The sequence below is a fragment of the Magallana gigas genome, chromosome 9 (genome assembly GCF_963853765.1).
Source record: "Magallana gigas chromosome 9, xbMagGiga1.1, whole genome shotgun sequence".
Taxonomy (NCBI): Eukaryota; Metazoa; Mollusca; class Bivalvia; order Ostreida; family Ostreidae; genus Magallana; species Magallana gigas.
The window spans coordinates 25,419,455-25,530,696 of record NC_088861.1 but is presented as its reverse complement, the minus strand read 5'-3'; the positions used below and the strand labels follow the sequence as shown (position 1 = coordinate 25,530,696).

General features: G+C 33.4%; 6 protein-coding genes, 1 long non-coding RNA gene, 1 other non-coding gene and 1 pseudogene across 13 annotated transcripts; 5 read left to right on the top strand and 4 right to left on the bottom strand.

Annotated features, from left to right (window-relative positions):
- Nucleotides 1-5,409: 5,409 nt before the first annotated feature.
- LOC136271687 (uncharacterized) lies at nucleotides 5,410-10,545 on the top strand (annotated as a pseudogene).
- LOC117681406 (uncharacterized) lies at nucleotides 9,267-13,712 on the bottom strand. Its single transcript, XM_066072434.1, has 6 exons — nucleotides 13,470-13,712; nucleotides 10,575-10,893; nucleotides 10,341-10,463; nucleotides 10,056-10,251; nucleotides 9,673-9,934; nucleotides 9,267-9,562 (listed from the first exon to the last, which is right to left on the bottom strand). Exons 1-6 carry the CDS (start codon nucleotides 13,710-13,712, stop codon nucleotides 9,290-9,292), a joined length of 1,416 nt encoding a protein of 471 aa, XP_065928506.1. The 3' UTR covers nucleotides 9,267-9,289.
- Nucleotides 13,713-42,868: 29,156 nt separating this feature from the next.
- LOC105344948 (uncharacterized) lies at nucleotides 42,869-49,914 on the top strand. The gene is made up of 6 exons (XM_011452877.4): nucleotides 42,869-42,993; nucleotides 43,812-44,201; nucleotides 46,079-46,465; nucleotides 46,791-47,098; nucleotides 47,392-47,964; nucleotides 48,651-49,914. The coding sequence occupies exons 1-6, from the start codon at nucleotides 42,942-42,944 to the stop codon at nucleotides 48,801-48,803; spliced, it is 1,863 nt and encodes a 620-aa protein (XP_011451179.3). The 5' UTR covers nucleotides 42,869-42,941; the 3' UTR covers nucleotides 48,804-49,914.
- Nucleotides 49,915-51,375: 1,461 nt separating this feature from the next.
- Nucleotides 51,376-53,847, bottom strand: LOC105344956 (uncharacterized). The gene is made up of 3 exons (XR_902974.4): nucleotides 53,691-53,847; nucleotides 51,596-51,807; nucleotides 51,376-51,458 (listed from the first exon to the last, which is right to left on the bottom strand). It is a non-coding gene; the product is annotated as an uncharacterized lncRNA (long non-coding RNA).
- A 3,126-nt stretch (nucleotides 53,848-56,973) lies between these two features.
- On the bottom strand, nucleotides 56,974-78,782 carry LOC105344960 (USP6 N-terminal-like protein). 4 transcript variants are annotated; one of them, XM_011452910.4, is made up of 14 exons: nucleotides 78,647-78,782; nucleotides 76,771-76,872; nucleotides 68,883-68,962; nucleotides 66,678-66,763; nucleotides 66,135-66,177; nucleotides 65,681-65,761; nucleotides 65,015-65,122; nucleotides 64,478-64,587; nucleotides 64,128-64,242; nucleotides 63,421-63,502; nucleotides 60,794-60,888; nucleotides 59,699-59,764; nucleotides 59,075-59,174; nucleotides 56,974-58,736 (listed from the first exon to the last, which is right to left on the bottom strand). In XM_011452910.4, exons 2-14 carry the CDS (start codon nucleotides 76,781-76,783, stop codon nucleotides 57,661-57,663), a joined length of 2,055 nt encoding a protein of 684 aa, XP_011451212.3. In that variant the 5' UTR covers nucleotides 76,784-76,872; nucleotides 78,647-78,782; the 3' UTR covers nucleotides 56,974-57,660. The 4 variants fall into 4 exon arrangements, with proteins under 4 accessions (XP_011451212.3, XP_011451221.3, XP_011451199.3 ...); XM_011452919.4 differs by having other exon boundaries at nucleotides 76,780-76,872; XM_011452897.4 differs by lacking the exons at nucleotides 76,771-76,872; nucleotides 78,647-78,782 and adding an exon at nucleotides 72,190-72,492.
- An 84-nt stretch (nucleotides 78,783-78,866) lies between these two features.
- Trnad-guc (transfer RNA aspartic acid (anticodon GUC)) lies at nucleotides 78,867-78,938 on the top strand. Its single transcript has one exon. It is a non-coding gene; the product is annotated as a tRNA-Asp (tRNA).
- A 3,885-nt stretch (nucleotides 78,939-82,823) lies between these two features.
- LOC117692070 (E3 ubiquitin ligase TRIM40-like) lies at nucleotides 82,824-85,280 on the top strand. 2 transcript variants are annotated; one of them, XM_034479077.2, is made up of 2 exons: nucleotides 82,824-82,928; nucleotides 83,201-85,280. In XM_034479077.2, the coding sequence occupies exon 2, from the start codon at nucleotides 83,233-83,235 to the stop codon at nucleotides 84,277-84,279; it is 1,047 nt and encodes a 348-aa protein (XP_034334968.2). In that variant the 5' UTR covers nucleotides 82,824-82,928; nucleotides 83,201-83,232; the 3' UTR covers nucleotides 84,280-85,280. The 2 variants fall into 2 exon arrangements, with proteins under 2 accessions (XP_034334968.2, XP_065926873.1); XM_066070801.1 differs by having other exon boundaries at nucleotides 82,910-82,953.
- A 753-nt stretch (nucleotides 85,281-86,033) lies between these two features.
- LOC105332446 (uncharacterized) lies at nucleotides 86,034-92,457 on the bottom strand. The gene is made up of 5 exons (XM_066072292.1): nucleotides 91,482-92,457; nucleotides 90,825-90,899; nucleotides 90,522-90,593; nucleotides 90,219-90,273; nucleotides 86,034-88,026 (listed from the first exon to the last, which is right to left on the bottom strand). The coding sequence occupies exons 3-5, from the start codon at nucleotides 90,549-90,551 to the stop codon at nucleotides 87,497-87,499; spliced, it is 615 nt and encodes a 204-aa protein (XP_065928364.1). The 5' UTR covers nucleotides 90,552-90,593; nucleotides 90,825-90,899; nucleotides 91,482-92,457; the 3' UTR covers nucleotides 86,034-87,496.
- A 3,097-nt stretch (nucleotides 92,458-95,554) lies between these two features.
- Nucleotides 95,555-109,172, top strand: LOC109620808 (tripartite motif-containing protein 3). Of its 2 annotated transcripts, none has more exons than XM_066070796.1 (2): nucleotides 95,555-95,581; nucleotides 107,114-109,172. In XM_066070796.1, exon 2 carries the CDS (start codon nucleotides 107,146-107,148, stop codon nucleotides 108,802-108,804), a length of 1,659 nt encoding a protein of 552 aa, XP_065926868.1. In that variant the 5' UTR covers nucleotides 95,555-95,581; nucleotides 107,114-107,145; the 3' UTR covers nucleotides 108,805-109,172. The 2 variants fall into 2 exon arrangements, with proteins under 2 accessions (XP_065926868.1, XP_019929500.3); XM_020073941.3 differs by lacking the exon at nucleotides 95,555-95,581 and adding an exon at nucleotides 106,785-106,843.
- The last annotated feature ends 2,070 nt before the right edge of the window (nucleotides 109,173-111,242 follow it).

Here is a 111,242-nt window from a genome sequence, read left to right as displayed (position 1 = left end):
TTAACATAGCCTAACACAACAATCAATTATAATTTCAAATGTGATGAAGGTATACAGAATATTTTACATTAATGTGGTCTAAGCTTTGTCTGCAGCATATGTCTACGTAGAAAATGAAAAATGGATTTTAAATGTTGTTAAGCAAAATGGGTCTCTGATTGTAACGTATCTAGAAAATGATTGATTTATAATTCGTTAAACAATAATATTTTTGTACCTAGAAATTAGATAAATGGTGTTGATATGAATAACATTGCTACAGTGTACATTACTTAGATTAAGAACAAGCAATTATAAACTGCCAACTGAGACAGGCAGATGGAACTATATATATATATGACCTAGAAATCAACGATTTTGTAATTTACTGGCGATGAATATCACTTTATTAAGATATATCAAGATTTGAAAGAATAAAGAAAAGCCCATTTAATATCAGTGTATTTTAGACAACCAAATGCTTTACATTTTTTTGAATTATTTTCATGTAAAAAATTAGCTGTTATTTATAACCTATGTAAATTTATCATTATTATGAATAAGATAGTCAACTCTCCAGGTTGATGTGTATAGTGTACACTCTTGCTTTTTGCATAATATTGTATGTAATGTATATTTTCTCTATGTTGTTTTACATTATGAGAATAAATGAAATGAAATAAAATGATATCATCATTTATCACGTTTACTCATTGTTTAGATTCTTATATGTAGTCAATTGTAATTGTCAATCGGAGTTCGGAGGCCAGACACATTCGGGATTACCGGCCAATTATGTTTTAAAATTAAACATTTAGGGTTTTTTTTTTCAAGTATATATGGGAGTAGATAAAGGATTTTCTAAGATTTTCCAGGAACTTGCTAAGATTCAATACTGCCTTTATTGTTGGGATCACATCCCTTATTTCCACATTACCTGTTATGCAACGAAATCACTGATATGTTATTGATAAAATCCGAGAAATTCTGAGTGCCATTTGCGACAAACTTCAAACGTGTATTTTAACAAAATGCCTTGGTACGACTAATTAAATTGATATTTTGTTGACTAAACTACATATGCAAGTTCAAAAAGGTTTGTTATGTATATAAATGAGTGTTCCCCTGCAGATTATTTTTTTAAACTTAAAATCGACGAGAAACTGATCCGCTTTGCGGCTGTACATTGCAAGTATATGGGACGAATTTTTACTGTGACATGAGCGAAGCCTGGTCACAATAAGATTATTCTTTCTAGGGGAGGGGGTATTCACTCATTTTACCGTGTCGTTTTTGCTAAAATAGTGTCATCTTTATTACACATATTTAGCAATGTATATCGTTCTACATTTATTTAATGAATAACGGAATAATAGTGCTTCGGACATCATCTTATATAAGAATTATTTAATTCAAGACATGGAAAACGTGATTCTTATTTGTAAACAAACTATTCTTGCATCGTGTTTTCAATGCTAGGTTTTCCCGCACTCATGCGCAGTGGCGTTACAAATGGCCGATCACGTTAATATTCACCAACTGTGTAGCAAAGTTTAGAGACAAATAACTAAAGAAAGAACATGTTTTACAGGCCTAGAGTTTGTGAAACGTCTAATTAAAGGAAGTAGGATGTATATTTTTACTAAAACTAATGTCAAAAAGTTTACTCCAAATACGCCACATATACCTTTAATACAGTAGTTATTAAGTCTATTTAAAGTAAAACATTTTCAAAAACGATTTGCAAAATATATCTTACCAGATATATAATTATTAAGTTAGATTTCCTTTTCAAGATCAGTAATGATGAAGTTACGGGTGTTTGTTTTTTATTTACTATACATCTTTGTTGATTTTTTAATGTCTCCGAGGCTATTGATCATTATTGGGGTTTTTTATCACAAAAAATTTTAAAAGGCAAAAATTAGGAGGAACTACCAAAAAAAATTACCCTTCAGTAATGGAGCAGGCAGTAAAAGGTCTGGGGCTCTGTCTCTCAGAAAAGCTGCAGAAATAGTCAATGTCCACAAATCAACCTTGTATGACAGAGTGACAAAACGAGTGTCTCTCGATGCCAAGCCTGGGGGAAAGCCTGTGCTTTCAAATAAATCGAAAAGGAATTATAAAAAGATTAACTAAGTGCCGAGAAGTCCTTCGGTTTATCGAGAAAACTACTTCTTCATTCATTGAGCTAGGGTTCTCTGTAAAAGGAACAAACACCAACTGAAAACCGGTGGAAAGGTCCGAAAGCGTGAACACACTGGTGGCAAGGTCTAAAAGTTGCGCTATGAAAAAAGAACAGCTTGGCACAGTACATACATTAGAATGCTAAATTGTTGTGTAGTCGAGAAGTACTTTGAAGACCTATCTAGAATAATTGTAAATCTTGATTTCCAAGAGAAACCTGAAAAAAAATATGGAACTGCGATGAAACGGGTAAGCAGTTGTCATTGCCAGACGTAGCAGCAAGTCTGTTGTTGGCAGCACTGGCAATGACAGGTCAAATATCACAATCATGGCCTGCGTTTATACCCGTGGGGATTCCATGGCCCCTCCCCCTATGCTAATGGTGAAAGACAAGAATTAACAAGCATCCTGAGAGTATTGCATAAGCAAATGTCTACAAGTATACAAAGTTTCGGAAATACGGCATTGCTGATATTTTTTATTTTTGTTATAATAAATATTATTTGATTATTCCAACATTCTGTTGTGCTCATTTAGTATTGGCATTTTTTTTTCTCTTCATTACTGAAGTAAACGAAAATTGGAAATAAGGAACAAGGATAGTTTGATTTATGAATGCAAGTTATTTATTTTATTTACAGAAATCCAAAATGTTTTTCTTATTCCATTGTTATTAAAACTATTAAATTACAATGCAATACCATATGTATATCCTGTGCATAGCTTTTGAAAATAAGAAGCATGCTTTATATAAACTTTTTATCACAAACTATCAACTAAACGACCGATTGTCCGAATTCACCAACTTGCTGCCCGAATTAACCGACCTCTGTTATGTCTTGGTCTTTATTATTTTTGTTAGGTCACACTCAGGTGACCTATTGCTATCCGTTTTAGTCTGTCGTCGTGCGTCAACAATTTTACATTTTTAACTACTTCTTAAAAACTTCAAGACTGATTGTTACCATTTTTGGTGCGAGGCATCTATATGGTAAGAGAAATCTAGCTTGTGAATTCATGGCTCTACAACCCCCGGGGCGCCATATGTGGGGCCAAATATGCAAAAAAAACCAAGATATCTGTGAGCCAATGCTCACTAGTGATACCCCCGCTCTGATGTGAATATGCAAAATAAGCAAAGTCGACATTTAACAGAAAGCTGGCATCCGATTGGTACAGAAATATATCCCACAATATGGCATGCCTAAACAAATAGTGTGTTAAAATTTCAAGCATCTGCGATAAATAGCTGCTGAGAAATCTTTGACGAAAATTTGTTTGAAAATTTTGGCTAAAATAAGCAAAGTATTCATTTAAGAGGAAGTTGACGTCCAATTGGTACAAAAATATATCCCACGATATGGCATGCCTTAACAAACACTGTAAAAATTTCAAGCATCTGTGATAAACAGCTGCTGAGAATTCTTTGACGAAAATTTTGTTTGAAAATTTTGGCTAAAAATAAATAAAGTCATTATTTAACAGGAAGTTGACGTCCGATTGATACAAAAATTTATCCCATAATATGGCATGCCAAAACAAATAGTGTGTTAAAATTTCAAGCATCTGCGATAAATAGTTGCTGAGAAATCTGTGACGGAAATTTGTTTGAAAATTTTGGCTTAAAAAAACCAAAGTACTCATTTGACAGGAAGTTGACGTCCGATTAGTACAAAAATATATCCCACGATATGGCATGCCTAAACAAACACTGTGTAAAAATTTCAAGCATCTGCGATAAATAGTTGCTGAGAAATCTTTGACGAAAATTTGTTTGAAAATTTTGGTTAAAAAATAAGCTAAGTACTCATTTAACAGGAAGTTGACGTCCGATTGGTACAAAAATATATCCCACGATATGGCATGCCTTAACAAACACTGTGTAAAAATTTCAAGCATCTGCGATAAATAGTTGCTGAGATAAATGCGACATAAATTTCTGTTACGGACGGACAGACAGACGGACAGACAGACACACAAGTGTAAAACAGTATACCCCCTCTCCTTCGGAGCGGGGGTATAAAAAGGCAAAGGATTTTCAAAAATCTTCTCTACTCCCACACATGTGAGGAAAAAACTGGTTGCATAGTAATGATGTCCATGAAGCCCTCTACTAAAATTGTGAATTTCATGACCCCTGGGTCAGGGGTTCAGGCTCTAGGGTGGAGCCAATATGGCCATATAATAAAAATGTATTAAATCTTAGAAAATCTTCTTCTCTACTCCCATATATATTTGTTAAAAACTAAATGCCTGGTTTTAATGTCCATGAGACCCTCTACCAAAATTGTGAAATTCATGGCCCCTGGGCCAGGGGTTCAGGCTCTAGTGTAGGGCCAAAATGGCAATATAGTAAAAATGTAATAAATCTTAAAAAAATATTCTTCTCTCCTCCCATAAATATTTGTTAAAAACTAAATGCCTGGTTATAATGTCCATGAGGCCCTCTACCAAAATTGTGAAATTTATGACCCCTGGGTCTGGCGTTCAGGCGCTAGGGTGGGGCCAAAATGGCCACATAGTAAAAATGTATAAAATCTAAGAAAATCTTCTTCTCTACTCCCATATATATTTGTTTAATCTAAATGCCTGCTTATAATGTCCTTGAGGCCCTCTACCAAAATTGTGAAATTCATGACCCCTGGCTCTGGGGTTCAGGCGCTAGGCTTGGGACAAAATGGCCATATAGTAAAAATGTATTAAATCTTAGAAAATCTTCTTCTCTACTACCATATATATTTGTTTAAAACTAAATGCATGATTATGATGTCCACGAAGCCACCTAAATTGTTAAATTCATGATCCCTGGGTCAGGGGTTTAGGCTCTATGGCGGGGCCAATATGGCCACATAGTAAAAATGTATTAAATCTTAGAAAATCTTCTTCTCTACTCCCATATATATTTGTTTAAAAAAACTACATGTTTAGTTATAATGTCCATGAAGCGCTCTACCAAAATTGTTAGGAGTTCAGGCTCTAGGGTGGGCCCAATATGGCCATATAGTAAAAATGTTTTAAATCTTGAAAAAATCTTCTTCTTCTTTACTCCCACACACATGTGGGCAAAAAAACTGAATACATGGTTATGATGTCCACTAATTCCTCTACCTAAATTGTAAAATTCATGGCCCCTGGGTCAGAGGCTCAGGATATTAGAGGGGCAATATAGTGTTAATGCGTATAATGTGTATAAATTTTCTTCTTTATTCTCACGCATCTGTATAAAAATCTGACTTACAATAGAGGCCTTCACGGTTACTGCGGAGCTGTTCTCCGCGCATGCGTACAAACGCTTCCGCAGGGCAAGTTTCGTTTTAGTGAAAACGCCTCTTTCGGTTTAATCGACTGCAAATTGATTACGATGGTGCGAAGTTGTAGTGTGTACATGTGTACTAACAGGGACGATGCGAAGGGAAAAGAGAAGGGGGTTAGTTTTTTCAGGTAATTGCATAGGTTTTTATTCATTTTTGGGAGTTGATTTTAATCAACTCTCCTATGCAGTTACTCTTGCAAACCGAAAGTGAAACAGTGTTTGGACCTAAGCACAAATCAACAGCGCTGACAACATTTACTTCTAATCAATAAATTCGATGTTATGAGTTCTTAAGCATTGTTCTTCAAGGAAACTCATTTATAGATACCTTGTAAATAGGAAGATTTTAAATGGTACGAACAATTTAGATATTTTTTGAAGTCGTACATTTTATGTATTCCTACGCAAGAGTTCAACCAGACGCTCGGCTGTCGCCGTAAATCTCCGACAAGCGCATAGAGTCTCTCTTGCTTGTCGGAGATTTAGACGGATACAGCTGCGAGTATGGTTGAACGAGAGTAGAGTTCAATTTTGCTTGGATCCATACAATTTCTCATAACTATTTCGATTACTAATACGTAGTTTGATGGAATAATTCTTTGAATATTACACAATTTTACATGATTGATATTGGATTTTCACGAAATTCATGTAGGATTCATATTATAAAAATGTGCGTTATTCAAATACCTATAGGAATTTACTTGCCATGCAAAATAAATAAATAACAATTGATGAAATCAACTCCCGTCAGTACTTCAGTACTTTGATTTTATTTAAAAACATATGGGAAGCGTACCCCTTTTAAGGGGGGTTGTGGGTGTTAATGATTGAGAAAGGCAATATCACTGGGTAAACAGAAGTCGTTTGACAACAAAATGTATTTGAAATTATTTATACATTACATAAGAAGTTTTTGTTACAAATGGATTGCTGAATAAATTAAATTGTATTCTAACGTGGATACAAACAAATAACATACATAAATATTTGACATTTTTGAGGATACATGTACATATATAGTTGTTTAAACAGTCTGTATATATAGTAGAAGTTTTATTGTGCATCTTTTGATTAATTCAAGATTCCCTAAAGATGCAAAGAAACGACGACTCCGGGTGAGAGCTCTGAATAGGGAAGATTTTGTTCCCACTGACCACTCTTTTGTGTGTTTATAGCCCTTTATTTTTGGTTGGCACAGCGATGACCCAGCGGATGAGAATTATGTTCCCACCATATTCTCATACAAGGAGAAACTAGTAAATGCTGAAAGGGAGAACAGAGCAGCCAGAAGAAATATTCAAAAGGTACTTGAATTAGCTAGAATTCTACCAGTATTTAAATTAAGGTTAGGCAATAGACAAAACAAAACATTATAAAAATATAATTAAATATTATGATATCATACATAATAAAAAATTCATCGCTGTTTTAAACGAAGTTGTAACATCGTTTTTTATCAATTGTAGGACTTAAGAGAAGCAGAGTGTAAGCAGAAGGAGCAAAAGAATAGACAGTTGAGTTTTTCTACTTTTATTCACTCATCCTACACCAAGAGCAGAGACGAGGAACCCAGCAGTGATACAGAGGGATTGGTGATTGAACCAGATGATGTTGACATTGGGGTCAGACATACAAGAGATGAAGGTATTTTTAAACTATAAGATATTTAATGGATTAATATAAACCTTAAGATTTGAATTTGCACGATATGCTTGTAAACATGATGCAATGCATTGTAGGTGTACAGTGTGATCCAGACCCACTCTTACTAGAAAACCTGGCTTTGAAATCCAAAATTAGAAGGTTGCAAGGTCTACAATGGTCTGTTGACAAGATAAAGGATGATGACACAAAGACCAAATTCTATAGTGGACTGCCTAGCTTTGCAGTGTTTATGTGGTTATTCAAGTAAGTGGTATTTTAAAAAAATTAAGTTATCTTAAACTCAACAGCCTTGTTTGTGATTATTATGCCCCCCTTCGAAGAAGGGAGGGCATATTGCTTTGCTGCTGTCTGTCAGTCGGTCGGTCCACCAACAATTTCCGTTCATTTTCTTCGCAGGGGATAAACATATTGAATTGAAATTTGGTTTACAGGTTTATCATGATAATACCTAGGTCGAGTTCGATATTGGGTACGATCGAGCAATTTTCGACAGAGTTATGGCCCTTGGACGTAGAAAAATTCTAGTTTTTTGCAGTTTCCGCTCGTTTTCTTTGCAGAGGATAAACATATTGAATTGAAATTTGGTATACAGGTTTAACATGATAATATCTAGATCAAGTTCGATATTGGGTACAATCGAGCAATTTTCGACAGAGTTATGGCCCTTGGACTTAGAAAAATTCTAGTTTTTTGCAGTTTCCGCTCGTTTTCTTTGCAGAAGATAAACGTATTGAAATAAAATTTGGTATACAGGTTTATCTTGATAATATCTAGGTCAACTTTGATATTGGGTACGATCGAGCATATTTCAACAGAGGTATGGCTCTTGGACTTAGAAAAATTCTAGTTTTTTGCAGTTTCCGCTCATTTTCTTCGCAAAAGATAACCATATTGAATTGAAATTTGGTATACAGGTTTATCATGATAATATCTAGGTCAAGTTTGATATTGGGTACGATCGAGCAATTTTAGACAGAGGTATGGCCCTTGGACTTAGAAAAATTCCAGTTATTTGATGAAGTTTACGTTCATTTTCTTTGTGGATGTTTACAAGGGAGGGGAGCATAAGTGTTTCACAAACATCTTTTGTTTAACTTGCTGAGTTGCATACCTCATGTATTAATCATTACCATTAATCACAATGTTTAAATTTCTCAAACAAAATGATTATGTACAACTTATATAATTTCCAAGCAAAGAAATCAGTTGATGGAATTTGTGTCTGCAGCTATCTAGTGCCTAAGTGTGAGAAGATGGTATATTGGAAAGGTACCTCTATGACCCCTACGGAGAGGGCACGTTCAAGCCGACTGATGTCATCAACTTTTACCATTTTATCTTTGTTCCAGGAGTTTCTGTTGGAACCTACTCACAGTATTTCACAACCTGGGTCTGCTTGCTTTACCAGGAGTTGAGGCCATTGAACCCCTTTCCTTCCAGGGATATCATTCAAAGGAATATGCCTTCTTGTTTTCATTCTTTCCCTAATTTAAGAGTTATTTTAGATTGTACAGAAATATTTGTTCAGAAATCTAGCAGTCTTGTTAACCAGAATCTCTCTTTTTCACATTATAAGCATCACACAACTATTAAATTTCTTATTGGAATCACTCCATCAGGTGTCATTTCTTTAATTTCAGAAGGATTTGGAGGACGAGTCTCTGATCGACAGATGATTGAAAAATCTCTACTTCTTGACATGCTTGAGGAAGGAGATGGAGTTATGGCAGATAAGGGTTTCACTATTGCAGATATGCTTGAGAAAAAGGGCTGTTCTTTACATATTCCTCCTTTTCGTTCATCTACTTCACAGTTTTCCTCTCAGGATGTGTTAAAAACTCAAGAAATTGCTAAATTAAGGATTCACGTAGGAAGGCTATAGGGCGTGTTAAGAATTTTCACATATTTGATGGAGTACTTTCTCTTTCCTTAGTGCCACTGGTGTCTCAGATGTTTGCTGTGTGCTGCTGGCTTACAAACCTTGATGTACCATTAGTTGAAAGCTAGAACATGTACATGTAACTAATTTTGTAAATCGTAACGTACTAAATGTGTGAAAGTTTGAGTTTATCCATATGAATAAATCTGTGACATTTGTGTTCGATACTCACAAAAACAACAAAATGAAAAAATAAGGGGCAATTATGATTTAATGTATGAGGGTGAAATATTTGAAATGAACCATTCAACAAGTTTTGGCAGCATAGAAGAACAGAAATCAGGATCAAAATAAATTCGCTCCACAAAACAGTTGCTCTGCTCAGCTGCAGTCCACACTACAAAATCGCCCCATGCGCATCCCATGATGGCCATCTCCCCCTGAATCTGGGCATAGTAGCTGTGATCCCTCATAAGTCTTGGGCCATTCTCTGACTCCTCAAGACAAAAACCTTTCCTCCCTACCAACTCGTGAACCTATTGAAAAGCAAATAAATGTACTGTTCATAAATTGAGTTTATTGACTCATAAAAACAAAAAAAATAATTATAAACACATTTACATTTACTGTTATAAAAAAAGTGTACCTCTCTGTGTGTAATGACATCATTAGAGATGGAGTACGGACACTTTATCTCCAGAACTCCCTTCTGGTTTCCCTCTGGCATGGACTCATCATACACCCATCCATCACTGGTAGCTCCTAGAAATGCATGGGATGGATATATGGTTAGTCCAGACTCCTCCACTTTTAAACTGGTCACGGCGTTCTGGAGGGCCAAGTAATCCACCAGGGCATTCTGCTTATGCTTAACTCCCCACCTGACTGGCACAGGGAGTGTCGGATACCTAGAAAATTCCAATACATATGACATAAATTCTTTGAATTTACTTATTAAAAATTTAGTTAGATTCAGATGAACAATGGTATTCATCGGTATTTTTTAAGCATTCAAAGTCAATATCATACCTGTCCAAACTTGATCCATTAATGACCTGTTTGATCAAGCTGGTTGGACTGGGCCCAGAGGTGAGAACTGCACCAAAGAGAGAGCTTGTGATTCTCCCTTTGTGCAGTTCCTTCCAGATTTGGCATTTTCTCTGACCCCTAGTCCTCTGCTCAATGAACAGACTCAAGCTGTCATCAATTGAAACTGGCATGGGCACTGCATATTAAAACAGTTCTAAATAGTACATGTATAACTTCTCCACTTATTATTATCACTATAATTAAACTAATGACTTGATATCTTACAGTTCCCTGCTGACAAGATGAGACCCTTCATGGCAGTCTCCATTGGATCTTCCAGTGTCCTAACTTCCTCTTCCATTACCACATCAGGAGTGTCATCGGGGATGGTCCACAAGTGACTCATGCCTAGAATTGATTTTGTTTTTTTATTTTATAGACGTATACATGTACAATTTTGTGAAACAAATAATATAATTCATTGAAAATGGTTTGTTTTTATTTTTTTGTGTATCCTACCATTTTTTGGAAATAGGCTTTTAAGGGTTTGAAGTTGCTTGAGTGCATTCATTTGGTTGAATGCCCTCTCTTCGGGATGCCGGGGATCAAAGTTGATCTGTTTTCTCATCCGATACTGGAGTTCCCCTTCAGCTGAAATCTTTGGTCTGCCCAAGTTCCGCTCTTTTAGGGGTTTAGGGTCCATTTTCATCGGACGAGGAACATTCCACTGGCAGATCTTTGATGTTGCACTCTCCGACTTCAGGACTTCTGATCTGTTTTCTCTCCCGATACTGGAGTTCCCCTTCAGCTGAAATCTTTGGTCTGCCCAAGTTCCACTCTTTTAGGGGTTTAGGGTCCATTTTCATCGGACGAGGAACATTCCACTGGCAGATCTTTGATGTTGCACTCTCCGACTTCAGGACTTCTGTCAGATGAAGGTGATGCAGATGAAAAAGCAGCCCCCTATATGACTGCATGTCTGGGCAAGACTATAATAGATATTACAAAAAAATTTAGTACAATTTTCTCCCATTCGAAATTCAAATGTTATATTTTCTCAATATATGATGACTTTCACTTTTCCAAATAAATTTACAAGTCCATGCATAAATCAATGCTCATCATTCATAAGAGTTATAGAATATAAATTTACTTTATATAATAGTTGTACAATTGTTACAAATGTACCTCTCCAAATAATTTAAGAAGCTATTTTTTGGTTAAGTATTGTAAAATTTGAAAATTCTAAACCGGTGAAAGTATTTTAATTATAATGTACTTTTAAAAATCCACATTAATATGGACAAATGTTCCATACCACCTTAAACTGGTAATATTGTGCCTACCCAACAGGAAATTCACAATAGGCAAAATGGACCTTTGTCTTTTCCTCGATACAAAGGAAAACTTTGTATTTCATTTTTTTCATAGATGCCAAACAGATAGCTATGATATTGTCAACTGAGTCATCAATCTGCAATGTTAAAGTTTGAAATGAGTGTTTTAAAGGAATAGTTTTACAATAGTGTAGACACTGAGAAAAACTATGTTCTTGTAAATGCTTATGAGCTACATGTATATAATATTTTAAAGATGAGAGCAGGCTGGACAAGAATAGAATTCCAGGGTCCCCCGCCGGTCATGCAGTATACAAGTATCGAGTCTATCGACCAATGCTGATTTAGGAACTTGACCAAGGTATTAGTGGTATAAACATTTGGTATAAATTTAATGAAAATCCGTCAAAATTTGTAGGCATGAGCGCGCTTACAAGGTCAATTTTTGGGAAAAAAACGGAGTCATTATTGTGGTCAAAGTCCCATAACTCCAACAAAAAGTATCGACCAATGCTGATTTTCGAACTTGACCAAAGTATTAGTGGTATAAACATTTGGTATAAATTTAATGAAAATCCGTCAAAATTTGTAGGCATGAGGGCGCTTACAAGGTCAATTTTTGGATAAAACGGAGTCATTATTGTGGTCAAAGTCCCATAACGCCAACAAAAAGTATCCACTAACGCTGATTTTCGAACTTGACCAAGGTATTAGTGGTATAAACATTTGGTATAAATTTAATGAAAATCCGTCAAAATTTGTAGGCATGAGGGCGCTTACAAGGTCAATTTTTGGATAAAACGGAGTCATTATTGTGGTCAAAGTCCCATAACGCCAACAAAAAATATCCACTAACGCTGATTTTCGAACTTGACCAAGATAATAGTAGTATAAACATTTGGTATAAATTTAATGAAAATCCGTCAAAATTTGTAGGCATGAGAGCGCCTACAAGGTCAATTTTTGGATAAAACGGAGTCATGATTGTGGTCAAAGTCCCATAACGCCAACAAAAAGTATCGACTGATGCTGATTTTCGAACTTGACCAAAGTAATAGTAGTATAAACATTTGGTATAAATTTAATGAAAATCCGTCAAAATTTGTAGGCATGAGGGCGCTTACAAGGTCAATTTTTGGATAAAACGGAGTAATTATTGTGGTCAAAGTCCCATAACGCCAACAAAAAGTATCCACTAACGCTGATTTTCGAACTTGACCAAGATAATAGTGGTATAAACATTTGGTATAAATTTAATGAAAATCCGTCAAAATTTGTAGGCATGAGAGCGCCTACAAGGTCAATTTTTGGATAAAACGGAGTCATGATTGTGGTCAAAGTCCCATAACGCCAACAAAAAGTATCGACTGATGCTGATTTTCGAACTTGACCAAAGTAATAGTGGTATAAACATTTGGTATAAATTTAATGAAAATCCGTCAAAATTTGTAGGCATGAGGGCGCTTATAAGGTCAATTTTTGGATAAAACGGAGTCATTATTGTGGTCAAAGTCCCATAACGCCAACAAAAAGTATCCACTAACGCTGATTTTCGAACTTGACCAAGATAATAGTGGTATAAACATTTGGTATAAATTTAATGAAAATCCGTCAAAATTTGTAGGCATGAGAGCGCCTACAAGGTCAATTTTTTTATTAAACATGAGTCATGATTGTGGTCAAAGTCCCATAACGCCAACAAAAAGTATCGACTAATGCTGATTTTCGAACTTGTTCAAAGTAATAGTGGTATTAACATTTGGTATAAATTTAATGAAAATCCGTCAAAATTTGTAGGCATGAGAGCGCTTACAAAAAAGTGTGACGGACGGACGCCCGGCATTTCTATGTCCCCGCTCCGCGTTGCGGCGGGGGACAAAAACCATTGATTTAATACGTTTATATACGTTAAATTTCACCTGGATCTAATCAGAGGCACATTTATAAGCATTGTGATATGTCGTGGGGGGGGGTGTATTTACATTTACATGATACATACCTAAGCTGTCATAATTTGTGAAATATCTCCAGCCTCAAAATGCTTAACAGCCCTGTCCAGTCCTTTAAAGTTCTTTACCTCTTTACCTTCGTCTGTATGTCGCAATATCATCAAATGATAAATTTGCTGGAAGGAGATCTTAGGCAGGGAGGTAGGCGTGACGAGAGAATGCGCGGCTGACTGCACTGGGGGGAGGTTTTCGTGGCCAGGAACCTCTGGTATAATACCAACTGATGATGCTGCCTGGTATTTGATAGGTATTTCCGTCAATGGCCCTCTCCTTTTTCTACTATTTCCATCCTCAAGATTACGAGCAGCCATATTCGCACGTAAACAATCTCGTAACTTGCCCGTTTTGCATTTAATTCCGTTCTCATTTTTAAATAATTTGTAGCAGATACTTTAAATTTTAATGCATAATATATACAACACCTCAAAATAACATATCATAAAAAATCAAACACACTTTCATATAAGAATCGTTTATTTCCATCGAACAAAACGGCGTTTTTTCTATAGAGTACTGTGTATCCAATGTACACATTTGCATTGCGGAAGTCGTTATGCGCATGCTCCAAATTTATCGTGAAACAGTCTATTAAGTTTTATCAGGAAGTCCTCTCCTGAAATAATTTTCATGTCCCCTGGAGTATGGGTTTTGACTCTAGGGCAGGGCCAAAATGGATGAATATATGTTAATACATATTATGCTAAAAAATTATCTTCTTTACTCCCACACACCTGAAAGGAAAACTGAATTCAAGATTTTGTAGACCAGATCTTTAAGTTTTTCACCAAAGTTATAGGTTTCACAGTTCTTTTTGAATGATTTCAGGCAGGAAGGTGGTCGTCATTACAAATTTTCTACTGCAGAATGAAACCTAATTAAATGCATATATATGAGACCCATCGACAAGTTTGTGTATTGGTACCATGCTACTCAGTTGACCGTTAAGACCAATTGGCCTCTTGTTTACTGATAACATCATTCGAAACTGGAATTTTCGTAAGTATTGTTGTTTTCACAGTCGACACACATTCACTCACACAATTGTGTCGAGGTGCTAAAACTCCCAACCAATCAATTTTCCGAAGAGCAATAGTCTGTCCGAAGATACCGGCCTTTAAACGGTAGAGAAAATGCATTGAAACTTAAAAAATCTAATTTTTGGTTATGATGTCCACAAAACCTCTGGGTTGAGACTCTTAGGCGGGGGTTTCATATGGTAAAATTTTTAGTTTTAGTCTTTAGTCTTAGGAAAATTTAAAGTGGAAAAAACTTAATGCATGGTCATGATAGCCATGAGGCCCTCGTCTTAAATTGTGAAATCCATGGTACCTAGGGTAGAGCTTACACTGTATATGGCTATACTTTGGGAATGCATTAAATCTTTGTAAATCTTCTTCTCTGCTCCCTTATACATTTGCAAATAAATGCATTGTTATGATGATGTCCATGCAGTTCTCCTCCAAGAGAGTGTTTGGTCCTCGAGTATTTATTTTTAAAAAATCATTTCTTTTATATTTGAAGACATCTTAATGCATGGTTATAATGTCCACAAAGCCCTCTTCCTAAAATCTAAAATTTATGGTACCCGAGTCAGGTGTTCAAACACTATGGTAGGGCTAATATGGCCATTTCAATAGAATAGATCAACAGCAACGTAATGTCAGTCTCTGTCATGGCTTTATTTTAATCTATCAGTACATTCATAAACTATTCGATAGTGTACAAATATAGCAATAGCGTTAGTTAACTGATCAACATCGACTTTTGGGTAGTCATGATGTTAGATCTTAAATGAACCAAAGAATCAATAAATAATTTAAACAGTTTTTCAATCAATTTGCAACAGGGTTGGCCGGGAAATACCAGTGCTGGGAATTACCGGTGGTAAATACCGGTATTTCCCGTCCCGGTTAATACTACTGATTTTCACTACCTGGGAAATACACAATTTTTTAATCTTAATTTCTTTAATTTGTTCAATGTAAAATGTATGTTTAGGATATAAGATATTAACAATAAGCATCAAAACACAATTTAGCATACTTTGCCATTTCACTGTCAGTTTATGAATCTTAAATTCTCTATAGCTGCTATAGTACAAATTTTAGTCCAGCTTTTTGAACCCCAAGTTTTGTGTTTACAGATTTATAATTCAAAGCACAAAAAAAACTGTTATAATTACTGTAGGTGTTACAAGTAAGAATTAAATAATCACACGTTGTTTTAATGAATAATTGACTCTTAACAGTTTTGTGCTCCTGTTTTGGGGATATATATACTATGAGTGGGGCTAATTAGCGTCTTCTTGGGTGTGTTGCATACTGGGGTAGTGACACAGTCACACTTTAATTTTCATTATTTTCTTGGCCCATTTTCACATACATCAAAGAAATAGAAAACAGAACTTTTGATATCATGTTTATGATAACTGTATAGATGCACCTATCAAGTACTTGACTTAAGTCTTAAAAATAAATAACAATGGTGTATGAATGAACCATGTTTAGAGTATTCATAGGAAGATAACCAATGCATTACTGGTCAGTCAAAACTTGATAAAATCAAAGACAATTATAAATGTCATTGCTGACAATGTGTACTATTGTCTACATCCCTACAGATTTGATTTAGACTGAGTATGAAGTACTTTTAATATATAGTTGTACTTAATTTCCAAGTATTTCCCGGGAATTACCAGTTTTTCCCACCGTCCTGAGAAATATGAGTATTTCCCGCCTTTTTGCCAACCCTGATTTGCAAATCAATGATTTGCTTTAGTGAATTTCTCAATATGACAATCAATGTAATTGATTACTCAATGTATTCAATTATGCGATCAACCAATTGCAATGAATCAATAGAATTCTTCAATTACTCAGTGTATTCAATGGCTCACTGTAAATCAATGTCTGAATCAAACAAAGTGTCAATTAAAATAAGCCCGATTATTGGCCACGGACCTGGAAGTAAACAGAATCCGGGGCAGGCCATACGTCTTCAATCGATGATATAATACAACGTCATGAAGACATCCGCCACAAGCGGTCAAAAATTTACACAATTGGCATGACAAAAAGTCTGTGGAATTACTTGGCGTGGGATTTAGCATTAACTTAGATATTATTATGTAAGATGTCCAGGAGGCCAGCCAGTATAGTTTTCGAAAATGTAATCTAAGCAATATATCCGACAAATTTACACCATCAAGGTAAAATATGGGAGAACATTGTTGTAGATCAGGGGTACTTTAGCATTACGCTCAACTATTAATAGGGCTAATGATTTGTTAATTCTTTTTCGAGCGGTCTCGCCGGTGTAATGCCATTGAAGAATAATGACCCTCTTAAAATAATGACCGGGGGTAATTTTTTACGTAGAATGACCTTCCCCCAGGTCATTTTTCTTCGTCGAATAATGACCCGCGGTCATTATTTTACGTAGAAAGATTACCCTTTTGCCTGAAGAATAAGTGTCATTTTCATAAAAATAAGCACATTCTACCTGAAGTTAAGTGACCCCTGAAGAAAAATGACCCCTTTATAAATTTAAGTTTTTCTGTATCATTGTTTCTTGTTATATGTGAAATAGTCTCATCAATATTGTAATTTGTTTTGCTGTAACAGAAAGTGACCGGAGATTCAATTTATTTAAGTGTATAATGGAGTACATTTTAGAAAATAAAAAATTCTTTCGTTATACCAAGATACTGACATACTGTACCGTAGTATAGTTCTCATCAAAACGGGTTACATGTATCTCATTATTACGAGTAAAAACACATTAAAATCACTTCGAGATACAAGTCATTATACTAGTATAACAAACTTCTGTTTATTGGCGATGAAAGAGTAGACTCTATAAAATTCTGTTTATTGGCAATAAAGAGTAGACTATAAAATTATGTTTATTGGCGACGAAAGAGTAGACTCTATATATGTCATATATTATACTTTATAAATTTCTCTTACTACTTTACTGCTGTTTGGGATTATCACTCGAATGATCTATCCGTCTATAAATCTATCTATATCTGTACATTTTCACATATTTATTTACACAATAAAACGCTGTCTTTTGTGATTCATGCGGAATATAGAGGTAGCGATAATGCAAAAAAAAAGTACATTTCATTTTACCCGTTTACGCGGGTTATATAATAAAATTTCTTTAATTATGATTGCTGCTTTTATAACGAGCATATCATCAAAGAAGGCATTGTATTGTTTATATTTATATTTTCAAAATTTAATAACTTATAGACATCATCATGATTATTCCGTGCAGTTTGTTTTTTTCTTCTTAGGTTGTTAAACGTTTCAACCGCTTAAAAAAAACAGGTTAGAAGTAAATCGTGTAGATTTTTATCTTGCCAATATGTGCGAAAGTTGTAAATTACGATCAATTTCCACAATAATGGAGGGAATCACACTGATTGAATGTGAATATTAAACAATACCCACGATCTAAATTAAGGACCAAACCATCTTTCCATATGATATACTACATCTACAAAGTAATTCTTCCTCTATATATTTTCGAAAACCGAGTTTGATTCATAGCTTTGTAGAAACTGACCACAGGTGCTTGAGGACAGGATCGACCCCTCCCCCAATATCTAGCCCCCGGGACTTTATTTTTCTACATTTTATTATACCATATATCTATACTTTATTTTCTAACAATGGCATGGTCCCAAGACTATTTCCCCGCAATGTAATATTACCCAATCTGGGTGGACTCTATATTCAGTGATACTTGTAATTGTGGGCTCTACATCCCCCCCCCCCCCCCCCCCGACCACACCACTCTTTCCCTGCCAAAATACTTTGATATGTTTCTGAAGGTCTAGGTGTGGGTTGTCAAATTTCTGGACACCGTGTAGGGTAGCGTATTTGATTATTGACAAACCAATTATCCAGATCGTGGTGTTGGGATCTGAAAACAAATGTGAACAAAACGCGTTATCTTTTCATCTGCCTTTTAACGTAGTGTCCTCCTTTAATTGCCCTTGTAAGTACAAATATTTAGCTCCGCCAATTCTGAATAGATGGGATTTAAAAGCTCCGCTCCGTTCCGCCTTTTAGCGACACCAATGTTTCCTAATACCAATCGTTGTGTTGTAAAACCTGTGGTTAAAAGCCCTACTGCCTTGGTTGGCTTTGGCAAAAAAGTTAAGAGAGCCAAAACGTGATTCCATTTCTTTCAGGATGAAGACGAAGTAACTGCTGAAAGCTTGGACTGAAGCTCAGCAACCTTATCTATACTAGCGAAAAAAAGAACGCAGGACAGTTAAGGCAACATCTACTAAAAAAATATTAAGAAACCAATAACTGATTTGATTGATTGATATTATATAATGCTGGTGCAGTCAGTGTGAATTAAAACATACCATGTATTGTTGATTTGTTGATGAGCAATATTCAAAATTGTAGATTTATAAATAAAATAGGTTTATATCAATCATTTTAAAACATTAAATGAAACCATTTGTACTTGAAAATACTTTTTCTAATTGAATTGTCTCATAGAATAATCAGATTGGTCATTATTTCAATGATAAATTATTGAACTTATACATGTATGTTTTTTACTTACATTTTTTTTCCAGCCTTTTTGTTTCAAATCAGTGTGACACTTTTCAAATTACTCTGCAAATAACAAAATATAATTATGAGAAGTCATACAATTTAATTTACATGCATATAAGGACATGTCAACAGTAATTTGAACATTTTTGTGAAAGGTCTACATATATTATGCATGGATAGGTAAAATGACCAACACTTCAAATTTTATTTGAAAGTTACATATGCACATTCTACACAAACAATACCATATATGACCATGAATGTAGATTCCTCATTTAGAGAAAATCAGATGGAGACATGCAGTCATTTGTTTATTATTATTTGGGTTTTTTTATTACCAATAGTACAGCATCATAAGTATGAACCCAGGTGACAGGATTTCAAACAGTGTTATGGTAGTATATACTGAGTTCTAAAAACAAACTAATAATAATTAAGAATTAATGTGCATAAACATCTTAATATATCATCTGGATGACTGTGTAAAAAATATAAATGAACTGTCATGGAAGAATTTTAAACACAGTAGAAAGGTGTTATTGATCAGCTGTTCATCATTTTCCAGAAAATGAAATCAGCATCTTTTAGCCTGCACTGTACTGATTTTCAGAAAATCAAATCAGCTGTTTTCACAGTCTTTGTATTGTTTCCTTACAAATTGAAATAAAAACAAACAGCTGTGTAAAGCTAAATATTGTCAGTACAATTACTATGAACTGATTCGTGTCGATTGATGAAATTGATCAACAATCTAACGGACTGGCAATAAAGCTACATGTACAATGTACATTGTATTGGCCTAAGTGTAAACAATGCAGTCTCTCCTCATGTTTTGAACGAAACAACACATTAAGTCGATCAGAAAAGCATCAACAGTATAAAATCACAATGAAATAGTTATTGGGCTATCTGGTATATTACAAATACACTGTATATCTATTCTACATACCTGATAAATCATCAAAAGATCGCCATCATCGGGAATACCAGCTACACGTGTTTACATCGTTTGACGAGCGCTTTTGGGACGCAGATTCACACCCATACGACAGATGCGTTATAGAAATTCTTCGTATATTCTGATTGTTGTAAACTTATAAAAACACACATGAGTGATTCGTAGTTATATTTTGCTTATGAAGTATTTGATCAGCCGTATTTTATGCTTAAACTGCTGTTTTCGGTATATGTTCTATATATGGTAATACAGAGGCGGGGCGTATATTATGACGTCATAACTCATTATCCCTTCATTAGCATGTCAAAACGATGTGTTGCCTTATCTGTCCTGCGAAACTGTGCATCATTTAATATATGAAAAAACATTTAAAAACAAGCATTCTGAGAGTATTGCATAAGCAATACACGTCCCCTACCGGTTTGTATTATTCTATGAAAGCTCCCAAGCACACAACTATTTCAGAGCTATTGTAAACGAGATGGCATGCTTTAATGCGAGATAAAAGAACAGAGGAAATTAAAACTATACAGTTGATATAGAAATTAAATACAAAATAGGTAAAATAATACTCTTTATTTCATCTCCTGTAATTTCGCCAAGTCTATTCTGTATTCGCTGGTAAACATTTATGAAAACAATGCACTGTTATGCACAATATCATTTCTTACCGTCTTCTGTACCCCGAATCAAACCAAACAGTTAAACAGCCCAACCCGATAACGAACCCGATTGTAATAATAATACAAAAAAACCATGCCGATTAAATTTACAACACAATGCTTGACACTATTTTACAGAATTTATTTGTTTGTTAGAAATGATAAAAGAAATGGTACAGGAAAAGGAATGGTACAAGTAACGCACGATATTATTACTGGCTACATACTGGCCTCGTTTATTCAATACACACCGAACCCGATAACGAACCCGAACATTAAAAAAATGGAATATAAAAAATTAATTTTCTCGAAAATATGTCAATCAGACGCTACAAAAGTGTAAACTTGATCTGTAGTTTGACATTTTGAAGCTGTTCAGCAAGTTTCATATTATTTCTCAAATGCATAAAGAAAAAAAGTGTGGAAAACTGAAGTGGGACAGACAGACGGACGGACGGACAGACAGACGGACGCAGAGGAAAGCTATAGTCCCCTCCGGTGAAACCGGTAGGGGACTAATTACAATGAACAACTTTTTTTTTGTAATACTGTTAACACATGTATTCGTAACAACATCTGATAACACATTAATGTCAACGTCGAATAACGTCAATTTCAGCACACTCGAAAGTCACTGTTATTTAAAATTGAATTAATAACGCGTGTGACCACCATTTGCGTTCACTCATGCTTGAGGGTGACGCCTCATTGATGCCACTATAGTGTTCAGAAATGCTTGAGGGATGTTGTTCCAGATATTGGTTAAAGCCTGGCCTAAATCAGCCAATGTCACTGGCTGATTTGGTAAATGGCGTAAACGTCTTTCCATTTCATCCCAGACGTGCTCGATCGGCGACAAATCGGGGGAAACAGCTGGCCAATGCAAGACATCGACATTCTGTTAAACAAACAAGTCCCTGACTACACGTGCAACGTGTGGTCTTGCGTTGTCTTGCTGCAGAGTGATGTGATTTTGATGTCTCTATATGAAGGGTATCACATGACGCTGAATAATTTCATCTTGATAGCGTACTCCGGTGAGATTTCCATTGCCAATTTGTAGAGGGGTCCTTCCACGTGCTGATATTCCACCCCACACATAACACTACCTCCACAAAATTGTCGACGTTGCACAACACAAGCGCCCTGCTAACGCTTCTCTACGCGACGATACCCTACAACGGCCGTCACTGCTATCCAAATGAAATCTGGATTCATCAGTGAACAGCAAGCTTTGAAAATTCTAATGTATTTTGCTTTCCAACAAATCAACATCGTCGAGATAATGGATAATATCATAATTTTGAGACTTCTGAGCTTCAAGCCAATGCAAAATTTTTTCAAAAGATGAACAGTTACGGACATATTCTAACAGAGGAAAGTAGGCAAAAGGCTGGATGCGCCAGACAAATCCATTTTACAAAGTAATGCCCCTTTACTATTTTCTTTGATCATAGAAATGGCCTGATCAAAAGAAGCGTAAGACCTTGAACGACATTGGATCAATATGCTCATTGACGATGTTGCCAATGGACGCTGACAATTTTTAAATTAACCCGTAGCCTCCATTTTCATGGGCAGCGACCCAACAGGATAACACCTAATGTTGGAAAAAGGGGCCTGTCGTTCTTCCTAACGTAATTTATTTCACAACGATAGCCAAAAGTTGATCAGCCTGTTCACTCGCAGACTTCATATTTTTGGATTGTAAGTAGATTCCTTGGTCTATATAATTTAAGTAAAAGCCGTAATTGAAACCATTCAATAAAAATTGAGCATTCTGAATATCTGGATATGTAGCAAGGTATTGTTCTAGAACGGTGACCTTAATTAGAGTTGAACCTATGCGCGTGAAATCTTGGTCTTGGTGGTTGATAATTCCTTGGTCGTAAGTGGCGATATTTATGTTATTTTGCGAGGCGTAATTTTAATGTGCTGGGATTGGATGGGGGATACGATGACCTGGGTCTGGCCGACTGATAGGACCAACAATGCATGCTTGGGTGTGACTTGTTGCAGTGCATGCATCAAATGTTTTGATAATAACTTCAAAGGTTCCAGCCCTAAACCCCAGTGTTAATTCCAGCATTTAAAGTCATTTCCCTACCCGTCTTTAATTAAGAAGTTGTGAGAATAATAAGTTCTGTCATGTGCAGTGGCTCTATATATGCCGTATGAAGATAGGGCAAATGATCGTCCTAGTCATTTCGTGATACATTGACTAAAACTGATAACATTTTCTGTGAATTTGCATTAAAACGATTACAAGTCCAGAAAATTGAGGTCTGCAACTATAGAAGCAATACACCTCAAAGCAAAAATTAAATAAATATAATGTTGCGTTTTTAAACTATCCCGCTTATATAAATTATAATAAACCGAACTTGGGTTTTATCTTATTAACCCGGGATGTTATGAAACGTAACTTGTGGGTCTCCCAAACCAAAGAAAACTAAGTCAGGATTTAAATAAAATAAAGATATTTCCGGTTTATTAAATAACGTTAGTCCCAAGACTCTGGGAGTGTATATATAAAATCAATGAATTCCAAACTTGATGGGACTAAAATCAATGAATTCCCAACTTGATGAGATTAGAATCAAAGAATTCCTAAACTTGATGGGATGGTTATCCAATATTAGAAATAGTCAAGTGCATCAAAACCCTTAATAAATAAAGTTCTATATCCCGCAAAACCGTGCTGGAGTCCCGTTCCTATAATAATCCTCCCACTTTATATATTGCCTATAAACCTAGTATAATAAATTGATTGATTAAACAATATTATTTCATCAGATCCCACTGCCGAATAATTAAGCATTTACCCATCGGGAAATTTCGTCGGCCATTGCCAAAGTGTGGCTGATGTCCAGAAGTGGACTAGACCGTCCGATCTGCCATGGCAGATCAAACCAACTGCCTGTGCAAACAGCTGAGGCGTGCTCAGCTGAGCGAGCGATCGCGATCGGATTTGTATGCGAACGGATCCAGTCAACTGAACGCACAACGAGCACTCGTTAAAATCCAAAATGGCTGACAACGTAAATATGAGTTGTTGTGAAAATTACAATGTTTTTTTTTAACGTAGGTAATTGGTTATCCGGATTGTACGAACGTTTGAAGTTTCATATTTATGTGCCTTGTGTACGTCTACGATAACAGGAAAAACTACAGGCAAAGAAGTAAAGGTTTTTTGAGGAACAAAACCCTTCGACAATTGGGCAATTGTTTGTCTATGCATCAACTGTGATTCAAAAAGTTTTACAGTGCTACAAACAAGGGGTTTCCTTGTCGTAAGTCATTATCGTCTGCTACTTCTTCCAACGCCATGGCTAAGTATTGCAATCAAACTTTGTACCAATGTGCAGTTTGTGAAAGTATTTTCTTCTCCCTTGCTGACTGTCAAAGTCATACAGATAGCTGCAGAGGTTTTCATCTGAGATATTCTATTAAAATCATAGAAGAGACCAGGTTGATAAGCTTTCATATACATGATTCTTATACATAATGTATCAATAATTTGGACCATCTTTTAGTTTATTGAAAGTGTCAGTAGCTTTTATTACAAACATTTAAAAGTTGGGGAAAACGCAAATAATTTGATATTTTATATTGATCATTATCCCAACTCATATTTACTGTATGCATGCATGTATTGAAATTTTTAAAATATAAAAGGAGAGCTAGGACACTGTCTGTTTATAACTCAAGGGGAGTTAATTTAATATTGCTTATTCAATGGGGGGAAATTCTCTGAAATGTGTTCATGTATATGTAAAACATTAATATTGTTTTGATATTTTATTCATTTACCTGTAAAGAGATACCTGTACCAGTGAGTCCATCGACTTCTCAAACAAAACCTATGGGAATAGAGGTAATAGTTCGTTAGTTGTTGGGCAAAAGAAAGAAGCATAGTCTGCATAATGAAAAAAATATTATCCTAGAGATTTTTAAAGAAACTTGCCAGTAAATTCATTTATTTCCATAAACCCCCTTTTTTTGTACCTTTTTATACCCCAGGCAAACGAAGTTTGGGAGGGGTATATAGGAATCACCTTGTCTGTCTGTGCAATCTTGTCCGGTCCATATCTTCCTTATGGAGAAACATTGGAAGTTCTTACTTCTCACAAATATTGCTTATGACCGAAGGGTGTGTCATGATCTTGACCCAAGGTCATTTGGGCAAGGGCAAGGTCACTGGCAGAAAAAATGCAAAATTTGTGTCCGGTTCATATCTTTCTTATGGAGAAACATTGGAAGTTTTTACTTCACACAAAGATTGCTTATGACCTAAGGTTGTGTCATGACCTTGCCCCAAGGTCATTCGGACAAGCTCCCCGGTAGAAAAAGTGAAAAGCATTTGCTGTTTATAGAAAATAGACAGTAAAATAAATTCATCAAATATTTTCTATAATAGCAAAAATACACGCGTTATGATTTTTTTCTTAGCGGGGGGTATCAATTGTGAGCTTGCTCACAGTACCTCTAGTTTTTTGACTGATAGTTTTATAATTTTTCAGGAATTCTATTGATTTGCTTGAAAGAAGCATAAATGGTCATTATTTGTTTATCAATAAATGCTTCACAGATTTATTTTTGAATTGTATGACTTGTAGCTGAATTGAATATTGTTTATCCATTATCATTTCAGCCATACTGTAGAATTGTAACCATATCTTTTTGAAATATCAGACCAGAATCCTCTGTACCGGTAAACATAGTAAATGACTATGCTGAAGATTACATGCCAGCAGAAAAACAAGGATGTATAAGTTTAATGGCTACCATGAATATGATAATTCTTTAATGTTGAAGTTGCAAAGGCGATTTATTAAAAAGCATTATATTTCGTGAGATATTGAATAATTATATTTCCTATGATGGAATTGTCTGTTATTTTATTAAGTACATATAACACCAATTTTATAGATGTTTCATGCTCTCAAAATTATAAAACATTGTTCAAAAGCATCATGCTGATTGATACTACTACTTTCGTGTGTCCGAGTGTTTTAACAATAATCCCACTGTATAAAATTTTCATACTCTTTTTACTTTCAAGTAAAATATGTCGGATCCAGAGGGGATCATTAGGGGATATTTCTTCACGACACTACAACACTTAATATTAAGGCAATACATTTTTCATAAAAACAAACCAAACTGCTCTAATGACACAGACTTTTTACAGTTTGCTTACTTTATCAAGGCAAGAATGTATATCGTTCTATCATAATTTAGTTTATTTATGCGGAGACATATTTTGTGTGTATGTGTATGTTTTTGTTGGTGATCCCCCCCCCCCCCGATACAGTACTCTTCCGACCAATCAACTTGTGCATTATAAGTAATTGAAAAAGCAGATAATTTTCTTTATAAAGATTATATACAAGATTGTTTTACTGTAAGTGTGTTTGTATTCTTTTTCATTCCTCCAATTCCTTATGTGTATGTTACTAACTGTCTGACATGAGGAACAAATCCCTTGATCAGTTTTTTTGCAGTTATCACCTGCAGTAATGAATACAACAGGGAGATTACCATTGTCATCCTGACAATCGAAAATGATGCATCCAAATCATTTGTTTCATAATTGTGTCTTCTCTAACACCTTGAAAATTAATTACACTGTAAAATAAATAAATATATATATATAAATATATATAAATATATATATATATATATATATATATATATATATATATATATATATATATATATATATATATTCGTGTTCCTTTTCCCTTCTATATGTGTTTCTAACTGTCTTTCATGATGATCTGTGGGTTCAAATCCCACCACTACTTATTTCTTAGATTCAGAGTAGTGATTTAAACTGGGAGGTTTCATTGCCTTGCTAACAAAAATATGTATTGAAAATGACACAAGATTTTGTTTCCTTGAAACATAGGTAAATGTATTAAAAAAAATAAAACTACAGAAGGGGGTCATGCAATTTCATTTCTTTTTTTTATGTATAGAGCTGTAATTACATTTGAAAGATATATAGTCATTTTGAATTACTGTGGTTTCATTAATATTCAAGGGTATCGTTTTTCGTGGAAGTGAAAATCACAAGTTCAAGGATACGTAAATTCGTGACCAATGATCCTTTCAAATACAAATTGATAGTAGATGTTGCACTTCAATGAACATTTAATTTCATGGAGAAACTTAAAAACGAAATCCACGAAAACTGGTATTCAACGAATACTGATGAAACCACAGTAATTCAGTAAAGTAATGAGCTTTAATTATATTGATTTATTAGTCAGGAAAATACTATTAATCATATTGAATTTTCAGATTCATTAACATGGACCAATGAGGCCGTTTTACTTTTAATTCACTCTAAAAAAGGAAAACAGCAGTCTCTTTAATTCAAATACTGTAACGCAAAAGTAGGCGGGGAGAAACATTTCTGAGGAAATGTGCAAGAAAGGTCACCATCTACATGTAACTGGAGATGAGTGCAGCAGAAAGTTTCGGTCACTCGAGAATGTGTTTGAAAATACACAACACCAGAGATGTCCAATTTGAAAAATCCCTTACATTAACTTTAAAATAGATCAATCAATACAGATACAAATCAATTATCTTTCTTATACACTTATGCGATATCAAATAACTTCTACAGACCATTTATCTTTAACTTATAAAATAGCATACCTTGTTTTCACAAGAAACATTTGTTTCATATCTCATTTCCTGTCCTTTTCAAGTATAACAAAATATTTTCAAAAGTGATTTGTTTGATATACACAGATTTTAATTCAAGGAGTATCCCCCCCCCCCCGAAATAAAATAAATAAATAAATAAATACATTTTACAATACCTTTGAAAATAAGATGTTGCAGACAAATGTTTCTGAATTTATATATGTTTGTTATTGTGCATTTGTTTTAAACATATACCTAAAGTGATGGGTTCATGCATTCTGGTATTTTGCCACAATTTATTAAAAAGTATGTAATGAGTTTCAACATGCTTCTAAATTCATGATGCAAAACTCAGTAAACCATTCTTAAAGTAATCAAACATTTAAACATTTTACTTTAAACCACTTGCATTACCAATTTTGACTCTGAAGTACTTAAATACAATTAATCAAAAAGTCATTAAAAAAGGGGCAGTGAAATAGGTGTGTAATAAAAATAATAAATGGTTTTTAACCGGGTTTTCCAATGGAAAAATCCGGTTATTAAAATGGTGAAAATGGCGGGCGGGCGGCTGCCAAAAGGGTACCCTCATTGTACGGATAACTTCTCCTTTAGTTTTCAAGATAGGAAGTTGTTCTTTTGCAGATCAATTGTACATATATCAGAGGTGTGCATATTGCAAGGATGTTGATTTCCGATAATTTATCGAAAAAATACCAGCTTTTGAACTTAGTCATTTTTTGGCAAAATGTTGCATATAGGGTACCCTCATTGTACGGATAACTCCTCCTACAGTTCTCAAGATAGGAAGTTGTTCTTTTGCAGATCAATTGTACATATATCAGAGGTGTGCATATTGCTAGGATTTTGATTTCCGATAATTTATGAAAAAAATACCAGCTTTTGAACTTAGTCATTTTTTGGCAAAATATTGCATATACATGTAGGGTACCCTCATTGTACGGATAACTCCTCCTACAGTTCTCAAGATAGGAAGTTGTTCTTTTGCAGATCAATTGTACATATATCAGAGGTGTGCATATTGCAAGGATGTTGATTTCCGATAATTTATGAAAAAAATACTAGCTTTTGAAGTTTTTTGGCAAAATGTTGCATATACATGTAGGGTACTCCATTTCACTGGATAAGGGTTGACATGGATTATGGATACAGTTTACATAAAAGAAAACCCGGTTGCTGTCACATTGACAGCTTTTCACTTGTTATTTTAAATAAATGATAAAAGGGAAACAGTTTCCTAATAATTGCCATCAAGCTGATAAACAATAAATTTTGACTGATTTTGCAATGCTTGATATGAACACATTCAAATGGTGAATTTTAGGTACAAAATTATAAATGAAAGAAACTCCAAGTCTGGACATGGCCGTCAGTCTTGGAGATTCTTCTCCCAGATGCAGGATCTATTGCATGGAGACCCAGCAGTATGTCCAATCGCTGTAGCCTCTTCCTCGAAAGCCTCCATTCCAGAGGACACATCAAAGGAGAAAGACCCACTAGCAACTGATAGTGGACCATCAAGGAAGGGGAAGCGCCCGGCATCATCCCGTAAGGATCGCGAGCCAAGCTGGATAAGAAATTTCCGTGAAGAATTGCAAAGCATGCATCAAGAGAAGATGGATATAGAGGAAAAACGTATTAAACTGGAAGAGCGACGGGTATTGCTAGGTTATTGCCCTAGAAATACTGGTAGAGGAAGTAAAGAAATAGAAATCTTTAAATGTTGTTGTTGGTTATTTTCAAGGTATGAATTAATGAGTCATTATTTTGCCAATTAGTGATTGTTACTGGTACATGTATATGTATATATACATGCTATGTGGACAGGGCTCTTTAATCAAAATTGTTGGGCCAGTAGCCGAAAGGTTGCCGTTAAAGTATAATTGCTCTGCAGATGATGATGTCTCATAATATAAGATACAAAATAAAATTAACGATGTAGGAAAATATTTTAAATATAATATCTACCGGTAAATTAAGTATTTTATTTATTTCGTTACTATATTATAAAGATAATATCATATTAAAAAAATTTGAGGTGGCTCATGACACCTTCAAATAGGTTAATTCTCAAATCAGCAGACAATTATATAATTATGAAAGACAGCATGATGTATTAATTAAGTCAAATAGGTGAAAAAATTTGCAGTTAAAATCTATGATTTTTAAAATTGTATTTAGAAAATATGAACAAAATCCCCACGCAGATTGGAACTTGTGATGTGTGGTTTACAAGCCCGATACTTAAACCGCTGAGCTACGGTGATATTCAACAAAATCTATTGTTACAAGCAATTTAACAAAATATTTAAACTGCCATCTTGTGATGAAATGTCATGAAAAGTAAAAAACCTTGATGTAGTGAGGTCCCTTAAGCCATATTTGCTGGGCAATTGAATTGAAGATGCATGATACTTCTTTTCTCGTGCCTGAAATAACCCCTCTCGCATCATTTTCACACTACACACTTTCATTCTGTATCCTCTCATCCAAATCCACATCTTACAAAACAAATCCACTCTCGTCCAGACTCTCATTCATTAAAATAAAGTTGTGCAATACACAGCAGGTAACAATTGTACAGGGAATGTCCTCTTACATTCCTCATGTCAAGAAACTTGAGCTTCCTAAACTTGCCCATAAGAAAACTAAAGGCCCGCTCTATGTCCACTCTAGTGGAGCTGTGGGCACTATTGTATTTTTTCTCCTCAAGGGTAAGGTGACCATTGTCAAGATTGGGAGTCATCAAGTTTATTGACATGGGATATCCAGAGTCACCTAAAATATGAAATTTAGGTGGCAATACCTGAACCTCTTGAAAAAGAGGGCTGTTTCTGTATACCCTAGCATCATGAACTGGTCCAGGGTATCCACAGAAGACATCCAAAAACTTTAAATCAGGCCCACAGACTGCTTGTAAGTGCATTGCTGGGAAACCTTTTCTGCAAATATAGCACTCCCTAAATGCAGTAGGTCCGCTGATTGGAACATACGTCCCATCAATGGCCCCCACTACATTAGGAAACCCTGTTCTCTCTGCAAATGATTCTGCTAATATATTCCGCTAATCACCAGTTGTAGGCCACGATATAAAAGATTTGAGCATCTCATGATCTTTAAATACAGTGTTAAATTGACCTAAAATAAAATGTAAAGTTCCTTTGTTCATGGCAAAACGGTCGGCCACACTTCGAAATGTTTCCGTGTTTCCAAGAAACCAAATGCAAGCTAGAGTTCTACTCTCCAAGGAATATGGATTCAACTCTCGGTCCAGTGATATTCATGAGCTCCTGAAAAACAAACCAGTTCAATTAATTTGGCAATGGCTTTTTCTTATACATTCAGAACTAGATGTACTGTGTTTAGCATACGAAATAAAGATGACACATATTCACCTCCAAGTACTACATATTATATAAATGACACAACTATTCACAAGGCATATATTAAAAAAACCGGTACATCCAGTTTAATGACAATATCATAGAAGAAAAAACCAAGAGTGTAGGTGGTTAGCAAAAAAATGTGAATCTGTCCATTTATTCAATACTGCTAAAATTTATGTACAAAAGTAGTGGTGATGGGATTTGAACCCATAAATCCTCATATAAAACAAGGGATTTGTGATAGGGAAAAGGAAGGGGGGTCAAAGGGAACATGCATTAAGATAAGGAAATATGGATAGGGATTATATGGATCTACATGCACCAAGCAAAAGAAATGTTATTGAAAGTAACGGTACATAAACATATTCCATCCCAATCTAAAAAGCTTAATATATTTTTTTTTCTCATAGAAATATTTTTACTAAATAGTCATCTTTTCATATAAAAGAAGAATCAAAATCTTTAGCACAAACATAGCTTATTCAATACTCTGTGAGGATCTCCAAAACCTCTTATAAATTAAAAGAATATACTTTTAAAAAAGTAATCGTGTGTCTTACCATCTACATGTAAATTTGTAAACATGAAAAAGGAGAAAGCATTTTGAATAAAATATTACATTAACTGATGTTCGGTTCATTCTAAAACATTCCGAAACATTGGATCTGTATAGCTTGGCACCGTCTGCAATCCTTCCTCTCTGTACGTTTGAGCTTTTTTCCAAAATTGTTGCACAAAGAAAATCTTGACTCATTTGAAGATAGTCGTGCTGACTGGATGCACCCGATGAATTATGGTCGATTAACTCATCATGCAAAATGTGCCTTATAATTGATCTGTAAGCACACAATGATTTAATACATACACAAGTAATTCTACAATTAGAGTTGAGCAAGTTTTTAGATTAACTTTTTTCTGCTGGGTTCTGTTCTGTTTCTGTACCCTATTAAATTACATGTATCATGTTTTCTGAATGTCACACAACAACCGGATGATAAATTATCAAATTTCAATTATAATATTGAATGTTTGACTTCTGGCTATATAAGAGATATAGGCCCTTACTTACATAAACATTGTTAAAACATGTTTGTTTTGCTATGATTTCAACATCTGTTTGGCAAGCCATACATTATTGCCTGTACTGGAAAGAGCCAACTATATAAATATCATATTTCCCAATATTTACACACTTGTGAGACTTGATTAATTAATGGTGGCAATGAAGATGTTTGTGTAGATGTTATATATGAGCCGGTCCTATTATATCGCGGTAGTTAAATCATTTTGTGGAAAAATCTATCAATACCGAAATATTTCTAGAAATAATGTTATTGTGAGTTTCCTCTATCATATACCTCAGTGATGTTCAGCGTACCTCTGTTTACAATGTCTAAAAATAGCCCGACCTCAACGCGTGCTACTATACGTGAACAGAAATACCGCGATACCATAGAACCCGCGATATGATAGGAAACTACTATATTAGCTACATCAAACATAGACATGCACATGTACATCCTAATCTAGACAAAGAAAAAATATCATAGACATCACCTTACCAATTTCAAATTTAATTTTACTTTTGCATATAATCCTCAGTTTTGTTTGCTTTGTTTACCAGTGTTTACATTTCGTTTTCATTTGCAACTTACTTTAAAATTCTGGAGCTGGAGCCTTCATGATCATGGTGTTCACTGGAAACCATTGTTTTGTAGAGAAGAGATATGACAGACAAACCACTTATGTCCAACTATGATTATAAAAATATTACACAGAGACAAAAAGTACAAAAATTTGTCATTTCTCATTTTCTTGCTGCAAATTTGCCCACTTGTAAAATTTTCAGACTCCTAGAAAATGTCTAAATCTAAACCTAAGAGGATGTGCAAATTCCGGAATAAAACATAGACTGTTTTTGCATTAGAATGATTTTTAAGAAAACCAACAATCTGAAATGTACACCTCGATACACCCGGCGCCATATTGGATTTTCGGCGCGAACTGCGTTACAAGCAAGTTCGCGAGCACTATGGCGAACATCACCGTTCAGTTGCGTGCGCACGCGAACAATCGAGAGTGCTCGCTCTGCTGAACACGCCTCTGAGCTCGCTATTTATTGGCATCGGGATCGATATTTGTGACGTCATGATGTTAACATGCAACTACCCTCCATAGTTTGAGCAAAGCAGTTTACAACAGAGAACTAAATCACGCAAATAAAAGCGCTGTAACAAGAAAATTACATGTATCATTCGTATAACAAATCAATCATTGGAATTTGTGACTTGAAAAATTAAAATCAACAATGCATTGCGATGAACATGGGATGAAACAAGAGACCGACAATGCCGTTGAGGTAATTCGGGATGATTACTCGCCGATATTTTCGACAATGATTTGGTAATTGTAAACAATGAATGCATGAATAAAACATCTTAATACATAGTGAACTAACATCACACGATGTATTAAACAGAAATTCACTTCTTGATATGGTGTATGTGGACTTTTGTTGCAACAGGGAATGTGTATTGGGATGTGAGAAATATTAAAATTTCGTAATATAATTTAACAAGTAATAAAATATAATCTAAATGAACTGGTACATCTGTGAAAAATTATCAAAATACACTAAAGGTCTTATATGCGTGTAAAATCCAAATGCACTTGTACATTTGTAAAATTATATTAGGAAAATAGTATTAAATCCATATTTCATTTTTGATCGCTTTCAAAACTTAAATTTAAGGAAATATTCCATGAGAATTCCACAGCCCGTATACACTCTTTGAATCCTTTTCAGTACGTAGTTTCTTGACGTTTTTTTGTTGTTGTAATATTCTTTTGGTGGCTTTTCTTCTCCTTGAATTATCTCACTTTCATTTCACTAACTGCGCAACTTGAGTTCTCTTGTATGACCAAACAGCAGATGACCTATGCCCATTTTTTCGGCAATTAGCTGTTCGTCCACTCCAGCATCATACAGTCGTGTTGCTGCCGCTGTGCGTAGAGAATGGTTCGTAAACTGGACTGAAAATCCCGCTTGTTCACACAACTTTCCAACCGTTTTCTTCAAAACGTGAACCCCAACTGGTGCGACAGCATACCAGGATGTTTCTGAAATGTACATCAGTGAGGTAAAAAGCATCACATATTCCATCGGCAGCCTTAAATATCAAACATAAAAAAATCTTTAGTTTAAAAAAGTCATGTGGTATTGAAAAATAATAATAACAAATAGATCGTAATAAATTTAGAATACTTGCATAGAAAATTGTACTTTTCGAAGGTCATTGCGGGGCATTGTTCGAGTACATTGATGTTCTGGTAATCTTTGGTGTCAGGTTCTTGTGCTGCAGTCCTTCTTATATTCCAAATATTTGGTGCCATGTTCAGAATATTATGTTATCTGGGTTTTGGGAGATTACGATGCTCCTGGCCAGCCCAGAGAGCAAAATTAGGTTTAACTGAAAGAGCACTGCATCTTAAAGTTTGTTAGAACATCATTCGTGTTAGAATATGTCTTATTATCATCCTTTTGACAAGTACTGAGAAAATGTTTCACCATCAGCAAAAGACACTTGGTACTTAAATACTAAATAAAGTAGTGATATACATACCATTATTCTATATCTGAGTGTAATAACATGCTAAAAAGAATAATTTTATTATACCCCACCTACCCCGAAACTAAGTGGGGTATATAGGAATCACCTTGTCCGTCCGTCCGTCCGTCTGTCTGTGCAAAATTCGTGTCCGGTCCATATCTTTCTGATGGAGAAACATTGGAATTTCTTACTTCACACAAATTGCTTATCACCTAAAGGAGTTTCATGACCTTTACCCAAAGTCATTCGGGCAAGGTCAATGTCACTGGCAGAAAAAGTGCAAAATTCGTGTCCGGCCCATATCTTTCTTATGGACAAATATTAGAAGTTCTTAATACACATAAAGCTTGCTGATAACCCAAGGGTGTGTCATGACCCAGACCCAAGGTCAATTGAGGAAGTTTAAGGTCATTGTTTAAAAAATGCTTAATTCCTGTCTGTGTCATGTCTTGTATTAATGGAAATAATTAGAAGTTAAAATATGACAAAAAGCTTGCTTGTCTCAGGCCACATAAAATTATTTTTTAGATTCTCATCCCCGTCTCTCTGCAAATAGCCTGCCCTGATGTATTTTTTTTGGGGGGGGGGGGGGGGGGAATCGGACTTGGTATACCAATAATTCCAAATGTTTATATTAAATGGCTGCTTGACGTGGATTTTCGTTTGATGCGAGTCATGTTTGTTTACATAACTTGATAAGGATGCAAATGTACCCATGCATTAACAGTGAACTTGAAATAAAATGGAATTTAAAGAATAGAAATTGGTTTGTGTACTCATATTAGTATTAACATTTTTAACCGGGTTTTTCAATGGAAAAATCCGGTTATTAAAATGGTGAAAATGGCGGGCGGGCGGCTGCCAAAAGGGTACCTTCATTGTACGGATAACTCCTCCTACAGTTTTCAAGATAGGAAGTTGTTCTTTTGCAGATCAATTGTACATATATCAGAAGTGTGCATATTGCTAGGATTTTGATTTCTGATAATTTATCGAAAAAATACCAGCTTTTGAACTTAGTCATTTTTTGGCAAAATATTGCATATAGGGTACCCTCATTATACGGATAACTCCTCCTACAGTTTTCAAGATAGGAAGTTGTTCTTTTGCAGATCAATTGTACATATATCAGAGGTGTGCATATTGCTAGAATTTTGATTTCTGATAATTTATCGAAAAAATACCAGCTTTTGAACTTGGTCATTTTTTGGCAAAATATTGCATATAGGGTACCCTCGTTGTACGGATAACTCCTCCTACAGTTTTCAAGATAGGAAGTTGTTCTTTTGCAGATCAATTGTACATATATTAGAGGTGTGCATATTGCTAGGATTTTGATTTCTAATTATTTATGAAAAAAATACTAGCTTTTGAACTTAGTCATTTTTTGGCAAAATGTTGCATATAGGGTACTCCATTTCACTGGATACGGGTTGACATGGATTATGGATACAGTTCACATTAAAGAAAACCCGGTTTGCTGTCACATTGACAGCTTTTCACTTGTTAAAAAATAGAGCAGTTTTTATTTATAGAAAATGGACGGTGAAATAGATTCATCCAATATTTTCTATGATAGAAAATATACATGAGTTATTATTTTTTTTTAGCGGGGGTATCAATTGTGAGCTTGCTCACAATACCTCTAGTGTAATATTTTTTTATCTTATCTGAAGATTATGGAGAGTAGATCTTTCTTGTTTTAATTATTCTCCCATTTCTTGTTTTCACAGGAAAACTATTTAGGCTGCACCAGAGAAGCTATGTACCTCTTCCAGCCAATTGACAGGAGGTTGTCTCCCTTCGAATAGTTTCAAATGATCCACATTGAAGACTATGGGGTTTATTTCAGAATTTGGCTGTATTCTATATGTAACATCTGAAATTCTTTTAATTACAAGATATGTCCCTGTCCAACCTTGATTTAAGTTTTTGAAACCGCAGGCAAATACCGTCTCCAAAACCCAATCACCAGGTTTATATTCTCTTGGTTTTAACCCTTTATCATAATATTGTTTTTGTCTCTGAGATGCACAAATTGTCATAAGCAAATTCAAAAGCATTATTCATTGCAAATTCTAACCATTTGACATACATTAAAGGACACAATTCCCGGGGATTTTCAGGAGATATTCCCACCATAAGCTAGCGGCCAAGGTATTTTTCTACCAAGCATAAGTTAATTTGGACTGCATATTGTACTAATATGTGGGTAGCTCTAAAAGCCATTATAAGGTAAGGGAAATGATCATCACATTCATCTTCATTTTCATTAACAAAATCAGCCAACATGGTAATAATGGTTCTATTAAACCGCTCTACAAGTCCAGACTGAGGCCGATAAGGAGTGGATTTTGTTTTCTCAATACCAAGGAGTCTACGAAAACTCATTCTTAAATTCTCTCCCTTGATCCGTATTTACATGTATCTGATTTGGAACACCATAATGTGCAATGAATTAAGAAGCAAGTTTATCAGCAACTGTAAGTGCAGTATGATCCGAAAATTTTGAAGAAAAAAAATCACCAACAACAATAACATATTCATTTCCATTAAACGTTTTAGGTAAACCACCAAAATATCTATTGCAACTCTTGCAAAAAGTTTTGTAGGTTGATGTAGAGAAGACTGAAGAGGAGATTTTCGAAACACATGACCTGGTTTTCTACGTGCACAAAGATCATATGATTGACACTAAAACTTTACATCGTGTGGACATTCCAGGTCAATTTTCTCTTTAAAGATGTGAATGCTTCGAATCTTCCTGCGGAAATTTTTCTTCTTCAGCCACAACATCTAAGTTCAAATTATGATTATTTGCTAAGTGTACCGGAGAATCACAATTAGGATACTTTGCTCTTGCACATTTGCGTTTAACTGGGATTCGGGATAAACCATCTGCATTTAAAAGTAAAGTTCCCCTACGATGTTCAATGTCAAAGTCATACATATCTACAATACTTATCCAACGAGCAATCATCCCCTCTGGATTTTTTAAGTTATTAAGCCATTTAAGAGAAACATGGTATGTTCTCAGTAAAAATTTCTAGCCAAACCAATAATTTCTGAAATGTTTCAAATAGGTAACAATGGTTCAAACTTCTTTATGGGTTGCTATGTACAACAACTGGACAAGTGCTGAAAAAGCACAACTGTTGGCCATTAGTTTAAAAGGGGAGGCGACCAATTTGACGTCTTTTTGAGAGCATTCCGAAATGCCGGAAGCATTGGGCAGAGGTCAAAACAGAAATTGTTTTCGGGTTTAAATGCACACTATGTCGATTCTCAACAATGCGAAGGAATCAGATGACGCGTCACATGAGTCGCCTCCACCCTAACCAACCGATCAATCGAATCAATAGGAAATACAATCTCTCGTGATCACGTTGTTTACGCATACGAGAATGAAACTGTTATTGTGACCAAAAGACGAGGGGGGGGAGGGGGGGGGGGGGGGGGGGCAAACAGCCAGGAAAAAGTTGTTATACTAAACAACAACAAGAAATCATATTGACGCAAGCGTCAAATGGGCCGCAAAAAATATAATTGTTTTATAAATCATTGGTTGTTTACATAAAAACACACCACAAGGAAGAAAATAAGAGTTGGTTGTACTAATTTGTATGGTAAATTTTAATATACTTTCAGCAACTTGTTTTGAAGTTTAACATTTTACTATTATCATAAAGAATCGATTTCGTTACTGTAAGCATTTCAAACGGAAATTGTATGATCATTGCCATAGTATGAAGTAATGGAGAACACATTGATTTTTACATTACTCTAATAAAAAGTTCAACTTATCATTTTTCTCTTGGAGATTATGTATTTCAAACCATTTTTTTGTTTGTTTTTTTTTGTTGCATTGTATTGAATGAAAACTTAATGCATTATATAGTCATTTTATTTGACACGGCACATAGAAATTCAAATGTATCAGTTATATAAAATTTAATGACATTCAGGTCTTTCGTATTTTAGGTCTTTAGTATGTCCCGCATACCGATCCTGATGCATTGTTTTGAAAAGAATGAAGAACTCCGAAATTTTCCGAATAGATTATATTCTCGATAAAAACGCACCAAATACGACAATCTACTAAGTATGGCCTACCTTTCATTTACGAGTAAAACAAAAAATATGTGATATTTTCTAAAAGGCATAAAACATATTTCTACATGCATATTTACGTTTAATTCATAAAAATAAGCATAGTATTAATTCTATTAAAAAAGAACTATCCCGCAGAAACGCAGTAACAATATTTAAATGTGTATCAAATAACGGACCGCCTTCCGGCGGCCCGTAATTAAGTTGGATTAAGCATTATGAAGAGGAAATTTTGAAAACATAACCGTTTTATTTTGGTGATATTTTATATAATATTGTCCTTGGATATATATTTGCAATGTTTGTTTTAATATTTTTTTGGCTCACCTGAGGTGAAAGCTCAAGTGAGCTTTTCTGATCACTTTTTGTCCGGCGTCTGTCCGCCCGTTTGTCAGTCTGTAAACTTTTTACATTTTCGACCTCTCCAGAACCACTGTGCCGATTTCAACCAAACATTAAACAAAGCATCCTTAGATAAAGGGAATTCAAGTTTCTTTTTTTTTAAAAAAAAGAAAAAAAAAAGGCCACGCCCCCTTTCAAAGGGAGATTTAAATTAAAAATCATTGAAAATTGGTTGGTATTTCTTAAAAAAATCTTCCTCTAAAAAGTCAGGTAGTGTAGATTCAAGTTTGTGCAAATCATGATCCCCAGGGGTAGGGTGTGGCCACAATGTGGGGTCAAATTTTTACATAGGAAAACATTAAGTAAATCTTTAAAATCTTCTCTGAAACCGATCAGCCAGAAAAGCTTAAACTGGCGTGGAAGCATCCCCAGGTAGTGTGGGTTCAAGTTTGTTTAAATCATGACCTCCAGGAGTAGGATGGGGCCATAATGAGGGGTCGATTTTTTTTACATAGGAATATATAGAGAAAATCTTCTCGGAAACTAATCAGCCTGAAAAGCCTTTGCAGGAAATTACGAAATATATTAAGTTTGTATTGTAAAAGCACTAATCACTTTTTTAAAACTTAGCATACAGAGTTATGTACATGTAGCAATAATCACAGAGTATACCAGGAGCTCATGCTACACTGTATAAATTATTGCATTAAAAGTTTAAAATCGATGTTGTTATTGTTGAATTTGAAAATCTTAACAATATCTGGGTTTCTGCTTTTGATACTACTTGTATAACTAAATCGTAGCCATGCTTTTTGTGTAGGTATATGATGATGTAGCTAACGTTTAGACTTCCTGTCTTCATTAAAATTTACCCTAATTTACCCAAATTAGTTATTTACATGCATGCATCTGTCTTATTATTTCCCTTTTGTTACCTTGTTTACTTTGTTTTACCGGTATTTGTAGAAAACTTTTATTAATGTTAGCAATCTCTTCCTGTATGGTTGAATGTGACTGAGTGAGAAAGTGTGAATGAAATTATACAAAAATTGTGTTGCATATACTTAATGTGTCTCTTAAAAAAAATATGATAATAAAATAGATTTTGAAATCTTTAATTTTAAAGTTTCAATGTAGCAAAAGTAAATATGACCATTTTTTCATTAAACAAAAAGTGCATGTATGGTAAGGTTTTCATTATTTTGCAAGAAGGGGTGTCCCTTTTTGTTAATGTCAAGATCGAGCCAGTGATCAACGAACCAATAATTTCAAGTCAATGAATAGAAAATATTTCTAGAGGACTTTATAAGATATGGATCAGATTTATCAGGAGAAGAAACATTTCAAAACTGGCCACCCGAGAAATGCGATGTAACGATATAGATCTCCCATTGTTTAACAGGTCAAAACCTTGACAAAAGTCAATTTAAATGATCTCTCAGTTGATCTTACAAAGAAGAGAATTACTTGTTTTTATTTCATATTACGTTGTTTTTATACTTTTTCCGGAATATAATTTGTACAATTTTTTATCGTTTCGCCATTAGAGTGAAGTATTCTTCCATGGTATCTCTTTTAGAAGAAAAATTAAGAGAATGTGACTATTTTAATAATATTTTTCAGTGAACAAGTTGTAGTAAAAATAGGTTTTCAAATATAATAACAAATAAGTTTGTTCCATGGTCCCCTGATCCATCATGTTGGTGAATTATTTTGATACTGTGGTTTCATCAATATTCGTTGAATTACAATTTTCGTGGATTTCGTTATTCAGTTGATCCACGAAATTAAGTGTTCATTGAAGTGCAATTTTTATTATCATTTTGTATTGATAAGGTTATAGGCCACGAATTTACGTATCCTTGAAACTGATTTTCACTTTATCCACGAAAATTGATACCCTTGAATATTAATGAAACCACAGTATATATGAAATCGTGAATACATGTACTACAATTGTTAAGGAAATTACATCCAGTAGTGAACCTTATATCAGTAATAACTCATTACAGACAGAAGAAAAAACAACAAAGATAATGTAAGTACTACTAAAACTAAAGGTCTGAGTGTATTATATTTATCTCTGTGTTATTTGATAGCAATGTTATTCATTGCATTTATGCGTATATACACACTCAAATATCTCTTCGTACAATCATTGTTAGATGGCCGTGATTTAAAATGAACGTAGCCATTGTAACTCCTCTTCTGTCATTATTTAAAAGACGTGAATTTGCCTACATGCAAGAATTAAATATCTTTTCAAATTGACACCTATCTGATAGAGTTTCAGGATTTTAAATGTCTTTTTGCGTTTTCAACAGACATGGTCAAAATTTGTTAATATGAACTTCCTCGGAAATAATTATTAAATTTTAACGTTAACAAAGTTTTGCGGTAACAGATTAAATACTTCTGAACCGAATCCGACACATAAAAGTCAAATGTCGAGACAAAATCTCCCTTTCTTATCATTATGTTACATAGTGGTGTCATAATGTAAATTTTGAATTAACAAAGTGGCGGAAAATACCAAATTTACAACACTTTTTTCTTTGAAATTGAACCCACCAAGAGGGCCACACCCTACTCCTAAAGATTTTGACGAATATGAATCTACACTATCTAAGGTTGCTTTCACTAAAGTTACACCTATGTGATTTAAATGGGTTTTTAAAAGATTTTTAAAGATATTATTCTATATATTCCTATGTAAAACTTGGACCCCCATTGTGGCCCTGGGAATTATGACTCCAGTAAGCTACATTCTACCCTACCCTACCTGATGATGCTTCCACACAAGTTTCAGCTTTCTTGTCAAATGGTTTTTGACAAGAAATTTTTTTTTTAAAAATCTGAAAATTGGACCCCCAATGTGGCCCCATCAGGTGTTTTTGTAACACAAAGGACTATATTTGGTATGGTTTAATATCTGCCCCCAGATTTAACCAATTTTTAGATAGTGTCGTATAAAATCAAATCTCCATAAATCAGTGTACAGAGGATGCCTATCGCTTTTATCTTGATTTTAGTTATCATATTTCATTCGTTGTTTATCGATGACGTCACCTAAATGACTCAATTCCCGTAATTTTGCAAAAAATGATAACATCGTCTTTTTTCCTTTATATTTTGCATTCGGAAGTATAAAGCGCAGGTCTGCTCAAGTACGATTTTAACGTATGTTTATATTACTATGATTATACGCATCATACTAAAAATGGTACTTGAGCAAGCCTGCGCTCGATGTTTCCCAGTCAAAAAACCATCGGAAAACACCCATATTTTGCTACAAAACTTGATTTTATCAAAATATGACAATTTTCATTACGTCATTTCTACATTATGACGTCACTGTGGTGATAACTGATGTTCAATATGATTTTAACTATCTGCTACTTTATTTTTAAAGCTCTTTAAAAATCTTAAAATTTGGGGGGCGAAAAATGCATAATACCGCACATAGTTATAGCGACATTTTGACTGAGTGTAAGAAATTAAATTTTTTTAAAATAGGAAAAATAATATAGAAAATTTTCATTTTTTCTACATTTTTATAAAAATGTATTATGGTAGAGCTCTTCTTCTAAAGGAGATCAAAAAATGGCCACGACCATCGAGCCTTCTTAATTGCGGTAAAATAAAACACGTGGTTTTTTTTACTACTACTTACTCACTACTTTTACCAATACTATTAAAAAATTTTTTTAACAAAATAGAGAAAAAAATAATATAAATTTAAATAGATTATTTGAAAATTTATGTTTTCTTCATGAAGCCGTTAATATAATCCTATTCAAACAAAAAAATATGTATTAGTACAAGCGTAGTAACTCCGGATCCATCTTGGATTTTATTAATCATCATTAAGAAAATTATAAGGATCAATATGTGAATTAATCCAGCAAAGAAAATTGACCAATTCAGAAAGACAGAGAAATTTATCGAACATGAATGCTGTAAATGAAATAAGCAAATTAAAGTTTTCAAAGCTTTGAAAGTTAATTATAAGTTTACCCAAGGGCGAGCAAAACATTTAGTATATGTATTGGTAGTATTGATTTTGTTCATAATTAGCTTGGTCTGTATCAATAGCTACCACGGGTGCACTAAGACGGTCTATTTAAATAGGGTTTTTTTAACTGAAGAAAAAAAAACCCTTCACAAAAGCAGAGGCCACGAATGGCACCAACAAGGACATGTTTGTGGTATCCTCCTTGTTATTTCTGCAGTGGATGTATATTGTGAATGGTAGGTTCTCAACGTTACATAGCAATTGATTTTCTTTTTTTTAATTAATGGTTTGATGCAAGTTGATTTGTACAGAAACAATTAACGGTTTAAGAACTATTAGTTTAATTTCTCCGTGCGTATTCCGTTTCTTGGCGCTGTTTAAATCTCCTTGACTCGGTGCAATCTAGTGACTGTGCTTTTTCTGCTAGCAAGGTGGTATACTGTTTTTCACACTGTTTAAGGTCGCTTGGGGGTAAACAATGGATTTAAACGACGCACAACAATCTCTATTGACCACAATGGCACAGTTAAACTCATTTGCATTGTTTTAAATTATTGTTTTTAAATCAGGTAATAATGCATTGTTAAATAATATCAAACGCCTTTTTTTCTTGATAAGGTAGAAAATCGCTACAAAAAGGTCATTTGTTCCTAGCTTCTTGAAACTTTTTATGATCAATATTAACGTATTTATGTGTGTCAGAAAATTAACAATACTCATCTTCTCTGGCCTTCTCGACAACCAAAACATTCATTATGACCCCCTTTTTATGAAACTTGACTTAAATACTGAACATTTTGATTTCTGTTCATTTAAAACTTTAATAGATTCAATTCTAAAATATACTATAGAAGAGAAATGTAAGGTTGTGTAGCCGATATTTAAATTGATGGGAAGCGACTCCATTTTGTTAAGAATCCTCACATTCAGTGATGTTAATACATTCAAAGACTATTTTTTCCGAGCTGCCCAAAAAGTTGCATGCAGTTGAAAATTTACGTTCATACTTGTAGCATATACCGGTATATATCTATGTATACATATCCATTATCAGGTCAGACGGTGCAGTCCGCCATCAGGTGCTATGGAACAGGGTGGGTCATGGATGAATCCTGCCCGGCCAATCATAAAATATTTCCAGTCGAGGTCCGGGTGGGATCGCTGGCCTTGTCAACTGGATGTCCCGACAACAACGTCAAAGGGACCGACCTGACGCAGGAGTCGAACTGCTGTACCAGGACGGATAGCGGGTGCATCGACACTTACCGTAACACACAGAACGGCAGCGTGACCTACGTGTACCACGAGAACTGTATTGGGAGGCAATCGTGTATAAGTTTCGCCGTGGTGCGGTCAACCACCACTGGCCCTGTGGTGTATTGTGACCAGTCGCTGTACCACGGTACCACCACTGTTTTAGAAATGAGGTACCAATGCATTGAAGGTATGTTGAAGGGGGGATGAAATAAACAGTGCCTATATACATATAATTTTACATCCACTTAGTATAATTTTCTCTATTTCTTACGGAAATTCATTGTAACATATAGCTCTGTGCAAACTGACAGGACTGAAATTTACACGTCCCGTGCATCGATGGGTTAAAACTTTCAACAACTTGAGAAAAATCATGGACTGTACGCAATGATAATGATGATGTGTTATTGATAAAGTGTGTCAATAGCTACACGGAGTTGTTCAAAGTTTTTAATATCAATTCCTTTAAATTTGTTTGCATGGTGTTGAAAGTGTTAAAAGAAATTCCCGACATTTTAAATTCTGGAAAGAGGCACAGGTAATTGCTGAGTACATAACTAATAGAAATGCATTTATAGGTCATTCAAATTTGTGTTGAATTGCTTCTTACAAATAGCTATCCATTGTCGACGTAGGAAGCGACTCTTTAAATCCACAAGGGATCGAAGAATTATAAAGAGATAGAAATGCTGATATGGCCGACAATTTAGGCATGATAATGCTTGGTTCCCGCCTATATTTTACGTTTTTATATCTGTAAGGATAAAGATAAATTCCAAATAGTTTAGCTTTATAATGTGAATAGTTCTCTATCTCTATACGGAGATCTTTTTTCTCAAAGAGATTTATTTAGTCAAAACATGGTCACTATCATTAAACCCTCTTAAAATGTTGGCAGGGCGAGAGTGCAGGTTGAGAAAATTGCAAGAATATTTTAAGAGATTCATAGCTTCTTGTTTTAGAACAAGCTTTTGAAAAATGACTTCAAAGTCGCTAAAAAAAATGGTAGCGTTGTCTTTTCATAGAAAAATTTTTTGACTTTATTGAAATGTGCATACTTCTAGACATAAAATTAATATTAAATACAGTGCAGATGCAATTTTCTGAATTTCACAGAGCGGTAATTCATACGGCCCTTTCATATGCAGTAAGTAGAGCTAAAATAAAAACAGGGTACAGAAAAAAATGTATTTTATAAGATTAGAAAAAATAATGAACGTGGTAGACCTGTACAGTATAATGATATATCAACAGATGTATTCTTGATTATTTTCTGTAATTATATGATAATATTATAGAATTTGTAATTTTAATTAATCTTAAAAGAATTAAAAGTACAGTTCTTTTTCTAAAATATCTTAAATATGTGCTAAGTCCTGCACTTGATCAATTTAACAAAGCATAAAGGACTTTATTATAGATATAATCACATACGGATTGGAATGATCAACCCCATGAAAGTCAAAGAATTATTACTTATTGTTATACTTTCATGTTAAATACTGAAATCTGATTGGTTAAGACGCAGTTAATAATATTTACTATTACCCTCAGCGTTAGCAACGCACTTGGCAACGGGTAACATTAAAAAATGTTACATGCGCGAAAATTATGCGCGTACGGTTCGCTGTAGAATTCACGTTATTCCTATATAAAAGCAGTAAAATTTTCTTAAAAATTTTAAAAAAGACATTCAGTATAACAAAATAAATAGTGCCTGTTTGGGAGGATAACAGTTGAAATTGACACCCCTCGAAAACCATTGTCAACCTCCGCTTCGCGTCGGTTGACAATGGTTTTCTCGGGGTGTCAATTTCAACTGTTACCCTCCCAAACAGGCACTATTTATATATTACTAATATTATTTTTTCAATAATTGTTCGTACAATTTTTTTAACTTTTTTTGCATTGCTTTCATTGTGTAAGCCCTGCTTGTTCCTCAGAAGTGTACGTCATGCATTTGATACGTCGATTTCTCAAGTAGTGTAAACTTATATTACCATATATACATGTAGATATTGAAGCATAAATCAAGCAGTACAAACATTAACTTCTGCTTTGTAGATGACCAGTTTTTCACGCCAGCAAACGCCGGCCCTTCTTCTAAGTTAGGACTTTACAGTGTTCATATAACCTTACAAGACTACGCCGTGTCCGCTATATCTCCATTGACTACAAACATTGAATGTTCTGTCGAGTCCTCGGAGTGCGATGGCCAAATAAACATCATTGCAAAGGATCTGAGGCTTTATTCATCGGGAGGCCAATGTTTTCAGAATATCTCCATCAACGAAACCGAAATCGGCGTGATAAATACTTTCAACTGTGATGATAACACGAACTTCATACAAAATCTGGATTTCTTCAAGAGCCAAACTAATTATATAATACTGACGTTTATAAATTCGCACCAGCAACCCGGAGGATACTTTTGGATACAACTTGTTTCAGGTAATGTCCTCTCTATACTGTTTCTGTTTCTACATTAACTTTTCTTACCAATACTGAAGTGTATCATGATTATTGTGAACGTTCCTGCATGACGATTGGCAACCAGTTTTTCATACCAGTATGCAAAGGTGCATCATACAAAACGTTACTGCATTTAAAGACCTTTTCTTTCACTCTTCAAAAGTTTCATTCAACTTATACAGCATGTTAATAAATGATAAAACCATGGAAACTTTTTCCAGAAAATCATCAATAGATAAGAAAGACAGTACCTTTCAAAACACACACACGTCATTATTTTTACATATTTTTCTGTGTTTTTCAGCAAACTCCACTCACACTCTTTCTGTGAATTGTCCGCCAGTGGAAGAAGACCCGCGGTGTAACCCGACAACAGAACCTCCCACCACCACCGCGGAGATCACCAGTACCACCGCGAAAAACACCGCGGCTAACAATGACACTATTCAGAAACCAGAACAGCCTAGTTCTAATGATAACAGTGAGGTTATTGCTGCTGTTGTATCCATCGTCGTCGCTGCCATTATCGTTGCTCTGGTTATAATAATTTACAAGTTCATTTACAAGAAAAAGTGCAAAAGGGAAGGATATGACGATGAACAACGGACGTCGGTAAGTATTCTACCAGTATTTTATGCATGCACAATTCTATACATGGTCGTAAAACAACAAACTTGTACCGATTTGTCGTTGGTCTTTGCCCAGGGAACAAACATGAGCACAGGCCAATGTGCATAAGCGTCGGTATGATGCCTTTTTCAAAATATGTAAATGATGGTTGTATATTAATTTGATTTACCTCAAATTACAATTCAAAAAGAGTATTTAAGTTGAAATCTTGTATTAATTCATCTGTACCTATATGAACATTTTGATAGTGTCTGCTTCAAAATTTATTTTTTTAGGAGAATCTGTCGCAAACAACAGTATCTGGTGTACATTTTAATAGGCACTCTGTGCAGGGCAATCCTGCTTTAACTAATAGGTATACAGGTAACGGACAGGTGCCTCCACGTGGTCATCAATCGGCAAGTCCTCCTTCTAAACACATAAACGTATCTAGCACAGGTACTACAAAGAGGGCATTGAAGGAAACACCTTTACCTGATATACCTTCCTCTAAAACTCAAAACGCACGTTCTTTAGTTGACGAAGCCGACAATAGACAGACAGAGTTAGGACGTTCTCTTGATAAAACCATGGAAACAAGGAACGAACAAATCCCTTGGAATATGCCTTATACTAGACCAAGAAGTTTTGAACAAAACGATGAAACAATGAGAGGACATTCGAGTAGGCAAGGGCAACTCCCTCCTATTGAAAATAAAGAGCCTACAGACCAAAGCAACGAAACAACACAGATCAAAAAGAAAAGGAGGAAGAAGAAACATAAAAATAGAGTTAGTGCTACCGAAATCGATCCACAAAATGATACAACTGAAAATCAGAGTAGGACAGATATGGAAAATCAAGACGAGGTAGGAAATCTAAAACTAAAAGTGGCGAAAAAGACATTCTATATTTAAAGAATAAGGAATCATTCTTTGAGTATTATGAGGTGACAATTTTGGTTTGGGGCGTGATCATATCTAATAAAGCCCGAATGCCTTACAATGTAATGATGAATTTGATTACCGAAATTATAACCTCATAATATTCAAGGAATATTTATATAATTTTCAGTAATTGTACGATTAGATATTAAAATTTTAATTATGCTGACCCCACTTGCGCCCCGACAATACGTCATTTGAATTTATTGAACTGTATAGTACAAAATCGATTCGTAGTGTTCACAAACAAAGACAATGTAAAATGTAAAAAATACAGTATACAGAGAAATATTCGCCTCCCATTTTATTTTTGCCCCTTTCGCCCTCGTTGTTAATTCAAGATTGGAGAAATTCCAATGTCTCAAATTATCACTCTTTTAACACAACGTTGTTTGGGCAAATTTAATATGGGGTAAAGAGTTTGCAAGTGTAGAAGGGCGAAAATAACACGGGGGAAATAACCCTGCATTTGGAGAGAGAGAAAGAGAGGAGAGAGACACACACACACATGCCTAGGACATTTTATAGAATATGTAGTTTTGTTATACATGAATAAATAGTTTTATTCTGTATTTTACTCGATGCGCATCTAATAATCTCCTTTCTTTCAGATTATGAATGACATCTTTAAAGATCAGGACTTTACCTCAACGCATGAGCTTGGAAACGCTGAAAATGAGAGCGATGCAACGAAGAAAAAGAAAAAGAAGAAAAAAAAGAAAAAGTCAAAAAACGTAGAACTGGATGAAACAGAACCGGTGTAAATAATATAAAACTTTGATAGGAAAGTATAATATATGATCGCGATAGAATCAATTGCTATACTTCGTACATGATTAAACTTGTTTGCACAACGATGTATAAAATTACATGTAGTAAACAAGATGTTTTCTTTTTCATGAAGAATTTGCACCAATAAAATGTAATAGCCTTTTTGTGCTTTGATTTTAAAGGTGGCTAAAAGTTAATAGTGCAGAAACCTGAAGCGTCAACTTTTGCAAAAAAAAGTGAACCGCAAAAAGCCTGAAAAAATGTATAAATGAGTAACAACTTTGAAAAATACAGGTTTTTTTTTTTAACTTTTTTTGTGTGTGACATTGATCCCTCAATATCATAATAGTATGCATGTTGTTTACATTTCCGTGGATTTATTAGTTAAAAAATCAAATTTATAAATTTTCAGTTTACAGTATGCATCTTTCTCGGATATGATATCTCAATCTGGCTACAATAACGATTGATCCCAACATGTTGAATTATAATAGAATCAAAATGTATAGTCTATTTGTTAAAAGTGATTGACCTAATTGAAGTGTTTAAAAGTAGGTACATGTCCAGACTGTAAACCATTTGTATGTATATCAGTTATACCAAGCAATGTTGTAGTTTTCCAAGTCAAAAACATATATTTTTAGAACAAAGTAAGATTACAAACAATTATTCCATTTAAAGGAATGATCGGCATGTAATATCTTAGGTCAGCTTTGTTAATGTAATGCGAAAGCATTACGCTACATGCAATGAACTAAACATAGCACGGTTTTTTGTGGATTTCCGAAATGCAAGGTATGAATTAGATTTACTTTTAGTAGGCGAATTTTACTTCCGATAACTATTCTTACGCATATGTGAAGAAAAACGTGATTTGAATCATTATGTATGTAACTGTAAAAATATTTTATTTTCAAAGCAAACGGATTAGAGTAACGTTTTAGTAATCTACGTGTAACTAAGGATTCAAATGAGGTTGTCGTTGCATTGTAAATAAAGTTGTGCAAGGCGCAATGCGTGCGCAAAAAGTAAAATTTGCCGGATGCCTCATATGGACACAATTGTGATCGGCCGAAGCCGATCACAAAAAGCACCAAAAGAATTCTTTAATGTATTTGATAGTGTCCCGATATTAGCTTGGTATCCGAAATAAGCTTTTGCGTACAATTCTGTGTTATACTTACAAAGTTGATATTTTTATTTCTTTTTAAAATGGATCTGGGTTTTGTTGCTTTTTACCGTCTTTCTTGTTACCGTCTTTCTTGGAAGACGGTATAAAGAGTTGAAATAATTTACAGTCTCCGGGTTATGCACTTCCTCTTTTTTGTGATTGGTAGAAAATACATGATGTGAAAATTTACATTTATTTCATTTATTGAAATACTGTTCGGCGCAAGGGAGATAATTATCTGATGATCTTTTTCACGTACGACTTAACAAATTTCTTAGATTTCAAATCTTAAAAAGTGAGAAAACGAAAAAGCAATACAAATTGCTATGACTGAAATTCAGCCTTTGATTTTCAGGTCCAAATATTTGAAAGCAATATCTATTAAAATCATTTGCTTTTCTTTTCAATTATAATTTTTTATTCAAATACCAAAATGTAAAAAGAAAATTGATGCGGTATGGCTAATGGTAAAGTTGTTTGCCCCTTAGATAGGTAAAACTACATGTAATATTTGTTAAAAGAAATGCTGAATGGAGCGGTATAACTTTGATTTTATCAAAATAATACGAGTCTACGGCCCTTCCTACGATTTCTTTCATCCTACTATAGTCGATCTCAACTTGCAAGCTCGGGTACGCATTTCTCAATTTTAGACACACAGGCTGAAAAAACACATAATGACATATAAAATGTTCCACGCGCCATGGTATGTAGAGGAGGATGTCATTTATATAAAAAAAGAATTAAACTGTCTTTGATAACTAATTGCTGTTTAGGCTTCGCTCTTAGGACGGTAAGCTTTTTTTAAAAAGCTAAACTTGTAATGTTATGCAGAAACAAAATAATTTCAAATAGAACGGACAATTATTTATTTCGATGATATGAAAATATGCTGGTAATTGGAATAATCAAACTACAAATATATAAACAAAACTTGTAATCAATTAACGGATATGGGGTTTGTTTTCTCTTACAGTATGTGAGTATGTTATTTATTCTAGTTTTCAATATTTTATTTTCCATTTTTTTCTTCAAAATTTTACGGATCCTTTGATGTTAATTTTATTACACAAAATTATGATATGTAAGATATTCATATGCATACACGTAATGATATATATTTGGCTCACAACACAATTTTGACCATCCGTCAGATCATTACATATATTGGTTTAGAAAACAAAAATGTTGTGGTTGTTCTTTTGGTTTAATTTCTTGTCTGTAATTTAAACGTACAAGTTCAGAATGAATGTATCCAAAGCGACCAGGGACCGAGAACAATCAAATTCTTTCAGCTGACACGTTCATTGCCATATGCGATTTGCAGTATAGTGTCACAAACACACGAACCAAAACATTGCTTTCACATTAAATAATAGTATTTGATAGATGAATAAATATTTTAAATACATTTATTGTAATCTGACAGTGTAAAAGTAATTCCATTGATAACTTGAAAATGGCTGGCATTCATCCACTAAAAAAATGAACATAAACAATTGTTAAGAGCAATTAAACAAATGTGTAAAAGCATTCGAATCACTTGTATCTTTAATTTAAACATATATGTTTAATTAATATGTTTGATAAATTTAAGTTCGAATTTTTACAAACCTTTCTTATCCGAAGTAAGTATAACCCGGATACGGATATGGGTACGGTAAGGGGTAAGGGACATATTGCGTCCTCCTTCCGCCACCGAAAGCACGTCCAAACAATGGACCAAGCAGCAGTCCCCCAAGGAAGGCCCCTCCCCAGTTGTTTTGGGCCGTGGTCAGGCCAGCCACACAGAGTACAAGCATCAGGGTTAGGACTCTCTTCAACATCTGTCAGAGTAAACAGAGTAGACATGCGAACTTAAAACAAATATCAATAAGAGAACAAATATTTTCATAGGTAAATGGAATATCAACTTCTAATTTTGGCATAGGCATCGGAACCGGGAAGGGGGGGGGGGGGGTAGCGCCCCCCCCCCCCCACCATTTTTTTTCGCAAATGAAGAATGATATAACCATAACCAATTTGTCAAGATTTCTTAGAAGCCAACCCCCCACCCCCAACATTCAATTTGCTTCCAACGCCACTGATTGGTGTCCAGCAAAATATCCCACACCAAATACGTGTATATAGTAGTTGTGGGATAGTTATATTTAGCACATAATATTTTTTATTTGCATTGCAAAAAGACGGGTTCTTTACATTCAAAATCCCGCTTATGCGCAATAAGCAGTGCGTGTGATACTTCGGTGAACAAAGATATAATGTCGTACATATGTCATTTCCTTTCCTCTGTACACGCAGGTTAAACTCTACTTCAGAGATTTATCAATCAGATTGATGGTAATATAAAAACAAACACACATACACACTCAGCGTATACCTTGCAGATCCGACAGAAATTGTTTATCAAATTCATAATACATGTATAACATTTGCATCACATTATATAAGAGTTATCTTTAGTTCTCTTTATTCAATATGTATATCAAAATTTAATTGACTGATGAACGTTAATTTTTCGCACAATTTTGATAACTAATTTGAAAAAAAAAAGATAATTAATATCGGTTATCAAATTCATTTTTATAAACAGATTTGATTTTTTTTTTTTTTGGCTTGAAATAGCATGCGTACAGATAGTCAAACAACAAATGTATACATTTCACTCGATTTTAAGCATAGTGAACTTTAGTCCATAAAAAAACGACACAGGATACCATTTTAAACGTTAAAATATAAACATGCTGTTAGGTATACCTGAATAAACGCTGTCATTAAGTTCTACGGACACTTCGAGATAATAAGTTTAAAGTTTCAAAGGTATTTTAAAAAGTTTAAAAAATGCGTACACTCATACGCGACCAAATTAGTTTAATTTAAAACTGGTTTGATCTAGAATCAGTTTTGCCAATCAGCTGTTCAAGTTACTATTTTATTTCCCAAGAGAAAGTACTGTGTGGATTTAACTAATCATTAAATCTTGACCATTTTAATTTCATGAATGGTCCTCATTTTCAAATGACAACTAAATTACGTCGTGAATTTTATAACAGTCTGATTAATTTATGGTAAATTAATGATTAATCTGTCAATATGTTTCTTCTGATCACAAACACTCACATCTATGTCAAACATCGATATTATCGCAACCCATGATTTTTTTTTTTTCATTTTTTAAAGATATTGATCGTCGTTTGAATTCGCGACGGTTGGTTTTTTGTTTTTTGTTTGTTTTTTTTTTTTTTTTGGCCATCGGGAGTTTAATTAAGCATACATTTTTTTTTTACTATGAAAGTTTATTATCTTTGTAGTTTTCAACAGGTATTAAAGCAATGACTAGACTAGTAAATGCATGAGTGATATTTGCTAACCTTTGCAAAGATAGTAAAAAACAAAACAAACAAATAAAATGAACTGGAACAAGATTTTTAAAAATCTAAGAAGTAAATTTACGCCTTTGAAGAAATGAAAAAATATTTTCGGTAATTTCGATTGCTTAAAAATAAAACTTCCTTGCTTAGTAAATTAATACATGTATTAAAATCTTTATAAAAGGACTTAATTATTTTGACGTATTTGGTTTCTTTGCTAGACTTCCCTGTACAGTTTATAATATTTTATCCCCAAAAAATCGTCAATTTTACATTTAAAACAGATTTTTATTAAATCACAGATCAATTAGTAGCATATCATACCACTGTATACTTACGTTTGCTTCCAAGTATTAGCTCAAAATGAAGACATACAAGTAGTAAGGCAAAATTTAAAGATAAGTATATCCGTAATTAAACTGTCCGTGTTTGATTGATGTTCGTAGACTAAAGTAAACTAATAAACACAATTACCAAGACTCTCCTACCGTCTAATAAGTTTTAACTATGTACTTATAACGGTCGGTATAATTAATATGTCGTGTATCCAGGCGTTGTACAGGGGGCGGTTTATGACCACTGTTATTATTTTGTATGTATTAACAATTGTCAGGCGTACGGAATTAGTAGCGGATACTGTTTGAACTTGGCTTGCTTGAGGTGGACGAGACCCGGAGGGCTGTATAGGTCATTCTGTGATCTCGAGTCCGATTTATAATTATATCAAGACTACAAGAATACTGGTATATATACGCCGTCAATATATTTTTTCTTTCTGGAAATAAGAATTCAAAACTCCATTGAAAATAAGAATAAAAATGCTGGTGGTACCTGTAAGCGCATCCCCCACCTCCCAAAATAAAAACAAACGTATTTTATTCAATTGTATATTAAATGCAATTCTATCAATTTGGATTAAGTGATTAAACTATAAAGTGTAGCAAATTGAACCATACTCCAAAATATCAGGGGAAGAAATTAACCGAGAATGCTACAGGTGATTATGATAAGGGAAACTGTTGGTATTAATGTGGGTAAAAGTATACTATTAAATCAAAATAATTTCACCATTTAAGAATTCTCAGTATTTGACCAAAAATTATGGTTTAAAAAATTTTAAATGTTGAAAATTATAAAAGTTCCAACGGGATTCGAACTCATGACTAACGGTTTTTTTTAAAGGTAATTCTCTAACCTACTGCCACGTTGTTAGGCAACAATTTCGAATTTCGGGAAAGAAAACAATTTGACAAAGTAATATTTAATTTATTGTTTATTATTTCGATAGGAAGTACGCCACTCTATGACGGTGTCCCATAAAACTTAACTTACCCGTGTTGTGTATCTACATATATACAAAATCATGGTCAGGGTTTTGTAGTATTTATTGGTAAAGCAAACATAACAATTCTAGACTACAAAACAAAGTTGCATAACTTAAAAAACTGGGGAAGCACCTTAACTTGTTTTAAGACTGTTCGTTTCTACTCAGTAGTAATCATTAGTATCACACACAGAGATAGAGAGAGCTAACACACAACATGAGAGGGGGGGTCTATCATAGTACTTTAATATCATCTACTTGTACCGACTGATGTAATTGCATTTTTAAAAATTACCAACAACATTGTGTTTCTTACAGTATTTCATTCTTTTACATGTACCAACAAAATATTAAAAAAACAAAAAGAAATCCCTGGTTGTTTGCTTTAATTGTCACCTACGAACACTTATAACTTGAACACATAACGAAAAAAAAAATATCTATAATTTTTTTGTAAAAAAAGTCAACTCTACAATTATAGTCTATTTTAGTCATGTCTTATCATCACAAAATCCCATGTAAGTATTGGGGAAAACGAAAAAAAAATATTTCAAAAACTACATAATCTAAATTTACAAGCAAATACTGATATATTAATTTATTTACTAACAGATTTTCATTTCAGCCCCAATAATTTGTTTAAATCTATAACAAATGGCTTAATTTTAGTTTATCAAAATCCAAGTACATTTAAAATCCCTAAATCTTAAAAACCCAAATTTGAGGTAATTTGCAGTTGTTTTCCTTGATAACTACAGAAGTTACTTCCCGTGGCCAGCATTTACTTCCCCTTGTCCGAGATTCTTAAACACCTGAGAAGTCAGCTCCATGGTTTTCAAAAAACTGAATACATTTACGAAACATATTAAATTTCACAAGGTAAATATGTAATTATAGAGCTTTTAGTTTTTAAATACAATCACCAGTGATTTTTCTGTTGTGAATTAAAAAAATAAATTATATGATATTTTTGTCCAACATAGACTGTTGTTCAGTGACATTGTTTGATGCTTATTTTTCTCTTTTACAACCCCTTCTCATCATAGGAACAATTACAATGTAATAAAATGTAAGTTTATCAGATTGCATTACACATTACATTGTACATGTAACTACATGCATGTAATTCAGATTACACTACATTGTACACCATGTTTTTACATTATCAGTTTGGTAGGATGTACAAATGTAGTCCAGTGGTAAAAAAAAAAAAGGTGATATGAACAGAAATACACCGAATAGGAATATAATTTGTATAATATTGTGTATATATAATCCTCTATCCAAAAATATTCTACGCATACACAAATTCATACATGTATATCAGTACATGAAAAATACATGAACTGATTTGTACATATTTACATAATATTATATTAAAAATCAAATTATTAATCAGATTGCATTACGAAATATATGTATTACATGTAATCTTCTCATGGCTTGATAATTTATTACAGTTTCGATGGATAAAATCTTGATGTTTATATATGTACAATATCATGTGATATGTCAATGCTTGTTATGTCGAGTCTTGTTAATTACGGTAATTAAACACCAATTAACTACCACATGCATGTACTTTGTACAATAGGCTGTCAGCGCTTTTGATGGATGTATCAGGATCAAATTGGACAGATTAAACAAACGAAAAAATAAAACAACCTAACCATAAATTCTTTTTTTCTATAAAATGCAAGATATTAACATTAGATATTTTGCCTTCTAATTAGACACAGTTCACTTAAGAATTTTTTTTCTCTCCCCTATATATACGACTTACTAATGTTACTGATAAAGTAAAACTGTTCTACCTGGAAGAGGTAGAAAAAAAAAAAAACTAACCCCACAATGAGACATGGATGAAAATATCACATCAGACATTGGTATCGATCTCCTCATGAACTATTTGCACCAATCACACCGTTCTTTATGTGTATATAGAAATGTCTTTTCATCTATACAAAAAATCTTTGATAAAACTGTGTCATGCAAACAAAGAATATTAAGACAGGTCTAATAATAAAAAAAAAGTTTTGAGTATTCTAACTTACAGATAAAACTATGTATACATTGATAAAGATATTTTGAAGAAAGGAAAAACAAGATTTAGTTCTTACTTAGAACTTCATTTCAGGAGAAAAAAAAATTGTGGCCTTGTTTCCAATTCATTATCACCATAATTTTACTTCCACAGTTTCATAACTGATGGCACAGATGAATAAAATTCAAAACTACAGGCATCAACAATGATCAATTACCCTAGCATCTACTTTCATTACTTTTTACTCCTACAATTCAGAGACTATACATGGAGCCCAGCATAAGCTACAGCCAAGTTTATATCTGGCCCCAGGATCACGAAGCAATCTTAGACCTAAGTCAAAAATCACTTAGTATACATGTACTTATTGAAAACAAACTTGGGTTTAAATATTGTCGAAATTGAAATGCTGTAACAATTGTCTTGATGTAACGATGTTAATTTCAAATATCAATCGTCATTTTATGATAATCATTTAGCGACGGACCAAAATTTTGACTCAAGTATGAAAATTGCTTCACGATAATGAGGCCAGGTCATCTAATCGATCACAGACAGACATGTATTTCTACGAAAAACAAAACTAAATACATGTCCCACCAGTCGGGAGCGTACAGTCTGTGGATATTCTAAGTCTACCGTGTACAACACTTTGTACTAGGAGAAATGTTTAATTTTAAAGAAAGGAGTTGTTTCCCTTGCAGTAGTTTGAGATCATTTAATCTTATTCAAAGATGAACTCACAGATTTTTTTTACTTAAAAACTTTTTTAAACTTTCTTACTAAAATGACCAGTCAAGGGACTAAGAAACCAAGTGTAAAATATATGAGTAAAAACCTCAGCGCAAACATGTTTGCAGAAAAGAGCCGTTTAAATTCTTAAATATAAATCTGAAGATTAAACTCCTAACGATGACGAATACACATATAAATCCTGAGTCTACAATTGACTAGTCTTCATCTGAATCTGTTGCTTACTAACTAAGCGCTGGTTGAAATTGGCAGTGGTTACTACGACCTTTGAGGAACTGTGGCCATTGCGATGAGAGGGGCTCTCCTCGGCAAATCCGTTCGGATGTCCGTTATAATCCGTGTTAATTTTCAGTTTGGACACATATCTTCCGGGACTGCTGCTGTTTAATTCGTTGGCACTTTTCGCTCCTTGTCGGTAGGAGCCAGCGACATTCTCCATTGTCACTTCCTGATTTGCATGAGAATAGTTCTGGTTGTCATTTTTGTTCGCGCGACTCCGCGATTTGATGTATCCATCGGATTTACTAGCGGGTATGTGGCTAGACACTTCGTGGTGAACAGCTACCTTGGTTATATTATTCTCCATAGCTTCATGAAAACTAGCTCTTGATGAAGAGTTTGGGCTTGTGTGTTGCTCCATATTGTCATAATCCGAGTGAACCGACGGAGTTTTCAGCTCCTGGGCAATGTTCTCTATAGTGGTGTCACGCGAAGGATGTCCGTTCTCCATTCCCACTAGATCCTCGTCCAGATCATCCATCATGGGCGTCTGGCGAAATCCTTCAACATCCGAATCATCCGCATAGGACGTCCGAGAACTCTGCATCGAGGCCTTAGAAAACGAGATTCTAGAATTAGCAGCAGTATCATAGTAAGTAGAAGTGTCGTCCATGGAATATTCCGACATTCTGCTCGAGTCGGTCCGACTTCGCGGTAACTCGGGCGTTGTGGCGTTCAGCCCGCGTCTCTTCAAATACCCAGCTTTGCCTTTGTGCGGATTCCTCTTAAAGTGTTCGTCAACAGTTTCTGGATTTCTTCCCTTAATGATCTGTTCGTAGCTGGGCTCTATCTCCAAGCCGAACGGAAGTGTCGGCTCTTCGTTCGCTTTGGGATGCGGAGGGAAGTCCATTTTAGCTTTGCGTAGTTCCTCCATGCATATTTGTAGTTGATCTATCACAGTATCGTCGTCGTAGCCAAAGTTTTTCTCCAGCTCGCTCTGAAAGAACTGCAGGATTTCATCAGGTCCCATTCTCATCAGCTTCCCTACAATAATTGACAACATTAGTCTCATTTCTTGGATTTTCCAATACATTTACATGTTCTTTCACTATCATCCTAAAGGTAACAATTATCTCCACTCAGTGAGAATTCTTTCATTATTTTCTTTAGTAAACACCTCAAAAAACTCTTTTAGCATTGTTAAACATCTTTTTACATTAAAAATAACAAATTCAATCCCAACAAATACTCCATGATAATTTTTCGTCAAACATTTGAATATTAGCAAAGATGAGCATTCCATCAACAGAAGCATGTCTACCGTCGACCTAAAAGTTCCAGAGAGATGAGATATAAGTCAAGCTTTATCATATTTCACTTACTCCTGTGAAGTTTGATGATGTTGTAGGCCATGCCAGTGAGGATTTTTTCTCCCTCCAGTATAAAGATGTCCCATAATCTCAGGGTTAGTGTGAAAGGAATCTGTAATGGTTTAAAGAGCAAGTTGTATTGTTGTTGTATTGTTTTCGTATGTTTTGTTTTCAGCCAACTTCATTTATTTTGGCCTCAGCTAACTTTCTTGGAAAAATAGTGTGAAAAAAAAAAGCTGCTGAAATTTCATGTGAATAATTATCATGGGTCATATTCATATACACAAAACTATGAGATCAGTGCATGAGAAAAATGAGTAAATGTAAAAGTAAAATAGATTTATTCATGAATTTTAACATGCATTTTTTTCTTCACACAACTTATTGTAGCTGAGATTCCACTGATTATGCAGATAATATTTCTTAGGCATAGTTCTTCCCTTACAATCAAATTAATCTATATAGCTAATACTGGTAATAGTTCATCATTTTATTTTATTCATTTCAGTTGAAATGAAATTCAAAACAAGTCGTAGAAACATTTTGGCTGAAACAGACTTCAAAATAAAATTACAGAAAGATTTGTACATTGATGATCAATAAACCGTTTTCATTTATTTGATAAAAACTCCTTACTCTGCCTAGGAAACACTGTAGAAACCACTTGATTGTGTACAGCGAAGGGTAGATGTCATTTCTCTCCTGTTAAAGATAGAAAACAAATTAACATACATCCAAACACAGTCTAGAAGAAAATGGATTTGAAGATTATTCAACAACTGTCACCATTAACATGATGAAAATCCTTTGCTACTTTTTCTAAATCATTTCAAGCCAAGGATCAGATTTAAATGCATGGCTCTCTCCAACCAGCGGCTGCTTGATTACACAAAGTAAAATATTCATAAAATGTGACATTATAATTAAGCCAGTTTTAATACTGCATTCCAAGGGCTGCAACTTCATCGATATTTAAAACAACATTTCCTCTGTCAACTAGCTGCTATTGAATAATCAAAGGTCAATTTAAAGTAAATCTATAGCAACATATTCACTACAAAAATCATTTTTCTGGTACCCTTCTCATGGATTCCCCTGCTAAATACCACATACACCTATTTGTAAACATTTTTTTTTTCAATTTGAATATATCCAGATCAAAATATTGACAAATCATATGTCATTATATAGATCTATAGTACCTGTTTGGGAGGGTAACTGTTAAAATTGACACCCCAAGACAACCATTGTCAACCGACGCGAAGCATTATTTATTTTATTATACAGAATGTCTTAATTTAAAAGAAAATTTTACTGCTTTTATGTAAAAATGAAGTGAATTCTACGGCGCATGTAACAATTCGTTGTGTTATCCATTGCCAAGTGTGTTGCTAACGCTGAGGGTAATAGAACAGATTACCAACTGCGTCTAAACCAATCAGATTTCAGTATTCAACATAAAAGTATAATAACACACATTATTGATATCAGTACTGAAATTCGACTTGAAGTTTCCCCCACTTCGTTTTGTGGTAAATGTCACAATAGGCATAATGGCATTTTGCCTACACTGCTTATTATAAGGAAAAAAACCCAAAACAAAACGCTGGTGTAATAGAATTAAAGAACTACAATACATTTATTCCTCTTCACCCTTCTACTTCCTCCTCCAGCTATAAACTTTTATAATTAGTATGAAGCGATTAATAATAAATTGTTGTGCACACTTACAAAATACTTCCTGACTTTTGGCAGGAACTTTTTCAAAATCACATCGTGGTGTTCCTGATATCGTAGTAGTTTAGGAAATCCGGGTATGAAAAACCCTGAAATAAAAGCCATTTCTGTAGTAGAAACCAGTTATTAAACCTTCAAAATTATTGTTACTTACTCATATCATAATATACATTAAAAGTATTAAAAAAAAATTTCAATTTTAATTAAACTTAGCTAATTCTGATTTTGATGCATTGGTGTCAATAAACTACTTTAAATTGAATCAGATTTATTTACTAGCAACACTTTAACTCACACTCTTAACATTTGTCATGTTGCAAAGAAGTTCTCAATGATTAAATTAAATATAAAGCCATTATAATTCTGATTAATGTTGGCTTCTTGTTATTTTTAATTAGAAGATTTCCAACAACAATGCATGCAGATTTCGTAGTGGCCTTCAAGGGAGAAAATAAAGGGGGTCAATTTAAAACCAGTCTTGAGAACTGCGTGAGCAAAAAGTTGGCACTATTTTACCATAAAGAAAGTAAAAAGAAGGCAATTCTCATTTCATAAATAGAATTTCTTACAACAATTTCGCCAACAATACAATCTCTATTTTACATTATATTACTGTGATGAATTGCCTCCTTTTCAATTCCGAAAGTTGTGCAAGAAAAAATTAGAGGGCAAACAAAAAATAATATTGTCAATGAGAGCAAATTAATACCAGAATCAGCAGAGAAAAAAAAATCTTCAGTCAAAGTTAAAATCCCTTTAATTTAAGTTGTCAGCCCTTCTGCTATCAATGAGCATAATTCTTCATCAAAATTAAAAATACATCATTGTAAAAAGTAAATTATTTAAAAAGCTTCTAAATTTTCCCCATCATTTATTTTAATTTTTTATTATTAAAGATTGTCAAAATGAATCATTTAGCCTAAGAACTTAATGCAACTGTTTCAATAGAGAAAGCATGTTTATCAAAGTCAACTTTTAAAAAATTGAATCATTTGAATTTTCTATAATTTGTAGAATAATTTTTAATAATAATTTTTTTTTTATAATTTGAATTTTCTAAAACACAATTGTAATAAATCATTTTTATCAAGATCAAGCAAAAGCCGATTTTAAAAGATCTAACAATACAGGGATGTATGTCAGAGATGAAGTTCATCTCTTTGTTAACAGATACAGTCCATTGATCCTACTGCTGCATCCTAATTTTAATGCTAGAAAACGAATTCACACACTTCAAAAGGACAAACAAGGATCTTTTTTTTATAAATCTCTCTGTACTGATTAAATTGATTTCTTGAGTATAGATATTGCTACAGACCAATTAAAACACAATGTATATGTACTGTATACTGTTGATGAGTGGGAACGTTTACTGTAATAGTATAGAGATGCAAACTTGAACATGTACATACTGTATTAATACTTAGTATACATCAATATTTGAAATAGAACCATTTTAACAAGAGCTTGGACTTTGGGTAGTCGTGTCAAACGTCAATGTGATGTAGGCCTGTCTGTTTCATTGTAGGCCACTCAGCCATGACTCTTTAAAATCAACAGGATTTGTCTGGCTTTTGAGCGAAGACTGTACAATAGGTGTATATTTCGCTTGAAACCAGCGACGTTTTAACTTGTTTTGACGCAAGAAATAGATCGTTACATCCTACTGAAAGTCCAAGCTCTTGTTAAAATGGTTTTAATATATAAACTCAGGTGATTTTGAAATGCGTCGGTAAATTTATTAAGAGTTTTTTCCTGTATCTATTGAAAGATTTAGATACTTAGATTATCGATATCAGGATTAAAAATATGAACATCTTTCATCTTTACCATCTTAAATTTTGGAAATAATTACATTAAACCAAATCATACACCTCAATCTATGTCAGTATATGTCAAAGTATATGTCAATTGACATGTTTTAAAGTTACATTTACCATAACATATGGAAATGTACTTTTAAACTTGCATAATCTGAAGTTTATACCATGTCTTAGAATAATATAAAACTATTCAATACGCTTGTTTATATACACGATGACATACACTACAAATGACATACATTTTTGTAACATATCAGATATATGTATATAATTTTTTTCTAGAAGTTGTAGCGAATTTCTACTTCAAAATATAAACTTTACAAACATTTACTCAAAGTTTCAGTCTACAAAATAATGCATTTAGAATTCTAGCATTTCAATCAAGCTATTAATCATAAATTGCTCAAATTATAAAAATCTCACCAAATAAAACAAATAAGGAAGAATGAAATAAAATCTTTGAAATTACATACACTAAATAAATATTTAACATAATAAGTTAATTGATGTAGGAATCTTCAATTTTATTCACTCTTCGTATAAATAATTAATTTTATTTATTTTTTATAATTTGGAAAATTATTTGTTTGAAGACAATTTAAAATTCATAAAAATTGATTATTATCTAAAATTTTGATTACGTGCTGCATCACTAAAATAATTTTTTGTTTTTGAATTGCAACAAATCTTATTTACAACATTAAATCAAGAGGATGTGCGAGCGTTTCTTTTAGAACAAGACCTGGTAAATACACAATAATGAGAACAGAAAGAGGATAAGATAAGCCCCAGCCTTACCATGCATCAGTCGGCCATGTATCTTACCATGCATGCCATGATTTTTACTACAGAACAGCTGAGACAGGCCCCAGAACGCATCCTGCAAATCACAGATTTAATATTGAAAAATTTCAATATGGAAATTCACAGATTGGAATAAAAATCAATATTTTATGTACGTCAAAAGCAATTACAGGGTAAATTTTTTTTTCAAAAATTTATATTTATGTCTACTAATCAGAAAATATCGATGCATCCAATTTGTGATCAGAAAATGTTGATACCTAGCTGGCACTGATCAGAAATCAGGAAAATAATATTAATACATATTACAATCAAACAGATTGTAACCAAATAAAATTGACCTAGAGATGACAGATCTGTAACCAATACTTCAACAAGCAATTAAAAAACTTTTATTTTGTTAAGTAAACTGCACACTTTAAGAAACTTTTCAAAATTTTTAACAAATTTCAAAAATATTCAGCATTCTCTCCTGTAAAGGCTTAAGGTTTATCTTTTTTAGGAAGAATGTAAAAAGAAATCTAAAACTTAATGTAAAAAAAAAGGAGAAAAATACATTGATATATATATATTAAAACAAAGCTTGTTTTATAGAAAAGCTATGGAACCAAAATGACTGCTGAATAGCAAGAAAATTGACAGCCTCTCTTTGGCCTACTAGAGAGCCTCTTTTTGATGTACGGAGGAAGACAAACACTGACCTCTTCATTGAGATACATCAGGAGCAGTGCTGCTATCTCACTCATTCCCTGACAGTACCCAACCTCAGTGTTGTACATGGAGTAAGCAGCCAAAACGTGAAACAAAGCCTGCTGTCTGCAAAAAAAACCCCCAAAAAACAAAGTGTTAAACCAAACTTAAGTCAGTGAATTAATTTTCTTATTGGTATAGGGGTTTTTGTTCATATTTGGGTCTAATAATAAAAGCTTTGAGCATCAATATCAATATTTCAAAGAGTTGAAATATTGTGTCACTCCTTATCATTACTGATCGGATCATCAATTTTGGTATTTCATTGACAATGGAGTTTAATAAATTAAATGTGACCTACTTGACGCCATATCTTTCTCGAAACATAATGTGATTTCTGTAGGTCCTGTTGACGTCAATATCTATCTGTCGGATGTGAGGGGACTTTTTCCTTGCACGATTTCTCATAATCTGCAGTCGTAAAATTACACTAATAAATATCAGATCAAATCCAACCTAAAGTGAACTAAAATTCCACAAAGTGACAGAGAATAGGCATAGCATATTTTCGAAATAAATTATTGTGTTACATCAAATAAAATTAATGTAATACAGAGTAATTCCTGTTATATGCATACGGCCACAAATATTTTGTGGCTTTGATTAACGTTGCAGAATTGATTAAATTTATTGTCATATTGACAAGGGAAACAACTAAGTTCACTTTTTTTTGTTAAAGAGTTATTTCCCCGTTTTCAAACCTTGCAATACAAATAAATTCAAAATCCCTGCCTGTATCATTATATTTTGAAATTGTTGGCCTGATAGAGACACTTTAGATGAGATATTTTTTCATTATAAAGCATAGTAAAATGACTGAGTCATTCCCCCTGTTTACCTTGTAGACGTCTTTCTGCTCCTCGCGGGTTTTATTGATGGACAGAATCCTGGCCCACACCAGGCCCCTCACACTGGCAGGGATCCCCTTGTATATCCTCCGCACAATCTGCCCGAGAAAACCAAATCAGAAATTAAAAGACAAACCAAGTCCCTGGACACTGAAAGTATAGGCATGTCTAGACTTTCAGTCATTCAGATCCCTGCATTTCAAAAACTGACAATTGAATTTGGTAGGTAAAAACATCATGATAGAAAAACAATCTTTTATAAAAGTGAAAGGAAAATAATTGTGCGATCATGTTTCTTATCTAAAATCAAAAATTTATTTATTCATTTCCTTACTTATTTATATCTCACAAATTTTATCTATGTATATAACAAATATTATATAATATCAGTATAATATCACATATGATTAATAAATAAAACAAAACCAAAAACTTTAATAATGATTGCAGTAAATACTTATAAATTACAGAGCTGGGCATGCACTCCATCATAATATTTTTCATTATTACTTCATCATTAATTAAAATATGATCCCATCCCTCACATACTTTAATTCTACAAACCAGCAAATCATGATTATCTATGATGAGTACCCACCCCCCCAAAACTATGACACACCCCCCTCCCTCTCATTTCCCTTCTCCTTGACCCTCACCTTCTCCCCAGGGTAATACTGCTCCCATTTATTGATCATCTTCATCCACTTTTTGGACCGTTCTCTCTCAATATCAATTGCCTATTGAATCAAATAAATCAAAACATGTATGCATTAAGTCAAACACAAAGAAATCATAATGCCCGATTACCTAGCAATCTTATACTGAGACATCTGCATACTTACACAACAGCCAAGAAAACATTTAATACATTCAGTTACAGAGGAGTACAAACTGTACTTCTCCTGTATCTAAATCCATTGACAACTAAATATCATATAATTGATTAGTATGTACCGGTACTTCTCCTAAATATTTATTTCATAGTTTTCTGCTTTATTTTACATATTCTTGATAAGTGCATTAACAGATCAATTGTCATGGCTACATCATTCCGTTCATCATATCAGTCCTTTGATTTTTTTTTCAGCCAATGATTGGCTGTGTCCTTACCTTGCTTTCCGCTGCATCTCTCCCCTCTGGCAGGCGATGGTCACTGAAAAACACAGCAAAAATTAACACAACATTTAACCAGGGTGGTACAAGTATATATACAGTTGAACTTTGACATCTCAAACACTGATATCTTGAATACAATGGTTATGTCAAAGTGATTCGTAAGTTCCAACAACTTATTTTTTAAGTATTTTACCCTCGGTATCTCGAATATGCGGATTATCTCGAAGTTGTGAAACAGTCCCATCTAGTTCAAGATAACAAAGTTTAACTGTATATACTCTGCTTATATAGTACATTTGTATATCACATACATTCCTTAATTCCAAAATTATTATATCTCTTAAAACATTTACAACGTTAACCCCAATAGATTGCAAAACTTATCAAAAATATTTGCTACTTATTATTGTACATGATAAATAGTTTAATAAACTGGCCAATTACTGCAATGCAAATAAATCCGATTTATCTGGAAATTATAAGCTACAGAGATAATGTCAACAACCAAAAAAAACCCCAAAAAGTAGTAATACTTACTGGATAAATCCCCAGCGGTCAAGAACATGGTACACCTCGAAGGCTGGGTCCTCCCAGGGGTCAATCTGTGCCCCCTCCTCTCGCCCCTGAAATAGTCAGCGATATCACCATTAGTTATTATAGTTACACACACATATTATGGTTGCTATATTACTCAGCTCATCTCTTTTTTGGATACATCTGTTTCAATATAATTCTTGAAACATAACAGTCAGAAGTACCACACAATGGGTTATAGCGTGGAATAATAAATATTCATAGGTGTGCTAGTTTTGATTTTATGGTTAATCCTTATCCAGGAATTATCAACCCATTTGAATGATTAAAACATAATGACTGAAGTTTTACACACATTCTGGTATAAAATGTTTTGCTATGCAGTTTTGTATTCGGAGTAAAACACGTCTCTCTAGCACCCCTATCCCTTAATTATCCCAGAAAAAAAGAGAAGAGAATAATATCATATTTCCTGCTTGCTTCTTTGAACCAAGAGTTTACTGATCAACATCACAGCAAGAAATATTGAAAACTTTGCCTATACATGTACATGTATTATAAAATGTCACATTGAAACAAGGGGATGCCTGTAATACATTGTGTTGGTGGATTCTAGCTATTATATACTTAAGCTAGACTGACTAAAGGATGAGAGAGCAGGCAAAGACACTATACATGCTATGAGGATAATTAAATACGAAAATGAGAAAAGTGATTAAGATACTAAACAATCACTAGTATATTTTTGTGCCACACCCATCAATAAACGCTTAATGCTGTGTACACATGTAGAACAATTAGTCTTTAACACTGACAGCTTGAGGTAAACGCTTGATCATGTGGTTTCCTTTCAACACTTCAATTTTCATTCAAACCAGCTAACACCCATTATCTTGATCAAAACCATAGGTGGGTCATTATACTACACTTTAAATAAAAAGATTGCTTTATATATAGCCTTCAAAACAGCAGAGAAGGTGGCATTCTGCTATCAGCTTCCCCTACCTCCAAGAGTGCATGCATGCATGCATACATACAGGCAAAGTCTTTCCATGCAAGCATTGATACACACTGGGGCATTCAGTGAAAGAGAAAATCTATAATTAAGCCCCTCAACAGAAGCTTTCCAAAGCTGACTTCATTCTCAGTGGAATTAAGTCTTGCATGATTGACCTGCTGAATGGATTCATTCAGTTTTCTCATTGAGAATTACAGACAAACTATGGATGACTCTGCATAGATTTTCATTCTCTATGGAGATGGAGCTTTCATGGCCTGATCAATTGATTTAGTTAGGATTTTTTTTTTTTGCAATGAGAACTATTCAGTCAATAATTCACTCTGGTTATTGTGTATTCATTTATCACTTAACAAGACTTTCAGTTGTCAAATAATATGTACCGTACATGTACATGCATATGTTAAAATGCAGTTACGTAATTAGTAAATTTCTCCCTATTAAGTCTATATATTTAGACTTTTAACTGAACAATGATTGACCAACTACCTTGAATTGGTAGGTAGAGAAAAGAATTGTTTTGAAAAATGAATTTCATTTTTCTTCAAAGTTGCACAAAATTTCATTCGAATATAAATATACTGTAAGCAAACTTTTATTCAAGTTCGAGAAAGTTTCGCGAGGTTCGTGAGAGCATTGTTGTCGCGAATTTTTCTCGCTGTGGACTAGTTAATTATTGCCATAAAGTTGTAATAAAAAAACAGGTGTGGATTAGCCTTAATTGGTCACGAAAATTAGTCGCCGTGAACCAGTTTATCTTCTGTAAATCGCGAAATAAATTAAGTCATCAGTTGGTTTACAGTATCTGCTAGAAATTCAATTCCCCTAATTAAAATTTATGCTATCATGATTATTAATAATGATATTTTGATTTTTTTTTTTCATTATCAGTCCGTTGAGACAGCATGGGCAACAAATATTTGTTTAGGTGCGTTAGCTAATTCATCTTTATCTTTATCTCCTTTTTGATTTTCTTTTGGCCTCCAACAAATTTGACACTATTACAACAAAATATGCATACCAAATAGCTATATACAAGTAATTTTATGACCAATTCAGATTGACGAATTCTTATCATAAAATATAAATGGTTGAGCATAACATCATGAAATTTAAAATAATTTCTCCTACCCCCCCCCTTCAAAAAAAAAATTAAAAATCTCCCCCCCCCCCTCTTGATGTTCATTTACCTTGTCATATTTGGCGACGATTTCTCTCCGTTCTTCTTTAGCTCTCTGAACCTCATCGTGTTCATCGATAGTCGGTGAGGCTGAAAAAATGAAATGAATGCATTGTTCATGTATTGAAAACATATTTCAAGAAACTCCAAATTCTTAGAATCTTAAACAACTCAAAGTATGCATATCAAATCATCACAAGATTTAAGAATTCCTCAAGTTTTAGAAATAACTTAATTTAAAAGCTTCTTGTAAATGGTAAATCTAATCTATCAGAGAATCTTGGAAGGGTAGTTTTTTCATTCTATAAAATGGATTGTCATAAGATGACCTCATGCTAAATTGTGTTACACTTTTGGTAAACACCATAAGTTAAGTGTTTGTTTACATAATACTGTTTGTTCAGCCTCTGCTTTAAGCTAGTGTACATGTACATGGAATATCAGATGCTGAAGTTTACACCAAGTGATTGTCTTTCATACTCCAAACCATGATCTCAGCACTTCAACTGCCATTACTTAGCCTATTTTTGTATCTTAATTGTGCTATATATTCAATATAAAGTTATCCAAACACTTAGTGAAATGGCAAATCCTTCCTGATTCAAATCCCATTGATTTTTTTTTTGTAAAAAAATAATCAGTAAGTTTAGCCTTTAATTGCATTTATTAACCATAATTATATTTATCGAATGCAACATGGTGGGTATGTGGGTCTTCAAGGAATCTTAGGGGTCCAAAGGCTGCGGGACCACCAGTGATGCGGTGAAAGTAGTGGTGGGGTAATTAAATAAAAATAACAAAAGTACAGAATGCACCCCAAACGCTGGGAATTTAACTTTGAAACATATGCAATGAAAGAAAATTCATTTAAAACTAATTATCAAATTGTTTTGCAGCTGTTGTTTTTATCATGAAATTATCGATATTACATGTGCATCGCAGCTAACATAATTCAACTGGTTCAAATAATTCCACCACATAATGATGCAATACACCATGTATGTGTTTCAGCCTTCAAACCCTTTAAACTGACGAAACAACGAACTCGTCCATCAACTAGTTTTTAAAAAAATTGTTGCTGTACAAGAAGATGCTTCTAAAAATGAAACCAGGAACATCCTTTACATTATGTAATTTATGATCCCCATTTGTTAACAAATGCTATATATAAAAAAGAATTTTTTATTTAAAAAATTAGATGGATTTTTATACTGCCACAAGGGTACCTGCAGTTCCGCCGGTGCAGTGAAAAAGGAAGAGAAAATTAATATTCCTTCATCTAAGATATATTATGAATCAATTTTCCAATTTCAAATCAGAAACCAATTAATATATATGTAATACAAATGCATGAATACATTCAGACCGAAATAATCGTACATGTATAATTCAACTCGTTTACGCTTGTTGAAGAGTAAAAAATAAATAAAATAGGCATACACTAGCTGACAGCTCAGATTCCCTCGACAACCCCCTAAACAAATCCCTCCCTGTTAAATCATTGATCCACACCCTAAAACTTATAGTTTAAAAATCTATCAAAGGATTCTTACAATTCACCATCTTGATGAGGAAATTAATCTTCTTAGACTAGCATCACAAACAATTTAGACTTTTAAATAGCTATTAAGTATCATCAATCTCATCACTGGTGACTCAGGTCTATATAAATACATTCATACTTCCAGGTTTAATTTGACCCTGCCTATGATGAATCAGACAGCTACAAGTGTGCATCTCTTAACTTTGGGTGAATTATGACATAATTATGATGATCCAAAAGCATTAAATACTCAACTTCTTTTCCATGCAAACAAACCGAACCAATATCTTGCACAAACAATTTTCCACTCCACTACCTGAAGAATTCTTCAACAAGTGGTGAAGCGAAACAATATAAAAAACACATTTTATATAGTCCCACCCTATTCAACACTTGACTACAGAAGCAAGATTTTTTAACACCTGAAAGTTTTTTAAGGTGACTGTAAAGTTTATATGTTATTTTGGCATAATGTGGTACTATAGAAATAGAACCTGAACCAAAATTTTAAATAATAAGCATAATTGATGCTTAAAATTTATGATATATTTAACCTTCAGTATCAAATTCCATCCCCGTCCCTCCCTCCCCCCCCCCCCCCCCCCCACTCCCCCCCAAAAAAATCAAAACTATAAATAATTCACAAGAAGAATCTTGAGAGAAATTATTAAGTTGCCCATCTGTGTGATTCATAACAGAGACAACAGTAGTCAGGTTTTCTTATGCAAGCTTATGGGACTACTTATAAATATTTATATATACCGGTACACAAGACAAGTGCATGATGACAGCAAACTGCTGAACAGGATCCTTTAATTAAATAGGTCACATTGCATATCCTGCCATATGTAGAGCCTCTGCTTCAAACTCCATTCATTATAACTAACAAGATTTGTATTAAGGTCTTAATGATAAACACAATTAAAAACTTGAGAAACCAAAAATCGAGTCCAAAGCAATCTCAAATTATGTTAAATGCAGGAAAAACCAATTCTTTTAAGGATATACAGATTAGTTTACTTCCTCAAATTGTTGGAAAATAAATTTACTTATTGCATGAACTTGAGTTTGGAAATCAAACTTTCCTGTTTCAGAGAAAATCATATCTATTAATTAGGTATCATAATGAGATTATCACAGTTCTGCTTAATCTCTAGATATAATTCGTAAGACTGTAAAAATGCTCTATAGCATTAGATCACCAGGATATATGACACACTTAAAACTTGTATGCAGTTTTTTACTCCGCCCATTTCATATATAGCTTTAATGTAAATTTACTGAATCATAATAAATAAAAATGAAGAGGCACACTTTCCTGAACTTACACTTTTAAAACACATTCCTGTGATTTTTACTATAATAATTTGCTCCAGGATTTCTCTGTTTAGTTTCTTAACAAATTAAGTTACTTTTCTGCCATGAATAAAGTAACATATTCGTATTCATATCTGGTGAGAACATTATCGTAGCTCTAAAGGCAATTTCTTACGAATTTTTTTCTGACTTCATAAGGATCTGCAGTGCCAATGTCAATGTTTATAACAACAATATATAGGGTACATATGATTCTAAAATTCTTGGGAAAATTATTACTTTATACAGGGACTTATGTCAAAAGCATGTTTGGGAAATCATTATCAACATAAAGAAAATTCAGTGACTGAATTTCTCAATCTATTTTGTAATACCAAATAGGAGACATCTCTCTCTCTCTCTCTCTCTCTCTCTCTCTCTCTCTCTCTCTCTCTCTCTCTCTCCATCAGAACATTACCTTTGGATAATCTACACATTGTTGTTCGTTTCACCCATTTATTCATCTTTTGTCATAGTACCACATTTTACTTCCACATTCACACAGTCGGTTTAATTGTGTCACAATATCATTCCATCCCTTGTACTCTCATCCATTGTTAAACGTCCCAGAAAATGAAAAACTTCTCTAAAATCCACAATATGTGATGAGTTCCTCTTTGATTGCAATTAAAATTTTTTTTTCTACATTTATAAGCATATATGGTTGAACGGAAAAGGAAATGTTCTCCACTTGTTCACATGGCGTCAAGGAAGCAATCCGTTACAATGACTTTTAGAACTATATATACATTGTATGCATACATACTCAGTGTATACATACATACATGTACATATAATATTCTATTTCTATCAATACACCAGTACATGTGACCATCTCTGTTCACTCAGGCGTGACAAAGTTCAGCAAAGTGGAGTTAACTCCCCTTGATGAGAACTCTTCAATCTGTAACACCCTTGACTTTGATGGTGTATTAACATCAGTAGTTATTTGCATAGACTTTTCCAATGTGACTTTGCATGCTCTTTGACCCGCGTCCATTCAGTACTAGTGTATGTTTGTACTCGGTACTTATCCAACTCGATTACACCACCACGACTTATCCACTGTTACACTATGGAGCGGTGTCACTGAGTGTCTTGACCCCTCTACAATATGGCCGACTGGACAGGAAAGCTGGAGGTTCCTGTTTCTCCGTAAACAAGGGGTTGTAATAAGTACTTATTATACCTACTGGTATACATCTGACACATCAATCCTTTTCTATCTGACCAGAAATACATGTAAATTCTTACAATATTTTTCAAACTTTTCTTTAGTATACAAGATATTTTCTCAATCCAGAGACTGTCCAGTTGATGTTTACCTATGTTTACAATATATTACACATCTTTCATATAAAGACATAATAATGTCAAATCCTTTTTCACAATTTTGGAACCTAATATTCATGCCTCCCACCCCCATTCCCAAACCCAACTCTAATTTCAAATTGATTGGTACGTATCTTATTCATACTAGTAGAGTCTTTTTGTACTGACAGAAATTTCTTTCTTGACTTGTACTACCTGATAAAAAAATACTTAATGGCTGACTTGCATACAAATCTAAAAAAAACAACAAACAAACAAATGTAATAAAAAAGGAAAATATTATGGCAATTAAATGATACCTTCACCTGCACATAAAATTACAGCGTATGGACAAAAAAACCCAGCAGAGTTAAGCTTTGAGATTTGCTATAATCAAATTGAAAACATAAGTTCATATTAATATTTAATATTAATATCTTAACAATATTAAAGCCACTATTGACCTGTTTCATGCTTGACTACAGTATCTGGAATTTAATGTATGTGATTGTCAATAACATAGAAAATATTAAACAAAGTAATCATTACACACATATTTATACAAGTATATATTGTATATTTCATTTCCAGGTGAATTGTCAGTGTGTGTTGAAATAATGATATTATTTTCTAAAATTTGCAAATAAACAGGACCTTATAGATGAAACACATTCTCATTCTTCCAGAAAATGAAAAAAAAAAAAGGCATTATGTATATAAAGCACTTCTATAAATACACTAAGGGGATGTGTTTCATAATCATTACACAGGAATTTAAATTGTTTATCCAAACAAACAGGTTTGGTAGCTTTCCTTGCCTAGTACATTGATTTACTTTGGGGTGTATATCAACTTCCCCAATATCAGGTCTAGCATTAAATTTATACGACCAATGCCGTTATCTGTACAGAAGGTAATAATGCTGTTAAATGATCGTAGTTAAATGGTCCTTTAGAACCTCATGTGCATACACCCTATGACTTCTCTTGAATAGCCAAGTCCTATTAAAAACCAACCGATACATCATAAAGCTATCCAACACATGTATGTGGCCTTTTCTTTAAATAACAAGCAAATAGCCACAGTGACTATAAGAATGCTGCTGAATAGTCACTTACATGTATTCTTAGTCTAGTACAAGTACACAGCCAGTGATGTCTGCTGAATAATAAGTCATTTACATGTAGTCTTAGTCTAGTACACAGCCAGTGATGTCTGCTGAATAGTCACTTACATGTAGTCTTAGTCTAGTACACAGCCAGTGATGTCTGCTGAATAGTCACTTACATGTAGTCTTAGTCTAGTACACAGCCAGTGATGTCTGCTGAATAGTCACTTACATGTAGTCTTAGTCTAGTACACAGCCAGTGATGTCTGCTGAATAGTCACTTACATGTAGTCTTAATCTAGTACACAGCCAGTGATGTCTGCTGAATAGTCACTTAGATGTAGTCTTAGTCTAGTACACAGCCAGTGATGTCTGCTGAATAGTCACTTACATGTAGTCTTAATCTAGTACACAGCCAGTGATGTCTGCTGAATAGTCACTTACATGTAGTCTTAGTCTAGTACACTGCCAGTGATGTCTGCTGAATATATAGTCACATTATAACCTAGCTAGAAGTCTAAGATTAATCCTGCATCTACCCTTAATACTGTGCCTTAATTCTGTAGCAAAATAACTTCAAACAGTACACCCCGTGACACACTTTCTGAACAGACACATTATAGACGTTGCACATCACATCATGTGGCCAAACATTTCATGACTTCTCTATCTTGGAAAACAAATCACAAGTAGGTTTATATCCAATGAAAGAGTGACTACTATTTGATAAAGTCTTCCTTATACTACATCCTGTCGTTGAGCAATTATGTGTGACTTGTTAAGAGAATTAAAAGAATTAAATTTTATTGAAAAATTATAGCCTGATAGATGTAGTACAAAGTATCACTTAATTCACTCATAAGTGACTTTGCTAATTGTTAAACTGCTTAAACACACAACCAGATTCTGTAGAAAACTATGAATAAGGAATATTATCAATTGAAAACAAGTAAAGTTTTTAAGAAACCAATGTACCTGTACATGCTACAGGTGCAGCCAAAGTTACGGTACATCTGTTATCAATAAACAGTTTATAGACTCAAACAACCTGTGACTATACAATTACCCCAAAGGGCAAATTACACATACTATAATCAACCCCCATTCCCACAAGCTCATGCACTTACCCATTTTTTAAAAACATTTACCGGTAAGCAGCACTAGGCTGCAAATGAGAGAGACTGAAGCTCTCGTCTTCAGAATCAAACCAAAGCTGCTAATCAAAGAAAATAATAGAAGCCATATAAAGTGTGTTATATGTCATAATGTGTTCTTCATGTACCAATATACTATGTTGTGGGAGAAGCTAAAGGAGGATTGTGTTACGTACACCATATCTATCTCCATTCACAAAGAAGTGGACTACACTACCACTTTCTATGTCAATCAATTTTAGAAGGAATTTTCAGTAATGCTTAACTGGGGAGTACAATGTTGTTGCCAATTTTTTTTTTTATTCTTCCTCAAATTGTTGGAAAACAAGTACAGTGATAGGTCATGTAGGTCATGATATAGGTCATGTAGGTCATGATATAGGTCATGTAGGTCAAGAGTATAAATCCTAAAATGACATTTTTGTATCAAATCTGTCATTATGAATGTGACACAATTAACTGACAGTGACAAAAATACAACATTGTTAACACATTTTGTGACTATAAATACATGTTACATATATTTCAATATAAATATTTCCAGTTTCCAGTGTCTTTGTCTGCGATGACACTTCGAATTGACAAACAAAAAGCCCTTTCGGCTTTATTTGGATTTGATCACCCGGACTCTTTTAGATCACCTCATAGTACTCAAATTTATTCCTTACTTCAAGCTTTTTCAAATAACTAATATTGTTTATTGTATGACATAACATGACTGGCAATGCAAAGTTTTGTGAAAGAGGATGCAGTCAAAGGCTGTCATTCAACAAGATGTGAAAGATTTTTAGACCAAACTTCATCCTGATCCCAGAATAACATGTATAATTCACCAAAGTTGAAAAGAGTAAAAAAAAGTGTTAAGTCTATATAGGGAAGAAAGAACAATATAGCAACACTATCAAAAGCTTTTTTTTCTTTTATATGGGAACAAGAAAGCTTAAGTCTCCTATGATATCATGGTTTGTACAATTATAACAATGACATTTTAATACTTTCACATTATTTGAAGTTACAGTAAATGTAAAGTCATTGGAATGGAGGCTCATCAACCCTAATACACAGTGATTTTTCTTTCGAATTGCAACTTTCACCTTTCAATGTGAACAAACCCTCAAATTGAGTCATTTTAACAAGACTTGGATTTCGGGTACTTGGGTCAAGTAGCATTTTAACTAGGCCTGATGTCTATTTCACTTTTTGGCCATTCAGTCAAGCCTCTTTGAAATCTACAAGATTTGTCTAACCCTAGTGCTGCGTCTAGATGTAATCTGTGGCTGCATATTTCACTTGAAAACATTTTCATCTTGTTTGGATGTAAGGGGCATATAGTTAAATCATACTGATTACCAAAAGTCCAAGGTCTTGTTAAAATGGCTATAATATGTATACATGCATAATATATTGTAAATCTTAACATACTTACAATACTTACTCATTTTGAAAATGAAATTGATGACAATCTAGTCGAATCACCCATCTGCTTCTGTTAAACCATATATCAAAGTTAGGTTTGATTGACATCCATCTGGAAATTAAATATACATTTGGATATATATTATACATGTATTCAATAAAGAAAATATTAGTTTATTGAATTGCAGCTTTTCCACTCACTCAAATGATTTTCATAATCTGTCTTATATTAATTTCACCACAATTCAGCTTGCAGGATAGAATATTTTGACTTAATTGTGTCTTCACTGTGTTCAGTGAATATTTCCATACTGCAGTTCTAATTCCCCATAACTCTATTTTAGCTGGTATATCTGCCTTAATTTCAACTGCTTACTTTAAATTGTCATTATGAAATTTTGTTTTAAACCAAAGACTATATATAAGCTTTGTTGACACTAATTATTGTCAAAACTACATGCACCAAACTAAATTCATTAACTACGATGAAAAATGTCCTGTTTTTCTTGTTTTGAAACGCCCCCTTTATCGCTTCAGGTTTCAATACAGAACCAAATAAAAAACTTATACGGGGAATATTTTACACTGCAAACAACATGAAAAATACCCAGATTATAAAATTGAAAAAAATTTGCTTGAGGTGTCCTGAGTGACCTCAAATGATAAAAGATGGCATATTTATCCCATTGTTAACCTCTGTAAAAAATTGTTCTACATTCTTGTATATTTTTTAGGTAAAAACATATAACCATGGACATATATGTATATGTGTTATCCCTGATATACATGTCAATGAAGAAATCTTGGAGTTTTAGACTATAGCCTGTCCCAAGTTATTGCTTCCATCACTTTTTGATGAATTTTAATAAAAATACACATACCTGTGAAAGAAATACAGTTGAGATCGATGAAAGTGGACATATCCAAGATATCTTCATTGAACAAATATCATTTTTCACTCATAAAAGTTCACAGGAACAAAAACAAATTTCTTATGGAGATTTGTTTACATTTTAACATCTTTTCTCCATTCGGAAGTACTTGGGACACCTTGTGCTATTTTACAACGTTATCATCCGGGCTTATTAATAACTGATGCAATGCAAAATTCCCGTAGACTTTTTATTTTGGGATGTGTATTGAAACCTGAAGCGGTAGAGGGGCCGGGTATTTCAAAACAGATAATCTGGACATTTTTCATATTAGTGGATGAACATATTTTGAGCACAAAGGTATTTATGATTATCGAAATATCAAGCAAAAAGTGGTGGAAGCAAAAACTCGGGACAGAGTATAGTTACAGTAGTATAACTGTTTTTCATGTATCAATCTTTGACCACTGATGACAGGTATGTCATTCATTTCCTTAAAAATTGTCAAAAAGTGATGGAAATAGTAACATGGGACACCTAGCTAGACTTTAGATCAAATCTCCAGCTGTGTTGTGGACATAGGACAACTGCAACTGTCTCAAGATTTGGTGAAGACTTCCAAACAGTCATCTTAGCCAAAATCAATTTCTAAATCAAAATTTATAAACGGTATACATACTGTTTTACTGAAAACTACAGCAAATTATTCTAGTGGAGTCAAACAGACATGCCCCTGCTCCCTTACACATTGTAAAGTGTTTATACTAGCCTAAAAATATCACACACACTCAATAAATTTGGGTAAAAGAACAACAATATCTATGTTGTGTAGCACATCACTGAACAACTTACGGGAGAAAACTCGTCTTGTAGGAATAAAAAGTGACGTTCTACATTTATTCAACATTCAAATCTTAAATACATGGTCTTACATAGCATTCAACAAACCAAGAAACACAAAAGGCACTAAATACAAAGATATAAGCATGTAAATATACTCTACACCAACTGTACCTTGAAAACAGGAAACTCCTTTTCCATCTGGTCACGTGATCATTAGGTAGTATCTTTGAAGCTTCTCTTTGTACGAGAAAGGAACCCGTAAATCAAATTGATGTTAAAAAGTACAAATTTACTGAAAGATTAACTTATAAGACAATTAAATTCATTTGCAATGGCTCAAAATATTTTACCTACCTATTTGTACTAATTTAATCCCATATTCGTCATGCAATCCTCGGTAGTATAGTGGTAAGTATCCCCGCCTGTCACGCGGGAGACCGGGGTTCGATTCCCCGCCGGGGAGGCTCTATTTTTATTTTCAAACTCTTTATCATAATACACAAGGTTTAAGTTTAAACTTTAAACTTTTAAACTTATCAAAATACACGTTTATTTCATTATGCACATACACGAATTACGAAAGTTTTATGTGTACGTGTATCAATATCTGTCGAGGACTTTCCATAGAGCTTTTAAAAGACTTGCACCAAAAAATCGGAAATGTGAAAAAGAATTTTTTTTAAATGAAGTTGGGTTCCTTTGTCTGAATATAGCTACACAAAGAATGGAAGAAAAGAGCGGCCCATTCACAGCCGTTTTCAAATGACCTCGTTGTTTCTGGGTGTAATGGAGATATTAACTAATTTAATTTTTTACCGTTAAAAATACTGGTTTCTGTGAATAATGAACTTCTGGCCCCAAAATTAAAAAAATATGTTGTTTTCCCCATCAACAGGGGTGGGAGTACTAGTATATGATAATTTCAAAGATCTGATGCATATAGAGCTACATGTATGTTATTTATATATATAGTGAGATATAACGGGTATTTTTAAGCGGTTCTACAATTTGTGCATGGGACTCAAATTTAAGAAAATGTACAATGCGTGACTCAGTCTAATAGTATTGGGGATGAATTTCATTATATTTTAGAATGTACTTATTTTGTATACGATAGAAAAATGTTTTTGTCCAAGAGATATTATGAAAACTCAAATATTATAAAATTTAACGAGCTCATGAATACTTTTAATGGAGAAAAACTATAATTAAAAAAAAAACAAAAAAAAAAAAAACTTAATTGTCAATTAATTTAGTATTAAGAAAATTCTCAAAGTCTGTTCTTCCAGAAACCAACTTACTGTATTGTAAACTTAACCTTTTTTTCATCATTACTCCTACTGTACATGTGATCCTTAACTATTTTTGTGTACATTTGTATATACTTAGTTTGAACCTCAAATATATGTAACTCATCATAATTTCAAGTTCTATCAAATATAAAATGCAATAATTATGTGCATGGTTTCTAAAGAATTCTACCTTGCTTTTAAAATTGTGATATTCTGGTAAATCTGCATGCTTTAAACATTTCTGACGAAAAAAAAACCGGCATATGCATGTGAAATTTTATCAGAAGAAATATATATTATACCGGTTTGTCGTATTTCTTAACAAAAACAAGTATACAGAACGAAAACAAGTAAGTTATTCATTTGTACATTCTTTAATTGCTTCAATCAGATCGTCTAAAAAGTTTTTGTTTGTAAACACACACATCTTATAAGTGTTATGCCTTAATAAATTCTTTTTTCAAAAATCCTGGGTACATTCAGGCTTGCTTTAGGAAACCATGCGCGGATCCAGAAATTTTTTCCAGGGGGGGGGGGGGGGGGGTCCGAAGGATAATTGTGTTTGCCAGGGGGGGTCCGAGGCATATTTTCGCGATAATTTTACTATGTAAATTTAATAAATTTTCATTTTCCAGGGGGGGTCGGGACCCCCACCCCCCGACCCCCCCTCTAGATCCGCGCATGAAAACGATATTCTTCTGCGCATACTGCAGGTAGGCTATATACCATAGAGTGTCCTTTTTCATGAAATATATCATCATCATTGTTGGATTCCATAACGAAAACACGATATCGCATAAAGGTGTATGCATTACAAAGGCATAACGTACATGTATTTACAACAAGTGTCATTTCAAATTGGCAGAAACAAATAATTAAATCGCTTGTACGATTTTTTTTAAATCGTTTGAATAATTTAGAAATTCGTTTGTACGATTTAGAAATTCGTTTGTACGATTTAGAAAATCTGTTGTACGATTTTAAAAAAATCGTTTGTACGATTAAAATTTAGAAAATCATTCGTGTGATTTAGAAATTCGTTTGTGCAATTTTTAAACTTGATTTGTTTGAAGGATTAAGAAATTCGTTTATACGATTTAGAAATTCGTTTGTACTATTTTTAAATACGTGGCACTCAGTCGTATATGCCTACATTTCTTTTTCAACATATAGTGCATAAATGTACATGTTTTTATCATTATGAGGAATCACTGATCGACAATTTTTTTTACATGATAAGGGAGATCACTCTAACTTAACTTTACCACATGTATGGCATGTTTTGAACCGCCCACATCTCATGTTTCCATAATGCTTTTAGAATATTTTTGTAACAGAGCATATATACGTGTATTTTAATGATCGTGGTCACTGGACTAATAGAAAGTCACATCAGCTAGGGTGTTTTTTTTAAAACATTATTGGAGGGGGGAGGGGATAATCTCCTCTTTTAAAAAACCTGTCAAATATAGTAGATAACAGGTTAAAATACCAAAAAAAGTTCTTGATATAGAATTCATCAACCTCCTTGAAATGTTAAAGATAAAAGTTGGATTAAACTGCATGTGGCAACGCATTTTGAAAAAAAAAAATAAGTGCGCTAAATTTTTGACAAATCAAGACACTTAACGCACTTTGAAAAAAAATGTATCGATCACAAAATATGGACATTGTTTTAACTTAATTATTTCACAACAATCATACATATATGTATATCATATTTCAAGAGGGACTTACATGTACAACAATTTCGACTGGACCCTGTGCAATTTATTTTTCAAAGTGCATTAATATCGACAGAATCAACGCAATTTAATTTTTTTTTTCAAAATGAATGAGGTGGTCCCAAATTTAACGCACTTTAAAAAAATTCAAAGTGCATAATTTTCCAAAGTGCGTTGCACAGGAATAACATACATGTACATCCAAAACTCAACATTTTTTATACTCCGTGTTTGCTAGAAAACTTTCGCTTTTACACGGTAAATGTGTCAGCCTTTTAGGAAGTAAAATGTAAACCATTTGCACCTAAAATTTGAGAAATTTTATTCTACAATGTGCATTATCTTTATGGTTTTAATTCGCCCATATTCCTTATTTTCAAATGCAATGAGGATCGACTTGAGAGGGGAAAAGTACGTTTATTACAGAGAAGGATGGAGTTGTAAATGCCCACAAATTATTGATATCTTTTGACTTATTTCGGTGAATTTTTTTAATCCAGCCTATAAAATTATATTTGATAACTTTCCTTTTAAAGAATTAAATCATTTCACTACTGACGCTTGGTGATTATAGCATAATGAATGTCACAATTTTTTTTCACGATGCTCTATATTTTCATGCATCCGTAGGTCTTCTGATTTATGTAACGTTTATATTAGTTGTTAAATTGTGATTTTATGAACTTTATAGGATAAAGTACTAAAATCGAGGCTAGGCGTTAACCAAGCGTTTCAAACAATGCATAGGGCCAATGAAGAAAATATTATTAAATCATTTATCTGTTTATTCGAGGCGATGATGGACTTAAAAATATGCATTAATTTGTTGACAGAGCATTAATTAAGAAAAACATCAAAATTTTAAGTGTTATTTTGTTAAAAAAATAATTTTACAAGTCATTATAACTATACATCTTCGCTACATGTATAATGTATTGGGTATTGTAAATTGGGGAGCAGAGTGGACCGAAACCCCTTAATATGCCAACTTTTAGATAAAAATTCAACTTTGACAGTTTCCCTAGACCAAACCGTCGTTTGATGAACTTTTATAATACCTTTCATATAATTGAAAGAAAAATAAATCCCCTGGACAAAAATACAAAACATATGAAGAAAATGTAAAAATTAAGCACTTTTTCAACTAATCCCCATATATTGTAGGGTCCCGTAGTAAAAATAAAATCCCACTTTTTATAACTTTAACCTTCCAACAAAATTTTAAAACATGTTTTGGTCAAATGTTGTATAATTTATATGTTGTATACTTATGTTATCAATTTACTTTAAATCATCCAACGCTAAGTCGTTATGATTTATATAATACCACCCCTTTAAATCCACCACTTTGGGATAAAAAAAAATAATCACGTGATAATACAGGTTTGACCTAGACCAGGAAGTAAAATACCTGTCTCGTCATGTTGCCGAGTGGAGGTTTGTAACTGTAGTTTGTTAATAAGTAATTATATTATTTAGTCTCAACTTTCTTTTCCATCGATTTCGTTTACTGATAACTACATGTTCGTGTCAAATTAAAGAGACTTATTTAACCAAGTAGGAATCCAAATAGAATATTTAACAACCCTTCTCAAAATGTAGGTCATTTATTAGAACATGAACTACGCCCCAAAAATGGTAAAAGTTTTGTATGATTATTAGAAGAGCAAAACGAGCAAGCTAATTGGGTTTTCATAAATTTATTTCAGGATTCTCCTAAAATCCATCAAGCTGCCCGACCATGCTCCCACGCACTTGGGCTCAGGATGTGTTACGGTGTCATCTCTGTGAGACCCCGGCCCCCCCTATGTACTGTGACATTTGTCACATACATCTGTGTAAATCCTGTGTTGGGGAACATATCTCCGATGAATCCAAAGATCACAAAGTGGTGCCATTTAAAAAAAGAGGACTTAATCCTAAATGTTCCAAACATTCCACACAATTATGCGAACTTTACTGCGAGCACTGTGGTGTCCCTATTTGTGTGGAGTGTGTTTCTTCTAGAGAACATCTAGGACATGAACAAGTTGGCATATCAAAACTACTAGAGAGCAAAAAAGAAACTTTAAAAAGAGATTTACAAGAATTAGAAAATACCATTTATCCTAAATACAAAGAGATTGCATCTAACATCCCAGTTCAGAAAACAGATCTGAAGGAAAACTCCAAGAAATTAACAACAGCTATTGACAAACATGGAAAAGAATTGCACAGAGAAATAGACAATGCTGTCAAAAAACTGAAATCTGACGTGGTTGAAATAGATTCCAAACATCTGGGTGTTTTAAATAAGAAGGAAGATGAAATCAAATGCAGTATTTCTGAAATCACACAGTGCATTGCTGATCTGAAGAAGTTACTGAACTCTAATGACGTCAGCATAGTATCTGCTTACAAATCCAGGAATGCTGAATTTAGAAGACTGCCCCCTAAACTCACAGTTTCCTTACCAAGATTCACTCCTCAGAAAATAAGCAAAGAACAGATTTATCAGCAGATTGGTTCCCTGTCAGCATTATCAATCAAAACAGAAGAACATGGCTACACAATGGATTCTCCCGGTGCTCAGTCCTTTCCCCCGGACGGACCGCTCATTGATGTACCACGGATCATCACAGATATAAACACTGAGTATGGAGAATCTAATAAATTATACAGTGTGTCCTGTCTAAGTGATGATGAAGTGTGGACGAGTGGTCGGGACAACATGATGAGACTCTACAACATCCACAGTAAACTAGTGAAATCAATCCAAAACAAGTCAGGGAACAGACGTACCATGTGATATAGCAGTGACACAGAGTGGTGAACTAGTTTATACTGATCTCGATGATAGAACTGTGAACATAGTGAAGAATACACAGATACAGACAGTGATCAGACTACAGGGGTGGTATCCCTTCAATGTCTGTTGTACCTCCTCTGATGACCTCCTGGTTGTCATGGTCACTGATGATAAGAAACAAGCAAAAGTTGTTCGTTATTCTGGCTTCACAGAGAAACAAACGATTCAATACAATGACAAAGGACAACCTCTCTATTCATCTGATAGATACACTAAATACATCAGTGAGAACAAGAACCTAGATATCTGTATAGCTGACCATGGAGCCGGTGCAGTAGTGGTGGTCAATCAGGCCGGGAAACTCCGGTTTACATACACCGGTCCTCCCTCTACTGCCAAGAAACTATTCTATCCAGTCGGCATCACTACAGACAGCCAGGGTCGGATCCTGACAGCAGATAGTTACAACCACTGTATCCACATCCTGGATCAGGACGGACAGTTCCTCTGCTACATTGACAACTGTCATTTACAGTATCCATACAGTTTATGTGTGGACTCCAGAGACAATCTCTTTGTGGTTGAAAAAGACGCAGGTAAAGTGAAGAAAATCCAATATTACATGTAAACAAACATCAAACATGTTAACAAAGTAACAGTCCCTACATGAAATTTGTAGTGTTTTATTATCTCTCAACAAACTGATTTACATAATTATTGTTAAACTTGTGTGAACATGGAAAACATATCAAGTGAATTACCTACTGTATATTTGTTCCACTGTGAAGAGAATGATTTTCCTGTGAATTGATAGAGGCATGTAAATAAACTGTGTTTATACAATATGTGTACAGACAAAACATATGATACATGTACATGTACTACACAACTGTTTATCAGTTCTAGAGTAAGCTACAAACGATAAAAAGATTTGTAAAATTCAGTAGACGCTTTGATATTTAGTAATATATATTTCTGTTTCTGAAGTAGAAACATCAGTGTAATAATTATTGTATTATTTTTAGTATATTTTTATTTATATTTTGAACATTATTAACTGTACTAACCAATATCAAATGGCTGAATTTATGAATAAAGAGTTGTTATTAAAACATTATTTATTCAATCTATTGACACTAACTGCTGTATAAAATGAATCAGCTGGAACTTGTCACTACGACTTACTCGGACTTAGTACTATGATCATATTCATGCATATACCGACCTCCTAAAAAAGTTACAAGAATTTTTCAATCTCTCTGACGTAGAAATCTAATTTTTACACTCAAATCCTGATAAGACTTGATCCTAACTGATTCAGGTTGACATTTTAATGCGCGAATGAAGTACTCAGAGGATGATATCCAACGTTTGAAAAATTCAAACTAATTTAATTCACAAACTATGTATGTAGTTAAGTTAAGAAAATAGGTCCTGCTGATCCACCACCCGGCAAACAATCCCATGGATCCCCCAGCCACCACATGGGAACGTATATTTCTCTCGTTACATAAAGTACTAAGTAATCAGTATATTATAAGATCAAATATCATAAATTGTTTTTTTTTTTTAACAAACACTGGTACATTGTACAATACATTGTATATGTATAATACATCACTGAGTTTTGGTCTATCAATACCTAACAACCCCAGCATAAAAATTACATATTAAGTAATTGGAGTCAGAGTATATATTTGATAGTTTAAGGTTCAAAGTGTGTGTATGAGTTATCTTTCTTATTTCTGTCTATTAAGAGGGAGTCTACGAGAAAACCATGCAGAAAGCTATTCATGTTAGGTTCTTCATTTTAGTTTCTTTTATCATAATTATCAATTTTGATATATTTTAAGCATTTCCTGTGAATTTGGTCAAAATCTGGTAATTGATATGGATTACAGCACCCCCTATGGTTGCCATTAGCAACAATTCAATAAAGTAGTGAAAATCATGAAGAAAATACCAAGTTAATGAGTAGCGGTATTTCATTTTAAACAAATTTCAATAAAAAATATATTTGACATACATACATATATAAAGAGTGTTTATCATATCCATCATATAAAATTTTAAATTCTGAAGGCACCAAAGAGAGACAACTCTTACAATCTCATAATGTTCTAAAAATAGAATTTCACTGATCTTATTTCATTAAAATTCTAAGAGCTATAACACCTGATACACACTTTAGAAAAAAATAATTTTTGTATTTTCTGGAAGGTCTTTAAATAGCATATTTCCATTAAAAAGGAATTCTTTGGAAACTAAAAAAGCAACAAGCTATGCTTAAAACAAAGATACATCATTTTTATCAACAAATCCATTTTTAACCCATACAGGAATTACATGTTTCTCTGTTATTTATAAAAAAAATATTGTAATATCATTTGATAAGGTAAACATAAAAATCTGTTTTTTGTAATAAATTTAACTGTGCATTTTGTTTTGAAAAAAAAAATACAATATCATAAAAAGACCCACAACTGTCTCTCATTATTTTCTTAATATTAAATTTAAAAAGTTGTCATTTTTGCTAAAAAAAAAAAATAATGCTAAGCTTAATTAAATAAACAGTCTTGTATACATATTGTTGATAAATATTATTTGATAAGGTCAACAGTCAATTATTTGCACTTTATATAAAGCTTAAAAAAGTACTTTACACAGTATTTCTATTAGAGTAATTAATTGCATCTAAACAGGTATTACAATTCATTACATTATAATTAAAGGAATATTCATTGAAAATGTATTAACATAGAAAATCAATAATTAAGGCTAGAATGATAAATTATCACACATGATTTTAAACATCAATTTGTTTTTCATAAAATCAGAATTTCAGAGTAATTTCATATTTAATTCAAAACCAGTATTAATGCGTACCTACTTGTCTATTTCATTTACATGTAACAAACATTGCTAAGGATGCTTACAAAACTTAATTAATATTGTGTACAAGAATGTGTTCAAGAAGTACAAAAATATGAAAACTTCTGGTACTTATATATACACGTATGCATTTAAAATAATAATTATCGAAACACTGTAGTCATTAATTTTAGTCTGTCTTTTAATAATCATACAGGATACCTAACTACATATATTTACTCACAAGAAACATTCAAGAATGGCCAAGGACTAACTTAAATCTGTGTCACAAAATTCCTGTCATTACTGGAAAGTACACAATTAACTCTCTCTATAGTAAAAAAAATCAAACAATTTTTGGTGGATCAACATAATGCCCAGGCAAGTAGGTAGCTGCATGTTTTCTTGCCATATCAATTTGGTGGATTGTCATACCCTCAATCATTTTCAACAATGTGGCTTTGCTATATTTATTGGCAATGAGGGAAAGAATCTGAGTTCTAGTTGTATGGTCTGCTGCCTTCTTATATGCCTCAACTACCGTGTCCGTCATTGAATCTTGTTGGGATACCACTGAGCTGCTTCTGTAGCTGCAGACTACTTCGTCAACTAGATCATGACCTTGACCAGGAGCTATGATGTCACAAATAAATTCAAAAGCAGCTTTTGCATGACGCACATAGTATGCTCTGGTTGAGTACTGCAAGTCCTGTAGAGGTTGGCTTGCTTGAGAGCGAAGGAACTCCAGGTGGCCATTTGTCAGCATTTGCATGGCATCATTGTACCTCTCCCTTGAAGACTTTTGCATATCTGACCAATTTGATGCAGCAGTGGACTGAGACAAATGCAATGCTTCGCTGTCTGACATATTGATGTCTGTAAAAAAATAAAATGTATTACATCTTTGAGGGTTTATTACACATGAGGGGATTTTTAGTTTAACAATATATTGAATGAGCGGAAAACAGTACAGAATATTTTCTGTTCGCATAGAATAAATAAATCTTTTGAGACAAATTTATAAGGTTAATGACTAATAAAGACAATATAACAGTTAAAAAGTGGAGCGAATATCTTATCAAAGCTTTCAACGAGAAGCCCATGGGCCTTATCGGTCCCCTGAGTAACTGCAGTGTGGCTTTTGCAATTATGTATATTCATGTGCATTATAATTACAGGGCTATTAATGATATTCTGGGATTGTTTAATCCAATAAACTTTCTAAATTCTAAAAATTATTTTTAAAAATTGTAGCATAACATACAGTGACATAATTAAACAAATCTTAAGTACAAAAAAATAATCAGGTGAAATTACACCACCCTACCCTATATAATCATAAGAGCGCTGCCCTAACACCAAAACCCCTGACCAAGGGGCCATGAAATTCATAATTTTGAAAGAAGCACTCTTCTTCATCATAACTTTGTACATAATTCATCGAATTAATACACAAGATTGACAGTGGAGAAGATTTTCAAAAAATTACTGCAATCATTTATAGTCCCTACCTAACACCAGAACCCCTGACCCAGGGGCCATGAACTTCACAATTTTGTAAGAGTCACTCTTGGACTGTCTCATCATCACTATGTACTTATAGTTTATCTGCTTTATATTCAGGATCAAAGAAGAAGATTTTTTTAAAAATCAATGTATTTCACTATATAATGCTTAGAGTCCCGCCCTAACAGCAGAACCCCTGACCCAGGGGCCATGAATTTCACAATTTTGGAAGAGGTATTCTTCCTCATCATATCTATATACTTAGTTCATTGGCTAGGAGCAGAGGAGAAGATTTTCAAAGAATTCATGTATTTTTTAATATATACACATGTTATCATTAGAGCCCCGCCCTAACACCAGAACCCCTGACCCAGAGGTCATGAACAATTTTGGAAGAGGCGTTCTTCTTCATCATAACTATGTACTTAGTTCAGGGTTGTCTCTAAAAATTGAAGTAGAAGGAAGAAATAAAAAAGTAGAAGGGGGGTCTGGGGTTGTAGCTTATAGCTAAATTGTGTTTGAAATGCAATAATAGCTGGGTAATTACGTCATTATAGGCAGGTATATACCCCACCCCTCCCTTTGGTCTTAGGTACAACCCTCTTAGTTCATTGGTTTCAGAGAAGAAGCTAAAAATGTTCAAAAGTTTACGACCGATGAACGACGACCGATGAACAACAGCCGAAGATGGACATAAACAGATAGAAATAGGTCACTGAGTAACTCACGTGACCTAAAAAAATGATGCAAAATCATTTTTAGACTGAGTATACAGTTTCAAGTTATGTTTAATACCTTATGTGGTGTATTCTTACAATTTATATGATAGGTGTTTATGTTCACATCTTTTAGTGTATTTTTTTTTTTCCATTTGTCAATTACATTGTACACAGGATTTCTCCAACTGATGCATCTGCACACAAGGTAGTGAAGTGTATTGCGATTTTGTTTATAGTTCATTATGATTTAGGACATTCTGCATATTGTGTATTTATTGTACAAGTATTATTATATGACTTCTAAGGGCCCAAATTGGAATATATTCATCTTGTCTAATTACCGGTATAATATATAATTATAATTACAATAATTCTATGAAACATGTCATCTGATTAGTCTAAACAGTCAATTAATATGACCTGAACTAAAAACCATGATGTAACTAAACATATTCTGATGTCAACTACACAATGAATTACACATGAGCAGATACAGATATTTTTCCGGGGGAGGGGGTATGAGTCATTCTTAATATTTTCAATAATTATACTGTGTGAATTTAATAAATTTTAATTTTCCAACTCAATCTGCTGACTCTGAGTGTTTTATGGAAACTACCATGTCCAATCTAAAAATGAGCTTTACATCAGACAAACTTTATAATGTTGAGCCCTGCATTTCCATATCATTTTAAAGAATTATAACCTATTTAAATAAGTCAAAAAGTAGCCTCCAACACAACCAACAACTATCCCTTTATTAAATTAGGATGCATATCATTACTTAAAAGTACAATGTTAAATATGATAAATCAAGAATTACTACAGTTTTTATACACTCACCATCAGCATGGTCAGTTTGGTTGGACTGAGGATATTGGAACATTGTCTGGATCAGCTAAAAAATTAAAGTATTATTCTTATAATTATACCATCACTAAAATGTTTTAACATATAAAAAATACAACATTAGCTTTAATTATTTATCCTTTTACAGGGCTGACAAATATCTATCAAGTATGCTTCATTTTCAATGTTCCTTCCTATTATAAATCTGCATAAGTAGTGTGAAAGGCTAAGGAAAAACTATTATTGTTTAATACCATGTTTTAAGGATTTTAATATTTGCATGTAATTAAACCATACCATTGACATAAAGGCAACTTTGCAAATCATCAGTTGGGTGTAATGGTGGATTACTCATTTGTTGAACTCTGTCTATAAATAAAAAAGTCCTTGTATAGTAATCATTTGATTACTTATATAGTATTTTAACTACTGAAATAAGCCTTTTTGATTCATAAATTTTAAAAACTTTCTTATCTCAAGTATTTGCTTTGTATATTGTTAAAGTTGTTATAGTTTTTTCCCTAAGAAAATCATGGGAAAACCATTCCTACTGTCACTGTCATAAAATGTCATACTTAATCAATATTTGAAAATAATTACCTCTGATTTCTTCCACAATTTGTTCACCAAGACTGAGATCTGCTTTGTGTTTAGAAACACATGTTCTGCATACAGCTTTAAATAAAACCAAAAACATAATGATCTTATCATCTTGATCATTCTTATTCATTTGGACACTGGAGTAATTAATAATTATGATAATGTCCAATAAACTATGATTAACTAAGCAAAATGTAATGCAAAAAAAAAAAAAAAACATCTTGAGACTAAGTATACAATCAAAGATGACTGAGTTATGAATGGACCAGAAACAACATACAACCTAAGCTAAAAATTTAAATCATGAGATTCTGTTATACCTGCTTATAATATAATTAAGTAAACTTATGAATAACAAATAACAATGGACCCTAACATATAGTACATAAACATAATATAAGTAGGCCTATACATACACTTAGCCTATGCATGGCATGCGCGGATCTAGAGGGGGGTCGGGGGGGTCCCGACCCCCGATGGAAAATGAAAATTTATTAAATTTACATAGTAAAATTATCGCGAAAATATGCCTCGGACCCCCCCTGGCAAACACAATTATCCTTCGGACCCCCCCTGGTAAAATTTTCTGGATCCCCGCATGCATGGAGCTTTTGAAAAATATGTAAATGCAAGGAAACAATTCTTAAAAATATATACCTTCGCCTATGGGAACTGAGAGTTGAAGACGCAGCCATAGTTCTCTACTCATTACTGGGGTGATGCCTCTGTCTGGCTTTGATTTTGAATTTCCATGAAATGGATGTGTACATGATCGTTTGCTTCGCTTCCAATACACACCAAGAAAATCCCTGTGAAACTTGCAAATATTTTGGTCTAGATGGGCTGCAGTAATAACATTCACACCAGCTCTGCACAGGATTAAATAACTTTCTGGCAGGTCTATGCCTTTAGAGTTCGCATTCAGGTATCTTAAATGGTGATATGTTGTTTTCACGCAGTCTTTTAAATTATATATCACATTATTGTTACAATCTGTCGCTGTGCCAAAGCAACACCCACCAGACGACATTTTCCCTCCATGTAAACAATAGGTGTTTTCCCCCTTCACTTACTGAAGAGTTTACAAAGGGAGATAATTTCATAACATTTTCCACTGATTTTCAAAATTGGATATCTTGTAAATTACAGTAAATCCAACAAATTCCTTTGAAACAATGGTAAACAAAATAATTTTGATTTATATAAACAAATTAAAAATATTATTTATCCGTTGTATCAGACATATAGCTATTCAGAATTCGGATACATTAAAGTCAAGGTATTCACTCTATTTAAAAAACCTACTGGGATTCCCCCAAAGAACCACATGGTGAACAAAATAATGGTTTTTATGGATAGTTATAATTGTTTACTCTTCAAAGACAACAAAAGTACATGGATTTTTTGTGTTCATTGATATTATGTGAGGGGTTGTAAAAGTTTCATTTTGTACTCAATTTTAGCCTACTGGGGAGAGCTAAAAATAGATTTGGGGATATCTTAAATAGGAGGGTACATCCATCATTTTCCTTATTACTGCAAATATTTATGATCATCCTCTTTAAGATTATATAAATGTAAATGCAATTTTTTAAAGTGTCTTGGATAAAAAAATTTACTTTTGCATGGTTTTCTCGTAGACTCCCTCTTAAGAGGCAAAAATATATTGTTTAGTTTCTCTGGGTACCACCACATTGTGTCAAATGCTCCATCATTGGATCAATTTTTTTTCTTCAGTTGAACAGTTTCAAAAATAAGAGTAATTCCCCTTTTCAAATCTTTTAACATAGGCATAAAAATAAATAAAATTAATGAAATTAATGGAACTCCAGAATTTTAATGCAAAGTTATATTACATCGACGAATATATGTTTGCTATATAATATAATGTTCATTTGATTTGCAAGAAATACAGTATCTTGATTTAATAGTTAATTTTATTCATGGGCCTTGATTCTGTGATTTACATAACATTATATGAATTTGAATATAATTACTAGATTTGTTTAAAATTTATATTATTAAAGGCATGACATATCAGGTAGCTATTGAATAATCATAAAAACCCAAAAATCATGCAAAATGATGTCCGTTTATTATATCATATATTCATCTTATATAAGACCTAATTTTTAAGCATTTATCTTGTTTCTATGTTAGATATTTTAAAAGATGCAGGTTTTTTTCCATATTATTTTTTTTTGCAAATGATTGGTTTAGCTGCACTCCCATATCTTGAGAAATAGATCATAAATTATTTTAAAAATTGAAATTTATAAGTTTAATTGCTCCTGGAATTTGGAAGCCTATTGGACATATTTACAACAGTATTCACTTAATATAAGTGGTTTGATGAACACATGCATCTTTTTCAGTAAGTCAGTATGATTGAGAAACTTACCATGTTTTTTTTTTTACTTGATCAAACTTTTTATGATGTATATCAATGAGTCCACGTACAAATATATTTTTCATTAAGATTTTACCCTGAATGCCACATATGCTATGCTTTTTAAAAGTTTAATTGTCTAAAATGTAATGGCCTAGTAAATTAAAAAAACCAAAAAGTTCTTTGAACTATATATGATAAGAGTTAAATTTGGCCCCCATAATTCGTCATTTTTTAAAGTTTTTCGGGTACAATAAAATGTTATGTTATATTTTAGATGAGTTGATGTTAAATATATTTTTCACCTAATTATTTGATTTATTTACACTCACTGGCAGTATATGACGCCAGAAGTGACGCTAATTCTATAATTCAATCAAAATCAGTCAAAAATTGACATTTGTCTTACCTTTTTATATAGAGCGCATGCTTGAACAAGGAAAAAAATTTGTCACTTATTAGCCTTGGCTAGATATATCTCTGTTTAAAATATTTTGTTTGTTCAAGCATGCGCTCTATGTTTCCAGAAAGAAAAACTGCCTTAAAACAAGGTGTTTTATGCTAAAAATGCAAAAATGGCGGGAAAAGGTTGTCTTTACGATGTCATATTTCTAAATTGTGGGCAGTTGAATCAAAATGAACACTATGTTAAGGACGTTGGATCCTGCGATCAAAAGTCTTAAAGTTTTTTTCTCTTAAGTATTTTTTAAAAATCTACACACATAGCTTAACCAAAATTCAAATCAAAATTTTGGGGTCTATATTCTTCATTTGGCGCTACGGTGTATTTGATATGACCTTTCTGCACTGAAAGTGCAGATTGCACATAAATCGCATTTCCCTCTTTATTTCATTATTGGAATGAACCATGGCAACAAATACAAATCTATACAATCTAAAATAAATAGAATTAAAATCATCTTAAAGAAAAATGTTATAGTTTCTTCACCTAATTGATATTTTGACCTTTTTGCACTGATAAAACGCTATTTTTATCCATTACCGATTCAAACTGTAATGAAATTATTTTAAAGTCTCAAACTTTTTCTCAAATTATGATAAACTTGTCAGAAAAATCTTAAAAATTCAGAAAATCAAATAAAAAGTATGGGTCTATTATGTAAAATTTGAGATATGGCATGGAATAAGCTGATTTAGGCAAAAATTGGGATTCATTTTTCCTTGACTTTTATGAAATATAAGTTAAATTTGCATATATGTGTCGATAGAAATATTGAAAAATTGTAAAATCAAGATATCCTAATGCACAAACTATCTGGAAATTTTGTTCTCTTCTTAAAAACCTTCCGGCACAAGAAATAGTCCTAAACTAAACTCTGTAGATATGTAATTTTTCCTTTACTATTTTATTTAAGATAGTTTAACTGGTATTATAAAATTTGAATTTATTAAAGAATCAATAAATGATGCACAATTTCTAGAATGAAGTTGACCCAAAATGGCTACCCGAAAACAGAGGATCGAACCTCTTTAAAACATCACAAATATATCTGTACAAAGAAAACAAAGAATTACAGTAAAATGACAATGTTCATTTTAGGGGGCCATTTTAGGCCCATATCATATATAGTCCTTTTAATGTAATGTAATGTATTTGATAAAGTCCTTCACAGTTTCTCTATTCTCTGACTCATCTCCTGAAGATGGTGATTTCTTGGCTTGGGGGAAGATCTCGTGCATTCTCTGTTTGAATTCATCCAACTTAAACATATACATGCACAAGTAAAATACTTATTTCCGCCATGTACAATCAAACAAATGAATGTATTTTCTGCATAATTTAAGGGGGAAAATTAAGCATTGTTAGACAATGCATTAAATCATCAGAAATTCTTGAAGAATAAAAAAGGGAATTCAATGGGAATGAAATATACCGGTACTTAAAAGTAAAAGATATTCCATACTGGTAATAATAAATAATATTTAACCAGTACTAGTATTTGGACAATTCACAGAATCTGGGCTCCAAACAATATTATAATTAAAGCATTTCCATGAAACCACAGTTCCACAGCTTGGGTGATACCATTGAGTGTGTTAGAAATAAGCCCTATGAAAAAAAAGCAAGCTATCCAAAATGCGTTTCAAAAACCAATCAATGAAATGCGACATATATTGTGGGAATCCACGCTCTCGATGGTTTAGGTCTAAGAGCGGACGACCAGTCTAATTTTCCATTTAAGCAGCTATAGTAGGCCAGTGGTATCTTTATTTCATACTGAATGTGGCTTCCCGGTGTCTTGGTTACACTTTGCTAATTTAAGCATTTGCTGATAATGCATGTTGGAAAATGCCTGATATATATGGACAGCGTATCACTACCTACGTCACCATAGTGAAACCCAAGGTGAATCCTTGTAAATGTTGTAAAATGACTTCAAATCTCAAGGAAATTATTGAATTGATGATTAAGATAAAATAATTATTACACATTTCAATCATAAACTTAAGATACATGCTGCTAAGGTCTATAAAGTCGCCAGTTTGGAAGATAGCTAGGACATATGATCCACAATTTATTAACATGGACATGTAAAATTCAACTCATGTTAAGTTAAAAAAAAATCAATTTTAATGTTATTTACAAAAATGTTTCAATTAGGTTTATGAAACGTATATTAGTATTTATCATATGCATCTTAATGTTTGATGTATCTTTAAAGAAATTTGTAACAGAAAATATTCGTTATGTAAATGATAAAAAGCCTTAAAATTGTGCCAGCAAGGGTTTGAAAAATCACTTCGTTATAGCCATAAATTTGTGATAACCGTATTCGTTATATATTGAACATTTCTATAGGTTTATGTAAAATTTTTGCCGGGATATGAAAAATAATTCGTTGTAGCCGTAAATTAGTAATATCCGTGTTCGTTTAATATATTCGAGTTGCTGTACATTCTGATAAGTTCAAATTAAGTCTTTAGGACAATAATAGAATGGGCCACAAATTTTTCTTATCTTCAAACAACTATCATTTTTGTCTGTCCACAAACATTATGACCCCTCATAAAATCATATGAAGTTTATGTTTTAATGTTCAATAAATTTTGTGTCATTTTTAAATAAATGGCAATATTTTAACAATCACGAAGTGTTACTGTCTTTATTTAAATGGAAACAAACAGGCGTCAATGTTGCCTTGACAGGTTAAGATAAGGTTTTAACATAAAATGAATTAACGCCTCGTACAGGTTTACAACATCAATTTCAGTTTAAAGGGACATGGTCACCATTTTGGTCAATTTTTTCAGCTTTTGTTATTTCCAAGGCTTTAGAAATGCATTTGTGGTGATCAAATGAAATTTGATAGTCATTCGTGGAGGTATAAGCAAGATAAAGGACTGACAATTCTTTGTCATGTAAATAAGGTTCGTGCCCTGTTTTTGTTTACATAGGTTCAATATACCGGTACAAAAATAAATTTTGACCAAAATCATGACCAAACCCCTTTAAATTTTTCACCTCTGTCTGCTCCTTTAATTATCTAGCAATGCGTTTAGTTTTTTATTATAATTTTAAAGGATAGGTAAAGAAAGCAATTAAGGAAAAATTCGGACACGGTATATACAACTATGGTTCAACATATTGCATTGTGTCATATTATGTGTTAAGTGTTAATTCCTGACCTTGCCCAGGATATCATCTAGTATATACCTATTAAATATATACCCTCTATCTAACTAATACTACACAGGGTACACATCGCCGCCATCTTGGATTCATATAAAACTGTCAAATCTCTCTCAATCTCTCTCTCTCTCTCTCTCTCTCTCTCTCTCTCTCTCTCTCTCTCTCTCTCCATGATCTCTCTCAACATCTTTGTCGGCAATGTTTTTAATGCATTGTGGCATTTTTGAAATATATATATATGGTTCATGGAAGCAAGGCAATCACAAGCGATTACATGTACACAGTATTAACACACACTCTCTCTCTCTCTCTCTCTCTCTCTCTCTCTCTCATACTCTCAATTGCATAATGGTATATTTACTTAACAAATGCAGACCCTTGATTCATAAACACGTTCATCGTTCATAGATAAATAGGACATAAAGTTAACAATTTAAAAGAGATACATCAGAGACATAAATAAAATGTTATTTATGTCTCTGGATACATATGCTGTGTCATGTACATATAGAGGAAATTCTGTATTGAAATGACTGAAGGCATGATTGAAATAAACATTATTTTCTACGAAAAACATGCTATAATTTTTTAACGTATGCTAGGTACCAAAATGTGTAGAAACTGACTATAATACACCTGCATACAAATTTCATACTAAAATATACTAAAACATGTCTTGTAAGTCACATTTCACAACGACCATTATTTATTAACACTGCAGTGGAATTATTGCACTGCAGGTTTCTAAAGGAATATCTATTTATCTAGTTTAACATTGTGAGTATGTTCTTACCGATACCTGACAACCCCCTAGTGCACGTTTCAGATTGTGACTAAATCGAAAACTGCTAAGACGGTTTCGTATTACATTTAGTTATCTAACGAGATAAGGCTAATCACCGCAAACAGCAAATTCTCATTAATAAACAATTGTTCTGCAATTTAAGATAATTTAAAAAGCTTGCCAAGAGAATAAACATAAACGTTTACTTACTTTTTCGATCTAAACTACTCTCTCAATTTGCAAGAACCTCGAATGGGTCTCGTTAAAATCCCGTTAATGACATGTTTAGGCGTTCTCGGGGTTTTTTGGTTGTTCGTCAATATAAAAGTCAGAAAGGCCCCGATTTATCTAATAAGGTTGTGAGGTGTGATAATTACAGACTCAAATTCCCATCAAAGGCGATTTGGCTGTTTCTTTTATCCGACGTACTGATGTACATTAACAATGATTTTGTTAATTTTGCTTACTTTTTACGAACAATTTATAAATTCGTTAAAAGAAAGATGTAAATATAAACAATGAATTATAACGTTGATGATTTATGCAGATTATGGAGGTAGCGATCATTGCAGAAAAAAATTACTTCACCGAATAACGAACGCGGGTTATGTGTTTTTGGCAATGTCGCCACCTTCGTATCCTGCATGAATCACAAAAGAAAGCATTTCATTGTTAAAATAAAATAAAAAGTGTTGTCAATGCGAGAAAAGTTCTTTAGCGGGGACAATATTTTAAAAGTCACTCCTGATGGTACATCCAAATGTTAGCCAATTTTGTATCTTTATATTGATGAAGTAATAAGAGCATTGGGTTTCGACACTTACAGACGCATGCATGCGCTGCGTGCACACCCACACACGTATATCTTACGGATGGTACGCATATCCAGAAATCCTTATTTGTGTTATAGAACGTATATCTGATTTTGTAGGTACGCATATCATATATATAGAGGTTTTCATTTATGGAGGAAATATCAATTAATATGCGGTTTTGATTTATTTTATAGTCGCTACATGTGAAGACTCAGTAGCTTTTCAAACATGTTTTAAAATATGTTTGACCCGCTGAAATACGACCTAAATAAATAAATATAGCGGTGTAAACTTCCGATTGTCGCCATTTTATGATATGCGTACCAAATGGTACGTATATCGGCTTAATACCAGTGTTATATTTGCATTGGAAATCTGCGACGTTCAATTTTCTATGAATACACTTTCATGCGCCATGCGCAAATATAAACGTGTTCACGTGTTTTGAGTATATTTATTTTTGTAAGATTAAATGAAACGATTAATTTTACATAACCCATTTGATATCTACTTTTGAAAAATAATCATTAAATTACATCTTCTCTTAAATAAAGAAGATTTTTCTCTACACAGTTTCTGGCACAATATTTTTAGTCGCGGAAGCATACTTAATAACAGGCTGATGTGGCTGTTCCATATCCAAGCGGTGCAGAGAACGCGCTAACGCGTGGTATTCAATTTATCAGCACCGCTTGTTGTGTTGCAGGACCGACGACATCCAAAATAAGCATTCAATGCTTAAATAAATCTCCTTTAAAAGTTCCTAGAATCATAATCATAATCAAGTAGGAGATGATATCGAACTTATGAAAAATTCAAACTAATTTAATTCACAAACTATAGTACATGCAAGTAGTAAAGTTAAGAAAATAGGTCCAGCTGATCCACCTCACGGCAAAACAATCACTTGTGGGTCCCTCATCCACCTGATGGGAACATTTGTTTTGCTTTCATGGAATGTCATATAACACTTGAAAGCAAATAACCTTCTTCAAAAGATTTCTACTTAATTAAAGATACTTTCTCTCAGAATAGGTCTGGAATATATTTCAAAGCAAAGGCAAGGGCTATATTTATTACACAATTTTTAATCAGTAAGAATATTATTACTGTATATATAAATTACTGAGGTTTGGTATACATGTCTAAAAACTAAATGAACCCGGTCAAAACTACATATTAAATAATTGGAGTCAGTATATATATTTTATATTGTATTGTTCAAAGTGTATGTATGAGGTATATCTATTCATCTCTCTGTCTATGGTGAGGCCAAAATATATTGTTTAGTTTCTAACGGAACCACCACATTGTGCCAAATGCACCATCAATTGATCAAATTTTTTTTTTCAGTTTAAAGAGTCTCAAAAATATGAGTTATTCCCCTTTTCAAATCTTTCAACATAGGCCTATGAAAATAAATAATATTTAAAGACATTGATAGAACTCTAAGAATATTAATTTAAAGTTATATTACATCCATGAAAATATATTTGCTTTAAATAATCTTTCTTTGAATTGCAAGAAATACAGTATCTTGATTTAATACATGTACAATGTAGTTGATTTTATTAATGGGCACTGATTTTATGATCTACGACTGACATTATATGAATTTGAATAAAATTTACCAGATTTGTTGTGTATATAAAAGGCATGATAGATAGAATTAATTTCATAAAACTACTAATATGTATCAGAAATTAAAATATTTCTGGTTATTTAAGGATCCGAGCATATTGAACCTTTGTCTCCTCAACCAGACGCTCGGCTGTCTTCGTAAATCTCCGACAAGCAGAGACTCGAGAGAATATTTCCTACGCCGGAGTTCAAAATAGTCTCGTATTTCAATTGTATACTACAAAATTATAAGAATTGTATGTACCATTTAAAGGGAATAAGACACGATTGAGCTTAAAATTTTTCAAATTTTATTTTTCCATTTATAATGTTTATAACAATAAGTATAGAAATTTATACTGCTATGTCAAAATTTGAAAGTAAAAAATCGAGTTACAACAAAATACAGCGTTCAGAATTCGTTGTTTTTGTTTAGATATATGTTGTATTGGTGTAAGATTCAATCAAATATTATTCTATTTGTTGATAATAGTATTTATGAACACATTGAAATAGTTTTTATTGTTTTGTCAAAGAAATGGTACTTCTCTACATAACATTTTTTGTAAACAGCCATAAGACTCGAGCTTTGTTTACATAACACGGATTTCTTAACTCTGTATCTCGCTTGCAACTTGACTTTAACATTCAACATTTTGATCAATCATTTAAAACGCACCAATAAAATATTTCATACAAAAAAGAAAATTGATCTCAAATATTGTCTAAGTCCCTTTAAAATCTGACTATTTTCATGGTATTTATAATAAATATTCCTTGAAAAACAATACTTCTAAATACATAACATCGATTTTGTCGATTATTTGCAAGTACTAAGTCTTGTCAGTGGTTATGATTTTTGCTTAGGTCCAAACACTGTTTCACTTCAGGTTTGCCAGAGTAACTGCATAGGAGAGTTGATTAAAATTAACTCCCAAAACAAAAGAGTTGACGGAGACGGCTTCTCTTGTATCTACATTATATCTAATGAATTCCGTTTCTTGATTGCATCAGTGTAAATGGTGCATTCAATATACTTTCAAGCTAAAATCACTAATTCATATTACCGTTGATAAAAGTGTTCACATCTTGTTTCAAAATCATGTTTGTTTTCCTTTTTTCAGCAATTCAAGTATTTAAAAATCCTTTTAAAATATTATATCAGATTTGTTCATAACAGCTCCATATCATGGGGGGGAGGGGGGTTCCAATATAAAAACTATAATGTCCTTGAAAAAAAGTATACCTCTTTTAACTTAATCATTTCTACAGTTTGGGTTATACTTAAATTGTACATCTCAGGTGATAATTCAGGTATTAAGTATAAAACAGACTATACACAGGTGACTACTCACGGCTAAATAGGAAAAAGAAATTCAGATTTTTGCTAGGTGGGAATAAACCCTGAATATAGCAAACCATAATTAAATGGATGAAAAGAGCTTCCCATCCATAGCCGTTTTCAAATGGCCTTGTTGTTTCTTGGTCTTGGGATGCGTAATAGTTCTATCAAAGACTTTTTCTACAAAGAAACTTTTGACCCAAAATTTACAAAAGCAATACAATTGTTATTATGGACAAAGATCAATTTATTGCAAAGCCCATTCGTCAACTCATATCAAAATATTACATGCAAGTTGATAAACCTGATTTACATAACTTGCATCATATCATACAAAATAGAGTAAAGCAAATTTACTTTAAGGGCTCAATAGATTAGGACTCTGCGATAACAAACCCCCGCTAAAATGCGGTCATCTCTACTTGCTCCCTAAAATACACGAAATCAAAGATGAACTCAGATATGCTTTTCAAAACGGCCTTAATGCAGCATCAGACAAAAACCGCCTGGCCGCCCGATTATTTCACAGTGTAACACGCCAACATGGAAAATCAGCGACGAATCACAGTTTGACATTTATTTTTTTTTACATAAAAAGGGAGATCACTCTAACTCAACATAATAGTATGCAGCGTATATTTTATCAACATGCATTACTTTGGCATGCTTTGAACCGCGCAAGTCTCATGCTCTCATAATGCTTTTAGAATTAATATTATTGTCACAAAGCATATACACAAGTATTTTAAATGAGCTCCAGAAAAACAATGAACTTGAAAGTTGAGTTGACATAGCTTCAAAAGTTAACATCTTTAAGGGTGGTCACTAAAAGAAAGTCACACCAGTGGGTTTTTTCCAACATAATTGGAAGGGGGGGGGGGGGGGGGGAGATGATCTGCTCTTTAGAAAACCTGTCACATATAGTACATATTAAATAGAGTTAAATTACAAAGTCATCTCATGTATATACCTATGAACTTTGTTCTTTTCTGATTTCAAAACAATTATTCATCATATTTCAAGAGGGACTTAACAATTTCGACTAAACCCTGCAATTTATTTTTCAAAGTGCGTAACTAAGTTGTTTTCCTTTTCAAAATGCAATGGCGTGGTCCATAATTCAACGCATTTTGAAAAAAAAAATCAAAGTGCATAATTTTTCAAAGTGTCTTGTACAAATATCATACATGTACCACCAAAACTCAACATACTTTACTCTGTGTTTGTAGAATTTTTACTTTTACACGGTAAATGTTTACAGACTGGATTTGTAAATTTAATGCACACAAATAAACGATGATTTTGGACTGATTTCGGTGAAATATTAATCCAGCCTATGAAATTATTTGATAACTTTCCTTTTCAAGAAAACATTTTCACTGCATGACGTTTGGTGATTATAGCATAATGGATGACACCATTTTTTACGATGTTTTTTATTTTCATGCAGATTTATAACTTTCTTCTGAGTTATGTTATTCAAAATTTACATTATGTGTAGCATTTATATCAGTTGTGAAATTGTGATTTTATGAACTTCATAGGGTAAAATACTAACATCGCGGCTACACGTTGACCAGCGTTTCCCGGTATTTCAAAATATGCAAAGGGCCAAAGAAAAAAATGCGATTAAATCATTTATTTGAGGCGATGCTGGATTTAAAAAATAAATATTTGCTTACAGAGAATTAACAAAAAACGTATTAGAATTTCAAAAGTGTTATTTAAAAAAAAAATAATTTTTCCTAGCCAATATTAGCACAACATGCCAAACTTTGGAAAAAATACCAACTTCGACAGTTTTCCAGGACCACACCACGAGGTAAGCATTTAAAAAAAAAAATCCTCATTGCTTTCATATATTTGGAAGAAAAAAATCCGTAGGGCAGAAATATAAAATCAAAGTACAGAGAGTACTGAAAGACGGGGTCTTGAAAGTTTGCATTTGTAATTTTACTTGATTTACTCGAATATGCTTCCAAAAATTATGAGTTTGAATTAGTTACTTCAATCTATGTTAATTCGGCTTTTTTGCAATTGTCTGATACTTTGTACTTTGCCTAAATTTTACTCAATCCCGGCCTTCATAATTGTAGAAAATTGACACAACGGTATTTTATGTAAAATAAGCCCCCAAGGAAATTTTTTAAAAATTACTACTAACCGGGTAAATCAAAACAACTATATCAAGGAAGATGATTTAAATCATTAGATTTATTCAATTTTGTGATACAAGAGAATATCCACAAGTCGGACGGTATCCGTTTTACAAGGTTTATGAAAACCTCGAAAACTCTCAAACTGCTGAATTAACAAACAAAGTTAATATTTGTATACCGATAACAAACACAGGCACCTGACGTTAGAAATATTTCTTTTTACAATAAGATTCCAAGTACTGGTTTGTCACGGTCGCCATTTTGATTTTTTAGACCGACTTATCTGACACGATTTTCGTGCAGCGATTATTTAAAAATTGATGGGTAAAAATAAATCCGTTCGCCACTTACTACTTTTTATGTAAACTCGAACATCACTTACACGAATTACGATACAACCGTTCCGTTCATTAAAAATCATTCTCCGAAAATCAGAGACATAAACAAGAAATCATATTGACGCAAGCGTCAAATTGGCTGCAAAAAATATAGTTGTTGTATGCATCATCATTGGTTGATTACACACAAAAAAAAACCCACACACCACAAACAATAGCGAGTTTGTTGTACTAATTTTAATGGTAAATTTGAATATATTTTCAGCAACACGTTTTGAATAAACGTTTTACTATTATTATTAGGAATCGAGTTCGTTACTGTAAGCATTTCTAACAGTAATTGTATGATAATTGCCATAGTATGAAGAAATTTTTCAATGATTTGCACATTGATTTGTACATTTTTCTAATACAAAGTGCAACTCATCATTATTCTCTTGGATATTATTTCTTTCAAACCATTTTGATTTTTTTTGTTGCCTTATATTGAATTAAATCTTAATGTATTAGTCAATATGATTTCAAGAGACCACATAATAAAATACAAATGAATTATTCTATAGGTATATGTAAGATCATCTCATCCGGTAGATTCTGCACAATTGTAGAATTTAAAAAAAATATGCCGGATATTTTTTCCCATTTTATTTGACGCAGCACATAGAAATTCAATAATGTCATTTATATTAAAGTTCGTGTCATTCAGGTCGTTAGTATTTGAGGTCTTTAATATGTCCCTTATACCGATACATTGTTTTGAAACAAATGAAAAACTCCGAAATTTTCCGAATAGATTATAGTCTCGAAAAAAAGTGCATAACATGACAGTCTTTAATCTCCTTTACATTTAACAAAAAAAGTGGTTTTTTAGGGCATAAATAAAATACTTCTACATGGAAATTTACTTTTAGTTCATAAAATAGGCGTATTATTAATTCTATAAAAAAAACCTATTCCGCAGAAACCCATTGACAATATTTATATGTATAATATCAAATAACGGACCGCCTTCTGGCGGCCCGTAATAACAGAGATTGTTATACCCCTGTAAAACAGTTCCTATATAACTCTATACGAAAAAAAGTCCAGCATTTTGACTGTTGGACTGGAACTGTTAGATTGGAACTGTTAAAATCGACTGTTAAAAAAGACTGTTGACCGGTGACGTCACATTCCGCGAAAACGTGTTATTGATTAGAAGGGGTATAACAAAACAGTTGTTGACTGTGTCTCGGGCAACAGTTGATCTGTCGGACCGGCTCGCAAACTGTTGCCCGCGGCCTTCGGCCTTGGGCAACAGTTTGCGAGCCGGTCCGACAGATCAACTGTTGCCCTCGACCCCAGTCAACAACTGTATATTGGCAACTCCGCAATTAGCGTGTAAATGTTACGAGACCAACCTTACTTTGGGCACTACAAGTGCAACAGCAATCTTGTATAAGTCATTAAATTTGAACCTGATATTGAACATGAACCTGTCAATATGTTTAAGCATGTTTTATTTATGAAACATCTACAAAAACTCTTTATTTAGCTTTTAAATTACTTTTTTAAAACTTATTGACCTTTCACAAAGTAACGGTAATGGTAATGCTAATGCAATGCATTACTTCAAGAAAATGAAGTAATGATAATGGTAATTTAATGCCCTAATTCATGAAAAATGGTAATGTAATGCATTACTTTACAATGTAATTCAACCCAAGCCTGATTCCAACTAAACCGGACAACATAAACATTAACATTTAACTTGGTTCTTCAATCGATAAGATTGTATATATTATTTGATGTATTGGTCACCCAAAATGTATAATCTACATGTATATAGATTTTGCTTACAGTCCATTGTTCCAAATTTAAATCCAGTTTAATTATAATTAAAGAGCCAACGAACGCGAAGGCAAATTCAGACTTGTTTTAATTTTCTATGTACAAAATTCCTTCAGAGACGAACAGCAGTCATACCGCAAGTAGACTGGAAGCCAATGAAACATCTATTTAATATGTAAGACATCTTTGTATAATCCGTCCTGATTTTATTTCGGCTTGCGCATGAAGTTCGGTAGTATTCAGGTGAAAGATTGTCAAAATAAAATTCACGACTTTTCAAAAATGGCACATTGCGTTTGGAAACTTTACTTTCGATTCAACCTTCAACCTCTTCTATTGATTAATGAGCTAGTACACCAACTGAATCGTCAACGGCGTTGTGCATTCAGTTACGTAACTCATTCCACATTTGAACCCAAGCAAGAATATTTTGATCAATACAACTATTTGTTTATTTTCTAAATAAAATTTGTTTTATACACAGAGGACTTAAAAAGATTTAATGCGTGTTTTTAAAATATGTATTTACTGAAATGCATGAAAACTTTCTGCACTTTTTTCTTACCCGCATACTCAATTCATGTGTTCTACGCGGGCCTTCCGGTTTGAGACTTCGGCTGACAATAAACCCCGTCTAAAAAGTAAAACGTAAAAACTAAGCGCTTTTTCAACAAATTCCCATGAGGTTCCGTAGTAAAAAAAAACCCTTTTCCAATTTAAACCTTTCAACAAAATTTTTAAAATACAGAAAAATTTGAAAATTCTAACCTGGTGAAAGTCTTTTGTTTTTTATGTTTTTATTTAGTATTTTTATCTACATAAATATTGACAGCTGTCCCGTATAACAGGTCGAGTGGATATCGTAATCACAGACAATCAGTATATAGCGCACATAAATGGAAACAAGACACGAAAATAAGTGTACAGATACTCCTCAACACATCGCAGCATCTGATTACTTCATTATAATTTGAATATACCACCCCTTTAAATCCACCACTTTCGGATATAAAAATAATACCATGTGATAATATAGATTTGACCTAGACCAGGAAGTAAAATACCTGTCTCGTCATGTTGCCGGGTGAAGGTTTGTAACTGTATTTGTTTATAAGTAATTATATTATTTAGTCTCAACTTTCTTTTCCGTCGATTTCGTTTACTGATAACTACATGTTCGTGTTAAATTAAAGAGACTTATATAAAGTAGGAATTTAACTAAAATATTTAACAAACCTTCTCAAAAATGTAGGTCATTTATTAGAACACGGACTACGACCCCAAAAATGTTAAAAGTTTTGTATGATTAATAGAAGAGTAAAACGAGCAAGCTAATTGGTTTTTCATAAATTTATTTCAGGATTCTCTTAAAATCCATCAAGCGGCCCGACCATGCTCCCACGCACTTGGGCTCAGGATGTGTTACGGTGTCATCTCTGTGAGACCCCAGGCCCCCCTATGTACTGTGACATTTGTCACATACATCTGTGTAAAGCCTGCGTTGGGGAACATATTTCCGATGAATCCAAAGATCACAAAGTGGTGCCATTTAAAAAGCGGGGACTTAATCCAAAATGTTCAAAACATTCCACACAATTATGTGAACTTTACTGCGAACACTGTGACATTCCTATTTGTGTGGAGTGTGTTTCTTCTCGGGAACATTTAGGACATGAACAAGTTGGCATTTTGAAAATACTAGATACCAAAAAAGAAGCTTTACAAAGAGATTTGAAAGAATTAGAAAACACCATTTATCCTAAATACAAAGAGATCGCATCTAACATCCCAGTTCAGAAAGCTGATCTTAAGAAAAACTCCAAGAAATTAACAACAGCTATTGACAAACATGGAGAAGAACTGCATAGAGAAATAGACATTGGTGTCAGAAAACTGAAATCTGACGTGGTTGAAATAGATTCCAAACATCTGGGTGTTTTAAATAAGAAAGAAGATGAAATCAAATGCAGTATTTCTGAAATCACAAAGTGCATTGCTGATCTGAAGAAGTTACTGAACTCTAATGACGTCAGCATAGTATCTGCTTACAAATCCAGGAATGCTGAATTCAGAAGACTGCCCCCTAAACTCACAGTTTCCTTACCAAGATTCACCCCTCAGAAAATTAGCAAAGAACAGATTTATCAGCAGATTGGTTCCCTGTCAGCATTATCAATCAACACAGAAGAACATGGCTACACAATGGATTCTCCTGGTGCTGAGTCCTCTCCCCCGGACCGACCGCTCATTGATGTACCACGGATCATCACAGATATAAACACTGAGCATGGAAAATCTAATCAATTACTCAGTGTGTCCTGTCTGAGTGATGATGAAGTGTGGACTAGTGGTGATGACAACATGATGAGACTTTACAACATCCACAGTAAACTAGTGAAGTCAATCCAAACCAAGTCAGGGGAGATACCATGGGGCATAGCAGTGACAAAGAGTGGTGAACTAGTTTATACTGATCACAATGATAGAACTGTGAACATAGTGAAGAATACACAGATACAGACAATGATCAGACTACGGGGGTGGTATCCTCTCTATGTCTGTAGTACCTCCGGTGACCTGCTGGTTGTTATGATCACTGATGATGAGAAACAAGCAAAAGTCGTGCGTTATTCTGGCTCCACAGAGAAACAAACGATTCAATACGATGACAAAGGACAACCTCTCTATTCATCTGATTTTTTCCCTAAATACATCAGTGAGAACAGGAACCTAGATATCTGTGTAGCTGACGTCATAGCCGGTGCAGTAGTGGTGGTCAATCAGGCTGGGAAACTGCGATTTACATACACTGGTCCTCCCTCTACTACCAAGAAACCATTTAGACCAGTCGGCATCACTACAGACAGCCAGGGTCGGATCCTGACAGCAGACCATAAGAATCACTGTATCCATATCCTGGATAGCGACGGACAGTTCCTCCGCTACATTGATAACTGTCATCCATGGGGTTTATGTGTGGACACCAGAGACAATCTCTTTGTGGGTGAAAATGAAACAGGTAAAGTGAAGAAAATCCAGTATTACATGTAAATAAACATCAAACATGTTAACAAAGTAACAGTCGCTACATGGAATTTGTAGTGTTTTATATTTGTACTAGTGGATAGAAAGATTTTCCTATGAACTGAAGCATGTAAATAAACTGTGTTTATATTACATGTGTATAGACAAAACCATATGATACATGTACATGTACTACACAACTGTTTATCTATTCTGGAGAGCTACAGATGCTTTGATATTTAGTAATATATTATATTTCTGTTTCTGAAGTACAAATATCAGTGTAATAGTTATTCTTACATTTTTAGTTTAATTTTATTTATATTTTAAACATTATTAACTGTACTAACCAGTATCAAATGGCTGAATTTATCAATAAAGAGTTGTTATTAAAACATGATTTATTCTGTTGACACTAACTGCTGTATAAAATGAATCAGCTGGAACTTGTCACTACGACTTACTCGGACTTAGTACTATGATCATATTTATGCATATACTGAACTCCTTATAAAGTTACAAGATTTTTCAATCTCTCTGACATAGAAAATCTGATTTTTACACTCAAATCCATATAAGACTTGATCCTAAATGATTCAGGTTGACATTTTAAATGTGCGGATGAAGTACTCAGGGGATGATATCAAACCTAATTCAATTCATGATCACAAGCTATAGGACATGCATGTAGTAAAGTTAAGAAAATAGGTCCAGCTGATCCACCTCCCGGCAAACAATCCCACGTGGATCCCCCAGCCACCTCATGGGAACGCACATTTCTCTTGTTACATATAGTACTGTAAGTAATCAGTATATAAGATCAAATATTATAAATTGTTTATTTGGTTTTTTTTAACAAACACTGGTACATTGAACACTGTTTGTATAATAAATCACCGAGTTTTGGTCTATCCATACCTAACAACCCCAGCATAAAAATTACATATTAAGTAACTGGAGTCAGAGTAAATATGTGATATTTTAAGGTTCAAAGTGTGTGTATGAGTTATCTTTCTTCATTCTGTCTATTATGAGGCCAAAATATATTGTTTAGTTTCTCTGGGTACCACCACATTGTGTCAAATGCTCCATCATTGGATCAATTTTTTTCTTCAGTTGAACAGTTTCAAAATTAAGAGTAATTCCCCTTCTCAAATCTGTCAACGTACGCATGAAAATAAATAATATTTAATCACATTAATAGAACTCCTAGAAATTTATTGCAAATTTATATTACATCGATAAAAATATATTTGCTTTATAATATAATCTTCAATTGAATTTCAAAAAATGCAGTATCTTGATTTAATAATTATTTTTATCAATGGGCTCTGATTTTGTGATCTACGACTTACATAACATAATATGAATTTCAATAAAATTATAATTGTTATATATATAAAAGGCATGAAATATTAAATGTATATCTATTGAATAATCATAAAAAATCAAAATGAAGCAAAATTTTGTCCATTTATTATATGATATCAATGATGTTACAGCATTTTGAAAAACAAAATAGAAATAAACATCACAACACAAATCTAAGACTCTAATCCATCATACATTCACCCTATACATTCATCCTATAAGTTCTTATTTTAAGTACTCATCTTATTTCTATACTGAAATATTTCAAAAGATGCAGGTTTCTTTCAGTATCATTTATTTGCATATGATTGGTTTAGCTGCACTCCCACATCTTGAGAAATAGATTATAATTGTTTTAAAACTTGAAATTTGTAAGTTTATTTGCTCCGGGAATTTGAAAGCCTTTTGGACATGTTTACATGTTAATATAAGAGGTTTGATGAACACATGCATCTTTATTTCAGTAAGTCAGTATAATTGAAAAAGTTACCATGTTTTTTTTTTACTTGATCAAACTTTTTAAGATGTATATCAATGAGCCCACATACAAGTATTTCTTTTTTCATTAACATTTTACCCTGAAGGCCACATATGCTATGCTTTTTAAAAGTTTAATTGTCTAAAATGTATTGATATACTTTCATGTTAAATACTGAAATCTGAAAAATAAAAAAATATGTTGTTTTCCCCATCAACAGGGGTGGGGGTACTAGTATATAATAATTTCAATGATCCGAAGCATACAGAGCTACATGTATGTTATTTATATATAGTGAGATATAACGGGTATTTTTAAGCGGTTCTACAACTTGTGGGACTCAAGAAAATGTACAATGCGTGAGTCTAATAGTATTGGGGATGAATTTCATTATATTTCAGAATGTACTCATTTTGTATACGATAGAAAAATGTTTTTGTCCAAGAGATATTATGAAAACTCAAATATTATAAAATTTAACGAGCTCATGAATTCTTTTAATGGAGAAAAAATATAATAAAAAAAAACAAAAACAAAAAAAACTTGTCAGTATTTATTTACAAATGTAGTATTAAGAAAATTCTCAAAGTCTGTTTTTTCCAGAAACCAACTTACT

Coding starts and splice junctions, on each gene's coding strand:
- LOC117681406 (XM_066072434.1), bottom strand. CDS start 13,712: ATGGCTGCTCGTAATCTTGAGGATGGAAATAGTAGAAAAAGGAGAGGG. Junction 10,252..10,340: donor CATCTTGTCAGCAGGGAACT/GTAAGATATCAA, acceptor TTTAATATGCAG/TGCCCATGCCAGTTTCAATT. Junction 9,563..9,672: donor ATGTCATTACACACAGAGAG/GTACACTTTTTT, acceptor GCTTTTCAATAG/GTTCACGAGTTGGTAGGGAG.
- LOC105344948 (XM_011452877.4), top strand. CDS start 42,942: ATGTTTGTGGTATCCTCCTTGTTATTTCTGCAGTGGATGTATATTGTG. Junction 42,994..43,811: donor GTGGATGTATATTGTGAATG/GTAGGTTCTCAA, acceptor ATCCATTATCAG/GTCAGACGGTGCAGTCCGCC. Junction 47,965..48,650: donor ATATGGAAAATCAAGACGAG/GTAGGAAATCTA, acceptor CCTTTCTTTCAG/ATTATGAATGACATCTTTAA.
- LOC105344960 (XM_011452897.4), bottom strand. CDS start 72,235: ATGAATAAATGGGTGAAACGAACAACAATGTGTAGATTATCCAAAG. Junction 65,123..65,680: donor AGTATTACCCTGGGGAGAAG/GTGAGGGTCAAG, acceptor TTTCTCGGGCAG/ATTGTGCGGAGGATATACAA. Junction 59,765..60,793: donor CAAAAGTCAGGAAGTATTTT/GTAAGTGTGCAC, acceptor TATCTTTAACAG/GAGAGAAATGACATCTACCC.
- LOC117692070 (XM_034479077.2), top strand. CDS start 83,233: ATGCTCCCACGCACTTGGGCTCAGGATGTGTTACGGTGTCATCTCTGT.
- LOC105332446 (XM_066072292.1), bottom strand. CDS start 90,551: ATGATTTGCAAAGTTGCCTTTATGTCAATG. Junction 90,274..90,521: donor AAGTTGCCTTTATGTCAATG/GTATGGTTTAAT, acceptor TTAATTTTTTAG/CTGATCCAGACAATGTTCCA. Junction 88,027..90,218: donor CCAAACTGACCATGCTGATG/GTGAGTGTATAA, acceptor ATTTTTTTACAG/ACATCAATATGTCAGACAGC.
- LOC109620808 (XM_066070796.1), top strand. CDS start 107,146: ATGCTCCCACGCACTTGGGCTCAGGATGTGTTACGGTGTCATCTCTGT.